General features: G+C 39.4%; 4 protein-coding genes across 9 annotated transcripts; 1 reads left to right on the top strand and 3 right to left on the bottom strand.

Moving 5' to 3' along the window:
• Positions 1-1,826: 1,826 nt before the first annotated feature.
• Positions 1,827-2,534, top strand: LOC121528591 (gap junction alpha-3 protein). Its single transcript, XM_041816105.1, has one exon. The coding sequence runs from the start codon at positions 1,827-1,829 to the stop codon at positions 2,532-2,534; it is 708 nt and encodes a 235-aa protein (XP_041672039.1).
• A 2,303-nt stretch (positions 2,535-4,837) lies between these two features.
• On the bottom strand, positions 4,838-25,327 carry LOC121528514 (circularly permutated Ras protein 1-like). Of its 3 annotated transcripts, XM_041816006.1 has the most exons (22): positions 25,255-25,292; positions 24,110-24,358; positions 23,754-23,847; positions 21,931-22,194; positions 18,601-18,834; positions 18,361-18,489; positions 18,184-18,264; positions 18,006-18,079; positions 17,718-17,903; positions 16,746-16,787; positions 13,202-13,291; positions 12,904-13,055; positions 12,713-12,794; positions 10,100-10,230; positions 9,830-9,914; positions 9,622-9,728; positions 9,390-9,502; positions 6,235-6,352; positions 5,630-5,770; positions 5,298-5,391; positions 5,183-5,209; positions 4,838-5,075 (listed from the first exon to the last, which is right to left on the bottom strand). In XM_041816006.1, the coding sequence occupies exons 3-22, from the start codon at positions 23,830-23,832 to the stop codon at positions 4,986-4,988; spliced, it is 2,319 nt and encodes a 772-aa protein (XP_041671940.1). In that variant the 5' UTR covers positions 23,833-23,847; positions 24,110-24,358; positions 25,255-25,292; the 3' UTR covers positions 4,838-4,985. The 3 variants fall into 3 exon arrangements, with proteins under 3 accessions (XP_041671940.1, XP_041671941.1, XP_041671942.1); XM_041816007.1 differs by lacking the exon at positions 24,110-24,358 and having other exon boundaries at positions 25,255-25,327; XM_041816008.1 differs by lacking the exons at positions 4,838-5,075; positions 5,183-5,209; positions 5,298-5,391; positions 5,630-5,770 and having other exon boundaries at positions 6,267-6,352; positions 9,376-9,502.
• Positions 25,328-26,235: 908 nt separating this feature from the next.
• LOC121528521 (protein kinase C and casein kinase II substrate protein 3-like) lies at positions 26,236-39,056 on the bottom strand. 3 transcript variants are annotated; one of them, XM_041816019.1, is made up of 10 exons: positions 38,889-39,056; positions 37,520-37,594; positions 37,284-37,440; positions 36,829-37,064; positions 33,356-33,511; positions 32,804-32,979; positions 30,647-30,767; positions 29,669-29,736; positions 29,494-29,573; positions 26,236-26,872 (listed from the first exon to the last, which is right to left on the bottom strand). In XM_041816019.1, the coding sequence occupies exons 2-10, from the start codon at positions 37,574-37,576 to the stop codon at positions 26,760-26,762; spliced, it is 1,164 nt and encodes a 387-aa protein (XP_041671953.1). In that variant the 5' UTR covers positions 37,577-37,594; positions 38,889-39,056; the 3' UTR covers positions 26,236-26,759. The 3 variants fall into 3 exon arrangements, with proteins under 3 accessions (XP_041671953.1, XP_041671952.1, XP_041671954.1); XM_041816018.1 differs by having other exon boundaries at positions 37,520-37,590; positions 38,889-39,055; XM_041816020.1 differs by lacking the exon at positions 38,889-39,056 and adding an exon at positions 38,556-38,789 and having other exon boundaries at positions 37,520-37,590.
• Positions 39,057-46,762: 7,706 nt separating this feature from the next.
• Positions 46,763-111,071, bottom strand: LOC121528382 (SH3 and multiple ankyrin repeat domains protein 1-like). Of its 2 annotated transcripts, XM_041815824.1 has the most exons (27): positions 110,574-111,071; positions 95,972-96,175; positions 91,547-91,618; positions 91,346-91,454; positions 91,032-91,183; positions 88,482-88,649; positions 88,143-88,184; positions 87,404-87,520; positions 87,228-87,305; positions 84,954-85,020; positions 84,542-84,717; positions 84,295-84,425; positions 82,536-82,675; positions 81,844-81,951; positions 78,847-78,925; positions 72,665-72,747; positions 72,427-72,551; positions 68,123-68,258; positions 67,859-67,939; positions 67,449-67,457; positions 67,225-67,251; positions 67,073-67,129; positions 66,793-66,914; positions 66,147-66,270; positions 56,978-60,110; positions 52,244-53,140; positions 46,763-51,971 (listed from the first exon to the last, which is right to left on the bottom strand). In XM_041815824.1, exons 1-27 carry the CDS (start codon positions 111,069-111,071, stop codon positions 51,920-51,922), a joined length of 6,987 nt encoding a protein of 2,328 aa, XP_041671758.1. In that variant the 3' UTR covers positions 46,763-51,919. The 2 variants fall into 2 exon arrangements, with proteins under 2 accessions (XP_041671758.1, XP_041671757.1); XM_041815823.1 differs by lacking the exons at positions 95,972-96,175; positions 110,574-111,071 and adding an exon at positions 92,417-92,507.
• Between the last annotated feature and the right edge of the window lie 1,544 nt (positions 111,072-112,615).

Consider the following 112,615-nt stretch of genomic DNA (forward strand, 5'->3'; position numbering starts at 1 on the left):
ATTGCTAAAAAATTATCCAAATAAAGAACTGTTTGAGAGCTGAAAGAGCCAACTCTTCTTGCTGAGCCGAGCCAAATGACCCAGATCACCAAAAAGAGCTTTAATTCCCGTCCCCATCATTACCCCGCTTATGTGCAACTGCCCTTGTTTCAAACAGATGAAATGGTTTTTCAAAACAAAATGCAGTTTTAGACAGTGTTTAAAAAAATAAAACTGACTGAACAGCTACAAGTGTCAATGAAGAATGCAAACACTGCTACATTTTGTGAAACTGGTGGTATAATGGATGAAGACATAGCCAGATAGTAATATCAGAGGTTGCAGGTTTGAGACCCAGCTTTAATATGCCTTTTAATAATGCCTTAATAGGCCCAATGACTTCTTTATATATTTGCACTTTGTAGTTACCTGAAATCGTCCTCACTGAAATCATTTTTCAACATTTTACTGTGCAGCAGAGGAAAAATGTTTTACTACAAAACAAAAAAGAAAAAGAAAAAAACCCTATGCTAATATTAGTGAGTAAACTTCATTAACTCTCTCTGAGGTGATGATGAAGTGCCGGGCTTGGGGGGCACTAAATAGAAATCTTGCCAAAATCGCTAGTGCTGACCCTGGCTGTGTGAGGTTATACCCCATATGCAGATGCCCAGTCACCCATTCAGATATGACCTGTGGCTTTCTCATCCGTTTCTTCTGACTCTATGCCATGTCCTATCAAATTAGGGGCAAAAAAGGCAATAGAAAATAGAAAAGAATATAAATCTGATTTCTTTGCCCATGTCTCCACAGGCTGTTGGTAAATTTTCCTTTCTGTAACATAGACGGACATTCCATATAATTTAGATATACAATATTTAATTTTTATTGTACATTTTGGAGAAAATGGAAGACTTTGGAGCCAAAATCTTGATTAAATTCTGCTTCATCCTTGTTTAGTATTTGGTTATTTGTCCGTTTTTCTTTATACATTTCAAAACTAACATGGAAAAAGTTTGAAACTTTCTGAAGAAGTTCTTGAAACTTGATGAAGAGATGCACCATCATCTGTTTTCACAATTTGGTGTAAATTGGCCCAGTTTTCCCCCATGTTACAGTCAGCTGGTTCCACTTCAGATTCAAACAGACTGAAGCTATTTAACCCTTAAAAGTCCACATCTATTTTGCCATTTTGTTAATACTTTTCTTTTGACAACATAAACCACTGAGAAAATGCAAACAATCCTCATGTTTTGTATCATTTTTTTCTGCACATCCTGAACTTTATGAAATGAAACTTTTTTAAAAGTTTAACTTACTGTATAACTTACTGTATTAGATTTCCGACAAAAAAAACACAAACCCCTCCCAAAAATAGATTTTTAAACCTTTCTATTTTTAACAATATATCATCATTTTTGTAAAGAAATCACACAATGCTGAAATTTAAAAAAATTACCAGTTTCAGTGCCTTTACAGTATGGTCCACTGTGCCCTATTTGTAAAATCAATTTTTAATATCAAATTAAATGATCCTATTTCCTGTTTTACTTGGCCTATTGACATAAAGCAAACACTGAAAGAAAGCTTAAAAAAACATGATTTCTACACTAAATGATTGTATTGCAAAATGAGGCTTTGTTTTCATGCTGTCCTGTGACAAAAATAGCACATGATGAAGTGCTGGCGTGATCATGGACCCCTAGGTGTTAAAGCTGCCACCCTGTATTCAATTTTCTGAAACCGTGTCTGATTATTTTTAATCGATGTAATGTATTTAAACAGATGAAGTCACATTTACTTTCTTCCACACTCTAAAGATTCACAGATAAAAGCCAGGAGTGACGATGGCTGCCATAGTAACAGGCCTGATCCCCATCCTGCGCACAGCAGTTGATGCCACCACCACCTACAAGTGTCGCTCGCTGTGGTTTGGCTTCCTGAGCATCCGCCTGGTGATTCTTTTCCTTGCCGAGCTTCCTTTCACCAAACTGGACGCTGACTTCACCTGCAACGGCACCAGAGACAGCATCTGTACCCGAGCCTGCTTTAACAGACACTTTCACAAACCCATGATGGTGGCATGGAACTTCATCTTCGTGCTGGTTGTCATCTCTGTGCTGCTCATGGAGCTGTTCACCTCCCACCTGCGCTCCCTGGCCCAGAAGAGGAGGGATAAGGCAGAGGAGGAGGAGATGAATGCTCAGGGGAAGGAGGAGGCCCCGGATGTGTCCGAAGACCCAAGGGGTAGGACGGTGATCAACCTTCACAGAGACAGAGGAACGGTGGGCTTCTACCTGCTCAGCATCATCCTGAGAATCCTGGTAGAAACCTGGTTTGTTTGCGTTCTGCTCTCCTGGAACCTCCCGGCTCTGAGCGATGATCAGTTCAACTGTTCCACAACCATCTGCTCACAGTTACATGTTTGTGTTGTTAGGGCAGCACCAGAGAAACGCATGTCTATTTACGCCTTGGCTTCCATCTCTGGCATGATTATTGTTGTTTCAGTCTTGTTTTGTATGTACTCCATTGCTCATTACCTCTTCAACGTTTAAATATTTACACTTAGCTTGTTTCCTTTACGATACTCTGATTAGGTATGTAAGTCATTTATATCGCTTTTGTTTAAATTTCTCAGTCTTGTGAGCAAAACGAAATGTATCCTTCTTATAAATGTGTCGTTCTTTGTTGACTGATGAACGCCCTGAGCAGACATACACCCATGCATTTAAGTTCACCCCATTGTCCCATTAAGTAATTTCTGTTTGTTTCCTTAAGATCTGGACTATTTTTATCTTGTCACAGCACTGATGATCCTGTGATAACAAGTTAATTTTTTTTAGGTCTTGGGAAGTTGATTGAAGCTGACTTTTCTCAAGAAAATTAACTAGTTTCCCCTTGAAAGCAAGTTAATGTCTCAAGAACTCACAAAAACCCGACCACCTGGCAGTTATATATCTCCACAATGTATGTAATTGCTGAAAGTAGAGTGATGGTCAAAGAAGGACTGGCTGGGTTTGGCCTCGACTCTTTACCTCCAAAATATATTCAGTTTCTCCTTAGAGTAGAGCGGACATTTGTGCAAAGTTTGTGGCAAATATTTTACAGGCAAATCTTCATCAAAGGGACAACTAGACTTGATTGAGGTTCTTGAAGACATTTCACCTATACACCAGGAGGAGTTCTGAAGAACTTAAGAAGACCATTGGGGTCCCCAAGAACCTCAAACAAGTCCAGTTGCCCCCTTGACGAAGATTTGGATAACCATAACCTGGATGAATGAGAACCTAATGGACAAACACCTTACAGCATTCTTGAGATTTCACTTTCAAATACAAGGGGAGAACATGAAGCCAAATGATCCTGACCTTTGAGCCTCAACATCCAAAACTGAATCAGTTTATCCTTTAGTCAAAGTGGATATTTTTGGATAACTTGAAGACAATCCCTTAAAGTATTCTTGAGATACTGAATTTACAAGCAAGGGATGAACTTAAGACCCAAAGACACCGACCTTTGACCTATAACCTCCAAAACTGAACCAGTCTATCTTGAGTCACGGTGGATATTTGTAAAAGGTTTGAATAAAATCACTCAGTTTTCTTGAGACATTAATTTCAAACCAGCGGATGAGCATGAGGACATAAAACCTTAACTCTTGACTTTTGACCTCTAAAATTTTATCATGTCATTCCTAGTCAGAGTGGACCTGTGTGCAAAATTTGAAGAAATGGTTAATGGAATTGAGCTTGTATAGCACTTTCTAGTTGTCTGACTACTGACTACACAGCAGGTCACACCTACCAATTCACACCCTCTCACTTCACATTCATACACCGATGGCAGAGCTAATCCAAATTAGCAAATGAGGGTTAAGTGTCATGCCCATGGACACACTGACATGCGACTGCAGCAGCTGGGGTTCAAAACTTCATTGCAGAACGACTAACTCTACCTAAAGAGCCAGTTGCTCCTCTTAGAAAAAAATACCCTCAAAAGAAAGCTTTCAGTTTACTGGTCTATGTTCCAACCCTTACTTATGGCCAAGAGCTTTGGGCAATGATCGAAAAAAAAACAAGATATTGGATACTAGCTGTTAAAATCAGATTCTTGAGGAGGTGGTCTCTTTATGGAGATCTTCCAGGCAGGTCAAACTGGGAGGAGAACCCAGGCCAGATCCAGAACTTGCTGGAGGGATTATATATCCCATCTGGCCTGGGAATCCCAGAATCCCAGATGTCTTCCAGTTCATCCCCTTGGAACAAGTTCATACTTGATTCAGAGTGGATATTTATGCTAAATTTAGGGAAAATCATTCAAAGATTTCTTGAGATATCCTGTTCACATGAATGGCGCAGGCAGATGGTCAGAAGAAAACCCAAAAACATAAAGCCCCTTGGAGCTGGCTAATGTGGAGGCATTAAAAAAACAACAAACGTTATCTTGTAAACTCAATATTAATAAGCTAGTTTTTCTTAATAATATGGTGAGTCTGAGAGAAAACAACTAAAATTTACATTATATCACTGAAAAACAGCATTCTTCTCTTAATCTAACTGGTAATTCAATCAAAAGTCAGAGAAAGCAGCCAAAATGTACTCATTATTATACCAAAGTAAATTAAATTTTTGGATGCATGTCCTCTCAGTATGTGTGTAAGTATGTGCTGTTTTAAACACTTACATATGTATTGAGAAGCTTTCTGCTGATGCAGAGGGATCTAGCTGCTCGATGGTGTTTCTGACTCAGGCTTTCCTTGTGCGTTTTAGTCGACACAAAAACACAAACATTGTCAAGCACACCCATGTGGTTTGGGTGTACTCGGCACTTTAAAGTGCGACACTGTAAGACACCAAGCTGTGCTTTAAGATCTTTATGAAACATATGGCAAGATTTTGATATGCTGTAATATACTGTTCACATTATGAAATATTGGAGCTTTCAGCCAGAAAATCAAACAGCAGAAATTATCCTTGAGTTGTCTCCAATGAAGCAATAGTTGGAGGCTAGAGTTTCTGTTTGTTTTTCAGTGAGATGGATTTCCTGTTGCTGTGTTTCATAGTGTAGAGCAACACTGCCCCAGCATCTGTTAAAAACTAGCATTAGGAGAAGAAAGAAAGAATTGTCAGGACAATTGAAACAAACAAGGCCAAAATATTCTTGTGTTAGGCATGAATGGTATTAAATATGAGAGCTGAATTACCTGTGCATCTGAAACCACTGAATTTCTCTGGAAAAATAAAAAAATAAGTGTTAAAATGGTGCAATTCTGTACAGTTTAAAGCTCTGAATATGATCAAAACAGTGTTTAAACTCACTCTCGTGAAGTTATGTATGTTGTTGTATATAGGCTCCATTGTTTTAACCCATTCTTGATATGTCTCTTTGTCCTCCGCACTGCGATTATGCTCTCTGAAAAAAGGACACTCTTTTTATCAATAAATATTCTGTAAAAGCATGCATTCTGAAAAATAACCTTCATAACTGATGTTTTTTCATGTCTTTTATCTTTTTGTGTTAAATATATGCAGATCAGCTCCCATTAAATTCATTCGTCAGACTGTAGCATCAAGTAGCTCTTGTTCTACGTGTAGCCCACACACTAACGTCAGTCATTGCCACCCCTCCTCCCCTTCCTCCTATTACTCACATTGCTCTCTCAATCAGCTTCCTCTGCAGCTCGCCTTCCCTCCGGGCGTCCAGGAAACGTCCTCTGACGGCCAGAGCGGCACTGGCCTGCGACGAGTTGAGCTGAATGATGGCCAGAGAAAGAGAGGAGAGGGCCGCCGAGCTGAAGAGGAAGGATCACACTTTAACATAAGAGTACTTCATCTTCGGCCTTTTATCCTAGTACACTGCAGGTCTCTTTGTCTGTGCTCAGTCTATGAATTGCTGGACCTTCATCTGTATAAGAAGCTTTCAGACAGAGCTGAGAGGTTCATTTTCCATGTGACTACATGTTATGAGAGAAGGGATTTTCAAGGTGCAATCATTTCTGCATGATCTCGTATCTCAGCAACAGCCAGTCTTCTCAGATTTTTAAAAAGCTTTGCCTTAAGGTTTACTGAGATAGGTATGAAATAACACATCCAATCAATTGTTGTCCTCAGGAGGAGAACGCCTCGTTGATTCATGATATCATAAGATAATGACTTGTTTAAGCTTACAGCAAGGCCGCACAGTATGCAAATCAATCAGTACAGCAGTTTAAAACACAACATGAGATAAAAACTGTGATTATGGAAACATTATCACCTGTCATCTGTGACTTCTCTCTCTGCTGTGATCACTCTGAGCATCCTCTGTCCATTCCTCTGCCGGTACCTGACCTGCACCTGGATGGACACACAGCTACCAGAGGCCAGAGCTGAAACTGAAAAGAGATTTCAGTGTAAACACTGGGAAAACTAAATATGATATCATGGCTCAGTTTGGTTTACAAACTTAAATCAAGTGATAACTTCTGGTGCTGTAAACTGAAGTCAGTGTATAAGCGCAGAAATTGCAGTTCCTCCAGTGTCCACTTGAAGCTGAGTCCAAAAGCCAAGGAATCTTTATAAGGCCTCATATTACAATACCATGATGCACATGTTTACAGTCTGGTGTAAAGAAACCTTTAAGGTCCCTATAGCTAATGTCTTTAGTTGTGACAACAATATAGGAGTTGATTTAGAAAAGGCATTTATTTAGATTATACATAGGCTGGAGTCACGCATGAATTTTTATAATTAGGTGTGCAGCGGATCTGGCTTACATGCGCACATGTTATAGCTGTTTGACAGGAATTCAGATGAATCCTTTCAAGATCCAAGTTTTAATGGGCTCACCTTAGCTTTAATTATTTGCCTATTTTAACCTCCAATTTCAACAGGGTCTTAGCCTACAGCTTTTCATCTGCACCACAGGTTTCTCTCTGATTGACAACCCACACCCTCACCCACTGGGTCTGATTCTAAAGCTGACATCAACGCAGTCCAGTGAAATAAAGCACAGTGCAGCGCAGCTCAGCTCAGAGCAGCTTGATCAAGAGGTCACCAGTTCACAGTAACAAAGAAAAACAAGATACATCATGGTTTTTGCTCATATGGGATTGATTTGCTGTTAATTTGATTCCTGTGCGATGTAATGATGTTAATAATGATGGGATAAACCAGTGGTTTTCAAAGTGTGAGATGTGCCCCCCCCCTCGGGGGCAAAGTGCGACAAAATTAAACCTGGAAAAAGTGATCTGCTAAGTCAACTAAAGTTATGAGTGAGGCATTATGGAGAGACATTTTTAGTTACTACAGAGGTAGTTACTACTGGAGTAAGCACAGAAATTAGAAATATGATGACAACTACTTAAAGTCTGGACTTTCACTGATGATATCTGATGATGATCCTCCACGCTATGGTTTGTAATTCACAAACAGGTGCTTGCTAAAGACAGCAGGAGGCCATGTGAACTCTGTCATATTGTGACAAAGCAGCCAAGTTTGGTGACCAAGTTAAAGGAGTTTTTTTGACAGGAAGCTAAAGTTGTGGTCACAGAAAATATCAATTGAGACACTGAGTTCTGTAAATACCAAGGCAAAGGAAGCATCAGATCAAGTAACATTATGTATGGTGAAGACAGTAAAAAGTCCCATATTACTTTGCCCTGCTGCTAAAGATCATTTGTTAATGACAGAAGCTGTTGCTGCCAAGTTTGCTGCTGGTGGTTTGTTTTCAAATTGACTGGATGCTCGGCGCGTGCCTGCATGGTTGCATCAACTATGTACAGAGTAATACATGCTTGAAGCTAGCTCTATTGGGTACCTTGCTCATTGCAGATTAGAGATGCAGCCCTAGCGGTCCAGCATGTGCTGTGATCTATCTTCATGGTGTGCTGTGGAAACCCAAAGATTAACTTTAAAGGTCAGCCACAGTGCTCCGTTTGCACTGGCGGAATAACAGATAAAGCAGCCTGATGTTAGCTGGAGTAGCATTTTAAATATGGTGTCTGCCATCATTGCCTTTTCAGGAACCAATAGGTGACATCACTAAGACTTTATCCATATTTATAGTCTACGATTGATTTATTTACACAAATTCAGCAATTATTAAGTTAAATATGAGCTGATGTTCCAGCTGGCCAAGGTACACTTACAAAACAAAACACTTGTGTCCCACCTGATGCTGTCTTCTCAGAATACAAGCTTATCCCCTCATACAGGAGTTAAGTAATGCCAGTTTAAGATTTAAATGCCACATATTTTAATCGTGTCTATCAAGACCACCATGCCTAGCTCAACTGTATCTGTGTGTACTGACCTTAACTGACGGGACATCAACTATGCTAGCAACACTGTGAGTGATCCCAGAATGCTGGGCAACTTTCAATCTGATTGTGCGTCATTTGTCGTGCAGTGTACAGCGGAACATGATGGCTGGACAAACACTGACCACAGCTGGACCAGCTATTTTTGACTGGTTGGATGGATTAGTGGAAGTAGTGTCTTCTAAACCCCCCCCCCCCCCCGGCAACCAACCTGACATTTACAGGCACTTAGAACAACCATACATTAATAACTAAACTTCTCCCCAATGATAATGTTTCTTTTAAGAGGTAATCAAGAGGTATCAGTATCAATTTAAATATTTCAAGACACTTGACAGAAGAGTTAGCACATAGGGCAGCTAAGGTTGATGGGAAATATTGTTGCAGTCTTTTACTGTCAGACAAAATCACAGCTCTAAAAGTTCAACCTCAACAGAGCCAACACAAACTGCAGGGAAGTTTCAGCCTAATATTTGGGGGAATTATGAACAGACTGACATTTCAATCTCAATGTTGCAGCTGGATTGCCAAAAAGTTCATCTGAATTAGCTTTGAAGCTCCTCTGAGGTTTTTCTTATTTTAACAGGTTATGAAACAGTCTGAAATGTATTCACATGCCTCTTTATGACTTATTAAAACAAACAGAACCATCAACGAAAAGCTTCATAATTGTACTGTGTGCACGGCTGCAGAGTAAGCTGTTGAAACACTTTTTGTTGACAACTTTACATCAAAGATTCTACCAAGTGATAAGTTAGATATGTCTTTAGAAAACACAACCCATCCATTTACAGGACAAGATAAGCAGAGAGATCCAAGGCATTGCATTGTTCAAAGGGGAAACCAAAATCTAAGCAGGAAATTTAATAAGTATGATTTCCCACTGTTGTAGTATTTCTTTTTGTACCACGACAGTTTCTGCAGTTTTTCATCAATCCAGCTAATTTTCAGATGTTTCAAGTCTTGCTCCCTCTCAGTTCAGCCGTTTGAGATGTCTTGTTTTCATAGGTGGCAACAACTAAAATCAGCAGCTTGCAATTTTCAAAATATCTCAGAAATAATTAAACTGTGGATTCTGTTAGTCTGTTGAAGCATACCAGTTATTTCTCACCCTCTGCATCATGTTCATTGGCTCCAAACTGGAAGGTGATCTCTGTGTCTGGGTCAACATTCCCAACCTCTCTGGTCCCTTTGTGCCCCGACTGCCTCTCTCCTCTCACACGTCTGGATTAAAGAAGAAAACAGGTGTGGGTGTGTTAGGTGTGGATTAAGGAGCATGTTACTGTGCTCAAAAACTTGTAAATATTACAATGGAGGGTATAAGTGTAAAGTGAAGACCTTACAGTGGCTGAGGCAGCAACAATGTGACAGTGCAATGTGTAGCTGTGGTCCTGTTCTTTATGATTTGTTCAAACTCAGGATGCAGCATATTCGGACTAGCTATCACCACCTGATAGACAAGACACACAAACATGATCCAACGAGTGATGCACGTGATAAAAAAAGAGCTGTTCAGTATTCAAATTTGGACAGTTTGAGATATTTTCTTACTTTTCCTCCGGTGCGATCGGCAAGCCGTCCCAGCTCATCCAGTCTGCAGTCTGTTCCCTCTATTGACAGCACAGACACGGTCACACTAACGATAGAAGGACATTTATTTGGATTGCAGCAAAGCTCTGACACTTTAAAAGTATTGAAACTGCCCCAAGCCTATTGCTATTTCCAGAGAAACAATATTAAAGCCTGCTCTCTGTCCAGATGTACAATATTATTGTGAATGCATTTTCCATTTCTGACACTCATGAGTATTTTTTGACTCACCCCTGATTCGCTGCATATTCTCCCAGGTCTTGGTAAAAGATGGTGGATGAGAGGAGGGTGCGAGCATCGTCATCCTCTACCTCCAGATTCCCCAAATCTGTGTTGGCCTTCCCATCTGTACAGATAATCACCTTCAGGATCAACAGGGACAGCACATCAGGAATGCAAACAGAAATATAAAAAAAGGATTTATGATTGCTTTCATGTCAAAGTCAAAGTTTGACAAAGTATGTTTGCATGTTTTTAATCATTTGCTACAAGTCTTTCCAACAAAAATCATCAAGCTTAAAGTGCGTTTTTGTCCAAAATAGTTGTCTGATGTTTGTTTCAGTTCAACCTTTAATCAAATGAAGGGAAATGAAAGCATGTCTGATGAATGGAAGGAACGTTTATGCAGCTTTGTAGCAGAGGAGGAGTCAGAAATGCAGATGACGCTCAATAAATGAAACTTTATGTTCAGATACTTGCTATTTGTCTTTCAGTGTACTGTCTTGACAGTTTATTTGTATGACTACTCATTTGTCTGTGACTCTGTGCTGCTGCCTATCTTGGCCAGGACACTCTTGAAAGAGATTTTTAATCCTAATGAGTTTTTTCTCCTGGTTAAATAAAAAATAAAAATATAAAGTGACCTTTAATTGACTAGTTGTTGAATGTCTTTATTTTTGTTACTGATCTACAGTATAATCCCATTTGCAATATAGAAAAGAGCCAAATAACTAAAATGTCTTTTAGACTCAGAGTAACAATTTATCATATTAAAGTCCTCATTCCATTCGTCTTTTTTCACTCGTTAACGCTTCCTGATCCTATGGGCTACTTATTTGGAGTCATTATTGTTGCAAAACTCAAAAGTGGGTTTTAACCTTTTGTGGTCATGACTTATTGATTTAGGGCTCAATTTTTAAAGAAACTTTCCAATAAAACCTGCTTTTGTACTCAAAACCACATCCTTGGGCTTAGATTTTCTCTTTTGCACTAAATCAAATCTCTATTTGCTTGCCCAGATTTTCCATGCTCACACTTAAAACCAGTTCCCAGGTAACTTCTTCTCGCACTGAAAGTGCTTTACTGGCATTCAGATTTTGTGTTTTGAGACACAGGCAGACCATTTGTTGTTGGCGTGTCTGTTGAATGGGCAAAGTCAGTTTTCTGGCTCAAATCTCTGTTATGATACTTTAAATGATCCGTAGACCACTGTGGCTGATAGATTTGGCAAATTTACCTCACAATGAACAGAAAAACAGCATTTAACTGACTTTTTTCTTTCAATAAAGGCAGTGACTTCAGCTAACAACAGACTGTACTGAGATGACCTGCTCTGTGATTTTATATTGTAATATTAGAGGGATGGGGTCATTTGCTACACATATTGGCCCCACCCACATGAAACCAATCCAGGAAAGAGGTGAAAAACTTTCTAAAAGTCCAAATCAAGAATTCAGTCACATATTGATCTCAGTATTTTCACATTTTTGCAGCATCCATATTCCAACATATTTAGTGTGTTAAGACAAAAACTTTGGATTTCACTTTACAGGGTCTTTAACACACCAAAGGTTAAAAGTTAAAAAGCTGACCTGCAAAACCTGATTATAAAACATTTAATAAAGCCGAGTTAACAGTCTGCTTTCAGGAAAAAAGCTTTCTCCCCCATGGAAACAATGTAAAAAGCCAGCGTACCTTACCTAGCTCTGTTAGCAGCATAAGCTATGTAGATAATGTAGCTACATAGATAACTTAGCTACATAGCTGATGTTGCTAAAGTAAGCTTCCAAAGCAACCATGAAAGCTAAGTATGTTGTCTAAGTAGCTGAGTAAGCTTTGAATAAGTTTGCTAAAGCTAACATTGCCAAAGCTATCTTAGCTACAGATAATGGAGCTACATAGCTAACATAGCTATGTAACTAACTTTACTGCATAAACCAATGCAGCTAAATTAGCTTAATTTATGTAGATACCTTAGCTACAAAGCAAAGGTATCTACATGGCTTACATAGCCACTTTATGAGCTTAGGTTTAACCACGTTTACTTAACCTCACATTGCTGAAGCTACCTTAGCTACATTGGTTTATGTAGTAACCTTACTCACGTAGCTAGTGTAGCTATGTTAGCTTTAGCTAAAACTAAAGATGCTAAAGTGAGCCACCATTTGTGTAATTACTTCTAAAACAGGTCTATCTATACATATTTTTCCCAGATTAGACCTTTAATCTTTTTTTCTGTTTAATTTATGAAATGTTGTTTAGTGTGTAGTGTTTGCAATGTTGTTATTTCATAAATGTTATTGCCAGACTTTGATAATGAATAAAAATTCATTTAACAAAACAGGCAGATCTATGTAAGACAAGACACTGTGCACCCCCACATACCTGGGGGTGGTCTTCATTGCAGGTGTTCAACCATGAGATTGGTAGTCCACTGAGACTCTTTCAAATGAATTGCTTAATATTCTATTTTTTGCAGTGATCCCAATTCAAGTAATTCTTATTTGTTTAAATTGTCTGTCAGAAACGCCACAGCACAAGATAGTCCATGTGATTATGCAGTTCTGAGAAATGGTCTGCACCATAGGTCACATGTAAACTGTGCATTATTTAGACAAAATCTACCTTTGACCCAGGCTGTCTGGAGGCCATAGTAATCGCCAAAAGAGCAGCTGGGCCGAGAGCTGTTGTCCCACTTTCAGATAATCTTCAACAAGAGGAAAAGAAAATACATCTGTTTTTCTGAGCATGACGTTAGCATTATGTAAGAAAAGAAAAAAACACAAACAAATTGATTTTACACCAGTTTTTCTTACCCCCGGACTTGTCTCTGTAAGTAGTCCTTGGTGTGTGAGAGGGGAGGAGGGACGGGAAAACTGGCTGCAGCCTCTTTCAGATAGTCTACGTCTGCCAACTCGGCACTGCTCAGGAAATGTGAAGTGAAATTCTCATATCCATGCAGTGTCACCTTGGGACACAAAACAGAAGGGGATACAGAACTTGAAAACTGTACTTAGATTGTTTTATGAGATAAGAAAAAATCCATGAGCAGTCAAATAAGGACTTTAAAGACACAAATCAATCACATGTTTATAAAAAAAAACAAGTATATACCTGATTATTGAAGGTGATGAGACCCACTTGTGTGTCAGGCTGTTGCTCACTCAGCATTTGAACACACTGGAGCACAGCTTCCTGGACAAACTGGTTAGAAAACAAAGAATGTTTTTTTTCAAATCTCCAGATGAATCTCATATCTCTATATCTACTATCTCACTGCAACATCTTGATCAAACGCATGGGAGTTATGAATGTCTTTGTGGATTTCTATGATGTGTATGACCTGTGTGCACAATTACCATCTTCTTATGCATTTACAAAAACAGATACTTTTCAATTTGATAGAGTTGATTTCTAAGCAATTTCTCAGTGTGTGCTAAGTGCTACAATTTCTAGGTTCATTACAACCTCTGGAGTAGTGGAGGCTAATGTGTTTCAGGAAAATCTCAGTCTACCTAAGAAGTGAGTTACACAGTGGCTTTACTCTGACTAAATGCAGTGGAATAAACCCAAAAAGAGACAGCATTTATTGTGATTTACTTTGATTTAATGAGTCATATATTTTCTAAAATAAAAACATCATGATACTGATTTATAAAAATTAATAATAGGCTTTGGCTTTTTTCTGGCTGAAGCCTATGTAGCAGCAGCACTGAATGTGACTTCAGCTGCAAGGAAGAGTTATGGATGAGAGGAGGGCAGCACTGAACTATCCACAGTGGATGTTTTTGTCTTACTTTGGAAATACTCCAAATAAATCATGATGGTTGGATTTTACTGTTTTGGTGGAGGTTACAGTTGAGATCATCAGTTAATGCGGACTAATACTGGACAGTTGACGGGGAAACTCATTTGAAAGGCAGAGTTTTAATGTGACTTATAGGCTGGTTAGTTATTTGTTTGGAGGATCTGTTGGTGTTTTCAGAGGAGGATGTTATTTTGCCTTTGGAAAGTTTTAGATTATGGTAGCAGCTAATGTGCTAATGGGCTAACTTAGAGCTAACAGTACTAATGTGAAGATAAGTGCTGTTTTTGTTTATGTGTTTAACATAGGTGTGTACTGTGAAACTGACCATGTGTGAGGAACAGCTCACAGTTTTCATTATGTTTGTTATAAGCTACATAAAGAAAAATCAACTGGCTCTCCACAGTCATTTCCAAGGTCCAGTTAAGCAGGCTATAATAACAGGGTAACAAGAACTCTGGCTGTGCTGGACTTGGATCAGTTTCAAACAGAAACATGTTTTCTCAGCTCTGCTTTAGCGCAGACTTAAAGCCATATCACAGTGTTTCTGTTTATATGTTTCATTGCTGTTAAATGCAGGTTACTGGTCAGACAGCCATCTGAAGTTTATATAAATTTAGTTGTTTTAAATGGCCAGACCAGGAATTTTTGCCAGATTAAAAAATGTCTGGCAGAAACTCTGGTGCAGCTAACAATCCATTGTGAATCAAACATTTCAATTTGAGCCACAAAGCTTTTTCATGTTGTGTTGCTAAAGCCAATTAGCGTTAGGATTTGGTCACTACCAGAAACACATTAATAATCTTATCATCCTGGATTAAAAAAACAACCATTTAACGGACAGACCTGATACTGATTGACCTTTAAGTTTTAACAAGTCTGAATAATGATGTATATAATTTGTCAAACTTAACCCCTAACTTTGAGTCACTAACAATGAAATTTATTTATTTTTTTGGCTCATATGGCTGAAATGTGTGCGAGTAAAGCTGTTGTATACTGATGAACTGGGACCCAAAAAGTAATGGCACTCCTAAGTACTGAAAAATAAATTAGGACATACAGTGCTTAACAAATTTATTAGACCACCACCCAAAGTAAGGTTTATGCCACAGCTGCCCTAAATTAACAGCATTGGTGATTACCAAAATCATTTTTTATGTTTCTGCAATGGTTAATACACCAATATTTAGAAGCTCTTTAACAGAAATTATATTTTTAATGCTGAAATATAATTATTATTGTTATCCATGAATTTTCAAATTTATTAATTTACAAAAAAACTGAAAAAATAGTAAAGCACATTATTATTTCTTGATTAATATGTCAAATTATAGTTATTTACTTGCATTCCTGAACAGAAGAATGAGTTTTAGTGGTTGAATGTTATGTTTGATTAATTTCTGACTTCTCAGAGAAGCCCAGTGAGCCGGCTCAAATTTGGGTATAAAAAGGTGAATTCAGTTCACAAGGCTTAAAGGGAAGAATAGCTGCTAAGAAGCCATTATTGGGGCCTGCAAACATCCAGAAACGCCTGAGATTTGCCAGGGAGCACAAACACTGGACTGTGATGACTGGAAGAAGGTACTCTGGATGGACGAGTCCAAGTTTGAACTCTTCGGTCAGCGTGTTTATGTCTGCAGAAAAGCTGGAGAACGTTTTGATGCCAGATGCATTGCACCCACAGTGAAACACAGTGGAGATTCCATTATGGTATGGGGTTCCATTTGTGGATACGACGTGGGCAAATTAGTCAAATTCGACAGTATAGGGGAGCAGGTGGCCTAGTGGTTAAAGGCGCTCCCCATGTACACGGGCGGCAGGGGTTCGAATCCAGCCTGAGGCCCTTCACTGCATGTCTCTCCCCCACTCTTGACCCTGCTTCCAACTATATCCACTGTCCTCCTCTATCTAATAAAGGCACAAAAATGCCCAAAGATAAATCTTAAAAAAAAAAAAAATCGACGGTATCATGAACAAGAACGTCATGGAATTCCTTCTGGACTGAACCTGGTTGGTCGTGGGTTCATATACCAACAAGACAATGACCCCAAGCATACTTCAAAGCTGTCCAGAGACTATTTGACAGAGAAAAAGGAATCTGGAGTACTGGAACTGATGGACTGGCCAAGTCAAAGTCCAGATTTGAATCCTATTGAACAAATTTGGGGTTTAGTAGATTCAAAGATTGATGGCACAAAAGTTTCATCTAAAGCAAGTCTGTGGGAACAGCTAGAAACTATTTGGAACTCAGTTACAAAAGAGACTGTGGAAAAGTACATAAAAACAATGCCAACAAGAATGTAAGCTGTTATTAAGGCCAAAGGAGGCCATACAAAATATGAAGTTTTTTGGTTATTATGTGTGAAAAAGGACTATTTAGTTGTTCAGTTTGTTATTTGCCAAATAAATAACAATAACATTTTTAGTTTTAAACAAGTTTTTGAAAGATTTCTAAAATATTTATGTTTTCTCGTTATTATGACAGGTGGTCTAATAAATTTGTTAAGCACTGTATATATTAGAAATGTAAATGCCACATGCAAAAGGAGGTCTTACCTTCAAACAAAATTACAAAGATACTAATGTCTGTCCTCAGAGGCATACAAAATTAATGAGATGATCACTGCCAATGTTTCCTGAAATTTCAGCAAGGCTTCAGAACACTTCTCAGACTAAAAATCCATACTACAAGCACAGATTATATATATATTTTTAAATCTGTACATGGAGCCATTTTTTTAGCTTATGTATCAATCAGTTTGTACCTTTTAAAATAACATGACAGAGTGTTGTGAACTAAAAACTGTGTTTATTCTCAGACTGACAGAGGTTAAAAGACACTTGACTTACATGAAGACGAGATCTGTGGAAGACTTCCTCTCCCTCTAACACCTAAAAAAAAAGATGATTTTTAACATCAAAACTTGTGTTTATAAATGCTGTATGTAACACAGAGTAAACATAAAGGCATTTGGCAACACCTGTTAATTACTGAATTCAGATGTTTCAATCAGATCTGTTGCCACAGGTGTATATAATCAAGCGCCTAGCTATGCAGTCTCCATTTGCAAGTACTTGTGATACAAAATGGGTCGTCCCGAAGAGCTCAATGACTTCGATGGGGCTTTTCCATTACATGGCGCGGCTCGACTTGGTTTGACTTGGCACAGCAGCCCAGCACGGCAGGGGATTTGCTTTTCCACCATAACCAAGCTACCTGTTTGAGGTAGCTGAGTGTGTTTTGAGCCCTCCTTGATCTCTCTACACTGTCTGATCTGATTGACTTTACATCGTTTTAAAGCAAAAATCAAACTGTAGACTGACTGCGCTGCACAATGCTCTTTTCACATTCTCTCCCTCTCTCTCTCTCCACGATCAATAAACAAACAATAATTTACTCTTATCATCAAAAGGAGAGGATTTTCCTGCATATAAGTTGAAGGACAGTCTTCTGATGATTGATTTGTAGGTCCCTTGAGAGCAGAACATGAACACAATCATATTTTTGGATTGGGCAGTGAGAACGGCATGCTTTACTAGCGCCAGTTAATACATTAAAGACTGACTCTGTCATGGGCTCAATGTCATGGGCTCCTGCAATTAATTTTTTTTAAAAGTCTAGATTTTGTCTATCAGAAGGGGAAGGGTCAAGCTTTTGTTATTAGTAGGTGCAGAAAAAGTTGTAATCCTGGATCCGATGACAACAAGATCACATGTACATTAGAGATTACGTAATCTTGACACTTCCTGCTAGTGTAATGGTGAGGCGGCTGAACACTTTCATCCATATTGTGTATTATTGTGTAGTTTTGTAGTTTTTACCTGTGAGGTGATGCTCATAGAGCCTGAGATGTCAATACAGAAGAGCAGTAGAGCATTTGTTGACCCCAGCAGCTTTTCCTGAGGATTGAGCAGAAAGAGTCCGTCCTGGTAACCTGTTAGAAGACTCTGTGATGAACTGGGAGAACTGGTTGACTCACAGGGCTGACAGAAGTAGCACAAATCCACCTGCAATTATAAAAAGGTATACAAATAGCCCCATCATTCTTTGTTTTGGTATTTCATAATTCATAATCTTTGTCTTCCATGATCTGTATTCTGTGTACTTACCATATTGTCATAGCAGGAGTCCAGCACAGATCCACACTGGGAGCAGGCAGAGGGTTCTCCCTGTATGATCTGCACTGGAAATATTTAAACATCACTGTCATTATGAGCCAATCAGAGTGGAAATAAACTAGACTGACTGATCATGAAGTTTTTAAAGCAATGATAAAAGTTTTCAGACCTTGTTCCTCTGATATTAATTTTTCTAAACTGACGAGCATCACATTAGGGTTCCCCTGCAAGGGACTTTTATCTGCTGGTCCTGAACCAGGGAAATGTAGATCATTAAAAATGACCATTTGATCATGATTTTAAATCTTTATTTTTTGTCAAGAACAACTGTGGTAATTATTTTTACTTGTTGGTGATGGTGGAACTGGCCCCTCAGAGAGTGATTTCTGAGATGATGATGTGGATGTGGGCAACACCATCAGGTACTCTGGTACTGACTTCATGTTTGATGGTCTTGGAGGAAGAGGTGGGGGGGCTGAGATGTATGAGTAGAAAAAAGTTCAACTGAGAAAAAGCGTATGTTCTTTCAGCATTATGGCACAAGGTTACATCAGTATCAGGGAAACCCTGAACAAAATGTTTTTACCTGATGTCTGAGGTGAAATGTTGCTGTTTTCAGTCAGTAGCCTCACTGGGGCCCCTGTGCCTTCTGGTGCGGTGTATGAGTAGTCTGGGTCCCAGGGTTGTGCATTTAAATCTGGCTCAGCTTCAGGTAGGTCATAGGAAAATGTCTGATTGTTGGTGATGGATGAATTGAAGGGCTCGCTGTAAGGGGGAGACTGGCTGTTTGCTGGAGGTCGCATGTGAGGTGGAAGAAGAGCTGGGTAAAACAAAATCAGAGAATCAGAATCATTTCATTGGCAATGTACAACAAATTTTTTTTGCAGTTCCATTTAGTGCTCGAGCAGTTTCTCATTTAATATTGAAACTGCTCTGGGATATGGGATATAAAAAATGGTTTGTTAAAGCTCCTGTGAGAAACTTTGAAGCAGTGTCTTTTTATTCTATACCCATGTGGCTGCCAAGGGATTAACTTAGGAATAGAATTAACAAGATAAATCTCTCTGGTCCTTAACTGGTGGGTCAGGACCCAAAAGTAGGTTGTGGAGTGGTTTTCAGTATCTGGAAGAAAAATTATGGCAAAATTTGATGAAGTACTGGGGGTATCACTGGTCATACAGCCATATATTTTCTTTTACTGTTTACAGAAGTAATAGGCAAAATGTATTTTTTGGTCAATATTTTAACTAATTTATGTCATTTTCTTGGGATAACAAAGCTGTTTTTTTTCCTTTTTAATGAGGTAATTCCACAAGATCTCGCAGAAATGTACAAACTATCACAAGCAGTGCTTACTGACATACACTAATTCATTTACTGTCCCAGATGCAGACATGATTTCAAGAAAAATGCAAATGACACCATTTTGATGATCAATGTCAGGATAGTTAATAATGTGCATATTAACAGTAATTCTTAGGTTGAATTTAAATGATTTTGAAGGCAGCCCTGATGTCGCCAGAGGGCCCCCAGGGTGCCACGGCAGCACAGTTGACTAAGGCTGATACAGAGGTGTTAACGTTAATTTGAGTCATCACCAACTAAAACCTCCTCACAGGAGCAATAAAAGAACGAACCACATAACTAATTAGAATGTGCACTCATGTAGGCAGCTGAAGATTAGGGAAAAGACAACTAGAAATGAAAACAAAACAATTTTCCATCACAAGTGTGGTTTTTCTACACTTTTTAAACTGTTTAAACAGGAAAAAAAAATATGGATTTGTGTCAGGGATAAAAATCATGCAATTAAGAATCGCACTATAAGATCAAATAGATTACATTTTCTTTGACAATGTCATAAAAATCCTTTCTTGCAATCATTCAGTTATCTTTTCTGGATGTCTTTACTATATTGTTGATACCTGACCTTCACTTATCTCATACAGTTCAAAGTTGTGGAAAAAAAGAGTGTTCAGTATCAGAGCTAGGTATAAGCACCCAGAGTAAACATAGGAATGAGAAAAATGCTCCAATTATACATGTTTGTGGGTTTTGTTTTTTGTCATCTACACCTTTTCGGGTGAACATATTCAGTTTTTTCCCTCCTGATGTAGGGAAAAAACTGACTTCATTGTCAGTAGAAACTGACTTTCTACTGACAATGAAGATAAAACAGGATTTGAGGCTCACACTGCAGTCCTTTAATGTAAAAGCAATCTCCTTGCATCTTTACACAAGGCCATGCTAAAGGTTTAACAAGCAGGCTTCTAATGAGAAGGCTGAAAGGTTGCTGGTATGGACTAAGAACATTCAAGCGTGGAAAAAGAAATGGTTGTTGATGTCTTGTCTGTTTTACTTCTGATGTGTTGCAATTCAGAAAGGCACTTAACCTCAAACACCTCCAGGAAATTGGCCTCAGATACTCTCTAATTGCACTTGCATTTGCTAAACAACGCACTCAAGTTATGAAAATAGACATAAAAAATACAGAACAGGGGCACCGGTTTGACTAGAGCAGGCGCTCACATACAGAGTGAGCTGCCCCATGAATCCTGTCTCTCTTCAGCTGTCCTATCCAAATAAATGCAAAAAGACAAAATAACATTGACAAAAAACTGAGTCATAAATATCTAAATGTGAAAAAAGTAGTTTTAAAATGCCCTCTTGCCACAAGTCAGTTTGTGTAATTTCTGCCCCGTTAGATCTGTCTGCGTCTATTATTTCAGAGTGGAGGTCATGTGAGACCACACAAACTCACAGATTGCAGATGTAAGCTAAAAATGTCAAAGGATAATTTTTTTTTACCATGCTCATAAATCAACTTTACACTGGAAGCTTTATTTGTGGAGGTTACCATGCTAAACCTCTGCAAGCAAGCCTGAGGCTTCTGCTCCACTTGTGTAGAGAACAACACAACTGGATTCTGGTTCCTTATTATGCTCTTTTATTCAAAGAACTGTACTTCACCTTGAAACATGATTGAGGAAAATCTAGGAGGAAGAAGAGCACTAGAGGTAGCTACTTCTGCTCAGCTAAGTGTGGTAAAGAAGAATAGTCTGATGACATTTTTCAGAGTTTTGACTACACTCCCTTTTTCTAAAAGGGGGGACCAGGATAGTTTAGCAAGCTTGGCATCAGTGTCCACCAAAACTATGACTAAAAACATTAGTCAACTTCCTTTATTCCATGAGGCAGACGAGACTAAGACTAGCTAAAAATAGATCTTTAATGAGAAAAAGTAAAAGTAAGTTTAGTTTTCACCAAGGAGACTAAATGAGACTAAAATGTAATTCAGTGTTTGTCAGACATTCAAAATCCATTACATGTGAGAGCATAACCTGTTAGATAATCTGTAACTCTTTTGCCTTTCAGCTGTAGAAAGCAGAGACTCCAGGTTATGCAGGCTGGGTATAACTCACAAGTGTAATTTGGACCAGATTTAGGCAAAGAGAATAAATGCTTTTTTTTCATTTTGGGGCATTTTACACCTTGATAGAGGAGGAGAGTGGATAGAATTGGAAACAGGAACGAGAGAGGTGGGGAGAGACATGCGGGAAGGCACCACAGGCCAGATTCGAACCTGGGCCAAGCCTTAAACCACTAGGCCACCTTTGCTCCAAAAGCAAGGACTTTTTAATGACAAAAATGTTTTTTAGTCTTCACTGACTAAACTGCCAGACAGCAGGAGGTGTGGCTGTCCTGTCAATCAAGGCAGAACAACCAAACCTGTGTAAGATCAGCTGATAAGACATGCCTCAGCAACATCACATAACTCGTCAGAGGAAGACTGCAGGAACTTACCAGTAGAAAAAACACATAGAAGTGTCTTATTTACCTGTTCTTGATGTAAGTAAGTGAACAAATTAAAATGATTCCCCTTATTTAAATATCTATACCACAACACTCACAGTACCTGTTTTTCGACGAGGTGTCGGTGTGTGCTGGGGAGTCACACTGACGGAAGAAGCTTCCTCTGTTTTTTTGTGAAATGCTGCATTTTCATAGAAGGGAGACAGCTTCACAACCTGCTTTACTTCCTTGTTTTTTTCCAACTGCTCGATAAACTTGGGTGGAGACAGAAGGGTTTTGGGTGTTTTAGCTTCTGCGGAGCTGTTCGGAGGGGGAGGTGGAGGAATGATGGGACGTTTCCAGTTAGCAGCAGCAGGAGGAAGAAGAGCTGAAAGGATGGAAAAAATACACAGTGTCTGTTAATCTGAGAACATTTTCTAGCAGAAGAACTGTGAACGCAGACAAAACAACTGGTGCAGAGTCGACCTTTGTGCTGCGAAGAAAATGTGACTCAGGATGCAGATGGCTTTTAGTGAGCTAAGAAAGTATCTGTGAGAAATATCTGCTAAGAGACAGACAGCAGAGGTTGTGTGTGTCACTGGTTGCATAATAAATAACCATACTTAACCAGACACTCACCTAAAACACTCTGGTTTACAGAAGAACATACCTTAAAATACTTTTAAAAAATATGTTGCAATATTTTATAACTTTGTTTCCTTTGTGACTTAAATTCTTAAGTCTTTTCTGTTCATATACTTTAGTGTACCACTCCCTGCATTTCCCAGAATGCCTAATGACAAAAATGTAGAGAATGGAGCTGACAGCACCAGCACCAGATTCAACAAAAGCAAATATGATGCCAAAATCTACTGTCTTTAAGTAGAGTTCAGTGAAAGTGAAAGAGTTTAAATATCTTGGGGTCTTTCTTACTATAAGGGGAAGAATGGAGTCTGAGATAGACAGTTTTGGTGCAACATTGGCAGTATTGCAGAAATTGTGCTGGACTATACTAGTACCCAAAAACATAACTTGATTACAGTAATTTGAGTAAATGTTAATAGTTACTTTTCACCCCTGCTGAGGAAAAAAGTTTGGTTGCCCAACATATTTTCTTTAATTTTAGAAGTAAAATGGAGAATGTGTAAATACATCCCATTCTCTCATATGGATGCAACCTTGATGCCACTTCTGCGCAAGTTCATGAGTCAGTGGCCCAATGTGCACAAACGCACATTAAAAATGAAAATGATCATAGCTAAGAAAAAAATCATGATAGATGTGTCAGTATGCTTGTGTCAAAGACTAAATATATTTTGTCTCCAATTTTATTTTATTGTAGTTATTTTTTTTTAAAAAAACACAAGATTGTTTTTGTTTTTGTAAAGCTTCATTTTTATCTAAGTTTTAGTTGACTAGAATTCTCATTAGATTTTATTTCTTTAGTTAGATTTAATCAACTGTGATAAACTTGGTCTAGGTGAGATTATTTTTGAAAACAGAGGTGGAAAACCTCTGTTTTCAAAAAAACCTGCCTATGTGTGGACTAGTCCTGAGAGACAGGGTGAGGGGCAGAGACATCCAAAGGCAGCTCAGAGTAGAGCTACTGCTCTTTTGCATCCAAAGGAGCCTGTTAAGGTGGTTTGGGTATCTGATCAGTATGTCACTTGTGCACCTCCATGTGGAGGTCTTCTAACTGGGCAGAATCCCCCAGGAGGAGCTGGAGAATGATGTTAGGATGAGGGCTTTCTTGGCTGACTTGCTCAGCCTTCTGCCTTGTTGACTTACCTCAGTAAAGCAGAAGAAAATGAATAGATGTCTTGATTTCTGATGAGGCTACATTAAAAAATACCTGGCTAGTGATGTGTGGAATTAAGATAATTTTGACAACATGTCCTGTTAAATTATGTTTTTAAATTTAAAGAGTGTGTTTGAAAGAATTCTTACCTGAGCGTTTCATGAGTCGTTGCTTGTCCTTCTGAGTCACTGATGGCGGCACGTAAACAAACCCACAAGCAAATTCCATTATGACTCCACCTGACTGTGAGAAAAAGCACAATTTTCATATTTCTGTAAGAAATCCATCAAAGAGGTCTGAGTCATTTAACACATGAGACAAAACAATCAGGTCAGACAAAATGAAAGTAATTACGGCATAATTGCAGCATTCAGTTTCTAACACAATGACACAACTTTATAAAGCAGTCAAATGAAAGAATCTTAATCCAGACACTGCCATACTGATCAATTTTATCTACACTAAAGAAAAAACTCACAAAATAGACGATCAAAGATGAACTTACTCATTCAGAGTCCTTAGAAAGCTGAACGTACAGTACAACCAGACATGAAACCCTCCCAGCCCTCAGAAATGTTTCAGCGCCTCTGTGACGTCTCGTCATTCACCGGTTGGGTTTCAGACATCCCGTCCAACAGGTTTTTATCCTTAAGAAGTTCTTCAGTAGGACCATGGTGTGTGCTTGTGTTTGTGTGTGTTCAGAGCTGTGCAGGTGGGTGGTGGTAGTCACATATTTATTGGGTATTGTCTAACTCTGGTTAAATATTCCATGAATGTAAATGAAATGGAAAAAGAAGAAAAGAAGCTGATTGAATAACAGAGCGGAACAGAGGGTAAAGGTCAAGATGAGTCATAATGTATAGATAAGAATAGCCTTCAAAGTAAGAGGCTGGCAACTAAGTACTGTAAAACAAGTTCCTGTTCACTGGCTAGTTGTCCAGTGTGTTTTTGCATGTCAGATATTATTTTTTCCAGACATTATTTTCCCATTTTACAGTATTTGAGAATTTGGATGGGCAAAAATAGATAAATAAATAGATTTCCATGTCTACAGGACGCCTGGATACCCATAAACTTTCTGTAAAAGAAATAAACACTTAAAATAAACAACACCATAAGCCACATCAAAACGTGTTTTATCTCTGTTGTTTTTAACAAGTTTCTTTTAGTATTCTGCTCACTTTTTGTTTCACAAATGTAAATGTGCATTTGCAAAAGGCTAACTGTGCTAGTCATTTTATTATTATTTACACATAAAGGTATTACAAAAGTTGTCCACTCATACATATTGTACACGTGCTATTGCTAAAATATTTTCCCTGGTCTAATGTGTTTGTCTTGAAATAAACTAACCTCCTGCTATGTTAGCACTTGTTAAAGGTATATACTCAAAGCCTGGGGTAAACGGACGTCACTGTCCTACATTAATGACAAATCTAACAAGCTAAGACCATTAGACTGTAGCATTGAGCTAACGCTAGTAGTGTAATTATGTACCGTACATTCTTAGCATGCTAACGCGCTAATTAGCCTTAATCACAATTCTGGGTACTAACTTGGTAACACAACAAAGAACCAGAAAGGTATTTTAAGACATGACCTTGTGAGGGCACTGAAAAGTCAGGAAATATAGATTATCAGGATTCATACCGATGATGTTTAGCAGGATGTATGCATTTTGACCTGCTGGGGGCGCTGTAGAGCAACAACATCAACAGGGTCCATCCACTGAATCTGTAGAAATCTAGAAATCCATTTCAAATACTTACAAAAAAAAAAAAAAAAAAAAAAAAAAAAAAATCAGAATGATAATTACTTTTGAAAAAAAGGTAAAACTGAATCATGAGAAAATTATGAGTTAGAGAAAAAAAGTGATATAAAAGTAAAAATATATGTTAAAACGTAATAATAGTGACAGAAAGGTTGAAATTATGAGACTAAAAGTTGAAATTCAGTTAGTCATAAAGATGACATAAAGTCAAAAATACTTAGACAAAGTTAATTATGAGATAAAAAAAAAAGCAGATATGATACAGTAAGTCAAAATTGTGGGATTAAAGCAAATTATGAGATAAAAGGTCATTATCATGAGATAGTAAGTATAATTGTGAGGAAAAAAGTCAATATTATGAGTTAAAAATTATAATTCTGAGATATTAGTCAATATTGTGAAATATAAAGTCATAACCATGACATGAAAAGTCAATATCATGAGATTAAAAAGTCATAATTACAAAATAAATGGCATAATAGTGAGATAAATGTCAAAATTATGATAAAAGTCAAAATCATAAAGCAGTAAGTCAGAATTGTGAGATAAAAAGTCAATATTATAAGTTGAAGGTCTTGATTATGACATATAAAAGAAACAACTTATGATAAATTAAGTCAATTATGAGATTAAAAAAGTAAAAAAAAGTGATAGCAGATCATAATTGTGAAATTAAAAAGACAAAATTAAGCGATAAAAGGTGGACTATGAGATGCAATTTTAGAATTATAAGACAGACATAATAACTTTTAAAAATATCATGAAATGAAAAGTCAAAACTAAAATGTATATCTCATAATTGACTAAAAAACGGTTTCATATAAATCCACACAGCTGGCTCATGACAATGACCACCAAGATTAGAGGTAAAACAATTTCAGATTTATTTGAAAATCCACTCCCTCAGTCAAAGTGACATCTGTGAACTTCTACATAATACTTATTAGGTAAACAGGAACTGTGTGTGCATATCATTGTAAACGTGCACCCAGCTTAACCTCATAAATCATTATCAGGTGTTGTTATACATTAACCAGCTGACTCAGACATGAGGACACTAAATAAATACTTTCTCATTTGCTCTTCTTTGGTATGAAATAGCACACATGCATGCAAACAAACAGTCACACATAAACACATACAGCTCTGACACAAACAATACATTCTTGTCTTTCATAAGTTATTTGATATTGCAGAAGTCATCAAACCAGTAGGTTAAAATATTAAGGCTTTAGGTTACAAATGTCAAAAATGTCTGAATAAAGTTGGACTCAGAAACAGTGTGGAAACATAGAATATAAATGTTATTTTTTTAAATATATATTTTTAAACTAATTCTTTGTGAGACATAAGTTTAGGGCACAGAAAATTAAACAGTGAAACATCACTCCACAATTTCTACATAGTTTGCGGGGTAGAAGCCCTCCTTCCCTTCGCTAAGGATGCCTCGGCACCACCCCTGGTCGTCCTCTTCCTCCACCTTCAGGAAGACTTCACCTAGGGTTAGAAAAGGTCACCATCAGAGGAAATGCTGTTGTGTTTCAATGCTTGTTAGTGGGGGTGTGATGAGATTTTGCAAGCCTGAAATGTCACATGATTGAAATATTGGTGAAAACTGTCTCATTTCAGTAAAAGCAGAACAGCAGCCATCATGATGGAAATTTAACTGAAATTCACTGCAGAAGATCTCCTTGCCATGTTTACTCAGTGTACACAGCTCATACACTCTGATCATGGCCTAGAATATTAATTTTCCTAAATAGTGGAAGATCTTGTTATGTTTCTTTCTTGTGAACCCAATTAGATATCTCATGTAATCTCATGAGCTGACTGTTTCGCCATACCCTTGTTACTGCAGCCATCAGGTGTTGATGAGGTGATTGACAGCACAATGCTAAGGCAGGCTTTGTTTACATTTTATACTGAAAAGGTCACGACCAAATACAAATCCTTGTAGTGTTTGTAACTCTTCCTTTCCATTACAGAGTTGCCTATGGTTTTTCTTTAAAATGAGAAAAAAATCTCACATTATTTGACATTAACACTTCAGTTCAATTATTAACAGAGTAAAATCCCTGCACAACTCTGTTTTAGATGTTGCTCCAATTCAGGCCACTAGGAGATTGCTTCCCAACCTGGGGTTGATACATGATGGGGTATTAAGGCCACTCCAGAAAGTAAATAAACATATCTGTTAATATTTAAGAAGAAAACTTAGAGATCTTCAGATTATTAAGTCATATATTAACAAGGAACCAAACTGAAAGTTCATGTGTTAAAAGTTGCAAATCATGTGAAAAAACATGCCATTTCAGTTTAAAAAGTCATACATTTTGGCATTAAAGGGGACATATTGTGCAAAATAACTTTTTCAGGCTTTTCTAACAAAAATATGTGCCCCTGGCCTGTCCACAATCCCCTTAAGTACCAGAACATCCCCCACCTTTCTCCACCTTTCAGAAAATGTGTGCTGAAACAAGCCGTTCACAGATTTTCCCCTCATGACCCAGAGACTGTAGAAAGAATTGGACAAACCCCGTGTGACGTCAGCCGTCTGCTTACAATAGGCAGACTCAAACAACTTTTGAAGCCAATCCATGGATGCTTCCATATTGAAATCGCAGTCTCAACCAAACTTTGGATCAACCTAACAGCCCGCCCACTAAGTGCGACTTCCTGTCAGCCTGCTAGCTAGCATTCCGGTTGACAGAAACGGAGCCTCTGCCTGCCGAGCTATCTGTCAATCAAATGAGACGGGCCAATCAGCTTTCATCCTAAATATAATCCAAACGATCGTGGTTCAAAAAAATTCACCCCAGTACAATGGGAGCACAATAAGACACTAAATAATGAGACACGTTTGGTATTTTGAACCAGGCTGTAACCCAGTTTATTTTGTGTCAAAACCGGCTGTTTAACATGTGGGCAGACTGGACTTTCAGTGTTCCTGCAGCCAGCCTCAAGTGGACAGTCGAGGTATAGCAATTTTTTGCACTTCCGCATTGGCTTCATTTTTTAAGACCGGAGGTTGCTGCTTGTCATGACCTCATGTGGGGAGTTAGCACCACCCCCAGGTTCGGTTGGCCCTCCCTGCTTGGAAGAAAGTTCCACCCTCCACTTCTGATCTTCTTCTCAGCTGCCAGCTGAGAGGAGAATCAGGAGAGCCACATCCATTAAGCCACATCCATCCAGGGGCGGAGTATCATTTAAAGCCACAGACACAGACACAGCTCATACTGAGCAGGTCCGAAACAGAGGGGCTTTGTTAGACATGCAAAAATCCAATACTGGAGTGTTTTTTCAGCACCCGACTTCACAGGCTTGTTTTGCAGACCACTATAAACTTGTCTCAAAAATATATCCCCTTTAACTCAAAAATTTCAAGTTTTTAAAGTCATAAATCTATGACATAAAGTTGTAAATTTACAGAAAAACAAACTGAAGATTTTCACATTTCAAGTTTGAGAAACGACAGAACAGAGTATCCTAAGAATGCATAGAGGGATTTTCTTCTAAGACAAAGATCAGTGGCACACTCAGGATATTTTTAGGGGCAAAGATAATAGAAAGGGCACCTGCTATATGCTGTGGGGCAACAGCACTCAAAAATTTTAAGTCATTTTTAGTGTAATACTAAAAAAAACCTTGGCAAGGATTAAATGTTTTTATCATGTACCAAACATATGAAGGAATTTGTGCGAATAACTGCATTTTCTCCGATATTGGACATGTGCCATATAGGGCACCTTGACAAATGTTGTCGACTTACAGGGCATAAAAAAAGGCTCTCTGTCAAATTTAGCTGTTTAAGAATGCATTCAAGGAGACAATTGTGGTCCATAGCAGGGCACCAAAGAGGGCACCTTGTCACAGACAGAAACATGTCGAACACTTTTGCAGCATTGTTTCAAACATTCGAGCACAAACTTTCTACACCAGGAAATCATTGGTAAGTTGTCAGCCACTATTATAGACAAAGTAAATTAGGATGATGGAGTTTTTCTGTCTGCTTACACAAATTTAAGCTGAAACATTATGTATACTTTAGTATTTAAGTCTTGCCTGTTAAGTTTGAACATTAGTAACAACACTACTGTCTATCAGATTTGATGTTTTACCTGCTTTAAAGGACAGCTCATCTCCCTCCTCTCCCACGTAGTCGTACAGCGCTCGCACCTTCACACCCCCGATCATCACACTAACAGAAGAAGGAAGAAAATCAGCAAAAAGTTCATGAGCTACACTTAATATGTGCAGTTTTGTACATTAGTGATTAAATACTGAATAACCTACGGCCTGCTGTCTTTTCTCTTCTGGTCTCTCTTCTTTCTTTTCAGCTTTTTTACTGGTGGCACCCATTGCTGGTAGAAGGGACACAGATGATAAATTAACCGCAAGAACATACAAATATACAACTCTTTTCAAGAGTCTTCTTCTGAGAATCTTTTGCATGTTGAACACACAGTAGGCTATGTAAATCTCACTGCCCTAAGGCTCTGAATCAAAACAATAACAAAAAGATGATATAAGAAAATGTATTTATTTATTAAAGGTTTATTTTTTAGGGACAGATACAGTATACACAGACAACTGAGAACAGACATCCCATGCAAGTATCACAGTGTTTGTAGCGAATGCTAATTTGCATCACCCTAACCCTGACCCTAGATATTCGTGGTCCATTACAAGTGAGCAGCACAAGAGCACTTTTGGGCCACATGTGGCATTTATCTGGCACCGGTAGCTGAAGTGCAGCATGGAAAACTGTATAAGGACCAAATCATAACCATCTATGTTTTTTTATACCTTCAGTATTGGAGGGAATTTCTCTTTAGGACCACTTGCATTAGTAAGGCATTTGGCACAAATAATAGCTGGTAAAATCCTGGCAGAGGCCTGGCTTTGTAAAGGTCCAGACATGGCTTTTGTACACTTGGGCCGGATTTTTTGGCCGCAGCTTTGCTGTTCATTTGGCCCATATCTGAGCCAAAGGAAATTTGCTTTCAGGGTTGTGTCCGTCAAAAAGTTCCAGCTACAAAATTAATAACTTTTCTCGGGCTTGAAAACTTTGAAAAATTGGATGTAATGCCAGTTCTCATCTACAAATATATATATGACAAGTAGTTATTTTTGATTGATGTAGAAATTTCAGTGCAAAAGTTCTACTTATTGTACCTTTAAGCTCTATGGACCAGTTATCTACCCTCTGTTGATTGTTTCATAGTACAAGATAATCTCCTCTGTGCACTGGAGTTAGTTTTTGTCTCTTACCTCAATCTTGGGCCAGTCGGTGGGCATACCAGGCCCATGGTTGTTCTTCCACCATTTCACGTCATCCTGATCACTGATGGACATCAGAGTTTCGTGCAGCTCACTGTATACAGCCTTCACACTGACACAAGGACGGTTTGTTATAGCATATAGGTTTTATTATTGTTTATACATTACCTTTAAAGTTATACAACACTTTTAAAATTTTCAAGCTTAGATTTAAGTGAATCTAGCACTTTACTTTGGTGGGTTCTAATTAGCTAGAAATTCTATGGTAATAGGTGTTAATTTCAAGTAATAGCTCAAGAATATGGTGAAAATTACCTAGTTATTATATGGTTTTTAACCAATTTATAGCTCAGAGATATTAAGGAAGAAGACATTGAAAAAAATAAAACTGATTATCAAGTAATTCCTCATAATATTTTGGCAATTCTCTGGTAATTAGGTGGTATTTTACCCTAACCCTAACCCATAACCCCAACTTTCGTAATATTGTGGCAATTTTCTGGTAACTTGGTGGAATTTCACCCAATAATTTCTTAGACATAACATGATGATAACATGATCTAAGTTACTTGATAGTTCAAATAATTTCCATATTTTGGCCCTCTACACTAAAATGAGTCCTTCCTGAATAATTTTCAAGTAACTTTAGGGTCAGGGGTTAGGTAATGTAAAGAGATTAGGGTAAGGCTAACATGCCACAAATATTGCCCCAATGTTTCAAGACACTACCTGATAAATAATATGTTATCACTTGCTAAATTCTTCCCTGATAAATAGGGCAACTGTGGCTCAGTAGGTAGAGTCTGTCGTCCTGCTGTTGGAAGGTTGTGCAGCAGCCTTCACCAGCAGTGTGTGAATGTGGTGTGACCTTTGGTGTAAAAGCGCTATGAGTAGTGAGTTGACCAGAAAAGCATGAAGCACCATAATACAAAGTAAATACCTCCTTATTCTTGAGCTATTTCTAGATAATCACAGTTTATTACTATAAAATAACTAGTAAGAACCCACTAAAATAAAGTGTTACCAAAATAAAAAATATTGTTTCCCCTGCATACAAGGCAACATTATATATTGTCATTTCTATCGCCCACAGGGATCTGGAGTTTATGCATGCACATAACTTGAAAATAAAGAAACTGAATACTGTGCATGTGTTGTAGGACTCTTGTTCAGCACTATAATCTAATGCTCAGTTGCAATTTCTGCATGCAAGTTTCCATCCAAACACATTGCAAATTTTTTACAATGTTTTTAGAAATTCAGCAAAAGAAAATGCATATTTCTTGTGTTTCTATCTATTTCCATTATGCATGCAGAAGGAGCCAACAGGTCAGGCACTAGGTAGTTCTACTCGGGGAAAAAGGACAAAAGCACTGCAGAAGAAGAAGAAGAGAGCTCAACATCACATTGGTGTATGGGCCATATACTATATTTTGGATTCTAGTGATGAGATAAACAAAATGAAGACAGATTTTATTAGTGGAAATAGAGTTTGAATATCTTTTTCTAAACCTATCTGCTCTTGGATGAGTTCTAATATTAGCTCTTGGAGCTCATTTAGTGTGATGATCTAGAGATGTCATCCTTTATTCGCTAAATGTGTTTTAACTGCAAAAAGTCACACTTTTCTTTTAGCAATATGCCCACTTCTCCAGCTAAACCAAGTGTAAAAACTTTTTGGGTGTCAATTCAAGTTTTTTTAAACAGTATTTCCTGCCACTTTTGAGCACTGAAAATGTACACAAAGCAAGACAGTTGGCCTAGTGGTTAGGGCCCCCCCCCCCCCCGGCAGCCTGGGTTGAAGTTCGGCCTGCAGCTCCATTCTCACTCATCCAATCCATTATTGCTGTTTCCAACTCTGTCTACTGTCCTCCTCTCTTAATAAAGGCACAAAGAGCCAAAAATATCTCTTAAAATGAAGAGAATGTGCATTGAGCAGGGGTAGAAACACCTATGCAAAAAAGGCCTCATGACAGATTTGAGTGACTGAGATCTGTCTAATTACCAGCAAACAATGTCTGACCTTTTCCATTACCCCATTATTTTTAATGTTTTGTTTTGTCAAATGCTATGTTTTAACATTCAATTCTACCCTAAATACTTAGTGGATTCAGTGTTTACTCAGTTGTAATCTTTGTTTCTGCTCACCTCTCATTGTTGGTGACATCAAGATGTCTGTGGATGGAGAGGAACGCCTGCTTCAAGAAGCTAATCCTCTTCCTCTCCTCCTCCTGCGACTGTTCAAAGATGGCTTCCATCTCCTCCATGTAGCGAGGAGTATATGATGTCACATCCTCTAGCACTTTCTCATACTGCTCTCTGCACTGAAACAACGAAAAACAGTTTTATGATGAAAAGATACCATGCCCTCCATTAGAGAGTATATATACTTCATTTCTTTGATTGGAGAAGATCTAAATCATGTGGAGCTCTTTAGTGTTCCCATGCTGAGCTCCATAAACACAGAGCAGAGTAACAATAACACTTCTCCATACAAGGACATGCTCAGAGCAGAAATTTAATCCTGGGGTTTGTATTTGGGGCAGATTCCTCAACTGGATAAAAATCACCACATGCAGCAGGACAAACTAACTTTAGTGACATGGAAACCTGTTAAATGCTAATGCATGTTGTAAATAAAGGATTGTGTATATTGATGTTTTGTGAATGAAGTGGTGTGGAGTAAATACCCCTCCTCACTTTCTCTTTCTCCTCTGTTATCTTCTCTCTGGCATCTGTGAATTTCTGCTTCTTCTCTGGACTCATCTCTGTGTTTTCATTTGCATGTTTTTCTTTTTCCAGGGCTGTCGCCTCCCTCTGACAGGTCTTGTGATATGCAACACGGGCCTTCTCCAGCTGTTAAATGCACATCCAAAGATATACATGATATTAACTATGAGTAAAAGTCCAAAAGAAAAACACAATATTGCTTTTCACCAAGAGTCTAATGAAAACATTAAGAGGTAGGTAGTTGCTAATTTTAGCACAAAGACTTTTATCAAGCAAGGAGAAGAAAAATTCTTTCTATCAGTTCTTAAGCTCAACCTTTGGCTGTTCTTTCTCAGAAAAAAAAATCCCTGCCTGTTCACATAAAAGATCTTCTATTTTTTCCATAAAAAAGAGATGTTTGACTGATGACATGGTATCTCTAACTTAGAAAAGTTTAACCATGACTGTCTATTGGAGTTTTCAACCACAGCACTGCAAAAACCTAAACCTTAGCAAGTGTTTTTATCTAATTTTGTTGTCAAAATATACAATCCGTTTAATATGACCAACATTCTGGCAAGTCAAGACAAACTTCTAATTTCAAGATACTGCAAGAAAAAAAGGCTTTGAATGTTTGGAATTAATGACCTAAGAGTGTTTTCAAACTTAATCTTAAAAAGCAAAGGGAAAACATTAATTCTTTGGTTTTCTCCTGACTTTCAATGGCATGTTGAAATTTTCACCAACAAGAGGATCTGGCATCTGTTGGATTTGCTCCATTCCCTGACAGACTTACATTTATTCTAAATCCTGGCAGGATGCAGCGATGTGAGTGCAACACTTGGATTTCAAGAGAAATTATCCCAGGGGGACCAAACAGTATATCGTGATGTATCGTGATGTATTGTGATATATCGTTTCCTATCACATTGGAACATTGCGTGGCAGTCACATCACATCATGTTGTACTGTGTCATGCCAGATCATATCATGATGTATTGTACCATATTGTATCATATCTTATCTTATCTATCATATTGTATTGTATCGTATCATATTGTATCGTATCGTATCGCATCGTATCATATCTCGAATCGTATCATATTGTATCGCAAAAATCACACATTATATTGTATCCTGTGTATCATTAGACAGTATCATTTCATATTGCATCAGATTATCTTGTCCTATAGTAATACAAAGAATCATACAATCTCATTTTGTACCATATTGCCCTTGACCCAATAATTACATATCACACCAGAAATGTAGCCAGCAGCCTTCCAGCAAATATTTGATACCAGCTGTACCATACGGTATCAGACAGGATGGCATCCCACCATATGATATTGTATTGAATCAGTGTTAGTTCAGTCAACTAAAACTAAAACTAAAAATGTTGAGCAACCACACTTTTTCCGTGAGGAAGAGTAAACTAAGATGAGCTAAAAAGAGATCTTTGATAACAAAAACTCAGAGAAAAAGTATGTTTAGTTTTCATAACGGAGACGGATATAAGACTAAAATGTTGTTTTAGACTGTTGGACATCTAAAATCCTGGATCTTTCTCTACTGTATGTATAAACAGCAAAAACACAAAGAGAGAAGAGGAGAGAATTCTAGGCATGTCAGTATTTACTTCAGAAAATTTTATATTTAAGTAATATAAGTATTAAAGAGCATCTTTTTGAGTGTTTTACATTTATATTAATTTGGCCATATTGCTACTGAGATTATTAATTAAAAGTTAGTTACTTAAAGACTAGAATGTAAGGACTATAATGAGTGCTCTTTGTCTAAAACTATACTAAAATTTTGAGGGTAAAAATGAAAAACAAAGTGACTAAAATCAAAAGGCATGTAGATCTAATGATTAAGACTAAATTTTAAAAAACTGTCAAAACTAACACTTACTTTGTATCCTATCGTATACTATGCCGTGTGTAACTGCATCCTACAGTTCTGTATTGCACGGTGCTGTATTGCTGTATACTGTACTATACTACACCAGACTGGATCAAATGTGTTACATTTCAATGTATCATAAATTTTTGTGCCGTAAAATGCTGCGGAACAAATTAAGCGAGTTGATGTCAAGCTCATATTTAATGCAGTTTTTATCACACTGTATCATATGGGACTGCATCAAATGATACAATAATGTAGTTGCACTGTAAGGTATGTTGTTGTATTGTGCTGTGTCTGTTAAGATACCAATGTGTACCGCGACAGACAGTACCTTACTTGTACTGCACCTTATTGTAAAATTTTGTAATTTCAAATAAGGCTGTAAAACAAATTTAGCAAGCTGATTTTGAGTAAACACTTAGCAAATCATTTGAAACTGTATTATCTGGTATTGCATTATATATTGTATGAAATAATAACAGTCTGTGTTGTATTGTATTGTGTCATTTTGTCTTATAGCGTACCGCAGGCCTATGCAGTTAGGGTCTCATTCGGCCCAGAACCAACCCCTAAGTGGCCCAGCCTGTGATCATGCCAGAGATGCAGAGGGTAACCAGTTTTGCAAGTTTTCATAAATTCCCATGGTATGTCAGACAATGAATGCAACACTCCATGGCTAGTGGTGCTGAAAGTAGCCCAAAGATGCAGGGTGTAAAACATGTCCTTTTCAACTCTAGCTACAACTGTGCAAATGTAGTTTTTATGCACTTTAAGATATGCCAGGGTAAGATGTGACCAAAATGCTTATTTACAGAATTTCATTTTAGTTTTTTTATTCTATTTATTTTATTTTTGGTCAAGTGAAAAAAACATTTCTACTACCTCAGCTCTGTTGTTGTTGTGTTTTTATGCAGTTTTTGATGTGCTTTTGTCATGCTGCCAAATTTAAAAGGGAGACTATGAATAAAAAGTACCTATTTTTGATCTGTACTGGTTCAAAATTTGACATTAACAGCTGCTTACTGGGCGCCAAACATGTCTGGCCTGGCTACATTTCTTGATTTTAAAATTTGGCCCAGTTGAATTTGTAATTGAATAGCCCTGGCATAGCATATTGTATTAAATTGTATTGTATAGTATTATAACAAATGGTATCATATTGTGTCACATTGTACCATACTGTATCATTTCCTGACTAACAGTAACTTGTCATGCCATGTCATATCATATTGTAATGTATTGTAATGTATTGTATTGTACTGTATCGTATCGTATCGTATCGTATCGTATCGTACTGTATTGTATCGTATCGTACTGTATTGTATCGTATCGTATCGTATCGTACTGTATTGTATCATCATACTATACAATCCTGTACTGCATCTTTATGTATTGTAAAGAATCCTAACTCTTAGTGATGTTAAATTCACCCAAAAGCTGCAGAACAAACTGTTCAAATTGACTTTAAATAAAGATTTTATGCCAAATGCCACTGCCTCCCATTTCTTATCTATCATTATAACCATTGTAATCCATTGATCTAAAAGACAGGTGACCTTCATGAGTTTTTTGGACCAGGGTTTCTGCGCCCGTGAAAAACTCGTGTTGTTGTCATGGCTCTCCTTGAACCCACAGAAGAGTTTCCTCGGGAAAGTCTCCTTCTGCCACGTCTTCACCCTTTCCCCTTCCTCTGCCACGAGCGACTGGGAGATGGAGGAGTGGAGCTCGGAGAGGCGCTCGGTGGAGGTGAAAAAGCACTGCCACGCCCTCATAAGGGAGCCATATAGTGGCCCTGAGAGAGTAGAGAAAACATGAGTGAAGAATGACCTGACACAGGGCGAAGAGGTGAGTCATGGAACCAATTGAGAAATAATGACCAACATTTGTCTAGTGGGAACTTTCAAACAAACAGATGAAACCGTTTAAAATGAATCATCCTGTGATTTCTAACTTGATGAGAGCTGACATGATGACAAAGGCCTGGGAATACTTGTTCTCTGTTTTTACTCACGAGAATCCACAATGGTCTTCCACTTGCTGCTCCACTGACTGAGCTGCTGGGCGTACTGTTTCTCCACCTTCGCCCTCTCCATGAAGCACGCCATGATGTCGTTGCAAGCCTGGTAGGATTGCTCAGTCCGGTGCACTGTTCTCACGTAGTTCCCAGGCTGTCAGGGGGAAAAGATGGTGAGTTCTACATTCACGAAGGACTATTTTGGAGCTGAATCTGATATATTTTCCCCTCACCATCCAGAAGCTTTGTTTCTTGGCATCCTCAGGCGGCTCTTTTGGAAGGCTCGCCATGATTGTGAAGGTGTCTGCCTCAAAAAGAAAGTGAGAGATACTTGTTTGTGTTGTACCGGAGAGTTGTTTGACTGGTTACAAAGTAGGGAATGACAGCTTTTATTGGCACTGATTATCATGCAACAGGTTTAACATGCCGAGGTGTAATGTGCAGAGCTTATATTTGTCTGAGGGGGAATAAATGACACTGAAACCTCACTTTTTTAAACTGTGACAAGGAATTAGAAGATCCTGATGAAGTGTGGTTTGCAGTGGTACATCCGAGCCCCCTGCGTGAGTAACGGGAGTGTGGTTGCTGTGGCAGACTGAAATTCACAGGGGTGGGGATCTGCCAGCAGGAATAGAACAGCTGCTCAGGCATTCTTCCTGCAGCCTTCCCAAAATAAACAGCAGGGAAAGGTCATCTTTCCCCTTTGCTCTGACTAATACAAGGCCTATTAGGACCAACTGTCTCCCTCAGCGATTCGATTCAGAGATCAGGACCACAAAAGGAGCGGATTTATAATCAGGAATGTGGGATTTAACAGGAATAAATTCCAAAGATAGCTGCCTTGTTGGACATGAAGCTGTGACAGGTACATCTGAAAGGGAACAGATTGAACAAAAGGAAGGACACAAGCACAAACATGCAAAAGTTATAATTGGGCCTGTTGCTGTCTGGTTAGCACGCTGACACATTGCTGGCTGAGTAATGTGAAAAGTGACTAACCACACCTCGTCACAAGACTGAGCATGACAGAGAAACACAAACACAGGAGTTTGAGGCTATATTTTGTTATTTTCAGCCTGAATGGGTGCATTAAAGCTGAAAATTCCTGAACTTTTTCATGCAGAGGAGAGTTAAAACAGCTCATTCTGGTATTTTATCTAAAGGAAGCATTTTTATCACATAAATGGTAGAAAGTTCTCCATCCACAAGCCAGCAACAAGCACAAAAGTGGCAACAGAGCAGGCATGCCTGGGAGAAACCCGCACTTACATTTCTCTCTGGATCACCAGTGATTACTCAAGTGACCACTTGTTACTGTAGTACAAGAGCTTCAAGGATTTCTATCCGTTTCTGTGTGCGTCTTCCCCTCTCTCACTGCGCCTCTCTCTCCTCCTCTAACACATGCTTCTCTCCCTCTCTCCTCTCTCACTGACCCAATTTTCCCCTGGCACTTAAAGTTACACTCACACAAACTGTTGTTGTTGATCTGAAAGTGGGCGTGAGGCACAGGGGCAAGAAAATAATCAAATCAGAGCGTTTGCATGGTTATCATTTGGCTGCTAATTGGCTTCAAGGCAAACAAAACGAGGGAGGAAGACTTACCTTGGTGTTCTCCACCCCCGTCAGCTCTTTTGGCGCACTGTATGAACTTCTTATCCCTTTTTCTCCTACTTCAACCCCATCCTTTGCTTCTTACATTCACCAGCCTCCTCTCTTTCAGGCTTCTACCCCTCTTTGACTTTCTCTCTACTCTATCGGATACAAACAGCTGGAAGAATCCCCCTCCTCCCCCGCCCCTCCCTCCCTGCCTTCGTCTCTCTCAATATGGTGCTAATGAGAAGCTGAACCTTCATTTTGACCATGTTCTGGTCACAGATCAGTGTCAGTGTAACACAGAGTCATGTGAGCTTATTAGTGTGGGAGTGTGACAGTAGAGAGAGGGGGCGGGGTCGGGGTCTATGAACAACATTAGCCCCCTGTGCCCCCTTTGTGACCTGCCATTCTGTGTGGTCAGGCCTAGAAAGAGAGGAGAGCTTGTTTACTTGTTCTAGGCTTTACTGTTCTGGAGTTAAAGGACAATACCAGCATCATCCACAGTACTGCTGTTATCACCATCATAGTTTTTAATCCTCAGTCTTTTTGGAATTTGTGGTGTTTATAATTCCAGCTTGCAAACTAATTTTTAACAGCTAATCCAGAGCCAGAGTACCTCCAACACCCACCATGTAAGAGATATTGTTTCTCACTTTTGCTTGGAGGCTTGAAATCAAATCTGGTGCATGTTCTGCAGGGCTTTATGTTATTTATACTAACATATTAGATAGACACATAGTTAGAAATGTCCAAATGCAATTCCAAAAAAGTTGGGACACTGTACAATGCAAAATTAAAACAGAAAACAAGGATTTGCAAATAATATTTTACCTTATTTCAACTGAATACAGTACAACGAGAACATACAAGGACTGTAATGGGATGTTGTATTTAAATACATGTTTATGTGAAGAGTCAGTCCCCCTTCTACAGCTTTCAACAAGATTTCGGAGTGTTTCTGTGGGAATTTGTGCCCATTCATTCTGCAGAGCATGTATGAGGTTAGGCACTGGCTCACAACCTCTATTCCACTTTATCCCAAAGTTGCTCATTTGGGTTGAATCAGGGTTCTGTGTGGGCCAGTCAAGTTCCTCCACACCAAAATCATCAAACCATGTCTTTATAGTCCTTGCTTTGTGCACTGATGCACAGTCATGTTGGAAGAAAAAAGGGTCTACAACAAACTGTTGTCAAAAAGTTGGAAGTATAGCATTGTCCAAAATAATTGTGTGATTCATCACTTCACTGAACGTTTCCACTGCTCCACAGTCCAGTGTCGGTGTGTTTTACAGCAGTGGTTCTCAACTGGTCCGGCCTCAGGACCAGTCTGTCTTATGACAGATTGCAACCAAAGTTTCCAAAAAATTTCAACAAAGCATGTTTAGTTAATTGAATATGTTGCAGTTTGGAGCATGATACCACCAAAACACCTGATGTAAAAAAGAAAAGGAACAAAACTGACTAATTTCATACCCTCTTTCCCCATCTTTATGTATCAATGTTTACAAGTTTTCCGGAGAGCTTGTGAAATTACTTCATTATCATGGGAAAAGTAGCCATTTATTGCAAGAAGAAGAGATAAATTTGTTTAAATATTGATCAAAAATTTAAAGGTGACATATTTTACCCCTTTAAGACAAGTTTATATTGTTCTCAGAGGTCTCCAAAACATGCCTGTGAAGTTTGTTGCTGAGAAAACACTCCAGTATTGGATTGTTGCATGTCTAAAAACCCCTCTATCTCAGCCCTGTTCAGATTGAGCCGTTTCTGTGTCTGTGGCTTTAAATGGTAATTAGCTGTCTGACTCCGCCCCAGACCACACCCCTCTCGGGAAATGGATGCAGCACTCATGATATTACAGACACTTTTTTTTCCAAAGTTTAGACTGGGATTCGAACCATCAATCTCCCAGACCGTAGTCAGCGGGGTAACTCACTGAGATTTCCAGCATTTCAGCTGATAGCTGAGAAGATCAGTAGATGAGGGCAAAACCTTCTTCCAATTGGGGGAGGGCCAACCAAACCTGGGGGCAGGTGCTTAGGCCCCTGGTGAGGTCACTAGATGTAAAATCTGAAAACGGCTTGTTTCAGCACACATTTTCTGAAAGGTGGAGAAAGACAGTGGGAGAGGGAATGGATTTTTCTGGTGCTTGAGGGGATTGTGGACAGGTCAGGGGCACATATTTGTGTTAGAAAAGCCTGAAAAAGTGATTTTTGCATCATATGTCCCCTTAAATTTACCCAATTTCACAGTAAAACAGGGTTAAAAAAGGTATTGATGCATGTCCAATAAGGACAAGTTATTTAACAAGTTACTTTTAAACATAATTGTTATCCAACACTGTCCAACAGAGGTGTTGCAAGCTATGCGACAGCAACTTGGCAAACGTAGCTAGCTACAACAAGCTATTCAACAACCACTTAGCATAAAGAATTAGCTATATCAGGCTAAGCTACCGCAACTCGGCAAAAGTAGCTAGCTACATCAAGCTATAACCATAAACTGTCAACTGTATTTCACCAGTAATATAATATGAAAAAGACTCAGCACCGATGATAAATGATTTTGAGGTTAAAAAAGTAAAAAGATAAGTTTAAAGGCTCATAAGCTGACAAATGTAAATTTATTAGTTCAAAAAGACCAAAACATGAAATTAAAATTGAAAAATAATATTTCTTAAAGGCAAATATATTAGATAGAAAGTCAAAATTATGGGCTTAAAAGGTCAAAATATGAAATAAAATGTGTAATCATGAAAATTAAAGTCAAATTATGATTCAAAATTTTCAATTGTGAGTCTAAAAGGTCGAACTATGGGATGAAGTCAAAGTTTGGAGTTGAAAATATGAGATAAAATGCAAATTGAGTAGTTAAAAAGGTAAAAAAAAAGATACTTAAAATTTTAAATTATGAATCTAAAAGCTGAAAATATTCAATAAGAAGTCAAAATTATGAGTTGAAATGCTCAAAATATGAAATAAAAAGTCAAAATCCTTAGAGTGAGATGCAAAATTGAAAATATGAAATTAAAACACAAATTAATTTCTTTTCCCACATTCCTGACTTCTTATCTATATATTTTTACTTTTGACTTTTTCAGATTTTATGACTTAACAAGGATATCTTAAATCATCAAGGATAGGTTTATATTTTTTATACTTGAGGAAATCAAGAAGCCCTATACTGCATACTGACGGGCCCGTTATAACAGAAATATCATATGATCTTGCAGGCTGGATTTAACTGTTGCACGGGCCAGGTTTGACCCCAGGCCTTGAGTTTGACACCCCTGCTGTAGAGAAATCAAGATTTTTTGTTTTAACGTGTGGGCCAGAGAGTCAATATGAAACTTGAAGGTGAGTTTTTGATCTTACCAAATACGAAGATATTTATACTCAGAAACTCTTTCATGCTGTGTCCTGTTAGAATGGTGATGTGAAAATTATTGTCCTTGATGTCTGTGGCTCTGGAGTATAACATGAATTTGGTCTTGCTAGGATTGAGAACCAGTCTTAAATTAAACAGAGCATGTTGTAATTGATTGAAAGTTCGCTGAAGAGTTTGAATGGCTGAATGGGAAGTACTGGCAAAACAAAATGAAATTGTATCATCAGCATAATGGTGGGTGTTCAAATCTATTATAGAGGATGTGATATTGTTGATGTATATTGTAAAAAAGGTATTACCCAGTTTTGAACGTTGCAGCACCCCTTTTGATAGTGGCAAACACACAGAACGACAATTACCAAGAACCACACATTGATCTCCCTGTGAAGGTAGTCCTGGAACCATTTACAAAACAGAGAGTCAAAACCAATTTCTTTTAACCTCTCAAGGAGCATCAAGCTATGCTACAGAAACTCAGCAAAAGTAGTTAGCTATATCAAGCTATACAACAGAAACTTGGCAAAAGTAGTTAGCTATATCAAGCTATGCTACAGCAACATGGCAAAAGTAGTTAGCTATATCAAGCTAAGCTACAGAAACTTGGCAAAAGTAGTTAGCTATATCAAGCTATACTACAGAAACTTGGCAAAAGTAGTTAGCTATATCAAGTTATGCTACAGAAACTTGGCAAAAGCAGCCAGCTATATCAAGCTTAGCTATCACAATTTGGCAAATGTAGCTAGTTACATCAAGCTAAGCTACAGCAACTTGGCTAAAGCAGCTAGCTACATCAAGATGTGCTAAATCATCTGGCAAAAGTAGCTCTTTATTAAAGCTTTTATATTGACAGCATAAATAAAAATAGTGATCATAAATAGGTCACCTAAGCAGCTTTCAGAGATAGGGTATACAACATAACCGTTTAGATGATCATAGCTTTGAAGATTTTTTACTTTACTCTAAAGCAAACACTAGACCTGTTTTTGAAGTAAAAAATTAGTAATCCATTCTTTTTTAAGGAAGTACAGCTGGAGTTGACCAGAGTGAGGCCTCTTTATAACTTAGAATTTATAGTTAAACTAAAACTTACCTGAAACAGATGAATGGCTGCACCTTAGGTGGCTGGATGATTAAAAACTAAGAGATCCAAGTGTTTACACTGTAGACAGAAGCAGGGGGAATTTTGCTTGATGTCTGATCTGAACACAGTCAGCCACACTAAATGCTTGATCGGTTGGCCATTACCACTGTGAGTCATAATCTGTGAACAAAATGTCAGATTTTGGTACAAGTGTTCTGATTCTTGCTTGTAGTCAGGTAGTGTCACCCTTGGTGTTTCTACTTACATAAACTGTACAAAGAAACCAGTCCATGTGGGGAGCAAAAAAAGTGGAATCAATTTGCTATGACGCAACTTTGGAATTTGGCAATCATCTATGGACAAGAAGCTTTGATTCAAGTCTTCAAATATTTACATACAAGAACAGGATGCAGTCCCCTCTTAGAAGCAGCTCCATTCTCACTTCTGAAGTGGTTAGACCGACAGTAAACAATGTCAATACACTCAAAAGGGAATATTGGCCCAGTATTTTTTATAGTTAGACAAGACCTGATGGGTTCCAAGATTTGGCCCGATGCTAAATGGACAATACATGATAAAATGCCCTCCAGTGTTGTCTAAAAGTGTGCAGGGTGTCCTCTTAGTGGATGAAACCACAACAAAGAGAAAATGCAACAAAGTTCTATAAACATGTTGGTGTAAGGGTTCATTTTTATTGACATCCTTCATTGTGTATCTTTGTTAAATGAATGGCTGAATGCTTTGTAATTCCTTATCATTTTTTTGATTTTTTTTTTTTTTTTTTTTTTAACAGATGTGTAATCATGATAAAAAATTAGTTCAATCTTAACTGGGATTTCTTACTATTTCACTAACAGTGTTTGACCACTTTTGATCAATGGTGCCCCACAGCACACAGGTGCCATTTTCATCATTTTCACCCATGCCCCTCAAACTTTCTGAGTATGCCCCTGATAAAATGTTAAAAATAAGAAAATACATAAACTACTACTAACGTTTAATAAAGTGATGACTGTTGGAGTGTTGATTTCTTCTTAATGTCATGTCTCCTTTTACTAAACATTAAGAACCACAATTACTTTAACACTGGATGCTGTTATGACATTAATTGTATCCTTAAGTGCCATAACACTCATAATAAAGATGTTTATTAAAGACTCTGTATTACTTTAAGCACCTTCCTCTCTATGCACTGCTTCTCTGTTTCCTGGCAACAACTTTTTCAGGTTCTTTTCACACTGCAAATCTAAACCTAGCTTTAGTTTTCAGATAAAACAAAGGAGCAAAGTGCCTCAGAAATCAAGCCAAAACTTTGTCCAAATGAGCCGGATAGTTTGTGTATTTTTTAACTATTATTTTTTATGTGTTTATATTAGTAAATGATGTGTAGGCTCAGAATATTTCAGACTGTCCATTTGATACTACAGTTAACATGATATTGCTGAGATAACAGCATTGAGGGTTAGGGTTAGGGTTATCTATTACAGATAAAAATGGCAGGCCTACTATAAGTGCTTGATATTGCCTTGGATAGGCCTAGATTGTCATTCTAGTTGTCTGAAAATATTAGGCATAAACTATAGCTAAAGGGTACTACTGAGCTAAGCTACTGAAATGTTACGTTTAAAGCGTTGTCAGCCACAAGGGCAAAGTATTGAAAATTGTTTAAAAAAATATGTCCCTCATTAAAGATTTAACTTCAGGTTTGACACAGTGTGTTACTCCTTCATGACTAAAAGAGGAATTTGACAAAAGAAGATGACAACAGTGGGATGATAATGGACTTTTAGGAGAGCTGAAATTAAAGGGGACATATTATGCAAAAATCACTTTTTCAGGCTTTCCTAACAAAAATATGTGCCCCTGGCCTGTCCACAATCCCCTCAAGTACCAGAAAAATCCATTCCTCCACCTTTCAGAAAGTGTGTGCTGAAACAAGCTGTTCTCAGATTTTACCCTCATGACCTCACATGGGGAGTAAGCACCAGCGCCCAGGTTCGGTTGGCCCTTCCTGCTGCAAGGAACTACACTTTCTTACGGTTGGATGAAAGCTGATAAACTACATGTAGCCAATGAGAAGAGGATAACATTGTCCAAGTTTTCGCCATCAAGCAGCTTGGAATCTGTGTTTACTGGAATTACTGCGATAAACAGGACTAATATTGCATACAAAGAAATACTTGGAAAAGTTGACCAACCAGGAAAGCAGCATTTATTTCATATAAAGGACGTATGAACATCTGGAAGAGCTAAATAACTTGTTTAGCCATTCAAATGTTCATTTATATTTTAAACCTCCTGTTTTTAGAATGTCATCATCCTTTCCCTATTTTTTTATATTCTTTCTACAGTCTATGGGGGTTAGCAGGCACGCCCATAGACTGTAGAAAGAATTGGACAAACCCTGTGTGACATCAGCCGTCTGCTTATAATAGGTGGACTCAAACAGCTCTCAAAGCCAATCCGCAGCGGCTTCCATATTGAAATCACAGTCTCAACCGAAACTTCGGATCAACCTTACGGCCTGCCCACTAAGCTCAACTTCCTGCCAGCTAAATAGCTAGCATTCTGGTTGACAGAAACATACCATCTGCCTGTTGAGCGATCCGTCAATCAAATGGGACGCACCAATCAGTCTGCGGTGAGGTTTTTTCCTAAATACAATTGCAACGATTGTGGTACAAAAAAAATCACCCCCTGTACAGTGAGAGCACATGAAGATACTAGCTAATGAGACACATTTGGTTTTTTTGAACCAAGCCATAAACCAGATTATTTCTGGCGTAAACAACGGCTTTTTAACAGGTGTTCAGACGGGACTTCCAGTGTTCCTGCAGCCAGCCAACAGATTCTTTTTAATTTTGAACCAACAAATTGCAGCACTTCCTTTCTTTCTATACTTCAAACTCGTGAAATTTGCAGTTCTATGTATGTACTTATATTTAGTGTACTTACTTATATCAGTGTATTATGCACTCTTGATGTACTTCTTAGGAGTTTACATCGTTTCTTCTGTCAAAGTTTTTACAAAATTGAAAAAAGTCTGATTTTTGTCTGTCCCCACAGAGAAAAACCATCCCTGACATCTATGATTTTGGTAACTATAAGCAGACACCAGTAAGAAGAAGCAACCCTTACAACTGGACCAGACTTGAAAAAGAGCTTCATGTTTACAGTTTTCCACCATGAACCTTAAACTAGCCATCATGCTAGCGAAGGTTGTCACATTCATCTCTTTCCAAGTCGTTTCTCATTGTTTTCTTCCCTTACAGGCCACTTTGAGTTTCCTGCTTGACTGCAGCCACGGCTTGCTTTGAATTAAGACATCTCATCTTCTCCCTCCCTGTGAGCACTTCTCTGTTCTCCTATTAGCTCTCCGAGCCTGATGGGAAAATAATCCTGGACCTGAAAACAATGTCGTGTTGGAGCACCGCGGGGCTGAGACGAGTTGCTGCCAAATGACTCAATCCAAACACAGCACGCTAAATTGGATCATTATGAGAATCTGTCGGAGGAGAAATGAGAATCACACCAGGGCCAAAGTTTATTTTATCATTTATTTCAACACCTTAGTTGTACCTCTATCATATAGTTTATCAGTATATACTGTATTTATTTAAAAGCAAAACTTTATATATGTATATATTTATATATACCTTTAATCTCTGCATACTTACGCTCATACTGTATGTAGTCATATTCATTATGCATTTCACTAGACCTAAAAATACTCTTGAAATCATAGGATGTAATGCTTTCTACACTACTGCTCAATCCTTTCATGTCTCACAATAACCCAACAGCATTGAGGCAACTGAGCATGACAATACAAAGTCATAAATTTAAACTCACACAGAAAAATGCACAACGGGCGTCAGCTTCACTGGGGTCACCACACAGCCAGCAGTATAGAAAGCATTTACAGAAAAGAAAAAAAACCCAAAATCAAACAAAAACAAAGCTTTAAAGAAATGTGTCCACACTACCTGGAAGACAAAGATTCTTAAAAATGTTTACATACTTAATATAATTATCTTTATTATACTATTTATTTTTTGTTATCATTGTTGAAATCATCATTACATATAGATCTATAAATGATGTGTTTGCCTCACAGTTAAATTTACTGCTGGGTATGGCATATTTAAAAAATCCAGGATGCTTTGTCTCCACATGTACAGAATTGACTTTATCAATCTGAAAAAAAAACAAACCATTTTGTAAAGTGTGTATTCCTTTCAGGGATTATTATGTCGAACAAGGAAACATTGGGATTGTCAGCTAGTGAGAAGAAAACAATGTTTTCTGATATTATGTTCTGGAAAAAGGCATCATAAAGAGAAAAGGTGTAGGTCAGGGAAAGCATTTAGCTGACAAACACTCGCGCACAAATTCAGACACGCAGACTCACAGAGGCTGAAGGCTGAGGAGGTCAGGCAGACAGAGAAGCAGTAAAAAAGCCCTTTTTGATCACTGCACCTGCTGTGTGAGAGAGAGCGGTCAACATTATGGCATCAAAGAGGACAGATATCCCTCCTTTGACCTGTGCTATGGCCATAAACGACAACAGAGTCAGAGAGAAGATGAGCTGCAGTTTGAATTGACACCAAACTCTTCTCAGATCCTCTCCTTTCATTAGAATAAATAACAAAAGGTCATTTCACAACTGTTTTTCTAAATATGTTTATGTCCTCACTATGCACAGCTTGAACTCAACACTTATGAATACCCTGAACAGTTTGAAATTAATGATTGCGATAAGCACTTCATACAAAACAAATGGCTCGACTTATGGTCAATCTGTTCAACACGTCAGACATATTTAGTGCTCGCAAAGAACAAACATACAAAGCTTACTGGGGCATACTTTCAGGGAATTATGGCAAATATATAAAAGAATACTATAATAGTCTACTTTACAGAGGCCTGAAGTGGACATGAATGCATACATTTTATTTTCCTCCCTGTGTCACAAGTACATTTTGGTTGTTGTTTGGAGATCTTAACATTGGCTGGTTTCACATTAAGGACTTTGATCCAGGTCCAAGTACACTTGAGCAGCAAGTCTGTTTTATTTGATCAGTGTGAGGACAAGAGTGCCAGCAACAGGCACTGTGCCTGGGTCCACATGAAGAGGTGGTCTTGGGCACTATTCTCTCACTATACTTGGACATGTGAATGCAACAACGCTCAAGTATGGGGCACTCAGAAGAGAAGAGTTGCAACTCCAAACCAGTGATTCTCAGGTGGAGCCCTGACCCAAACGTGGGTCTCAGTGCCATTTTCAATGAGTAATAAATCTGTACCTGGTAAAAATGTTTCAAAAGTCAATAAAGTGCTTTAAAATGTGTCTGTTTTGTTCTTTCCCTTTCTTCTTTCATATGCTTTGTATGTCATGAGGTACAACTACACTATTTTTTACTAAATATATCTGATTGGTTAAAAATATTCAAAATTTGGGTAGCAGTGTCTCAAACAGGCATTGGCGGTGGGTCCTGAAGCATCTAAACATCACCTGCCTCTTCAAAAACTGTTCTATCCAAGCAGCATGAGCCTGTTTCTGATGTGGGAGTAGGAAGAGTTTCTCAAAATTTAAAACCGACTTCACTGATACTGCCACCTACTGTCAGGAGGGGAAAGTACAAGAATATGATAAAAAGTGCAGTAGATCTGGCTGGAACTTACTTAAGTAAAAGGGAAATTACTGGTCTATAACTTTACTTGAAGTTTACTCAGAGAGCTAAGTAGTGAGTAGTTCCTTTTAAACCCAAGAGGTTGGGGTTGAAAAGTAAACTGATCTTTCATTCATGTTCACTGCAAAAATAACAAGAGAAAATGAATCTCCTTCCAGGTTGTTTATTATAAAGGTGTACTTTTCATTCAAGCATAGTGCAACAGCAACCTTTGGATGTAATGCCGAATCATCCTCTTGCTTGTTGCTGTTGTCATGTGGTAGCAGAAGCCAAATACTTTTTGGTTTTACATTGTAGCCAGAAAGCTTAGACACACTTGTGTCAGGATAGTCTGGTTGTAGACCATTCATCTCTGAGAGCCACTCTCACAGACCGTTAACCTGACACACTGCATATCTCAGAACGCAAAATACACGCCAAAACTTTCAAAATAAAATAGGATTAAACTTCTCCTTAGAGTAAAGGTAAGGGGTAGGATACCAAAAGTTAAACGTTAAAAACCTGACCTATAAAACCTGATTACAAAACATTAAACAAAGCTGAGTAAAGTCACTTATAGGTGACATGATAACATTCTAATGCAAGCATAGCTTAGGTAGGTTAGCTGCATATGTCACATAGTTTGCTGTGTAGCTAACATAGCCACACAGCTAAAGCTAAGCCCACAAAGTAGCTAAATTGTGTCTACATTATCTATGTAGCTAAGTTAGCTTTGGCTATGTTTGCTAAAGCTAATGTTGCTAAAGCTAACTTAGCTAAAGATAATAAAGCTACACAGCTAGCGCAGCCATTTATTTTTATTTAACCTTTATTTAACCAGGTTAATCCCATTTAGCTTCATAGCTAAAACTAAGCTCACAAACCAGCAACATAAACTATATATCTATACTATTTATGTTGCTAAGTTAGCTTTAGGTACAGTATGTTTGCTAAAGCTCAGGATGCTTAAGATAATTTAGCTTTGGAATACAGAGCTACGCAGGTAACATAGATAACGTAGTTAAATCTAAGCTCACAAAGCAGTTATAAACTATGTAGATATGTTATCTACATAGCTGAGTTAGCTTTAGCTATGTTTGCGTTATCTTACGTTGTTAAAGCTAATTTAGCTACATTGGCTTATGTAGTAATGTTAATTATGTAGCTAGCACAGCTACGTTAGAGCTAAAGCAAGCTAACGTCGGTGTAACAGCTTCTAAAAAGGGTCCATACATAATTTAATCCCGGATTAGACCTCTGAATTTTTTTCTCCATTTTACTTATGAAATGTCTTAGTCTGTAATGTTTGCAATGTGGTTATTTCATAAATGTAACTTATAAACTTTGTTTATGAATAAAGTTGAATCAAAGAAAAAATCTAAAACTCGAAATAAGTTGTACCAACAAATTGTGGCACTTTCTCTCTGAGATACACGGCATCTCAGATGAACAGTCTGTGAGAGTGGCTGTCAGCCAGACTCCTCTCATTTTTGTTGCCATTTAGTTTAAACTGTGTCTTCAGTAGTGGGTGTTTTTCAAAAGTACTACTCTTCCCCCCAAATGTACTAAATTAAAAGTAAAATTACTGGTATTTAGAAACTACTAAACTACTAACGACTACAAACATATTATAAAGCTACTCAATTACAGCAATGTAAGTAAATGTAAGTTACTTTCCACCCCTCTCTACCTTATCGGATTTTGTACAAAACAAAGCTCTGAACAATGTTACCAATTTGAGAGATTAAATGGCCAGGACAGCAGTTTATCTATTTTATACACTGTTGTTGCTCTGCTTGTTTTCTCACGTTCTGCATCTCCTTATTCTTGTTTCTGTTGGCTGTCCATCACAAGTCTGGTTTCCTAAATTTCAAATTCAAAGTTTCAAAGTGCTGTGCTCATGGTGGATTAATATGGGATCTTTAAAATTAAGAATATGGTCTAGACTTGCTCTCTTTGTAAAGTGTCTTTGGATAACATTGGTCATACATTTTTACGACCCAAACATTGATTGACTCATTAAAAGCAGCCCAGTAGGGGAGAGGGTAGGGTGGAGGAAGAGCGCTCTTTCTTGGTATGAAACAATCGTGACTAACGGGAAAACGCCCTCATTTATCTTGCTTTCTTGAATAACAATGCTTGTTTTCCAATGACAGTGATGATGATCTTGAGAAAAAACGGACCTGTTATCACAGGGAAACCAGCCTTACAGTCCCAGAAGATAGATATCAATAAAACAACAAGCTGTGTACTTTATCACAGGAAAATGGCAAAATTAAATATATGGATGCATTTCCTCTTATGGCTTCTGTACCTTTTCTTCTATTGTCATTCACATAACTCTCTCTCATATATTTGGACTTTGGCTACTGTACTCACCACCTTTCCATGCTCTGGTCTGCTTAAAGCTACAAAACTGATGTTAGTATGTGAATCCTGTGTGTCTGTCTCAGACGCAACATTTGATCAGGGTTTACCCTTTATGCAGCAACTTTTCAACTTTTCACTGAACTTTCTCAGTGCTGCCTGGCAGCAGATGGTGTGAGAATCCATCTGTCAATGTGTGCGTGAGACTTTGAAAGTGTGTGTATATGCATGTTTGTCTTTTACAGCACAAAATGGTGCATTAATTAAATGCCTGTCCATCAAAAGTTTGAAAGTGTATCTTCAGTTGAAGAGTATCATTTTTATATGATTCCTAATTTCTTTACCAAAAGTCTTTCCACAAACATTTCTCTACAAATTTGCAAGAATAGACTGCTCCAAACATCGAGCATTTAGTCCTTTAAACACAACCCGCTGATGTCCACTGTTCTTCTCATGCACATCTTCTGTTATTGTTCATCTTTATCCTTCTGTTTCTCTCCCTTCCTTTCATTGCTTTCATCGACTTCTCTCCCTCAGTCTGTGTCTCGGGGAGAAGTAGAGACATGCAAAGGAGAGGAGAGACGCCTGGGGAGAGAGGGAGGGCAAATAAAAGAATGAGAATGGGCGGAAATGAAATAAAGATGGTGTAAACTGAATACTGGTGATAAAAGAGTTTAATAAAAAAAGAAGAGATGAAGATAAGATGGGATAACTTATCAAATTATATACAAGTAATAAAGAAGGGATGGTGAAGCTAACTTTAAAGGAAGGAATGAGACACTTTCCTTCATCATGTAGCGCTTCCTTCATGACCGAGTCGCCTCTACGGGTTCCAGAATCTACAAGTCCTCCCTCACCTGTCTGTGAGTTTCTTTAACGCCCTCTCGATGTTCATTCGATGTCCCACTCGTGTCACCCCCAGGTCCAAGAAGTCATCCTTAGTGAGCGAAGGCAGATGTGACCCGTCTATCTCATTGTCTATAAAACGCTCCCTGTGTTCGCCCAGGTTCAGGTAAACCAGCCAGTCGGCCACGTCGTACTTGGTCCAGAAGGGTAAAGGCTTCACAGCGAAGGGCTTGGCCGGAGGAGGAGGGGTCAGATGGGGGTAGTTTAAGCAGGACGGGCTGGGGGGTAGATGCATGGGGGAGGAGGCTCCGGAGAGAAAATGAGTTGGGGACAGAGAGCGGGAGACGAGTAGAGGGTTTGGACTTTGCACTCCGGATGGGGAAAACAGCGGAGGAGTTGAAACGCCGTAGGGGTCTCCAAGAGGGAGGCCAGGTGACGGAGGAGTGAGGGGTCCTGGAAATTCAAAGGGGTTACTGTAGACGGGTGTACTGGGGAGAATAGGAAGGGAGGAAGGTCTGGGAGGGGCGGGGCTCTGCTGTTCAGTGTTATAGATAAGAGGGCTGGGGGCTCTTCGGCGGGACACTGAAGATCGCATCTCTTTAGTTGGGCTGCACTGGAAATCAAAGGTCTGCCTGCGCATCTTGGACCGATGCTTAGGAGATGTCGGGTACGGGCAGTATGTTGGGGAGTGGGGAGGGTGGGAGTGAACGGGGGAGGAAGGCATCTGTGGAGATGGGGAACGTGTCCAGTTACGCTGAACTGGGACGTGGGGTGAAGGGGAGACTGAGGGAGTGGCTGAAAGATTGGGTGTCAGGATCTGTCGATGCTGCGGGGAGGAGGTGGGTAACGGTGAGGTGGAGCGGCCAGAGGGAGGGCTGTGAAAGGCATCGGTGAAGTCAGCAGAATACCTGAGAGAGACAAAAATTTAGCTGTAAACTTCAGTCCAACAAACTTCTGTTAAAGCTGTATTTTTCTACATCAACTTTTATTGCATCATTAAATGGAGCTTTCTACTCAGTTACCAGTCACCACTCATTCATACCTCTTCTTTCTTCCGTTCTTTCTCTCTCCCATTCTGGTGATCAGCTGATTATGGGAATTCACTCTCTTAAGCACTAAGCTAATAAGATTCTGCCACAATTTCATTTGACCAATCATCATGCACCTGTTGTGTTTTAAATCTGTCATTCTTTCTTTCACAGTCAGCCTGTTGTTTCAGTGGACGCTGCAACCCTCCTCCACCCCAGCCACCTCCAATCAGTTCATCAGCACCTAGTCCAGATTCTCACAGGTCTTCTGCTCATCTCATCGTGCATACCTCCTAACCCTAACGCTAACCCTAACCCTTAGCCGCTTCAATGGTTTCACGGCCCACCTTCTCAGAAGTCTACTCCTCATCTGATCCTGTATCCCTCATCAATACCACCACAAGTGTCTAGACTCCATAGGGCCATGTTCAGTTGTAGCTGTTTACCTCACTACCCCTTCAAGTAAATGAAGTCATCACGATGGCATCTAATGGCTAAAGACTGCACATTTCTTTCATTAATTAGTAAAATAAATTATTGTTAAAATGGTACTGGGTTTCTACTGATTGAAATGTGTATAACTTAACTGCCCTTAACTATTTTCCCTCTTGTCACTCATCTATTGCTGGTAATCCTGTAAAGAACGCTGCAGGAGCTGCATTTCTCAACAGAGCTGTCATTTTAGAGCATCTGCTCCTTTTAGCATCAAATGACTCATTCATATAAAAGTTTTCAGATATAAAAATACAAAATCTTAAATAAATGGGATGACAATTAACCAGAAGAATCGAGGTTTAAGACGTGTCCGTGTTTGCCTAATATTAAATTGATGTCATGGAGGGGTAGGGTTTATGACTTACACTGCTGCCAGTCAGCAGGAGGAGTTCCAAATATTTTGGCTTCACTTTAAAGCAGCTGTTGCTAATTTTTCAGTATATGCTTTGTATCACTTTGTATTAGAACTGTCCATTCAGCTCATTAGAAAGAAAAACTAACAGCAGGTAAATATACACTACATGGACAAAAGTATTTGAAATTATGAAATTTTATGAAATTTTGTTGCTGCTGGATTTTCCACAGTCAACTCTAAGTGGTATTATTAGAAAGTGGAAGCATTTAGCAACCCAGCCACAAAGAGGAAGACCATGTAAAATCACAGAGCGGGGTCAATGACTGCTAAGGTGCATGATGCGTAAAAGTCACAAATGCTGAATTTCAGTTCTGTATTTCCCCTGGCATTAAAGTAAGCACAAAAACTGAGCACCATGGAAGGGGTTTGCTTGGATAGAGTGATGTAAATCACATCCACACTGGGCTGTGTAGCAGTGGAAACATGTTCTGTAGAGTAACAAATCACGCTTGTCTGTTTTGCAGTCAGGTGGGTAAGGCTGGGTTTGGCAGATGCCAGGAGAATGTTACCCGCCTGCCTGCACTGTGTCAACTGTGAGGTTATGGTATGGGGCCAACTCCATATCAGAGTACATGTATTTGAATGCAATGTCCTTACAATCCCTGTTGCTGTAGTGGTCAGGTGGTCAAATACTTTTGTTCATATAGTGTAGGCCCAAAAAGGACTGAATAGTAGTACTTGCTGCATGTTGCACAAATCTGTGCTATCAGCATCATCAAGGCAAGGAGAGGACAGAGATATTTATGACCAACTCTACCAGACATAATTCATGTTTTCATCAAAAAATAAACAACAGTTCGGACTTTACAAATGCGACTTTTGCCATGATAAATGTCTTGGCAGACTGTGAAATCTTTCATTTCAATCAACTAAACAAGAATTCAGTGTAAATATATAAAATCAGGCATGTTTCCCTATTCAAAAAATCATTTAAAGAGTGCTTTCCTTAATTAAAAAATAAGGGCTCAAGACTTCCTTCTCTAATTATTCTGCAGATAAAACACATCAAAAGGTACATGATAACATGCCGTCATGCTTAACAAATGAAAAGGTTTGGGGGACAGCAGTTATTTTTACTGCACAAGTCAGAACTGAAAGAGAGCCGATGTATTTCATAGAAAATCAAAAATATGCACATACATTAGTTTTATAAAAGGAGGGTAAAATATGTGAAATGCACCATTATTATAAAGTCTGTGGTTAAACAGTTGTTGTCGATAAGACTGTGTATGTTTGTAGAAAACACATCAAATAGACTGATTTTGTAATTAATGGCTCTCTTCAAACTTTCTGCTGTTTTCAAATGCCTGTTGAATCAGCACTTTGTGCTAATGCTAGCAGTTACTGCTGCTTCGTATTCTATTAACGGCCCGTTATTAGGTCAACGACTCTTATGTGACTTATTAGATCTGTTGTGTTAAAATTTGGGGACTATTTTCTTCCCTTCAGGATCTTTGTGAAGCATGTTTTACAAACACTTGTTTTAACATCCTCTGAAACACTGAAAACTCTTACATCAGAAATCCGTGTTGAGACACTGTTTTTTCCTTCTTCTCTGGGGCTTCATGCCAGCTAATGTTGTAGTCTTGTGAGGAAGTAAAAATGAACACCTTTATAATCTGTGGATTTGGTCGCTTAATACTTAATTATTGTAAAAATACAATTGTATGAAATATGCAATATCTGCAAATAATTCATTGGTACTGATGATTATTAAGCATTCCTATAATAGAGTTTATCAAATCTACTCCAAAAATATCTGAAGTGCAGTTTGTCATCCATATCTTTCAGTGGTCAAGCACAAAAATGTTTCCTGTTGTCTGCCTCAACTTATTCAGCTTCTCTGATGTCTCCTCTCTTTCCATCTCTGAACTAACTGCAGTATAATGAACTGCTGCTATCGACTCCAACTCCAACATAAATTGCTTGGTTTAAATTGCCATGGTGTTCTGTTAACATATAATCAGGAAATGTAGGCTGAACCAGACACTGGCATAAATGTCGCTCTGCTGACCAGCGTTTTTTCAGAGTTTTGCAAAGATACTCGAACACACCAATGCACAGGCAGCGCTCACAACAGCACAGGTCACAAAGCTAGTTTTTAGATTCAAAGAAGAAGCATAAACCAGCTGAATAATGCAGGTTTGTTCAGAGTCCTTGGGATTGACTTGCCAATTTCAAAATAACCCGGATTGTTTTTTTAAGTTATACCAGATATCCTTTTAACGAACAAACAAATAAATGCAGAGGAAGGTGCTCACATACTCAGAACAGATGCCAATGAACATTTCATCCATCAGCTTCAATGAGTAAGTTCTGGTTTGTGTCTTTTTTTGGTGCCCTCTGTGTATAAAACCAAACCTCTTCTTGCTTTACTGCAATTGTCCTCAATGTATTCAAGTAGTGTTTCAATTAAAAAAAAAACAAATCCTGCTTTGTATTACCAATCAAACTCATCTTTAATCGAAAATATTTGCATATAAAGAAAAAAGGCTGATTCAGCAGTTTGTAGTAACAGACTTCATCTGACATCTACCTCATGCCTGTGGTTATCATCAATCTTGTCACTGCTGGTCTTATTTGCTTAAGTTCCTCATCAAGTGGCACAAGAAAAATGTCAGTCTGTTTAACAAAGAGATCACAACTCCCAACAGGAGCGTTAGTACTTTACTGATATGCAGTGGTGAAAATGTATTTGTACCAAATCACTATCATTCACTGGAATGATGTTGCCTAATGTGGCTTAAAATGAGCCAAGATTTAGACTTTTGTTAAGTAATGCACTGGGTGGTAAAAAACAAACTAACCTGTGCATGGTGGGAGACTTTTGACTGTGACTCCAGTCATCCATGCTCTTCATGCCGCTCATCTGCTGCAGTTTGGAGCTCAGCTCATTGATGATGCTTGCCTTCACACCCGAGAGAGGTGAGTGCAGTCTGCGGCCCTCCAACACCATCGCCTCTCTGTGCACTCCACCTCCACCAAGCTCATGCTCCCCAACTTCACCCCAACTTACTGATCGAGTGTCTATTGGCCTCTCTAAGCAGGCGGCGAGAGCAGAGCTAAAACCATCCTCCATTCTGGAACGACTCTGCTTGCGCCTCCTTTCGTCTGCGTAACCTCCGTCTAACCTCGTGTCTTCTGGGTTGCTTTGTCTCTGAAGCTGCAAAGGTGCAGGGTTGGTGCTGTTCTGCCTTCGTAGCGCTACAGGCAGCACCCTCCCTCCCCCTTCCTTGTGATGAGTCATCTTTGGGAACACAGAGTTTGCCATTTTGGCGCTGTGAACCTCAAATGTTTGCCCACCTGAGTTCTCTCCCTCTCCTCCACCACCTCCCCTTTCTCCTCTCAGTCCCAGCATCTCCAGGTGATGATCGCTGCTGCTGTGACTATCCAGTTCCTCAATCCCAGAATCCACCACTGCATCCTGCCAGTCCCCGCTTTTGGGCCCAACTGTAGAGTGGTAGGTTTGATCAGCAGATTTCCCCCCTGTGCTGAGGCCAGCTTTGGGGCCCGCTATGCTCATGCTGTGGTCGGAGGATGACGGGGATGTGGTGGTAGTGGAGGCGGTGGCTGTGGCTGTCATGGTTGTCGTAGCATACGTCATGGTCGATGTTAGGGCCGCTGTACCTCTGTCTTGGGCCGGTGAGTGGCCACCTATGGAGGAGTCATTGGAGCTGCTGTAATATGGATGAGAGTGGGACATAGGCTGGGGTCTGTGCAGTGATACAGCTGCAGCAGAGGTGGCGTTGGTGGTAGAGGATGGGGGGAATATCTGCGGGGATGGATATGATGGCGAGAGTGCTGACTGTGTGAGGTTAGCCACCTCACTGTCATAGGAGGTGAGACTGGAGCCAGCAGAGTCTCCGCCCTGTGAAGTCTGGGGGGCGTTTGAAGGCTTGGAAGATGGTAGAGGTGGAGGTGGAGGTGGAGCAGCAGAGTGTGGACTCCTTTGTTGATGCGGCTGGATTCTCTCATTTTTACCATTTGCAAACTGTAGTGGAGGGGGCAAGGGATCTGCAAAGACAAATTCATCCTCTGCGTCTATTGAAGGAGCAGGTGGGGGCAGAACCATCAGTCCAAGACCTCCACCTGCAGCTGCTCTTGGGTCCCCCATAGCTTCATGTGTCTGTGCAGGAGCTGTGAACTGAGGGATATAGGGGGTGTTGGGAGCACTGTCCATCTGCAGAAACGAAGGTCTCCGGGGTGCAGGTTGACTTGGAGGTGGAGGAGGTTGTATGGGTGGAGCAGGTCTGCTGTCATACACTTCCTTCTCCCTCTCTCTCTCCCTGGGGCTCTGTTGGTAATACTGCGTTGAATACTGATTGGTTCTGTCTTCTGAGAAGCGAACCCTAAGACCCTCCCTTGATCCTCCTTCCTTTTCTCTCTCCACTCTCTCTCCACCACCTCCTCCCCCCAGGCGTAATATTCTTGGTGACTGTGGTCGGCTCAGAGATGCAGGCGAGGTCGTAGCAGTGGGGGAGCTTAGGTGGAGAGACACTGGGGAGGTGTAAGCTGATTGTGTCGGGGTTGCAAAGAGAGAAGGAGTTGGGGTCTGAACAGGGGTGGGGAACGCGCCGACTGTAGACAGCTGCCGACCAAAGTGCCGCTCTTCTCTGCGAGTCCTTCGGTCATCCTTTAAGGCTCGTTCCCTTGCAGCTAATGCCAGACCAAGAGGGGATGAAGGGTCCAGAACTTTCCCTGTAAGCGGGTGGATAAAGGTGGTGGTAGGCTGGGAGCCGTACATGGATGGAGCTGACTTTGGCTGGCCGTCCTGACTGAGAATGGGGGAGGAATACTCTGGCAGGCCAAACGCCGGGGGCATGCTGCTGGAGTAGTTCACATAGTTATCACCAGAAAACATGCCCTCATCTATAGACTTAGAAGGCCGTAGTCGAGGGGTGGGCACCTCCATCTGTGTAAGCTGAGTTCTTGACACTAACGCCATTCCCCCCTCCCCTTCTCCGCCTCCTGCTTCTCCTTGGATATCCTCCTCAGAAGAAAGAAAGAAGGAGGCACTCTTCCTCCTCATTTCTTTAAAACGTTCTCTTTCCCTGCGCGCTCCTCCTCCTCCACCTCCTCCTCCGAAGGCCGAACTATAAGTAGAAGAGTAATCCAAGTGTTCCAAGTTTTGCGAAGAAACTGCTGGAGCAACCGTTGATGAAGGCAAGGTGGTGGTGGATGTAGGCGGCTGAGGTGGCAAAGGAGTAAGTGGCGAGGGTAGACTTGTGTTGGGGCTGTCTGTTGTTGTGTCTACAGAGGGTGGGTCTTCTACATCCTGAGACGTCTCAGCTTCCATGCTGCTGCCCTGGCTGCTCCGCCCGCTGCTGCTGGTGGAGGGCGCTTTGACGATGATTGTAGGAATAGGGATGGAGCTCTTCTCTTTGGCTGCTCCTGCTTTTCCCCTGTGCTGCCTCAATCCGTCTTCAATTTTTGATTGCTTCATCAGAGCACCTCGACCGCCCCTTCTTGCTGCACCCCTCCCGGCTCCTCCACCCTGCTCCCTGTTGGGTAAATGTGGGTGATGCTGTGGTGCCTGTTGGGTCTTGGGCTTAGCGCTTGTTGGAGGTGTAGCGCTGCTGTAGCCTCTACGTAGACCTCCCATCTTGCCTCCACCTCTCCGCGGCGCTTCCTGCTCTCTGACGACCAGTCCTTCGGATTGTCTTCGGAGTGTGGGAACCATCACCTGCTGATTAACACCGCCAGGTCCCCCCCTCTCCCAATTGGGTTGTCCTGGCTGAGAGTGTAGCTGGTAATGGTGTTGAGACACAGGTGGGATTGGCATAGCAGGACCTCTCCCAGGATGAGGGCCTGCAGATAATGGTGGCTCAGGGGCAGAAGTGTTGGGCGGTGGGGGGATTTCCTCTGGTCCTGGAACTGAGAGGCTGCGAGCCAGTTTCATAGAAGGTGGGTGGAGGTACTGCCTTTCCTCCTCTGTTACACCTGAGAAAATAGGATGAGGAAATTATTTAGCAATTAATACCATAAAAGAAAACAGTGCCCAGGACGATATTGAGACTTGTTGGTCAAATAACTTATAGAACAAATCTGAGGTCAGTCAGACAACCAATGTTTGTGATTGTCTGATTTCTCTCCTGCAGCAGCAGGCCTCGACCTCATGACTCTCTGTAGGTTTACTTGCATGCAGAAATTGGAGTAGAGATATGAAAGTGTCAGAGCCTGCAGGTGGATGTTGTGTGGAGGTGGAGCTACATAACCTTGCAAAGCAGATGGATACGCTCATTTCCTTGTTTTTCACTGGCGAATCCATCTTGCAAAGCTCCAATCTGAACTGTTTGGGCCCAGTTAGAAAGTGACAGGACCAATCAGCGACGAGGGGCAGTACTTTCAGGCACAGCAGAGTCGTGACATAAACAAGCAGCAGCAAGAGCTGGTGCAGTTATGGAGGAAGAAATTAGCGTGGATGCTGCTAAAGTGCCAGTTTTATTAGAACTCAACAACATTTTTGACAAAAGAAGAACAAAGAACAGCATTGAATTGTTTTCTTTTTAAAAACAACAAAAGTCGAGTACTTAAATGTCTATAGTCGCCATGTTTCGCGTTATTCATCAGTAACTGCACACGCGGAGCTCGATAGTGGTTACGTCACGTGTTTTGTTGCTCTGATTGGCCCATAGAGATGTGACAGACAGTACGTTCATCCTATTACACTCCGAGTTTTTTCAAAGCCTCTGCCTTTTCTCAAATGTTTCCTATTGAAGGTTTCCCAGATGGATGTGTGAAACAAATCCATCTGGCTTGTCAGGTTAGGAGCTACAGGCAAGAGCACAGAACTGATTCAGGGAAGAGCTGGCAATGACAGAGCAGAGGGAGAAATTGGAAATCTTGCAGCTTAAATATATCACTGATTGGGAGGATGTTTGGCAGGTAATGGTGTATGATGCCGCACGCCAAGTGTGAATCAGTGCAGCTCTCATTGTCTGCATGAACTAGCTCATAGGGGTTGCTGCATTGTGAGCCTCTAGACAAATGTCCAGATATGATCAATGTTAATGTGCAAAACAGAGAAAACTTTACTTGGGTTAAAGGGGTATCATCCCCTGGGAAAAAACACTATCATTATCTTTTATGATTTTTGTCCTGTAATAAAGGGTAAAAGTAAAAATAACTGATAAAAGTAGAGGTGATAAAATTTCATTTGAATTGACTAATGAAGTGATTAAAATGCTATTGATATGATAAAATAGTGACAAATATTATCATATGATTATTTAAAATTCATCATTTATCATTAATACCGCAAACATTTCAATTTATTTTTTAAGAAAAGGAGCCTCAAGGGTGAAAGCACAAAGACTGATGATAAAAATTAAGGTGAGATTTTATTGCCTTCACTTTTATCATTTAATTTTTGCTACTTTCCCCCTTCACAGTCCTGGGCATGTGTAAGTAACCGCAAAAAAGAATGATGGACAGACCAAAAAACCTTTAATTGTACTGACTTTAAAGGTACAATATGTAGAATTGTTACATTGAAATGCTGCTGCTGTTCTGTTGCTGTATCTCATGAATGTTTTGTGACTATTACTTGTGATGGACCACGATTATTTCCTGCCATTAGCTGTGTGTTCATCCAAGCTGCGACGGCCTCCTGCCTCTAGGGCCTGCTGTTGTTTTGTGTGTGCTCCCCTGTACTGGTGGTTTGTTTTGTTTGTCCCTGCAGGCTTGGTGGGAGGCATGCGCTGCACCTAGGAGGATCCCCCAGGTGCATAAGAGCTGGCCATTTACTACTCTGCCTCCCTCTCTCTGCTCTACCCTGTGCTGCTGCAGCTCTGCTCTGCTGCTCTGATCCCCAATGCAGCGATTCCTCGTTTACACTATGTTTGGGTTTAGTTATCTTCTTTGTTAGTTTAGGTGACATTTAGTTGGGTTGTTAATCCGTTAATTGACATTTGTTTGTAATAAAATCATTTCATTATTTTAGTTAAACCTATACATCTCCTCATTTTTTTGTCATGGCGTTGAGCCAGGTTATGACAAAGCTTCCTTGTAATTAGTAACTCCATCCTCTAACACCCAACCCCTGTAACGATGTAGCCCCTCTAGACATTTCCAAGTCAGGTAGAAAAGTACTGCTCAGCTCTGTCCACCACTTCCATCTCTGCAGCTTTTCAACAAACATGTATTTGTTAACAGTAAACTATTTTTGTGGATTCATTCACATAAATGCTGTTTAAAGTGTCTTTCCTTATTAACAATACAGTGATTGCAGACAGCTTTGAACCAGAGAGGCTATTCTGAGTAGTGTTTCTCCCTTTTACATAAAATTCATCAATGAAACGAAAACAGCGGTTTATTACAGAGTGCAGACTTAAAAGTGAAATGTGTCATTTACTGTTTATTAGCATGCTAATTATGGACTACTATTTTTTCCATATTCTGAAGTTGCCTTCTCTCTACTCCTAATAATTCAATATAGCACATAAATGCAATTGATGGATTGTGTTCTTATGAAATATATTGGTGTAATAGCAAATTTGAAAGTTTCTGACAAGAAAGTACTAGTAATATAGCATACTTGCTAATTATATATAATATTTAGGGCCCAAGCACAGACCTCGGAGCGAGGACCCTATTGAAACTCTAGCATCTCTTCATTATTATCCTGACTGTGAAATCGCTAATTTGGGGGCCTTAACATGCTCAAAAATTTACCAAACTCTACCCAAAATTGTCCCCCAAGGTAAATAACAACCTTTTGGTGGAATTTCGCAAATCCATCGGCCACTCGCCACTGGGCAGGGCTAAAAGTGAGATAGGGCCGTGGGTAACACCTACATGCACCAAAATTGGTACACATATGTATCATGATGAGACGAACAAAAAATTACATTATGACCATCCTCTAAAATGTACAGGAACTGCACTACAAACCGTATTTTTTTTTGTCAAATTTTGACATTTTCCAAAAAGCACACATTTTGCATTTGAACGAACTCGTACTAGGGATTTCAACAGATGGACTCCAGAATTTTTTTTACATAAACTACACCAACTGGAGATCTAAAGTTGTGTGAACGGTGAGTTTTCATCATGGGGCCGGGTCGTAATAGGGGCCCAATTTTACCCTATTTTTGGTGTGTTTTTTACAGTAAAAATTACACCATAAGGTCCAATAACTTTTTAGTGCTTATGTCAATCATCACCAAACTTCACATGGATAATCACACAATGGTCCTGAATACATCCATACATTAATATCAGCACTTTGTCACAGCACCCCCTTCTGCTAAGTGAACATTTACACCATTGATTTTTTCACGTGTTTTTTTTATGAGTTGCCACAAAAAAATTCACCGAAAATACACCGTTCATCCGAGGCCTATGATTTTCGCTGTGCATATGGATCATCATCAGGGCTACAAAAAAGCTATTGGACCCATGCCAAAATCCCAACAGGAAGTCCACCAGCTCTGCCCCAATTTCAAAAGAAGTCAAATTTTTGGACAATTATACACTGAAAACTGATGTAACTTTGGTGGAGATCATTCTATGGTCTTCATAATGTTATGGCAACACATCAGTATCACACTGAACACGCCCACATGAAAATAGCTCATCATAGTGTTCCCTACTGCCAACAGGAAGTGATGCAAATGGGTCATTTCTGCATTTTTCTTAGTGTGTTGAACCTATCATGCTCTGATGTTGACCTCAACTCCTCAATATTTGTCACCGCATTGATGTTTTATTAACAGACACCCCAGTGGCCATGTCAGCCATTTTGATCCTTCGCCATTGGACAGGAAGTGGGTCATTTCTGTGTTATTCTTACTGTTTTTAACCTATAATGCTCTGATTTTGACCTGAATTCCTCAATATCTTTCCCAACATCGCCATGTTTCATTCCTGGATGACCCAGTGGCCATGGCAGCCATTTTGATCCTTCAACGTCTGACAGGAAGTGGGTGTAACTCTCATATGAAACACCCAATTGCCTTGAAATTTCACAGGTATGATCAGGGTCTGCCTCTCTACCAATTTCAGTGCTAATTTCATGGTTTTGCTGTAGCACCCCCTACTGTAAGGTGCAATTACACCTCAGAAATAACAATTCCATTAATTTTTCAATTTTACATGATAAAAACTCTGTCCCTCATCACTTCTACATATCAACATCAGACATCCCAGTGGCCATGGCGGCCATTTTTTGATCCTTTGCCATCTGACAGAAAGTGGGTTTAATTCTCATATGAAACATCAGATTGCCTTGAAATTTCACATGCATTATCAGCATCTGCCTCTACACAAATTTTAATGTTAATTTCATGGTTTTGCTGTAGCGCCCCCTACTATAAGATGCAATTACTCTTCAAAAATAACAATTCCCATCTTTTTATGATTTTACATGATAAATAGTCCTTCCCTCATCCCTTCTACATATCACCATCCACCTCTGACATACTGCCACCTGCTGTTGAGGGGCAGTACTACCTCATCAACAAAGTGCACCATGCTGTTTTTTAATGTAATGACGCCCAAAGAAAGATCGCCCTGGTCTCCCTGCCATGCAGCAGCACACTGCACGGGGTTCACCTTCACCCGACTGTTGCCACACACTGGCGGTTGCGTCAAGCCCCAACCTGCGCCAGGGTCCGAGGGCCCTCCAGTGCTGCTTGAAGCCCTAATATATACTATCATTATACATAATAGTAAATAAGTGTGAAACTACTAGTGAATAACGATGAACAAGACCTCACTTTTGTCACATATTCTGGGTTGCAAAGGCTTAATTTATCCTAATCCTAGTTATTTGGACATTACTATGAATAGAAATCTTGTGCTTTGTTTTATATGAATATACCATACTTATTCAGGGTAATCAAGGGAGAAATATGATAACTTTTTCTTTTATTGGGCTCTTAGTACATAGTAATTTTATAGTAATAAGTGGTAATTATCTGATAATTTCTCATGAATAAGGTGATATTTACAAAGTAATAAGTTGGCATTTTACCAAATACTAGCTCAGAAATGTTAAGGAAGTATTTGCATATCAATAATGTATCAATCATCAAGTAGTTACTTGTAGTATTGTCGCAATTCTCTAGTGATTAGATGGTATTTACCCTAACCCTACACCCCTGTCCTCCAACCCTAACCCTTAAAATAACTTGAAAATTATTTAAGAAGGACTCACTTTTATTTAGCAGGCACAAATACAGAAATTACCTCGGAATCATCAAGCAACTTGAATAAAAAATTATCATCTTATTCTTAAAAAATATCTTACCACCTAATTGCCAGAGAATTACCAAAATACTACAAGGGTAAAGGTTAGGGGGTTAGGTTAAGGGTAAAATACCACAGAATTACCAGAGATCTGCCGCAATACTAGAAGGAATTACTTCATAATTAATACATTATCACTAGGTAAATACTTCCTTAAAATGAATATATTGTCAAGTTCTCACTTGGTAAAATGCCCCTTATTACTTTAAAATTACTAGGTAATTAGGGCCCACTAAAATACAGTGTTCCTTTTAGCACTATTCCTCTGGTAGTAGAACCTTATAAGAGCCATACTAAGCAAAGCATATTAAGGTCAAACTGAATTTCAAACAACTTCTTGATTTTCTATAAATTTGCAGTAATAAGGAGGTTATTAAAGAAAAACTCTTAGTTAACAACCTTTTAGCCATGAATTATGGTTTTGTAGAATAAGATACTAACAAGTGCTTAATGATGGCAAATGAGCAATTAGTGTGCTACTAATTAGCATGCTAATAATCAGCTAATTAATGGTGAATGCTGTGACCTTACAATAAAATGTTCCAAATAATTATATAGAGTTTACTTTGTCCCTTAGTCTGTTATTTGATTTTGTAGCTCACAAAGCAACATCACTGTTAATTTCGGTCTTTTCCATAACCAGTTAAAAACTCTTGACTTAAGCTCTAAGATGTAATAAAATTTTAAGACGGATGCTTCAAAAGAAAGCAAGGTAGATTTTCTTACCGATAGATTTCTGTCGCATCATGACTGCATGCTGACTGTGGCCTGGTTGGAAATGAGCTTGATTGAAGCCGAAACCTACTCCATGTTGCACCACACTCATTGACGCCTGCTGCTCGTAGGGTTGCTTTAGGTGTGGAAACACATTTAGAAAAAAAATTAGAGACTTTGAAGCTAAATAGAGGAGATAAAACCATTCACCCTGATAAAATGTAATCAAACTGATACAGCTGTTAGGCTGATATTGATTTGATATACTGTATAAAGCAAGACAGAAAAAGCAGCGGGTCTAAGTATAAGTGTATCAGGCAGGAGAGCAGAGATGAATGGATTCAACCTGACTCACTCTTAACAAATGTTTTGGTGTGGGTGGTCCATTGTCAATCATTTTCTGTAAAGTGCAGGAGAACACATCCAGCTAAAAAAAAAATAAAGACCTTGCTGCTTTCCAGATACGAAAGCTCGCATTAGTCACTTCCATGACTAAATATGTGCTACATCCTAAAGCACTTGGAGACAGGTCCATAACTGCCTCATATTTGTTCACATTTTGCAGGTAGCAAGAAAGTGAATTTGAGAATCCAGCAGGACCTAGAGTTAAAATAACAACAAACTGTCTTTTTTATTTTTTTTAAATTCCCAGCAGTACCTCAGCGGAGATGCTGGGAACAATACTCTTGCTCCGGTCCCTCTTGCCTCCGTGACCTCTCTGGCCCTGGTTGTCGGATGTGATAGTGTGCTGGGCAGCAGCCAGGATTTCATCCAGTTTATCTTAAACAAAAACAGAGGAGGGATGAGTCCAAAAAGAAACATAGAAAGGTAGAAAGAAGGGGTAAAAATTAGAGCAGGTGAGGATTTTAGTGTGCCCCCTTAAGGTGTAAAAAACACCCTCTAACAGTGTGACAACAGCTGCAGGAATGATTTCTTACTTAGGGCCATCTGATAGACCGTCCTCTTCTTATCAGGACCCTGAGAGGACTCGAATTCTGAAGAGGGAGGAGAAAAAAAGAGCATCAAACAGGCCGACTTTTAATTAGAGCTCAGGGGCTGATGGGGGGGAAAGATAAAGGCTCATATTTACCTGCTTTCTTTTTCCACGGAGAGGCAGCTGTGGCAAGAATAATCAGGAAAAAACAGAAGATTAGGTGTGACTGGAAGTGCTGTGTTGTCATGTGTATTTAAGCAGATAAAAAGATGAAATACATACTCGAGAAACATGTGATAGTGTGAATACTGATGTGATGATAGGGATGGAGATGAGGACGGAAATGATAATGAGAGCACACAAGTCCTTGAGTCTCCCACCTTTGTCCACTGTGGGCAGCACGTTGGGTTCAAAAAGAAAGAAAGAAAGAGCAATGTGACTGATTTATCACATCAGACATATATCACTTCTTTATATAACTCTTTAATGATTGCATTGCTTCTCTTGGGTTATATCACCTGGATAAGAGAGCTTTCCATCAAAGTAATCTAAGGAAAAAAGCAACATAATTACACCTACACTAGATCTTTTTTCTTGGCTTTCTCTGCATCAACATGTTTAATATTTAATCTAATGTTTCCCTGGTACTGCCAGAGCTCTACTATAATCCTGCAGAGAAGCTGCACCTAAAAAAACAAAGTTTAGGACTTTTTCCTGATTCTATCCAGATTCCAGACTTTGCCCCTCTGTATCCTTTACATTTAGTCCTTTGTCCCCTCTCTGGTCTTACCCATGTCCTCCAGCTCTGATGTCATCGACTTGGATCGCAGTGCGATGGCAGGAGGAGTCAGTCTTTTAGTCTGCTGCGGGGCTGCCAAAGGGAAGCGGGCCAAATGCAGACTTAATGTTTAGTATTCTCATATAAACATGCAGTCACCACCGACAACCACATCGCAATATGCCTTTTAGAGTGATGTAAACATGCAATCAGCTTAATCGTTACATCATGAACACAGGATGGTAAATGACTTGCAGGGGAAAATGTGACGCTTACCTCTCTTTCGAACTGTATCCTCCAGTTCAGGGTTTCGAGCAACCATCACAACTTTGACCATGAGGCTGTTGCCGCCTTGTCTGATCATGTTGACCACCTGCCTGTGGCCAACTTTAACCACATTTTGGCCATTTACCTGATTGGACACAGAAACAAATAAGGACACAGCACAGGAAAACCATTTACACTTGTGATTTTTGGGGGGCTTTTAATAACCTTGCAAAGCAGATGGATTTGACAGACACCATCTCTGTCATCAGGCAAATCCACATTATTATTAAAGGAAAGGCAGAGAGAAACACTGAAAGCTTTTCATGACGGAAAAGATGTTTTCGCTCTTCCCCTCGTCTGCTTTGGCATGGGTTTGCAATCGTTACAGATGGAGTTGCTGGTGTATCCGATGGCTGCTACAAAAGTAGCTGTTAACTCGAATGTGACTATAGGAGAGCACCAGATTAATCGAAACAGGACCACATTTCTTTTTAAATCAAGAGCAAAGAGCCACGGCAAAGAGTTGTCTCGGCAGAGAAGATGTTTTTGCACATCTCCCGTTCTTGGCATCAATGTATTCATCGAGAAGCACTGCCATTAACAACCAACAGCAGCTGTACAATGTCAGCTCAAGAGTAGCGCACACGTACAATGTCCTTTTGTCTTGTCGCTCTGATTGGCCCATCATGAATGTGACAGACAGAACGTTCCTCAAACCACCTTCCGAGAATTTTTTGAAAAGTCCTGCTCTTCCCAAATACTTTCTATGGGAGCTTTTGCAAATGAATGTGAAATATATCCATAAAATGGATATGGCGTGTCAGATTAGGCTTTTATGGCCTTTAAGCTGCATTCTTATCGAACAATCTGGTTATGCTTTGATCAATATGGTATGCAATTTTTTGCATATTAGATTTGAACTTTTCTGGCACCCTTCTGTTGGGGTACAAATGGTACCAATCTGATTGGAGAAGAATCTTCACTACCTGTATCGCACCAGTAATAATGGGCAAACACAAAACCTGTTACATTTTATGATATGCTGACTAGGCATTATAGGCACATGCCCAGGGGCTCATGCCTACTGAGGGATCAGCAAGACATTGAGAGAAAAGATACAATTTTTTTTTTCTTCAGTTACACAGCACTAAACAGACTGGACTTAGGGACAGAGCCCTGCGTGGGACCCTACCTGCCCAATCCTCTTGAATTTCTATGTCTGTAAATTAAGCACTTAATGCAAAGAGGCTAATTTTTATGGAAAACAGGTATTTTCCCTTACAAATAACAGCATAATGGCTCAGCATCTCCATGCCTGTGTGCCAAAGAAGCACATAAGCAGAGATGTATCAGCAGAGATGCTCATAGGCCTGCAGTACTTTAGGAGGATCATTAAAGCTTCCATGTGCATCTTATGAATTAGACAAAGCCTTGTTGACTAACTCTGACAGTGCAAGCAAACTTTTCGTTCAGACCTGCTCCCAGTACAGCCCTCTAACTTGGTTCTTCTTCTAGAGCAAACAGGATAAGTTTCCCCAAAAAACTGCAGCAGCTGCTATTGAAATATGTCTTTAATCACTTATCCCCAATGTATTTGTAACCCTACATTTTTTACATGATTTTGGCATTGTTATGTATAAATCCTGTGTGGTGGAGGAGATCTACAGAGATCTGTAGAGCCATGGGACTGCTTGTAGGACTTAAGCCCTTAATGTTGTCTCAAAAGCGTTAAGCTTGGTATAAAGTATGTTCACAACATGGAAATTTCTTTCTTATAGCCAATATGAGAAAAAATATTAATACTTTCTGTATTCTTCATGAATAAATCAATATCTGTAACCAAACATTTAGCTTTTTTATGTGTATTTTAAAGAATTGTTTCTATGGCAAAGTTTTACCCTAGCCATGTTATGTAGCTTTAAAAATGAACAACAGACATTTTCTCTGACAGTTTTTAGGAAGCGTAAATAAAATATTTAGATCTTCAACGATAAAAAATACAAAATTCTGGGGATCTACGCTTTACATGGATAGTATATTTGACTCATCTAGCTCCACCCCTTCAACACATCTGAATACTGTTTGATGGAGTAAAACAGGTGTTGATTTCATCTTTTTTTGTGATCATATGGACTGAAGTCTGTCAGTGGAAATCCTGTATAACCTATAGGTGTTTCAAACAAATAGCAGCCTATAATTCAAACCTTGATTGCTTGTTTGTGTGGTGGTGAGGAGGAGGTGGCCCTCCAAGATTTTGTGCCCAGGGGTCTCTATATTCTTTATCTAAACCTGTATGCTAAACAGCTTTTAGAGGAAACTGGGATACACTTTTTAGCTGGGGTAGCGGTTGGATTGAAACAACAACTCAGTGAGTACTGATGTGTTGTTTATGTTCAAGCCTGTTCCATTAGCTATAAAAATCCAAAATGGTACCAAATAAAGAGATGTTTGGAAGCCAAAAGGACAGGGTCTTACTAGTGAGCTGAGCCAAATGAGAAAGAGCTAGAAATTCCACTATGATCAAGGCTGGGTAGACACTGGCTATTGAAACACAAGCAATATCAGAGTTGCATGGAGCAAACTGTGCCAAACTTCACTGAACTAAATGGGATCACTTGGAAATGAGCCACAAGCTGGATTTGATGAAATGAAATAATTCAATGATGAAAACTTGATTGTTTTTCCAAATATCATGCATAATACTAAAATACTGAACTTCAGGGGGCCTACTTCTAAACCTTGCTTTACTCTAACGATGCAACTTTCTCAAGTTTCACACATTTTGTTCCAATTTTCTGAAATTTAACTCCAAACATGTGTATTCCTACACTGATTTTAATCCGAGTGCCAGCAAGTCATGCAGCCCCTACAGTAAATCACAGGCACAAAGGCTTGGACAGCTACAAAAGTGACTCATATTAGGTAGAATACTAATTAGCAGAATGTGTCAGCTTTAATGGAGGCTTGACAATCATTTTTAGAGCTTTTAAAGGTACAAAATGTCCAATGTTGTTGCATGTGCTGTTGATGCTTTGTTGATGAGGAACAGCAGCCAAAAGTGAAGCGATCTTTCAGTAATTCTGACAAAAATGTGCTTTTTGGAAAGTGCTTTCTTAGAAAAAGGGGAAAATTGCACAGACGTGCACATACATTTAGAGGGGCTTTACACAGAGGAGAGGAGAGAGTTTGATCTTTTATTGTGTAGTTTCTAACAGGTCATGCTATCTTGAACTACGATCTGCACTGAAAATCCAGCCTCTAAAAAGGAGTATAATCATAGTCAAGAAGCATGTTATTTGTTATGAAATATATTTTTCTTGGAGGACCCACTTTGATTCAGCCAGTCTGTTTTATGTTGTTTAATTCCTACATTTCCCAGAATGAGTTGTAAAACTGTCAGAGAAAGTTTCCTGCTCTCATTAGAGGGAAAATTACAAGTCTTTTTTTTTTTTTAGAGAGCTGTTTAAATTCCTTACTCAAAACGTCATATTCAGCTTACTTTGACTTTTTGGTTTAGTGCTAAATGATCCATGAAAACGCAGAAAAATTTGTAGGGTTTGTTTCAATACTGAGTTACTCCTGTATGGTTTACCAGTTGTTTTTACTCTTAAGGAAGTCTATTGTCATTTAAGCTATATTTATTCTGTTTTCATTATGTTCAACACATAAGAGTTCAACACATCCAGCCTGCTGCTTACTTAACTGTTTGTAAATTGTTTAGTAGTCTATGAGACATAACAGGTCAAACTAGCTGAAAGAGGGCATATCTCCATCTGCTCTTGGCATACAGTGCTGTGCAGATATTTCGGCATGTTTGGGCCAAAAATTGAGGCTGAAGTAAGGCAGATAGGGCGAGTAAGCAGCCTGAGGGCACCCTCAGGCAGGAAGGAGGACTGACATTACCCCAGTCCCTGCTCTGGATGTCCTTGCATATAAGCAAGACTTCTTGTAAATATTCTGTTGAAAAATAACACAGACGATGTGGCGAGTAAGCTCGGCCTAGGTTGCTGTGTTGTAGGATTACCAAGAGCCCCTGATCATGCTGTGGATGTGCCAAGGGCCTGAAAACCACAGGCGGTCTGCGGGCCTATCACCAGGGGTGCAAAAGCCCGGACAAAAGAGATGCTGTTGAACACACATTGAGCTTGACTCTCATAAATATGACAAGAATACTAAATATATCCATCCAAAGAACAACATAGAGCCTCATATGCAAAGTATGCATTGTGATGCAAGGACTTTATCTTCCTCCAGATTCAACATGTTGTTAGCATCTTCGTTTGTATGATTTTGTATGACCTCATGTAGCCTACCTCGATGAGGAAATCCCCCATCCTCAGGCCGGCCCTCCAGGCCACGCCCCCCTCATCGACAGACTCCAGGTACTGCAGCGCGGGGAACGCCGGGGTGGGAGTAAACTCCTCTATGGGAGTCTGAGCTGCAGAGGAGGAGACCAAAGGGACAATTATGAGTAGACACAAATAGACAAGATCAAGTGTGAATGGAGAGGGAAGCAAATGAGAGACTGATATGAGCTGGATTTTCATTTACCTTTGGCTCCTCTAAGCACAAAGCCAAATCCCTCATTGTCTTTCTTCTGTAGGAGCACTGTCTTCTCCTTAATGATGTAGTCACTTAAAGAGGGAGCAGAGGGTACAAAGGGGAGTAGAGAGATGGAAAAAAGAGAGAAAATTGAGGAGAAAATGAGGTATATGGCTTATATAGCAACAGAAAACACTTATTGTCATGCAAATAAAGCATTTTTATGAATGAGGAAAACAGCCATACTGCATCACATTATGAAATCACACTGCAGCAAAGGAAAGGTTGGTGTCGGTGTCATACAACAAGCACTGGTGCACAAAAAAAGGTTGATTGCATGAATACAGTTGGGAGGAAGAGTATATGAGATGACATCCTATACTATGAGATAATCCACATAGAGCTGACAAGCACTGAGCCAGGGGGAACAGCACACTAGAAAAATGTGCGCATACACTTCAGTGATAATGGAAACTTCCAAATGCACCTAAATCACTGCATTAGCTTCCCCTGCCTCTGGCAGCTTTTGGGAGGAAACTGCTCTACAGACTCCCGCGTACCACTACCGGTCATACATGACACTTCAAATTGTACAAGAGGGAGTCAGACGGGCCTCTGATCTGCCTCCACAAACAGCTCCTCTTGCTCAAAGCCAGCAGATCACAGACATTGGTGATGCAATCTTATTATGTTGGAGTAGAGTAACAGCTGGCCCAGTGAGCTCCTTCATTATTCTATTACCATGTCTGCGACTTTTGGCTATGCTCTTTACAGCATTTTCTCCAATATAGGGCTGGTTAAATGGACTCCACACTTGCAGCCACCTCTCATGACTCATTCCTGGACCTGACTTTCTAACAATGTCAGTTCACGCTGGTTCTGTTGGAGCACTCGCAGCTTGAGAGCTAAATGATTTAAAAGGAATTACAGATATTTCTTTCCTAGACAGCTCATTACCAAGTTAGATTGTTTCCCAAAAAACTTCACTTAAAGTGACACTTGACGAATCAAAGTGGATGATTTCCTAGAAGGGTTGAGCTGTGGATGGGTTGCCTTTTTTCAGACTCGTCTTTATTTATAGTGATGGCTTGACTGCCAAAACAAAGCAGTGAGAATGTGCTGGGTTTACTCAAGGATATATTTCCAACTGGGAATACAGTTTTTGATCTTTTCCCTTTTAAAATGAAGTTTGGTTGAATTGCATGAGAAACAGTAAATGTTTGTGGGCTTTTGGCCCCAGGGTTAATTGTTTTAGACACTGTGTGCTCCCTGGAAACCAACATTTTTGGTCTTTTATGTGAAGTCAGTTGGACCAAATATGGTTATCAAAATGCCAAACTTCTCAATACCACATGTTTAAAAAAGAAACAGCCTGCCAATTTTTAAGCAATGGCACAGAAGCTTTAAAGTTTTTCACAAGAAACTTGCATTGGACATGAATGAATCCATCAAAAATTGGAGGTAAATGTACAGTACATGGTCTATATCGCAGAATATGTTGGCACCCCTCAAGTTCTGATGATTGATAAAAACAGTTACCCATTAAAAGTTGCCTTGAACTTCTATTTGTGTTGCCCTGATATTTAAACAAGTATCAATTCAACTTGACTTTCATGAGTGTTGTGACAAAGTTTAAAATTCTGAAATCATTACAACCCTCGAGCCAAGCACAATACATTAATCTTACCTTTGAAATTATCAGCCAAATCTTAAATCAACAAATGTCTTTTCTATATTGCTAAAAAATGTAAAGCAAGCAGGTCTGCCCTCAGAAATGGCTGGACCCCTGAAAAACCCAATTGTGGTTTATTATTGGCTAGCATCCTGGCTAACAGTTACCTCATTTTTGAGCTAAAAATTTTGTCAAGGTATAATTTGGTGGTCACATAGGCTACTTATTCATGCCATTTTTTAAGCCCTTTTCACCACTGTCTCCACCCATTTTTTCCACATGGGACCAATTCTTGCATCTGTTTGCTAGTTTTTGCCATTTTCAACCTATTTGCGCTACTTTTAACCCCTTTTTGAAACTTTGGTCTTTGGTTTTTGCCACTAGGTTGCCACTTGTTGCCCATTTTTGCCTCTGTAACCCATTACCACTTCTTTTAACCTTTGACACTTTTTGATACCTTCAACCCATTTTTGCCACTTTGAAACTGCTTTTTGCCATTTTTTGCCCATTTTGACCCTGTTTTGCCTTTCTCAATCCATTTTTCCACTTTAATCCAACTTTTTCTGCTTTAAACCCATTTTTTCCACTTCATACCCATTTTTGGCACTCTGTAACCAGGTTTTACTAACTTTTTTCCTGCTTTTTTTGCCATGTTAAACTCATTTTTGCTAAAGTTCACCCTTTCTGTCACTTTTTGCAATTATGTAAAGATATTTCGGTTCCTTCTTTATCCTCTCTTAGCTTTACATTTATCCACATCATGTCTTATCTATGAAGTCTGAAATTATCTTCAAAACTGTGTAGTCAGTGTGCCCATTCATTACCAGAAAAGGTAAATCTGTTTTGAGAAAAGCGGTTTACATTGTTAAAAGGGGATATTTCACTACAGCATAAATAAATAATGTATATTTTTGTGATTCTTTGATAAGAGTTGTTATCATTCAGATTAAAATATCACAGATCAACTTCATAATGGACCAGGATTTTCCTCACCTCCATGGGCCCCTCAGTTTGGCTGTAAAAGCGCTCCCCTTTCCCCCCTTATGGGCAGCCTTGACAACAACCCCTTCTTTGGTGAAATGTTGCTTTAAAGCCACTTGAAATAAGAGCAATTCACTCTTTAAAATGGCAACATTTTGCTTTTAGTTTTAGGAAGACGCCTTAAATTTTTCCAGTGTCTGGCAGAGGCGACATCATTCTGCCTCCGCCGCTTCAGCAAAACCCATGTGAATTCTGCAGCTAAAATAACAATAACAGTATAATATTATATCCCACCCTCTCCTCAACACAGATCCAGCAAGGTTTTGTGTATTTAATCCGGCAGAACATGTAATGAAGTTTGCTCGTGAAGCCACAGAGGTACAGCAGAGTCATGAGCGATGGTCTGCAGGCCTGGAGATCCAGACTTTCGACACCAGGCTGCAACTTTAGCGCCGAACAGACGATCGCTACTTTTCCCCTACCGAGGTCCGTTCCCTTGTGAGTTCTCCATCAATGTTACTGTTTTCGCCAACGCTCAGCCGCCTTCCAGCCATCTGCTCCTCACACCTCATTCCTTTTTCTCTCACCCTGTCCTCCATCATGCTTTCCCTCTCTGAGGATCAAAGTAACATGGAGTGGGTGGCTCGATCCTTTGGGTGCTTTATCCATCATGCTCTTCTACATGGCCTGTGTTTAGTTTGCCACTTCTGTGGTTCTGAGGTGCATCCCTTGGCTTGTGGTAACACTTCTAATTTCCTTTCCTTACTTAAAGCTGTTTCACTTGTCTGTCAGCACATTGACCACTACAGCCTGTTTAATTAGAGCCATAAAAAACGCAAACATCCCTGCTTAATCCCCGTTGGCTGGTAAGACACAATCTCTTTAAACTGGCTGCATTAAAGCCGGGAGCCTACTAGAGACCAGAGTTATTATGTTCCCTCCTGAGTCATCCTCTCTTCTATCCACAATTACTGAGAAAAAAAGCATCATTTTAACCGTTCATGTGCTGAGTGTCCATGCAGATACAGTGGCTGGCTATGTGGGGACAATACCCTCACAGCACAAGTGAAGCACATGACGGATGTTGGTGACACTGAGGATGGAGATGTGGTAGGTGGACAGCGGGGCTGATTCATTAATAAATATGCAGGAGCGATACTCCCACAGCATCTAGCACTGTGACGTATACACTTATATGTGAGAACCACATATATTTTAGGCAGTGTATAGTTTCACCCACAGACGCATAGACACAAATGCATGCGCACACTGACATGCACAGAAACGACCGGTATCTCATATGAGAGCTTGTAGCTGCTGATAAACCGCACTCCTGCCGTTTATTGACTTATTCACTTTCATCCTTCAGTACAGTCAAAAGACGTCACATTTTTAATGACACAATGGGAGACATTAAGAGAAATGGGATGTGACAGCTGCGTTTTTAAAGGAGCAGATATAAATGGGAAGTCCTGGTGAATGAAAAATATCTGCTTAAAGACATCATGAGTCAAAGAGAATGAAATACACCCACACTGTCTGACTGAAATGCATCAATATGTGCTCCCTTTCATGCACTAACACACACGCACACGGCGTTTCAGAGACACACGGGAGGAAGACACGGAAATAAACATGCTGCAGAGTCTCCATTCAACAGCCACGTCCATCCCACGGATGTTCACATGCAGAGGGGGGAAAAAAAAAGACAAATTTAAGACACACGCACACTCGGAGACACACGCACGCACAGATACATAGCTTATCAGTCTATCTTTGAAAAGGCACGGCCTCTCAATAGCATCATCTACCTCTCCCCTCTCTCCATTGTCCTCTCCTCACATCCATAGCCAGCCAATGAATGAGGAAACAGCCGCTACCTGTAAATGAACCACACGCTCCTGTTTCTGGGGCCCAGTGACGGCCACGAAGAAGAGAGGGAGAGAGAGAAATCTCTCTCTCCGCATCCCCCCATTGCCATGTCCCCCCCTCCTCCTCCTCTCTCTCTCTCGCGCACTCTCCACCACCACCTCCCTCCTCCCCTCCTTCCTCCAGTGAGAGAGCTCAGCCGGAGAGAGAGAGAGAGAGTGGAGGAGGAGAGTGAGAGAGGTGGGGAATAAGCTGGAGAGAGTGAGAGAAAGAGGGAGACGGCATGCTGGTCTGCACCCTGCATACTTCAGACAAGAGACTGGCGATGTGATGGACAGTCAGAGAGAGAACACCAGACATGATCACAAAAGCATAAGACTGGAAGAGGGTTTTGTTGGAAAAAAAAGAAAAGGGGAGATGTTGCGGCGTGGGGATGCGGGGGATGGGTAACGTACCACCAGGAGAGAGCTTGCATTTGCATGTCCACTGACTGGTGTATCACAGCTGATTCCCTGGATGTTCTCACATTTACACACAAACTTTCCCTCCTCCTCTCCACTGTCATCAGAACACTCTCTCTACCTCTCTCCGAAATAGTAATTGACATTCTCCCTGCAGTGACGGGAACACGCTCTGGATCACCTTGCTCTTAATTGAGCACCACTTCACCACGCTGCTGCAATTACATTTAACCAACTTAGCTCAGGTAATATAACCCCAGTGGCTGCTATTTGCATTTAGAACACAGTGCAGCTGCATTAAAGTAAATGCCGCCTTTTGAATGACAGTCAGAACTGTTCAGCACAAGGGCTAATGTCAGCTACAGAGTCTAAGAGGCTGTAAAACCTCCCGGGGTGGCGACTGGTAAGTCCTTTTCTCAAGCCCGAAGGACCCAACCAGCGCTTGATGTCTCAGCCTCCTTATGACTCATCAGCAGGATGATGTATAAAGACACACAGGGGCATTTTTTACATCCCCTCTAACTCTCAAACAAACATGCACAGCTCTATTATACACAGTTGCAGCTGCAGCCTCAGACAGATGCCATGGAGGAGGAGATTCCTGCTCTACCTTTTTCATTAGAACATTATTGTGCTCCGTGTAAACATGACAACAGAGGGGGAAGAGGATAAGGTATCAAAGTGACAAGTGCATTCCTGTGGTGGAACCAAAATAATATGGCTGTTTCTCAGCACTAATGTGTTCAGAGGGGAAACAATGGAGAATAAGCAGCATTCAGGATCAGCAGAAAACAGACACACGCAGCACAAAGGATAGACATGGAGACACAATAGGTGGAACAATGTAGCTCATACACATAAGCCACACGAGTGAGTGAACTAGTTCAATCACCTTGACTGGCCTCATGGTAGTAAAGCAGAGAGCAGACAGCTCACGCTCATGTGAGAATCCACAGTGAGGTCTATATTAGAGGCTGCAGCTGATCAGGTTTATTTTAGCTTTATTACACTGATCTATTTCAAATATGGCATCCTGCTCAAGGGCGGGGGGGTTAGGATTAGGGTGTGCCACAACATGCAGTTGAAGACGGCAATTTTAACACATCACTGGGCAGAAGCCTGCTTTTCAGCTATTTTTTCTTTGAGGCTGCAAACTTTGTTCACTGCAGAATTGATGGATTAGTAGGCTGTATGGCGACTTTTCTTACCTGGGCCCGTCCGTGCCATCATATGCTCCGACTGTGACGTTACGGAAAAGCTTCCTTTTGGCCTTCTCGCTGCGTGTCTCTGCAAAACACCACATATGCTCACTTTAAACCTTCATCTTCCGTCATGACACCTTCTCCATCTGTCTTTTTTTTTTTTTTTTTTTTTTTTGCAGAAGTGCTGTGACTTCAGCTCAATGCGCAAATGAACGAGATATGTTAACACCCAGCTTTTCCTCTCTGGTACATGGCATATGGTTTTCTTGCAGCGTGAACAGTGAAAAAAAGGGAAAATACTACATGTGAAACTGTCTGCTGTAGGAGACCTTGCTGGTAAACATGAATGTGACATGTGCTGTGTGTTACAGTGACTTAAAGGATAATTCCAGCCTGAGGGAGTATGTAACCCATTTTTCACTGTGCTTTCTTTCCAATCTATGATCTGATTCTTGTGATTGTTTCTGACTTGTTTGAGCACCTCTTGACATCTTTAGATCACAGAGCAAGGCATTAATATCAAATTAATTAAATTTTCTGAAAGAATTACTGAAACATGGGGAAAAAATCATTAAAGTACAATACTATAATATTATCAAATTCTAGTTCAGGGGTTTCCAAACTTTGCCATGGTAGGGCCTCCCATCTTGCATAATGTCTTGAATTCCTTGTACATGACTGGAAATATTATCATGAAACATTTAAAATTTTTCTGAAACACTCTTGTTACTCATTTATCACATTCAACTGCTCTTTAATCTTTAGAAAATTGTTTTTTTATATTTCTGTTGTAACAATAATTACATGAAATTAGAAAGTGTGCATTTATTCTTGTAATAGTTGAAAAATTACAAATAAAATATATATATTTTTAAAAGAAAGTGTGTATTTATTTTTAGAAAATCTCTTTTGTGACATTCAATATGTAACCCATATGATATGAACAGTCTTGCCATGTCTTGTCTTGACACCAGGATTTTTTTCTCCTTTTAGAAATGTTTCCATTTTAAAGTAGGAATATTGTGAAAATCACAAAAAATGAGAAGTAAACTTTAGGATACAAATATTCAATATATGAAATACAAAAATGGTCAAAGACAGGAGGAGAAGACGATTGTGGTTCACCAACATTATTGGGCAGGACTCGGGCATGTTGCTGACTAAAGGTCCAACATATTAATACATTTGAAACAAGACTACAAAACTGAGGAACTGAAACAAACCAAAGTCTTTGTGGACTGTTACATTCCTAATGCAGAAGGTAGGTAACTAGTTTTTAGTGGTACAGCAAATTTCTGATGCCAGTGTCACTCATAGCTGCTGCTTGATTCTGGCTGGTTAAACTGGTGTGTGTTACTTTTTTTAATTGGAAGACTAGCATAAAAAACTTGATTTTACTTACTTTACTCACTAGTGATGTTTAAAGGTGTGTAATTTCCCATCCAATTAACTTAAAATTATAATTGTATTTAGTCAACTAGTCTTAAGTCAAATAAATACATTCTGCAAACCAACTTCATACTGCAACAGTAAAATAACGCCACACAGTAACAGTGCAAAGTTAGTTTGCAGAATATGGCTAACATTAGCAGTGCTAGCACAGCTGAAATTCAGTCCTTTTAGCAGGTTAACGTCCACACTCCTGTGCTAAATATCGTCGCTCATTGCTTCGGCTACATGTAAGTATAACCTGACAGTGTGTGGACAGCTTCATCCTCTTTTTCTAGATCAAAATAGTGCTAAACTGTGCTGTCCCTACAACATGCTATTGGTGCTCTAGCAGTAAGCGGTTGTTTTATTGGGTTAAAGAGCACTGTGGCAGTATGGCAGAAGTATTAAAATCAACTACAGTGACTACTATTGGTGGATGGCTGTATTAAAGTTACAGACTGTGTTTGACAGCGACTGTGGGCCTGAACTACGGTGGCCAGTAAGGGCAAACAGCCTGCAAAAGCCATTCCAAATGAAACATAACAGCTTCAATAAGAGGAGGAACACTTCAACTTTACAGATGCAATCAAAAGTCCGAACGAAGGACAAAAAGAGAAATGTGGTGCAACTGAAAAAACACTCTCTAAGAATCAAAAACAAGTTCCCTTTCTAATTCTGATTTCCCCACTCTGATGATAAATTTATTCGCACCCTGATGTAACTACATAACTGGTTAATAGTGTTATTACTGCGTAATGACTTTCCTCCAAGTCGCACTTCAAAACACAATCACATGTCCGTTCTCGGCTCGTTCTCTCTTCCATCTGTCTATTTGTCCCTCTCACTCTTCCTGATAGAGAGCCCCCTGGAGGCCGGGAGCTTTTTGAAGTTTCTGGTTTTGAAGAGCATTTTGGATTAAGATCGATTCCAGTGTGGAATCGATTCTTAATTAAAAGCCTGTTGGCCGTTCATGAATTTGTTTTTGATTCTTGGTGAGTGTTTTGTCAGTTGCATTGCATTTCCCTTTTTGAAGTTCTTTCGGACTTTTGATTGTGTCTCTAAAGTTGAAGCGTTCCTCTTATTGAAGCTGTTTTGTTTCATTTGGAATATGTCTGGCTTTTGTAAGCCGTTTGCTCTTAACTGCCACTGTACTGAACTAATAAGAATGTTAAGAATAAGTCAAAATTACTTTAATTCTGGTGCTGAGTAAAAAGGGAGCTGAATTTAACTGTTTAGGCTAACTGCGTGGATCCTTAATTTGTACTTTAGTTTCATCCCATCTTACCTTAACTGGCATGTCAGATACAATGTTTCATATATCCATTGCATGGATGAAAGTTTATGTGGAGGTGACTCGCCACATTTACCAGAGTCACTGACATTTGCGTTAAAAAGGCTCATTCTATTATGTTACTTTCTGTTACTTTGATGGCTCTAAAATGCACCTTGAATGTAACTATTGACTGAAATGCATAGCCTAAAGTCAGCACTGGCACTCTCACTGTCCACTGCAGTGAGTGATGTCATGGTAGTCACATATCTGCAAGTAGTCAATAAGAAGTTATATCTCACCTGTTCGATTGTTGACACCCGCCACCTCCTCCACACAGTCTGAAGGAAACCATCCGGTACGACCTTTCACTGTGCCCTCCCAGTAGCCACCCTCTCCCACGCTCAACACTGACACAGGCAGACAGACACAGAAAAAAATAGATAGCATAAATAGATGGGTAATATTAATGTTGCTTTTAAAACACTTACAGATACTCTTATGATACATTTTTCATATTTTTTCCCTCAACCTTCATTGTTTACATTCAGATGCCTTTATATATAACAATATTTTACAAACCACTGAGCGCTGGGGGAAACTTGCATTGCTTTATGACGATGATGATGAGTGGGTCTAAATCTTATTCCTCCCTTGGGCATTGGTAGCCTATTGGTTAAGTCCAAACATCACGTGAACAGAGGATGTTGTCTTTGAAGTGGGCTCATATTCGGTCTGTGACTCCTTTCCCTTATGTCATGCCCCACTCTCCCTCCCTGGCGTCTGAGTCTGCCCACTTCTCTATATTTCATGTAAAGGTATAAAATAACAATCTAAAATATAATCTTAATTGCAGTGCATATTTTAGATACTGCTGATGCAACACTACATGTGGCTATCTTCAGCTCAGATAAATTATGCTAATTATCTGTCAAGTTAATCCAAAGATAAGGGCTGATTTTTGTTATCAGTGTTCATATTTGCAGACTCTTACCTTTGACTTTGTCTCCTTTGCTCAGTGACAGCTCTCTGTCTCCACTAGCAGAGTGAGCACGAGTGGCCACATAAACCCGTCCAGGCACAGCACTGTACATACGCTTCATCTGACCTGCACTACTGCCTGCTGGGGGTGCACTGCAGAGAGAGAGAAATAGAGCAAGCGGGAGAGATAAGATAAGTGTTGCACACTGTGGTAAACAAGTGAGACAAAGCGAGACAACATACAGCTTGTCAGGCTCCATCAGAGACAGTCAGCTGCTGAGTCACACTAACAAGTCATACCAAGACTACAAATGCCTGCTGCTATTTTGTATTTGACACAATGTCTCGCATGCATTGCATGTTGTATTTCTTTAGACGGTAAAAACACTAACTCTTCATAAGCCTTGATTATCACAATATCCTTTAGTTACAAGACAATAAATGTCAATAGATATGTAAGGAATATGTGTGGTAGTGAAATGCTAATGAAGGGTTAATTGAAGCATGTGGATCTGAGTTTTAGCCTACTTCAGGATACTATCACTCATTTCAAATTGACTGATCATCAATGCTATAAAGGTGGCCTTAGCTTGTGCCATGTAAGTCCCTGTCCAGACCTAAGTATGGATAAATGGATTAGTTGCATGAGCAAGACACTGAATCCTCAAACGCTCAGCCTGACATCCCCGCACTAGTGGAGATGTCCCAATACTAATTTTTCCTTCTTATTACTTATACTGATAGCAGAGCATTGGGTACTATCTGATACTGATACTAGCATTTATCCCAGACTTGCCAGGATTGCTCTGGACTCTTATAAAGTCGTGCATACTTTCAAAATGTCTGGAGTTTTTGCACAACCCTTTTACACTTTTTACAATTCCATAAGACTATCCCTGTGTCCGAAACCACACACTCATTCCCTACTCTCTATCCACTCTACAGTGTGCAGCATATAGAATATATAGTGGACTCAACTGCAAGACACAAAAATGATTTCAGACGTCATCACCGTCTCACAATTAAAACGTTTAGCAGCAACGGCTTGTAAATTTCCTTGACTGAGGATCAAAATTAACGGTAGAATTTCAATGAAAACGGATACAAAATGTAATGTATTTTCACAAAAATAAATATACTAATAGATAAAAAAGTTGTCTCTATAGTGACAAAATAATATACATTTTTGTGTGTATTATCACTTATTTTTGCATAAAGATGACGGTCTCATGTCTTGTAATCATCATAGGGGGAAACAGTTACTCCGTTTAGAATCCTTAATATTTTCTTACAGATTTGGTAAAAGCAACAAACAAAAAAGCATTTTAAAAAGTTTTTATATATGTTCCTGTGCTCCTCTCATTCGCCCATCATGTTTGAGAGCAGCAACTGCGATGCATTATGGTAAATATTGCTGGGCTAGTGACCATCGGTTGTTCACTACTTTGCACAGTGCATTGTGGGACAGAATAAGTGCACTATATAGTGAATAACATTGCTCACTCAGAATTCGGACACCACTACTATTCACTATATAGTGCACTATATAGTGAACAGGGAGTGATTTTGGACACAGCCTATGAGTAGCTCTTCTGTCTATGCTGTTTTTCAGGACAACAATATTTAAGTCATTATATTACCCAGCATTCAACTGAGAGGGACACAAACTGCATTTTTACCTGCAGACAGAGGGTAGTTACTGGATAATAGTGGTTTCTGTGAGTAGACAGTCTAAAAAAGTCAGATTCACATACACATATCATGCTCCTTACCCCTGTCTGCCTCTTGGCTGCCGGTGCCTCTCCTCTGTATCACTTTGGCCTCCTCTTCCTCTGGATGGGGAGCGAGTTCGAGTTCTGGGGCTGCTGGAGCTTCTCATGCCTATGGAGGCTCTACGATAACCCTACAGAAAGAGACAGAGTCAAAAGTGATCCTTGTGTTTATTTTAACAAAAATACTGAAAAGGTAACATGTAATATCAAAAAGATCAGCAGCTGAGCATCCACCATTCCTCAGTACCTGTCCCAGGTTGGGATTGGTTGCAGTCTTGTTGGGCAGGGCCAGGGGGTCAGACTGGGTCATGGTGTTATCGCTGTTAGCACGCAGGAGGGGGTGAGAATGAAGTGAAGGGAGAGGCAAGGTGTGGGAGCTCTCTCTGCGCTTGGGAACATACTTTGGCGACTCCAAAAAGGGCACTGAGGACACGGGTGTGAGGATTATGAGTGAGGAGGCAGATGTTGGAAAGTCAGAGGGTGTAGAAAGTGAAGGGGGGAGATGTGACAGAGTGAAATAAAGGGATAAGTTAGGTGGCTTGTTAGGGAAAAAGAAGGAAAATTGAAGGGACTAAGACATTGTAGATAAAGCACATGCAAGGTGGGACCGGATTGTAAAACTTCATGGCCTCCTTATAGGGGATAGTTGAAGATCTTACCTATGTCAGTATCTTTGTGGTTTTTGATGATTTCCCCAAGTTCAAAATTACCGGACATTACAGCTAGCTGTACAAAAAAAATCATAGATATTAATGTTTTCTAACAAGTGCTATTATTAAAGATGCACTGGTTGAAAAAATTAAGGCTGATACTCATAAAGATGTTTAAAAAGACAGTTTAGCCGACAGCTGTCAGATAATTCCACTACTGATGTTTCTCTAAAGTTAGTTGCTGTGCCCTATGATACTCCATACCAATGGATTTATTTTTATTACTTAAATAGGAAACAAATCTATTGATAAATACAGCTATAAAACAGTTTTTCTAACTGTCTGTGCAGAAGAGTCTCTTCAAACTCTGCACAAATGTTCACTCTGACTTATGTACAAACTGATTGGATTTTAGAGGTCAGGGGTCAAGGTCAGTAGGCCTCATGTTCATCCCTTGCTTGTGAATGCCCCATCTTAATAGCAATTTGAGGGATTCTCTTTCATAAATGTTAACTCTGACAGAAGGATGAACTGGTTAAATTTTAAGATCAGTTGTCATGGATAACTTGCCTTATGTACATTCCTTGCTTGTGAACTTAAAATTTCTAGGACACCTTAGGTTTTTTTTAATCCAAATAAGTTTGCCACCTTCAAACAGTTTAAGCTCAGGGTATTTTTTTTCCAAACTTTGCATACACATCCATTCAAGATAAACTGATTAGATTTTGGAGGTCAAATGTAAACATAATGGAACCTCACACACACGGGTGTCTTGCAAGTGCCAGAAGCAAAGGTCAAGCTCGATGGCATCCGTTTTGTCTTTTCAGCCAAGACCTGTGGTGGTTTTCAGGCCCTTGGGACATCCACAGCATGACCAGGGAGTCATGGTAACCCTACTACCTGCCCCTACGATACCCTACACTGTGTTTACTTGCTATATCTACCCCTTCTCTGCCCTAGAAGTGTACTTATTTTTTTCAACAAATTATTTTCCATTATTTGCCCCCTCATAATATGCAAGGACATTCAGCTCAAGGCCAGGTTTATGTCAATCCTTCACACTTAATGGTGCTCTCAGGTAGCTTTCTGCACAGTACTTTATAGCAACAGTTATGTGAACTGGACCACATTTCTTTACTAAGAAAATAACAAAGAACTGCACTGAAAGCTTCTCATGGCAGAAGAGATGTTCTCGCTCATCACCAGACCTGCTTCGGCGGGACTTTGGATAGACGAAGGCAGGGTTTAATTGTACTGTATGTCAATATATGCTAGGGCTGGGCAATTCATTTTTCAAATCACAGCAGTTGAAATATTTCTTTAACTTGAAATTTGTGTCAAAATACCAGTTTGAAAACTTTTCAGCAGAGATGTTATACATCACATATCATGCAATCATTCAAGTGCCATTCTTCTAGAATAGTCTATGAAAAGTCCTACTTTCTTCATTTTTGTAAATTTTTCTGATTAGATATGAGAATGACATAAATATGATCACTTCCTTTAATACAATAAATTATATCCAATTTGCAATACAAGTCAAAATCCTCACAATTAGATATTTTTTTCAAAATTGTTCAGCCTCAGTTTAGTGTAGTATTGTGTTGGTTGTAATATAGAATGATTCATTGTTTGTGTTTGTTGGAAAATACATAAATGAGGAACCTAAGAAATAATTGCATATCAAATCACAATTGTAATATTGGTGGAAAAAATTCAATTATTTTCCCAAATCATTAAGCCCTAATATATACAATGGATGGTGGAGGAGCCATTAGCTTGGATGTAGCTTTAGCAATAGTTTTGATCAAATTTGGAAAATATCTTCATTGAAAGAGGAGCTAAGAACCACACAGAAAGCTTTTGTTTGCAGAGAAGATGGTTTTGCTTTTCTCTTGACCTGCCTTGACATGAGTTTTATCCACCAGCAAGCTCCACCATTCATAATGTATGACGGTGTCTTCCTGTGGAGCTCAGGTTACTATCAGAGCTAGGCATGCCTACTAACTCATCTTGTCTTGTCGCTCTGATTGGCTCTAATGAATGTGACAGACAGAATGTTTACCCAATCACCTTCTGAGAATTTTGTGAAAAGTCATGCCATCCCCAAATTATATGAGTTCCCATAATGAAACCCATCAGATTCCCAGAGGACTGTAAAATATGTCTTATACAATGGTTATACGGAACAGTTTATCTGTGGTGTCAGGTTTAGTAAAGGTTACTAAAACAATTTCCTCTCATAAAAGTACTGTAAAGAGTATCAACCGACAAACATTTTACCTGGAAAGGTGTCTGACCACGTTTGTTCTTTGCCTCCCTATTTGCTCCCCTATACAGAAGAACACGGACACAGCTTTCCTGAGAGAAGAGAGAGGTTTACACCAGCCAGATTGGAAAAACAGCTGTCATTATTATGGTAATAATATTCCATATAGAGAATCTGTTTTCATACTTGCCTTGTTGTACAGGGCAGAAATATGAAGTGCAGTGTTCCCTGAGGCATTCTGAGAGGAGGTGTCCGCCCCATAAAACAGCAGATGCTCCAAGTGCTGGGCAAAGCCGTTCTGGCATGCCTTTTAATATCAAGAGTGTGATGGAAATATTGACAAAGTATGAGTACAGGAGAGAGGAATCAAGTTAAAAGGATTTCATATGGGATTGTTTTTCTTCAATCATATTAGGCACTAAAGGGAGAAGATTAAGATAATGCAAAAGAGACTTCCCTTAAAGGAAAGGAAAATAATATCTTTTACATCTGCAATTAGATTCATAATTACTTTTCAGAAAAACAAGTCAAGTCAGTTACAATGCACTATGGTTGGAAAGAAAGAAAAAAGAAAGACATCTAAAAAACTGAAATGAGCTTTCAGCAGCCTGAGAAGTTTCCTCATATTTCTCTGCAGGGACTAAAATATCACAAGATATGTACAAAGTAAAGAAAGATAACACACGGTACAGTAAAACCAAAATAAAATACCATGACAACGGACTCACAGTACAAATTTAACAGAAAGTCACAGAGATGTAATGTGGGCAATGCACCCATATCTACAGTAAGAAAGAGACAGTATGAGAGTCTCTCTCTGAACTGGACTCAGATCGAGGTGACCCACATTTGCACACATTAAAGGAAACATATGTTCATCTGCAGTATAAAGGCCGATGGGGATGATGAGATGGGAGGATGAAGGGTACCTTATGCATTTCTTCCATTCCAAATTCCTCTTCATCCCTGTGCTATGGAGAGAGACAAGGAGGGGAGGGAGCAGAGAGAGGATGGAGAGACGAGTGAGGACGGAGCAGAGGAGAAGGAAGGTGAGAAAATGCTGAGAAAGACCGAGGACATAAAGCACAGAGATAAGATGGAGAAACGACAGAATGGTGGATCACAGAAGTTTTCATGAAAGGAGACAGGGACAGACGACGGTTCACATGAAAATATGAAAGGAAACCATGAGGGAGTCGACGGAAAGATTTGTTCATGTATTTTCTGAGTTCATGTTAAATCTAAGATATTCAGCTGTCCTCTGGTACCTGATGAGACTCGTCCCAGCCATTCTCGTCCCTTGTCCCCATCCTGGCCCTGTAATACAGCAGGGTCTCACAGCAGGAGGTGTCGCCCCCTGTCAGTACAGTGTGGTACAACGGGGTCAGGCCACAGCGGTCTTTGTAATTTGGAGATGCTCCGAGAGACAAAAGAGCCTAAAAGAGAAAATACAATATAAAATGCAGCTTTGGGTTACGAGTGACATTAGTGTTGCTTTTATCAGTAAATTTGTCTATAAGGATTTCTATCACTTGGCTCTACTACCCCATTTGTATTTGGAAATCATGTTGACAGTAATTCATGTCATAATCATCCAACTGGACAGACTAAAAATCATCTTCAATCTATGGATAAAAAAAATATCCCTTTATAAAATCCCAACCAATATTCAGGAGTTCTCTTAAGGAATGATATGTCATTTCTTCTGATCAATTTTGAATTCATTGGATTGTTTGTAGCTTTGTTGTACTGTTCCTAATTCTTAGTTTTTTTTAAATTTCATTGCATTGCTTGTAAAGTTGTTGTTATTTTCATGGTTTTGTTCATACTGTTGTAATGTTGTTGTTTTGTTTGTAATTTTGTTGAATTGTTGGTGATATTGTTGTATTGTTTATATTTTTGCATGATATCTGTATCAGCAGATATGAAACAGTCTGCCTATGTTTACAGCTGGTATATCAGCAGTGAACTATCATTACAGTGTTGTTTATAAATCTTAAAAAGGGGGATGAGGCTTGGTTACTATAACTGTTAAAAGTCTATTTTACATACAATGTTCATGTTCATGTTTTAAATTACTGAATGTCTATGTTTGAGAAGATACATCTATCATCCATTGTTGAATGAAAAAACGTTTGTCTTGTCACATGCCAGTTTCTAAAACACATAAACCTTTATAATAATACCAACTGGACAATGAGAAACTTAGAGACTTAAGGCTGGCTCAGACTACACAATCTTTTTGGTGCCTGTCTTGTCTCGGCCAACAGACTGGCCTTTCTACAAGTGTGATCTGGACCACTCATCAAATGCTGACATCATCACTGTCTCCACGACTGTGTGCAAGTTCACAGGTCGTCAGGTCAAAGAGAGTCAATCATAGTAGATACAACAAACGCGCTCTATGTGCTTGCAGCCTTTTGCTTGGAAAAGAAGATAACAAGAAACAATTATGAACCCAATGAATCAAGAGGAGCACAATATGGATTAACTCTCATTCAGATAGAACTCGAGGTATGAATGTGATAATGTAAAGAAAATAAGCTAGAAGATGATGTAAGAAAAATTCTGACATGCCAGTCTAGTCAAGGAGCTTCTTGTATGTGTCACTGATTATATCTAACTACAAGGGCATTTGTCATAGTCAGGCCTGATGTTTGATAATGAGCTGCCAAAAATCTGGCCAAAGTCGTGTCGTCTGAGCTGGCATTTACGATATTAAAAAAGAAAAAAATGTGCTCATTTAACAGTATTGGTATCAGCTGAAATTTCTGGAAATATGGGTGTATTATAATATCTGCAAAAATCCATGTTGTGCATCCCTTAATTATTTTTTTTTTTGTAAAAAAAAAAAAATACAGAGGCATACTGAATTTGGATCACAAATAATCATCATAAGATATCCTAACTCCTTGTAACAAAAACATCTCTTGTTTTTTAATTTTGGGTTTTTATTTTTCATGTTTAACTAAACTGCAAATTTATAAGATCCATATGAGCCATTAACACGTTTCCAGTACACCCACAAACACTCTGATACATTTTCTCTGTGTGCATTGCATTTTTGTGTAGACTTGTGTAAAATAAATTAATAATTAAACAAAAAAATTATAAGTACAATGTGAAATAGCTATAGTTTTCTAACACGTGTGGGTGTATATAATCTTTCCCTGCATGCAAACTGAGAGGGAAGAATAGAGATCAGACTTTCTCCAAGTCTTGATGCCGCTGCTGATCAGTCCAGTCATAAAGAAATAATACAATAATACTAAATTAATATAATTAAATCTATCCATGTGTAGATCAGTTGTACAGTATCACAAGTTATTTGATAGATCAAATCTAATACCAGCAGATTTACTTATGCTGCATGAGGAAGCTGCAGCTGAGACGGACAAAAAAATGAGTAAAATATTTCCTGGCAAAGAGACTCTAACAAAGCTGTGTCATGTTAAGAAGTTGTCAGCAGTTAAAGAGGCTTTGATATGTTGTCTTTGAAAGAAACTAAGACAGGAACAAGAATTCCTAAAAGGAAAAATCCTCTGTTTTCAAAGTGCAAGTACTCTGTCAGTTCAGTCAACACTCACAACAGCGACAATTGTTTTGTCTGAAGTATTTAAGTACTACTTAAACCTTCTGTAGTGTAATGATTTGCCCTAATTCCTGCAGCATTTACACCAGTCGTTTACCGTATTTCAGTACAACAGGAAAGAGTTTTACTGAATTTAATGTTCCAACTATGTAAGCTCTAATAAAGATAAGAAACTATTTTATCCTTCTTGAGAATACTGTTTGCGACTTTGATTCAAGGTCCTTACCAGCAGCCCAGCATGATTTTGTGCCCTGACAGCTTTGTGCACTGCTGTCAGGCCATCTCTGCTTCTGAAGTCCAAATGAGCGCCACCCTGAAACAGCACCCTGATGCCCTCCACCGACAGGCCAGACTGGGCAGCAACAGAGAGCGGGGTCTCTAACCCACAGAAGCAGGGACGGGTCATGAAAGACAGCAGGTAAAAAGGTCAGTGAAAGTGAAAATCATCCCTCTGCTTCTCAGTTAATTTCACATCATACCTAGATGTGGCTTGGAAAAACTCAGAGCAATGCAGTAATCTCATAGTTGATGCAAACTCACCTCCACTGTCAGGGTCATGAAAATTTGGATCAAGACCTTTATCGAGGACTTTTGCCATTTTATCGATCGCTCCAGTCTGAATGTACTCCAAGAACTTCTTCAGACTGGCCTGAGACAGACAGAGGAGGAGGGAGAAGGATGTCAGTATGTGGAGATGAAAACAGTGGAGTAGTGATGTTAAATAGACACAAGAAGAAATACCTTCGTGCTGAGTTTGGACAGAGCCTTTTCATCCAGATTTGTCTGTTTATAAACTCTGGTTTTGTACCTAAACTGAGGAGTAGAAAAATTAAAGTGTGAAAAGTATGATTCATCACACTGCAGAACAGTTCAGTTTATCACAAAACATGGAGGGAAAATGAAAACATCACTCTTTGTTCTTTAAATCTATACTCATTGTGGGCTTTTATAATGGTAGCGGTGTTGTTTTGAGGATTTTTTTTTTAAATTAAATTTGTCTTTAATCATGTAATTATAATGGTTTGGAATAAATAGAGTGACAAACTGTCGAATTTTGAAGGTCAGCCCGGAAATTAGCATCATGTGGGATTTACGGATAAAAGCCTTGGGGTTATTTTCTTGTAGTCTGTAGTTTATCCATGGGTGTTTAGATACACTGAAAATAAACTACATGGTGAAAAAGTTTATGACACTAACAAGTCTCGTTCCTGAAGATTGTTTTTTTTAAAAATGTCTACTACTTTACTAAATGTTGAACGCCACAGTAAAACGTCTTTACTAGACTGTAGAGGAACAACACCATGGTCGACTGACTTCTTAGTTATCACCGCTAAGTTTCCAACTGCTAAATGCAATCTTGCCTCTTCAATAAAAGACTTTCTTCTTGCTTTGACAAACAAATACTGAGTTTGAGTCGGTTTAATTTTACTGAAAGCATACACCGGGTGAAAAGCAGACAGGTGGACGAGTTGCAGTGTTCAACGTGAAGACGTTGTTTCAACGCTCAGCTAGCCTCTTGGTAGCGACTTCCTTTTGAAAAACGTGAAACAAGCTTAGACTTCACAAGCGAGGAACATATATACTGCATAAAGTTATGTATGGACAACTTACAGTTGAATCGCTTTACATGGTCTTTACCACAGACATAATTTCAGTCATAGTTCTGACCAAAAACTTCTTCAAAAATCCGGCAGACCTCGAGATGATGACACCGGAAGTGCTAAAATGCTTATAAATTTAGAGAACCATTGTTGAGTTATTAGGGAACCTCGCATTCAAATTACATACAGGCACAAGTAAACACTCTCACACTACTACTACAACTACTGCTACTGAATTTGTGTCTTTTAAAACATTTTGTTAGGTGAAGCTTAATCAAAGGTGTAAATAAAACAAAAAAGATTAAATGGCGAAACTACTATGGTGCTACTGATGCAATGCACCTGAGCCCACGCTATTAGGGAAAAGCCATAGCAACCGTGATCACCATACCTGCCATCTCGAGAGAGCGTGAGAGAACCCCCTTGTGGTCACTCAGTATAATTATTAAAGCTTCATCCTTTTCTCAGGTGTGCTTGGTGAATCAAACCAATCATTGCCTGGGCTCCCCTCCCTTAAAATCCATTTGATTCCTGTCTCTAAAAAGAAAATTATAGTCCTACTAAAATTAAATTACTCATTATAACTGAACAATTTGTAACTCAAGTTGACTTCATGTAACATAACTTTAGTTAAATAGTTCAGTTGCTTGTCACCAATTAAAGCAATTTAAAAAATAAAGACAACAAACCAAAAGTTTCACAGGTTGTCTGGTGTTTATTCTTCAGGATTTTTGACAAGGTTTAACTGAACAATAACTAATCAGAATAGCTTCCATCTCATATAAATCAAAGGAGGGAATTGATCCAAATTTGACATAAAGCTTTTAGCTGTATTTTAAGCACATGGAGCTGTCATTTTATAAATAAAAAAGAAAGTTATAAATAAAGACACAGGACAGTTTTATTATAACCACAAAAATAAGTGATTTCAGACTGTTTTGGGGGAGCCCTTAAATATCATCTCAGCACCCCTTGAAACATATTATTTTGCAATTATTTTGAATGCAGAATAGTAATGATCAGTGCCACAGGCGGAGCGAGGAGGTGGCTTATAGGGCTTTAGCCCCAAATGTCATTTCAGAAGCCCAGAATCTTTTAGGTAAGTAAAAAATATTTTTCTCAAGAGTGTTATGATGTATAATTGCAGAGAGAAATAGATGATAATCAAAGAAATGAACCTTGCTAGTCAGAACATGACATTTTCATTCTTGTAGCTGAACTGACCATTTTTGTAACTCTTAACACTTCATACACACACTGCACAATAAAGATTACTCAACATTGTGTTAAATTTAAACTTTTTCTTCTCTTTTTGTAATCAGTTTTTTAAATCATTTTTTAAGAAAGTATATAATAAGGTTGTACATAGTGTTCTGTCCCATTAGAAGCAATATACAGAAGGGAGAGATTATTTGCATACACATTCAGCAATATTGAATAGAGGATCAATGAATAATAGGCCAAAAGAAAGCATGCAAAATCAAGATAACCCTATCCCTCTTTTCTCAATCATCCCAACACAAGTACACATAGAACAAAAGTAAAATAATATATAATACACCTCATCCAACCCATATCCACTGACCAACCTGTCCCAGATACCCACCCAGCCCACCCCAAGGGCCCCAAGGATGGACAAAAAAAGTAATAAAGCTGTTGATAGTAAAGCCTTAAGAGTACTTATGGTATCAAACCAATGTGTTACATTATCAGGTTTAGCATGGTGCATTTCTGCTGCCCAGCATTCCATGTTTGCAATATCAATAAAATCCAACAACCATTTCTGGTCTGGATTCATTGTCAGTCAAAGTCTACATCATACATACAGTACAAGTTTAATTTGCCACAGTGTTCTTATGTGGTCATGTAAGTGCTTCAGAGCTTATCTTTTCAGCAGAAACAAAAAAAAAGAAGAGCATAAAAAGATGTCAGTCCTCTAAAGCCTTTTTAGTCACAGATAAACATTATCAAAAAGATCTGAAAACTGAGATCAGCAGGGTTTTGCCTTTCCTGTCCACTCTGATTGGGAATTTGCGTCACTGCAAACCACCTGACTGTGTGTCTGCATGATTACTGAGCTGTTATGAACCATTCACAAGTTCTGATGTGTGGAGATGAGAGGAGAAATCTCAGCTCCTGTGTAGCAGCTGACAGTAAAGATGAACCAAATATCACACCTCAGACAGCCAGAGAGCAGCTGTTTATTTCAGACACCGGATGTGTTTGACCAGGGAATACCAGCAATCTGGCTTCAGATGTACGATAAAATAAAAACATGCCATTTGGTAAGCGGTGAAATACAATCACCAGTGCCCAGACTATTATTCTATCCAAGAAATGATCTGTTAATGCATTTCCCCTAATTCATTATTCCTCTCTTGTGTGTTTAATACATGCAGTCAGTGAGCTGTGGGGATACATCCTGCAGAGGAGCAGAACTTAGTGACAAGGTCGAATCAGTAAAGGGACGTGTCCTCATCTGGAACTTTGTCAACAATGTGCAAACTCTGGTTTGGAGCCAAACTGCAGGGTAGTTTTTCTGCCCCACCCTGCTCTTAGCATGTACAGCTGCAAAGCCACCAGAGGGCACTGTGGAATCATCTTATCACAGCAGGAGAATTTCATATTGGACGTAATCTCACAAAATAAGTCCATAAAAGGAGAGTAAATTATTTGAATATTGAATATTAAGAGAACGCATTTAGGCTGTGATGTTATTTTTTTCAATAATGTCTTGAGTTATCTCACAGGACTGATCATCCTGGAAGAACCCTAAAAAGGCTATGAATACTACACAGTTTAAACAATGAAAAACAGTTTACAGAGAAACTACAAAAGGTTATACAGGTACACTACCTTTACATAGCCTTTTGGTAGTTAAGTTTATTATTGAGTTTCATTTTTAGACTTTTTATGCCTTTGTTAATGAAATAGGACAGTAGATAGAGTCTGAAACTGAGGCAGGAGAATGACTTATAAACCTGTGGGAAAGAAGCCGCAGGTTGGAATATGAATCTTATCCAACTGTGGGGAAAAGTCCTCTGTATGTGAATGTTGCAGGCATAACCACTTGGCTACGTGGTCCAAGGATGTAGTGTTTTTTTAGAGCAAATTGATGAATGATGACAAAACTCAGACTAAGAATTCTATAAAATTATCAGGAAGATGAAGCGTGCACAAAGTCCCAGCAGTTGTTACCGCTGAGGAACTTACAGTGATCTCTTTTCCATAAAAATATATGCAGTTCACATTTTTATTTCATAGTTCTAAACTAAATACACTGAACATTTTTCAGCTTTAAGGCCAACACTGCAAAGCTTCATACCTTACCATATTCATTAACCTAATTTCTGGTTGAAAATACCTAAATACACATAATATAAGCCATATCTACCAGAAAAGTCCATAAAAATCTTATTTCAAGATATTACATTAAAAATACGGCATAAATTGCTTGCATTAAGTAAAAATATCTATCCATGCTGCATGCAGAATTACATTATTACATCTCTTGGCATGAGATTATGTACTTAGTAAATCTGACATTCCTGGGTATGACCCTTACCTCCAGGTAAGGCACCCCCTTCTCATAGGTCTGTGAGTAGTCTCGCAGTGCCCTCTCCTCCTCCAGGAACTTGGCATCCCGTCCATCTCCAGCTGGCTGGAAGAGGCCATAGTTGTAGGCGTCCCACAGCGACTCATTGAGGGAGCAGATGATCTGTTGCTTAGCGTTCCACACGGTGCAGTCTGGGTCAAACTGGACACACCTCTGATAGACAAACAATGAGGACAAGTCAGTTGGAGGTTAGATGCATTGATTATAAATGGGTCATAATGAGAATGACTGCAAAAATGTTTTTCTATAATGTAAAAAATTAGAAAGGACTTTTATGTGTTTAGGTGTTAGTCTGGACTTCAGTTACACAGTTTCTGGGATTAGATGTTATAGTGCTCTTTTGTAATGCTAGTGAGTGAGTGAGTGAGTGAGTGAGTTGGTTAGTTAATTATTTGGTCATAAGAGAAGAACCTTTACTGATTTTTTTCAATTTGCCATGTCATTAAACATACTTATACTCTAAAGGTTTATTTTGGGGCTTTATGCCGTATTGATAGGACAGTGGATGGAGTCAGACACAAGGATGATAGAATAGAGAATGAAAGGAGGGAAAGGAGCTGCTGGTTGGAATCAAATTGTCATTCTCATATAAACACATCTGGCATGAGACAAAACACATGCTCCTTCTCTCTGATTTACGTAAACTCTCCTTCGATAAATCACTTCTCCCTGCACATACTAAACAAATGTGACAGACTGAATTTTATTTGCCTGTTTTTATTTTATTTGCTCGTATAAAGGAAAGTGAAACTAAAATGAATACATTTTGTGAATAATCCAGTGATAGAGGAAATGCAAATGCTTCAAAACCAAGAGAAACTTTATAACTATGTAAACATTTTTGAATTTTACTAAATTCTTGCTACTGCTGCTGCTGAATGGAAGTATCGTGTCAGAGCGTATTCATTCATATCATTTCTCAGCCTTTTGTAGGCCGCAACACGAACACCACAGAATAATGTCACACTATCCTGTTAGAGACATTCCCTGAGACATCAGTGATTAAAGGTTTTACTATTAGTCAATTATAGACACAAGTGTTTGCCGTTATAGTTTCTGTCAACTTGGCTCCAGCCAAAAAATGTGATATTGATTCAAAATAGGATTGCACAGCTCCTACGGCCACCAACACTTTGCAAATGAATCAGAAGACTCTGTCCAGGGCACCGGTTTAGCTCAGTTGGCAGAGCTGGGGCAGAATCCCGTGGCGGCATTCCTCCACTGGTCGCAGGTTTGAATCCCAATCCTGACGCATGTAAGTTGCATGTCTTTCCCCTCTCTCTCCCTGATTTTTCCTGTCTCTCTTTAGCTGTTCTGTCAAATAAAGGCAATAAGCCAAAGATATACATTTTTGTTTCTTTAAAAAAAGACACAGTCTAATTTATAAAACACACAGGAATAGTTCAGTGCACCCTTTACTACACAACAGAACCAAAAGCATCGCTGCCCACAGACGCAGAAACCCCCAGAAGCTAAATCATGCAGACAGTTTGGGAAACTTACCCTTCACATGCATTCAGGCCACTCTGCAAAGGCATCTAACTTCTAAACAGTGGTGCTAATTGTCACACAAAAATAGAGTGAAAAATTATTGTCTCTGAGAACTGGTGATGCTCAAACATTTGACATGTCAAATACAGCAGAATTAGATTTTTTTTTTTTTCGTTTCAGAAAATATTTATTATGCCTGTAATAAATGGGAACCAAATAAAGACCTTCTACTGATGTTATATATCAATCATGGTCAATATAGTTTGGCTTTTTTGAACAAAAAAATACAAAAAACCTCCTTGATGTCACCTTGAATTGAAATATGTAATGTAAAATAAATGACTGGAAAAATATACACCCCCTTTAAGTCAGGATTTAGTAGATGCACCTTTGGCTGCAATCACTGCACTGAGTCTGTGTGAGTAGGTCACAATCAGGCTTCCACATCTGGACTTTGCAATTTTACTCCATTCTTCTTTGCAAAACGGCTCAAGCTCTGTTAAATTGCGCAGGTAATAAGCTTGAACATCTTTTTTTCAAGTACAGGTCTGGGATTTGTTTCATTTTACCCTCTACCTTTACAAGCCTTTTAGGGCCGGCTGCCGTGGAGCATCCCCACAGTGTGATGCTGCCACCACTGTGTTTCACAGTGAGGATGGTGTTTTTGTGTTATGTGCAGTGTTTGGTGTCCACCAAACATAGCATCTTGTCTGATGGTCATAAAGCACCATGGAGTCCCCCACATACCTTTTAGTGAACTCCTTGCTTCTCTTCCATAAAGCTTTGACTGGTGACACCCGGGCAACAGTTGTTGTATGCAGAATCTCTCCCATCTCAGCTGCTGAAGCTTATAACTCTGTCAGAGTAGTCATAGGTGTCTCTCTCACTACTCTTTGCACAGTCACTCAGTTTGTGAGGACAGCCTGATCTAGGCAGATTTACACATGAGCCATATTCCTTCCTTTTTTTGTATCCATCCCCTGACCTATTACCTTGTAAAGCAGATGGATTCGCCCATTTCCTTGTTTCTCACTGGTGAATCCATCTTGCGAAGCTCCCATCTGTACAGATTGGGTTCCGTCAGAAAGTGACAGGACTATTCAGGAATAAGAGGCAGTACTTTTGGGCACAGCGGAGTCGTTACCGAATGGCGGAAGAGATTAGTGTGAATGCTACTATAGTGTCATTTTTTATCAGAACTTGATGACACTTCTTCGTTTAAAGAAGAACAAAGAACAGCAGTGAGTTGTTTTCTTTTCAAAAATGACAAAAGTCGTGTACTGACACTTCTACAGTCGCCATGGTTCGCGTTATGCAGTTCTCTATGGAGTTTTTCTTGGTAGCGGTGCACACCTATGACGTCACGTTTTTTGTTGCTCTGATTGGCATTTAAAAACGTACATCCAATCATCTCCTGAGTTTTTTTTAAAAGGCTCTGCCCTCTCCCAAACACTGTCTATGGGAGGTTTTCCAGATGGATGTGTGAAACAAATCCATCTGCTGTGTCAGGTTACATATTTCGATAACATTTTCCATTCCAATCCAACTTAAAGTGTTCTTTTGTCTTCATGGTATAATGGTAGCCAGGCATTTAGATTAACCGGTGACTAGACCTTCCAGAAACAGGTGTCTTTATACTACAATCACTTTAGACACATTCACTGCACTCGGGGATCCACATTTCACTTATTGTGAGACTACTAGTACCAGCTGGCTTGACCTCTGTTGAATGAGGTCGGTCACTTTAAAGGAGGTGAATATTTATGCAGTCACTTATTCAACATTACATATTTTTATTTAATTGATATTGATTTGTAGAACTCTGTTTTGACTTTGAAATTTAAGATGTTTTTTGGTAACTTTTTTAGGTTAAGGGAATATTGACCATGATTGATTTATTAAACCAATGAAAGGGTAAAACATCTGGGGTATTTTTTATATGCACTTTACATTAATTTAAAAAGGACTTCTACTACTCATCTTTTTTAATTGTGAGCCCCCTGCTGGTGTATTTATAGTGTATATATGTATATATGTATGAACATATTTGTTTTAGGTAAATAAGAAAATTACCTCCAAAGAATCTGTCTTTGGGAAAATATAACAAAGTAATTAAACAGAGAATAAATAAATCAAATATTTTTTTCTTGTAGTGTTGATTAATGTTTTGTAAAGCCTGCACATGCACACAATGGCATCTAAACTTAATCTCAGATACATTTCTCCAGTTTGGTTTAATATCTGACAATGACATTATAATATTATGGATTTTATAACGTAGGATGATGTCTGAGATCAGTTGGTGAAAGATGAAGGAACAAGATGTGGTGTGTGCAGAATATGAATGCATAACTTTTGAATAATTAATCCTCATGGAAATAAGATGACTTAGGCTGTCCTCATAGTGTGTGCTATCGGGATACTCCAGTCTGGCTCATATTTATCTCCACACCACTTTATTTTTCCATGAACTACAGATCCTATACTGGGATAAATATTTCCCTTTGGTTATGTTGTCTTTGATCTCTGCACGCATAATGTCAGATTTGCACCACAATCCACAGGAGAAAGAGCAAACCAGTTGGAGAGAAAAGCTCTTTTTTCCTCTTACTGTACGTCTGAATGTGATACACCAGAGGCTCTGGGGGCCACAATGAAAAATACCCTGGTGTTTAATGCGTATGCAGTGTGCCTAACTTGATTTCATGGTGATTTGTGCACTGTCCATTACTCCATTTCCTGCATTTCCAGTGAAAGACCATCTTTTTGTCCTTTGTCTTATTAAAGCTCGTAGCCGGAGGGAGGGCAGAGCTGACCTGAAGCATTGCATGAGATGTATGCATCAACGCTATTGTTCTATTTCAGAGAAGTGTAAGTGAAACTGCACAGCTCAGCACACTTTCATATCCCCTCTCTCCCCCCTTCCCCTCCCCTTTCCCGCTAGGTTGCACTATCTGATAGTGTAGCCAACTCTATTGGCATGGCAACCAGTTCATTAGTGAAGGCAGGCACCCGTTGCCGTAGCAATGTCTTGGTGGTCCCTGGGAGGTAAACCACAGGATGAGGAAATGCGTGTGCGTGAAAGCGTGTACTTATGAGTGAGATGTAAAGCATGTCTGTTCATGTGCATGTGTAAGAGAGGGAGAGATTGATTGGCTAATCCCTGGGAGAGAACACTAATGTGTCTATTGCATATATGCATGGATATACGTCTATATATGTATATGAATATATATGTCTGATATAATATCTACTGGATATAAGTGACACTGCTCTCTCTGACTTCTATTTTACACAGGGGGCCTCACATCAGAGTCTGCTAAGGGCCTCACTTTGGCCAGGGGTGGCCCTGACTATAATAATTTTGTTCATATAATTGTTGATGACCTGTTAGATGAGGTGAATCAGCTGGTTGAGCTAATGTTATTGTTGAAATACCCCCTCTTTACCAGACTCCTGATTGTTACATGCATAGGCAGGGCCTTAAATCCAATAAAGGGAACCAGCTCAGCTGTGTAGTTTCTCTTTGAACAAAGTAGCTGGCTGCAGCATGTTGGCCTCCTCAACCAAATCATTTGAACTGATTACCTGAAATACAAACCAGTCAAACTATTTCCCTAAATAAAATGAAGCGGGCTGCTACTGAATTCTCCTCTGATGCTCATTTGTTTTGATGGACAAACTGCCAAACTCACATAAGCGTGGGCAATTAAACAGCCAACATTAGCTCAAGCTCACGTGGGTGCTATTTAACTATGCTATCCCTTAATAATTTTTGTGTGTGAATTAGTTGCATGGGTTAATATAATATATAGTGTTAGCTGCTCTAGGTCTGTGTAAATGTGTAAATATATGGTCCTCTGCTTTTTGGTGTGTTGGGGTGTCAAACGATGTTGCACTCACTGATTTATCACATTATCATTTGCGCAGTGTATTGATAAAATAAACATATAAAATACTTTTTGGTATCATTATTTTATGACAACAAATGTAAATCAATTTATAATCCACACAAGGCAACTTTCTGACATTATGCAAAGCATAATAATAATGATAATAATAATGATAATAATAATGATAATAATATAGCCTAGTATTTTAAATTGCTATTTCCTAAAATTATAGGCCTCTGAGGTTCTGCCTGACAGCACAACTAGTAATACATCTGCTAAACCATAAGGATCCAGTAGAAGCTGAATCTCAGAGAAGAGGGCTGTATATTTACCTCCACCACCACAAACATATATGCACGTAACCTTGCAAAGCAGATAAATACACCCGTTTCTCACTGGCGAATCCATCTTGCAAAGCTCCCATCTGAACCGTTTGGGCCCGGCCAGAAAGTGGCAGGACCAATCAGCGACAAGGGGCAGTACTTTCAGGCGCGGCAGAGTTGTGACGGAAACAGGCAGCAGCAAGAGGCCGGTTCAATTGGTGGAAGAGCTTAGCATGGATGCTTTTAAAGCGCCAGTTTTATCAGAACTTGACCACATTTCTTCATTAAAAGTAGAACAAAGAACAGCAGTGAGTTGTTTTCTTTTCAAAAACAAAAAGGGTCAGGTTAAATTGACCTATGGCTAAGTCCCGCCCTCAAACGCGATGAGCCAATCACAGTGCATATACACTCCAATACACTCGGACATCCATTGAAATGAATGGGAGAAAGTCAGTTTTTGTCCGGTTTTATGAGGCTTTCTTTGAGATTTTAAGTTAAAAAAGGTGAAACGGTGTTCATGGGGTACATGCGACTCCAGCACAAGGTATCCTGAGAGTCTGGGTGACGGAGTGTATTTTTTACCCTTTCCTAAGCTACATCTAAACCGAGAAAAGTGTCTTCTTTGGATAAAGGTGTTGCAGTAGACCACAACATCAACTCAACATAGATAAAATTAACATCTGTTCCAAGGTAAGCCAACATCGATTTTATCGATATTTGAGGCAACATATTGTGACTTTGCTGGAAAGAAATATAAGTTATTTTTAACATCTCTAACGTTAGCTAAAGTTAGCCTAACGTTAGCTCCTAGCTGCGTTGTTTGTTGTGTCACGTTGTTTGTTGGGAGTTCGTTGGCATTTTTTTTTTTTGTTCTAGTTTTTGTACTTTGGTGATCGTGCATCATTATTAGCTGTTGTCCAAAGGTCTCTAGTTAAACTAACGGTGACTTCTGGAGCTTAGCTTCATGAACTTATCTGTAAAAGCTGAGATAACAAAGGTTGGCAGACGTTATGCTGAATGATTCAGTGTAAATACTGTAGCACCAAACTAACGGAGAGACACTCTCGGTAAAGATGGTAAAAAGGTCATTATATTTTTGTCATATTGTGAGCCAAAAACCTTAACTTCAGTGGCACTTTGATGCTGATCCTCTATCTTGTGGTTTGAGATTGTGATGGCAACGAGATGTGGTTTATCACGTTTGCACTGGGACCTGTAAATTTTGGCTTTTAACTTTTATCAACCATCTCGACAATAAAATGATTAATATATCCCTCCAATGCGTAGTTTAGACCCTTTTGGTGACTTCTAGATGATATGTGATCTTTCGGTCTCCAAAAATCATCATTGGCCTCCTGTGAAATGTCTCCTACTGTCACAACTGCAATAGCGTCTGTCAGTGAATGTTCATTGTTTCGAGTGAGTGGAAGGGGCGTGGCTTAACCATAGGTCAACTGCACCAGGTGTGTACCCAGTCACCCATGGGCATGAAATCCACTTGCATTGCCTTGCATAGTGGACCTGCCTTTGGCAATATGGTGGCAGCATCAAGAAGAAAACAAACCTCCGGTATGGAGGTGAGGTATGGTGGTGCGCATTGTCTGCAGCATGGTGCTCTTGACTTAAACTGGATGGTTAAATCTCCATAATATATATTATTTTTACTATTATTTATATATGCTGCCTTTTTGGTCATGAACACCCTCAGTCTTACAGTTCTTTTACTGAGGGTAAATATTCATCTGTGTCTCTTTACTATCATGTCAGCTGTGAGGTTTGAGCTATGGAGGGATTTTTGGAGGTGTAGAAGCTGAAAAAGACACTTGTGGTCTCAGCCAAAGAAGCACAGATGCCTTAAACATATCCCTTCCTTTCCAGTGTCACTCACTTCCTCAGCTCTCCCCAAACTCATTAAAAACCTATTAGATAATTAGCAATTACTGTTATATTGAGGACAGATTAGCTGACATGTAGAACAATCAGCATGTGCAGGGAGTTGGAGATGAAGGAGGAAAGATGTGGGGAGGGGTAACAGTGTGGCCCCTGTTCTCACCTGGATATTGTATGTGTGGGCTGGCCAATTCTCGCCTCCAGCCACTGTACAGATGTATGCTAGTGTAAGTGTGAATTGATACTACCTTCAGTTTTGGGAACTAATTATAACCAGAGCTGACCCAGGGCAGATGCTAACACATTGATATCGACAGAATTTTTCTGCCCTTGCAGGTTGTTTAACACAAGTCAAGCTCTGCATTTATCCCTGCTTCCTTTTGAGATTCATCTCTGGGATTTTGGGACGGCTGCACTAAAAAAAGCTTTGAAATAAGAGATGTGCTTACACAGTTGTGCACACTGTTTGGCTCAAGTAAAAATGGCATGCATGAAGTACCCAAGGGTTTTTCTCAGGGATTAATTTGAAACAGATGTAGAGTCAACGCCACAGCGAAAAAGGCATCTCTAATTTAGGAATGCAAATGACTGAATTTGGAAAGAAAACATGTTTGCATTTTTTCAGCTTTAATAAGGAAACTCCTAGCAGAAAAATGGAAGATGAACACAGAGGAAAGGGCTCACTGGTTATGATTTGTAGGAGTAATCATTTGGGGAAGGTGGCAACAAAAAGAGGCTTGATAAACTGATTCAAGTTAAAATCCCAGATATAAATTTCTATAATTCTTAATCTTTCAGTGTCCAAATTCAATTGTTTTTAGACATCTTCTCAAATTGTCAGTTTGAATACATCCAACCTGCTGCTGTCTGTTTCTTCTATATGCAGCTTCTCCAAAATTGAAATAACTCACATCATATGTGATGTTTATGTGGAAGTGTTGGACATACAAACATTCAGCCTGTCCCATTGTCACTAGGGGTGTGACGAGATCTCATGCCACGAGATCTTGCGAGATCAAAATGTCACGAGAGTACTCGTCGTGGAAAAATCTATCTTGCAAAATCAATATTGCGCAGACAGTAGGAGCAGCAGCTCTCTTGACAGAAAACAATACTAAACTGGTTATTATAAAAGATCACATATTATACATATATTATAGTCTATTCAATACAAGAAAGCTTTCTGTGACAGAAAAAAAATGTTCTCGCTTTACTCCAGGTCTGTTTCGGCATGGCTTTCCAATCATGGCGGTGGGCTTGTCCTGTGTTGTCTGCCGTTAGCTGTTAGCTTGGACGTCGCCTGTAAGACCGCTGCAGTTTACTCCAACCTGGACCGCTGTTCTTCTTAAAACCAGAGCACAGAGCCACACTGACAGCTTGTCTTGTGCAGAGAATATATTTCATGATTTGAAACTCATGCACAATCTTTGTTTTTTAATTTTTCCATCATGATCTCCTCTCCCCTTGTCACTCTTTCTCCTATCGTCCCTTTCTCTTTGACCATTCGTGTGTCTTTTACGCAGCAGCATCGGCTGCTCCCCTCTCATCCTCGTCTGCTTTCATGCTGCATAAGAGTGACACACACAAACACGACACTCACGCACACACCTTCACTGAAACGCACGCTAACATGTTCATAGTGTAGACCTCAGGCTTCTATCTGTTGAGGGCAAAAGTTTCAGAATACTGGAGGACTTTCTCCTCTTAAAGCTCCTCTCTGACCACAGAGGACCAGGGCGACAGCACTGTGTGTGCGCTCCAGCTGTGTCGCCCACGTGAGCCAGGGGTGTGTGCTATGTTAAAAAATATTTGGTAAATATTCCCTTTATACTATATGTTTATGGGGAACAAATAAATGTTAAAATCTCCGCATTTGTGTTGTTAAGAGAAAATTACTGAAACGGACACCAACTCCACTGTGTCTATTTCAGGTAATAATAATAACAATGTAGAAAAAGCTATGTTCTCGCTGATGGCCTTGTTTGCTTTATAGCTCATGTGTGTCTGTGCTGATTTCAGTTTGTTTCTTAGTCATTATACATCTCCTCATACGGGCTTTAACTGTAAATATACCAACTATTGTGAATATTTTGTGGTGTCTATCATTAAAATGCTGTTACTCACCTCATCTAACACCAACTCTGTTACAATAATCATAAGTATTAAGAAACTACAAAAGTAGTCTGATGTGCTTATTATTGTCTTGTGTAATGCTGAGTCATAAAGAGTCACCATAGATCTTCTGCCACTTTTTGAATGTTTGTCACTAATCTAAATGCCTGCAGATGTTGTTTCATTATTAGAGAGTTTTAATTCGGATAAAGTACAAGATTTTCAAAGAAAAAAAAGCTGTAACAAGTTTAGTTTGTATATTATTGAAAAAGAATTAGAGCAAAAGTTATATAAGCTGAATGCTTTTCTGCCCTTAAGTCATCTGAACTATTACAGATGCTGAAATTGTGTTGTCCAATTGAAGCTCCTCTCTTTGAGGCAGTAAATCAGAGAGACTTTTTATCTTCTGGCTCCACAGCCTCACAATCAAAGATGAAACAGTCTGACCAATATTGTTCAGATCTGCTTTAGAAAATAAGTATAAAAACAGAGATCTGAAGTCACTGTTTAACCAGCTGATCCTCCAATACATGTATTTTAGCTTCTTCTTTACATGATCTTTAGAGTGATTTTCTTTGTTGTTGTGTTTTGTCTGTGAAACTAAAACTAACTTTTCCCCTTTCTCCTGCAAGTAGAAAATTAAACACACCTTATCTTTTATATCTTTATGAGAATTTCTAAAGCATTCATGCTTTTATCAGTTTTTCCCACACTGCTATTTTGTAGTTGTTTGTTCATCAGCCTGTCCAATATCAGCATTCTTTTTTACATCATATTTACTGCCTCAGATTGGACAAGGTTTCAGAGACTGGTGAGATCGAGGGGAATGACATGCAGGAAAGGCACCACAGACTGAAATGAACCCAGGCTGCCAGCTTCAAGGGCAGCAGCCTCTGTACATAATGCACACATAATGTCTGCTCAGTGTTGCATCCACACCACAGTTTTGCTCTGACTGTTGGTGCAACCTCACACACTGGGTCTTTTTCTGAAGTTCAACTCAGCAAATTGCAGATGGATTATGAGATCACAAGTTCATGCAGGAATAAAGAGGAAACATACAAACAACATGGTACTTTGCACATCTGCAGTTGATCTGCTGTTGATTCCTGTTTTGATGTAGTGTTGTTATTAGATGAGGTAAATGATTGGCAGTTATACCTGGTATGTTATTTTTTAATTGACCTCATGCTCTCTGTGTTCCTGTGTGTTTTCCTGTTTTGGTCAGGTCTGTTTCTGAAGGTTGACACGTCTATCTTGGGCAGAACAACAAAAAGGAGTAGAAATTCTGGCCCATGCTGGAGACAACCCACTGTGTATGTTGTGGGATTAATTGACCTGAAGGGGCAGGATTTGTCTGCATGGATAAACAAACGCTGCAAGACAGACAATTTTGAAATTGATACGGTACCGTATGAAATGATTCAGTGTGATATGATATCATAAGATATGATAGGACTTGACATGATACGATATGGCATGGTACAATATGGCATAATGCAGTATGAAATGATACAACATGAGATGATATGATCTGACATAATACCATATGGAATGATGCGATACAATATGACCCAGTATGATGTGACACGATATGGAACAGTACAAGATGTACCGTGCTTGACAAATTTATTAGACCACCTGTCATTAAAGCGAGATAACATAAATATTTTAGAAATCTTTCAAAAACTTGTTTAAAACTAAAAATGTTATTTATTGGGCAAATAACAAACAACTAAATAGTCCTTTTTCACATATAATAAGCAAAAAACTTCATATTTTGTATGGCCTCCTTTGGCCTTAATAACAGCTCACATTCTTGCTGGCATTGTTTTTATGTGCTTTTCCACAGTCTCTTTTGTAATTGAGTTTCAAATAGTTTCTAGCTGTTACCAAGGACTTGCTTTAGATTAAACTTTTGTGCCATCAATCTTTGAATCTACTAAATCCCAAATTTGTTCAATAGAATTCAAATCCTGACTTTGACTCGGCCAGCCCATCAGTTCCAGTACTCCAGATTCCTTTATCTTGGTCAAATAGTCTCTGTACAGCTTTGAAGTATGCTTGGGGTCATTGTCTTGTTGGTATATAAACCCAAGACCAATCAGATTCAGTCCAGAAGGGATTCCATGATGCACTAAGATGTTGTGGTAGGCGTTCTTGTTCATGATACCGTTGATTTTGACTAATTTGCCCACGCCGTATCCACAAATGGAACCCAACACCAAAATGGAATCTCCACTGTGTTTCACTGTGGGTGCAATGCATCTGGCATCAAAATGTTCTCCAGCTTTTCTGTGGACATAAATACGATGATGCTGACTAAAGAGTTCAAACTTGGACTCGTCCATCCAGAGTACCTTCTTCCAGTCATCAACAGTCAAGTGTTTGTGCTCCCTGGCAAACCGGAGGCATTTCTGAATGTTTGCAGGTCTCAATAATGGCTTCTTAGCAGCTATTGTTCCCTTTAAGCCTTGTTCCATTAGTCGTCTGCTCATGGTCATTCTGGAGACTTCCTCAGACTCTGATCTAGAAGCATTCATCTCTGCCTGAAGATCAGCAGTGGTCTTCCTTCTGTCTCTAGTACTTCAAATCTTGAGGTGTCTGACATCTGCTTCAGTTAACTTTCCTTTCCTGCCTCTTCCTTGCCACATTTTGGAAGTACCAGTCTCAGCAATTGGCTCCAAAGAATACCTGACCACACTGTGAGAACACTTTATGTCTTTCCCTATTTGTCTCAGAGACCATCCAGCATCATGAAGTGCTTTAATGCGGACTCTTTCAATTTCAGTGAGCTCTCCACATTTTACCATTTTGAACAGGAATGAGGAATTTCGAACTGAATTCACCTTTTTATACCCAAATTTGAGCCGGCTCACTGGGCTTCTCTGAGAAGTCAGAAATTAATCAAGCATAACATTCAACCACTTAAACTCATTTTTCTGTTCAGGAATGCAAGTAAATAACTATAATTTGACATATTAATCAAGAAATAATAATGTGCTTTACTATTTTTTTAGTTATTTTGTAAATCAGTAAATTTGAAAATTCATGGATAACAATATTAATTATATTTTAGCATTAAAAATATCATTTCAGTCAAAGAGCTCCTACATATTGGTGTATTAACCATTGCAAAAACATTTAAAATGATTTTGGTAATTACTAATGCTGTTAATTTAGGGCAGCTGTGGCATAAACCTTTCTTTGGATGGTGGTCTAATAGATTTGTTAAGCACTGTATATATGTGACATGATGTGATATGATATAGAACGTCACGATATGGTATGAGACAATACAATATAGCACGATGCGATATGGAAAGATGATATGGAAATATATGATACAATATGACATGATACGATATGACATGATACTATATGGCATGATAGGATATGGTAAGATACGATACAATATGACATGATACAATATGAGATAATACGATATGGATTGATATGATAGGATATGACATGATACGACATGACACAATATGACAGGATACAATATGTTACGATATGATACGATCTAACACAATATGGTATGATTATATACAATATGACACAATAGAACATGATGTGATATGGTAAGACATGAGATGAGATTACACGATATGATATGGAACAATAAGATAGGATGTGACATGATACGATATGACCCAACATGATATGATACATTATGTTATAAGACAATACAGGTTTACAACACCTGACGGCCAACAAAAACTGAGATATTAATTCAACCTACTGGACCCTTATATTAACCTGACACGCCAGATGGATTTGTTTCACACATCAATCTGGGAAAGCTTCAATAGGAAATGTTTGAGAAAAGGCAGAGGATTTGAAAAAAACTTGGAGTGTGATTGGATGAACATTCTGTCTATCACATCTCTACGGGCCAATCAGAGCAACAAAACACATAACGTAGCCGCTATCGAGCTGTGCGTGCCCAACTACCGATGAATAACGCAAAGCTCGATAGCGACTAAAGCCATGTAAATACTCTACTTTTGTCGTTTTTTTTAAGAAAACAACTCACTGCTGTTCTTTGTTCTTCTTTTAACAAAGAAATGTTGTCAGGTTCTGATAAAACTGGAACTTTAACAGCATCCACGCTAATCTCTTCCTCCACAACTGCACCAGCTCTTGCTGCTGCTTGTTTACGTCAGGACTCTGCTGTGCCTGAAAGTACTGCCCCTCGTCACTGATTGGTCCTGTCACTTTCTAACTGGGCCTAAATGGTTCAGATGGGAGCTTTGCAAGATGGATTTGCCAGTGAAAAACAAGGAAATGGGCGTATCCATCTGCTTTGCAAGGTTACCCTTATACACCTAAAGTACTAAAATCACAAAAGTCCTAGACAGAACTTCATTTCAGTGATTTTTACATGTCTACAGTGGTGCAAATGTCTTCTTCTTACACAGCTGTTGGATTGAAAGTCTGCAGAAGTAGCTTTATGTGTTTACAATTTGTTTGGGCAAATAAAGCTACTGTTTTGGAGGTGAAAAATAAGATATGTATTATTATAACAGCATTAACCAGCTTTTAGCTCTCTGATGGGGCTCTGTAGAAGTATAACATGGATCCACTGAACAACAACCAAAACACAAAGGTGGCAACCATGTAGTGTAGTGTGGCGTGGTAGAAAGCCTTTCTGACCACCAGGGGGCGGTGTATATGATATCATGTCATTGTTTGAATTAAACTGGTTCAACTTTATTATTTAGATAAATCATATAAGATCTTCAACATATATACTGATGTCGATTTTTGTTTGTGTTGTCACTGTTTATGAATTGTCATGTTAAATGTGGTGTGTTTTTGATGAGAGCATGCACCTACTGTTTGTTTGATGTCTGGGATTCCGATGCGGAACACCATCATGGTCGGGAAATTGTCCTCCAGCGGGGTCATGGTGGTCATGCTGCGCTCCATGAGAGCTCGCCTCTTCTGCAGCGCATTTAGGCCCGGGTGATGAGGCTGCTGATTGGCTGAGATGAGATTATTCTGCTGCTTATTGGCTGGTTGGTGATGTAGCAGGGCTTGATTTGACATGTAGACCACACCCCGGTTTCCCAGGTTGCCCGGCCTTATCGGGCGCTCTGCTCTCTGTCTGCCGACCACGATGGCTGCCGGTTTCATGACCTCCCCTCCTTTCCCTTCCCAGGTTTGTCGACCTCCAGTCATTTCCGCCTCCTCCAGACCCTCTAGCCCTCCGTTCTCTGTGTCACGTCCACCCTCCTCTTGTCTTCTTTCTCCTCCCAGCTCCTCTTCCTCCTCCTCATCCTCCCCATCTTTGTCATCCTGACCGGAATAAAAGTGCTCGTTATTTCCCAGCATCCTTTGCTGTGCAGGGGTCACTGCAGAGAGGGCTGAGTGACATAGCTGTCATGGAGACAAAACATGGCTATCCCATGAGACTGGCCTCATCCTTAGAAACATGCTGTGGGAAACAGGCAGAGAAAGGAGTAAACTTTGGTCATAAAACTCTTTAAGGAGTAAAATTTGAATTTGTGTTGAAAGACACGTGCAGTGACAGAAAAAAAACAGCCACCAGCAACGCTTACAAGTCACATGTGTGAATGAGCACAGAGCTGGTCCACATTTTCCATTTAGGCACTGAGAAGGCATGGGGGAATAGCAGGCTGATGAAAGACAGGCTATATATAAACTGTGTGAGTTTGCATCACAGGTTTTGTGCAGAGGAGAGCGAGTTGGAAATGCAATTTAACTTCACATGAGGTCAAGATCATTGCTGCTTTATGGTAATGGAGGCGACCCATGTATGTCTGAGACACAACCCAGGGCTGACAACTGAATGAGAGAAAACTGAAGGAAATCCCACCCTCAGACACACTCCCTGCTATTTTAAACAATTTAAAACAAGAAATTACAGCGTTTGTTGAATAGAAATTATTTTTTTAGGAGCATATGCCATTAGGCACTTTGAACAACCTTGTTCCTGTACTGCTCCGGCCTTTTGATGGCCGTTCCCCAGGCCCATGCCACATCTCTCTATTTTCCCAGCTGACCCCTCCAAAGCATGCATCCATCCATGGTGTCTTGATGAGCCCACAGGGTCCTGGGCACCCAGTATTCTGTTCCCATAGCAGCTGACCCTTCCCATCCCTGCTTTCCTGAGCACATCAGCATTAGACACACAGTCTTGTCAACAATATCAAAGAATGCAATGAAGAATAAGTCGTCACAAAGTATAGTCCAGCTGGCACCACTAGCTATCAGTCAACGACCAGGCCTCATGAAAGAACAGTAAGACCGAGAAGACCAAGGACCAAAAGTATCTGACTTTCCTCTGCATGCTCAGATACCAGGAACACCACACAGAGCTGGTGCAGTGGCATCAAAATATTATCAATATCCAATTATTTATTAAAGAATCAAATTAAAGTTTAAAATCTGCAACTGTGAACACCCCATAAGGCCTTGTGCCAACTAATAGCTGTATTTGCAATGGGAACACCTATTTTCTTCACAAAAATTATACATTTCAGCATTTTCAGGATTCAAAAAAACCCCACATCAGCTGTTTTTTTGTCATTGTGTTCACATCATTCCAAATAGAAAATATCCCACTTTTGTAAAAATATCCCTCACCAACCATTTAAAGCAGAGAAACTGATCTTTTGGCATAAACTTTGTCAACAAGAATGTTGAATAACCTTAAAGTCTTCCATTTTTTACGAGGGAAGCAAAGGTGATGTTTGACAACTTTCACAGCCCAGCAAGGGGTTCTTTGCAGGTGACGTCACATAGCAGCGGAGAACTCTTGGGGTCAAGTAGTCTGCATAGAGAAACGCTTCCAAAAAGGCCTTGTTTTGAGCTGTTTAGAGCAAGCATTCAAAGTGTGAAGATATAAACATTCT

Source organism: Cheilinus undulatus, linkage group 20 (genome assembly GCF_018320785.1).
Source record: "Cheilinus undulatus linkage group 20, ASM1832078v1, whole genome shotgun sequence".
Lineage (NCBI taxonomy): Eukaryota > Metazoa > Chordata > Actinopteri > Labriformes > Labridae > Cheilinus > Cheilinus undulatus.

Coding starts and splice junctions, on each gene's coding strand:
- LOC121528591 (XM_041816105.1), top strand. CDS start 1,827: ATGGCTGCCATAGTAACAGGCCTGATCCCCATCCTGCGCACAGCAGTT.
- LOC121528514 (XM_041816007.1), bottom strand. CDS start 23,832: ATGGAATTTGCTTGTGGGTTTGTTTACGTGCCGCCATCAGTGACTCAG. Junction 18,835..21,930: donor GACACCTCGTCGAAAAACAG/GTACTGTGAGTG, acceptor TGTTTTACCCAG/CTCTTCTTCCACCTCACATG. Junction 6,353..9,389: donor CAATGAACATGATGCAGAGG/GTGAGAAATAAC, acceptor ATCTCTTTTCAG/TTTCAGCTCTGGCCTCTGGT.
- LOC121528382 (XM_041815824.1), bottom strand. CDS start 111,071: ATGCTGGGAAATAACGAGCACTTTTATTCCGGTCAGGATGACAAAGAT. Junction 96,176..110,573: donor TCCCAGACATCAAACAAACA/GTAGGTGCATGC, acceptor TTTGTCTATCAG/AGGTGTGTCCAGTTTGACCC. Junction 91,184..91,345: donor TCATGACCCTGACAGTGGAG/GTGAGTTTGCAT, acceptor TCTGTGGGTTAG/AGACCCCGCTCTCTGTTGCT.
- LOC121528521 (XM_041816019.1), bottom strand. CDS start 37,576: ATGGCGAGCCTTCCAAAAGAGCCGCCTGAGGATGCCAAGAAACAAAGC. Junction 37,065..37,283: donor GAAGACCATTGTGGATTCTC/GTGAGTAAAAAC, acceptor CTACTCTCTCAG/GGCCACTATATGGCTCCCTT. Junction 29,574..29,668: donor AAGAGAAAAGACAGCAGGCC/GTAGGTTATTCA, acceptor TTCTTCTGTTAG/TGTGATGATCGGGGGTGTGA.